The 144,179-nt window shown below is 35.6% G+C and overlaps 4 protein-coding genes and 1 pseudogene across 6 annotated transcripts; 2 read left to right on the top strand and 3 right to left on the bottom strand.

Annotated features, from left to right (window-relative positions):
- Positions 1-34,790: 34,790 nt before the first annotated feature.
- LOC127076565 (E3 ubiquitin-protein ligase CHIP) lies at positions 34,791-39,234 on the bottom strand. Its single transcript, XM_051018247.1, has 8 exons — positions 38,892-39,234; positions 38,668-38,735; positions 38,329-38,392; positions 36,862-36,933; positions 35,772-35,905; positions 35,446-35,602; positions 35,248-35,358; positions 34,791-35,165 (listed from the first exon to the last, which is right to left on the bottom strand). Exons 1-8 carry the CDS (start codon positions 38,997-38,999, stop codon positions 35,040-35,042), a joined length of 840 nt encoding a protein of 279 aa, XP_050874204.1. The 5' UTR covers positions 39,000-39,234; the 3' UTR covers positions 34,791-35,039.
- A 26,581-nt stretch (positions 39,235-65,815) lies between these two features.
- Positions 65,816-69,327, top strand: LOC127076563 (DNA-directed RNA polymerase II subunit 4). The gene is made up of 7 exons (XM_051018246.1): positions 65,816-65,980; positions 66,102-66,177; positions 67,189-67,297; positions 67,658-67,735; positions 68,080-68,113; positions 68,245-68,313; positions 69,071-69,327. The coding sequence occupies exons 2-7, from the start codon at positions 66,129-66,131 to the stop codon at positions 69,146-69,148; spliced, it is 417 nt and encodes a 138-aa protein (XP_050874203.1). The 5' UTR covers positions 65,816-65,980; positions 66,102-66,128; the 3' UTR covers positions 69,149-69,327.
- Positions 69,328-85,993: 16,666 nt separating this feature from the next.
- LOC127138161 (uncharacterized) lies at positions 85,994-102,156 on the bottom strand (annotated as a pseudogene).
- A 2,126-nt stretch (positions 102,157-104,282) lies between these two features.
- Positions 104,283-109,089, top strand: LOC127076558 (disease resistance protein RUN1). Its single transcript, XM_051018243.1, has 5 exons — positions 104,283-104,898; positions 105,655-106,756; positions 107,023-107,298; positions 107,403-108,158; positions 108,254-109,089. The coding sequence occupies exons 1-5, from the start codon at positions 104,390-104,392 to the stop codon at positions 108,836-108,838; spliced, it is 3,228 nt and encodes a 1,075-aa protein (XP_050874200.1). The 5' UTR covers positions 104,283-104,389; the 3' UTR covers positions 108,839-109,089.
- Positions 109,090-122,189: 13,100 nt separating this feature from the next.
- Positions 122,190-134,771, bottom strand: LOC127076556 (uncharacterized). Of its 3 annotated transcripts, XM_051018238.1 has the most exons (9): positions 134,132-134,771; positions 132,955-134,050; positions 132,500-132,775; positions 131,608-132,381; positions 127,055-127,620; positions 123,779-126,633; positions 123,321-123,453; positions 123,079-123,237; positions 122,190-122,901 (listed from the first exon to the last, which is right to left on the bottom strand). In XM_051018238.1, exons 1-6 carry the CDS (start codon positions 134,668-134,670, stop codon positions 123,783-123,785), a joined length of 6,102 nt encoding a protein of 2,033 aa, XP_050874195.1. In that variant the 5' UTR covers positions 134,671-134,771; the 3' UTR covers positions 122,190-122,901; positions 123,079-123,237; positions 123,321-123,453; positions 123,779-123,782. The 3 variants fall into 3 exon arrangements, with proteins under 3 accessions (XP_050874195.1, XP_050874196.1, XP_050874198.1); XM_051018239.1 differs by lacking the exon at positions 123,321-123,453 and having other exon boundaries at positions 122,264-122,901; positions 134,132-134,770; XM_051018241.1 differs by lacking the exon at positions 123,321-123,453 and having other exon boundaries at positions 122,264-122,892; positions 134,132-134,770.
- Between the last annotated feature and the right edge of the window lie 9,408 nt (positions 134,772-144,179).

Below are 144,179 nucleotides of genomic sequence, written 5' to 3'. Positions count from 1 at the left end.
CCTATTTGTGAAGATAAAACAGATTGGAAGCGCTTGGAGTTTGGTCAGAAGAATGTCTTTCTCGGTCATCGGAGATTCTTAAATTCAAATCATCACTACCGTGGATGGAGAAAGGCGTTCAATGGAGAGATAGAACAAGGCAGAGCTCCACCTATATTGACGGGTGATCAAATTTTTGAAAAGGTGAAAGATTTGGATACTCAGTTTGGCAAGCCTTTTGCCCACACACTTGTCAAAAGTGGGTGGAAGAAGAGGTCAGTTTTTTTTGAATTGCCGTATTGGAAGTCCTTGTATGTGAGACATTTTCTTGATGTTATGCATATTGAAAAAAATGTATTTGAAAGTGTTATTGGCACGTTACTCAATATACAAGGAAAGTCTAAGGATGGCCTTAAGGCAAGAAAGGACTTGATAGCGATGGGAATAAGAACTGAATTAGGACCCTTGAAGAAAGGAAAACGAACATATCTACCGCCTGCTGCTTATACTCTATCTAGAAAGGAGAAAAAAACATTGTGTAAGTTTCTAAGTGAAGTTAAAGTTCCAGAAGGGTACTCTTCAGATATTAGAAGACTTGTGTCTATGAAAGACCTCAAGTTAAAGAGTTTAAAGACCCATGATTGCCATGTTATAATGGAACATTTTCTCCCAATAGGTATACGTTCTATTCTTCCAGAAAGAGTTTAAAGACTTGAGCCGTATGTTGAAATTCACAAGGATGTTCTCCGAGGTTTAAATCCCAATAGAAATGAAAATTGGATAGTACGAGAGCACAATCGATGTTTTATACCTTGGTTTAAGGATCATATTTATTCAAAGTATTATTCAGATCCCACTTTAATAAAAGAAAGGTTGAGATGCTTAGCATATGGTCCAAGTTTCCATGTTTTTTCTTATAGCGCATACGCGATTAATGGATACACATTTTATACCAAAGAACAAGATGATAAAAGTACTATGCAGAATAGTGGTGTCACCGTGGTAGCTGAAGCAATGCACATATCAAGTGTGAAGGACTTAAACCCCAAATTTGCAAATCTGTCGTATTTTGGTGTTATCGAGCGCATTTGGGTGTTTGATTATGAGAAGTTTCAGATTCCTATATTTGGTTGCAAGTGGGTTGAAAATAATAACGGCATTCGAATGGATAAGTCAGGATTTTTGCAAGTGGATCTTAATAGGGTGGGATACAAAGATGAGTCTTTTATTCTAGCCTCTCAAGCTAGACAAGTGTTCTATGTCAATGATCCGAAAAGTACGAAATGGTCTATAGTTCTTTTTTCCAACAAAGTAATTGATGAAAACACTGGAGATCAAGGTGATATTGATGTTGAGATTGAATCGTTTACCAGAAATGATCAAGATGAGAATATTATATCAAATGATTCATATATTAGAAATGATCATAATGAGGGTATTTGGATCAATCCAACCGTCCGTGTTGTTAAGAGACATGTAGAACATATTCCAACCAAGAAAAGAAAGAGAACTTAGTGAAAAAGGTACAGGTCAAATGATTTTAATTGTTTTCTTTATTACAGGTAAAATGACTTTTATGATTTTAATTGTTTTTACATTTGTCATCTGATTTTAATTGTTTTCTTTTTTACAGGTAAAATGATGATGCTGGATATTTGTTTAGATGGAGATGCTCTATTGTCGTCAAGCCTCATTCGCGTAGATGATGATGCTGGATATTTGAAAGTATCCCTCTACGACAATGGAACATGTCCATCTAAACATATATCAATTATATCTTCAAAAGATAAGGGTTCAATGTTGGCAAGTTACATTGGTTTCCTTGTTCGACAACATATTCCGATTACATGTGATAATTGGAGAAGTCCGGACTTGAAGGTTGGCAAAGAAAAAATATGGTTGGAGATACAGGTACTTACCATATATTGTTATATGTTTTTTGTTGCATCAACTTTGCAGCCCTGTATTGTAGGCAGAATTTAGGACTTCTCAAAGTTGATTTCTTGTTACTTTGTCGTTCATAAAATACACCACTAAATTCTATGCGTTTAATTTTTTATTTTTTTTCATCAGGCTTGTGTCTCAATAGAGGATGGGTATCTACCTAAAGTTACTTTTGTAGTGGTCCAAAAGAGACATCACACCCGTCTCTTTCCTGTCAACCCCAAAGAGACCGATAGAAGTGGAAATATTATGCCAGGTTTTTTCAATATATTTCTCAACGCAGCTGGTATATATTATCATTTGAATTTATCACTTTTTGCTGATTTTGTTGTTCTAAATTGTCAAAGGAACCGTGGTAGACACCAGCATTTGTCACCCTAGGGAATTTGATTTTTACCTTAACAGCCATGCAGGAATTCAGGTAATATTAGCTATGTCATTTAACTTTATGCCATTGTTTACTATTTGTTGCTCAATCGCCTTTTGACAGTTCTGTGTTATTTGCATTTGGACGTGTTCTTTTTGCAGGGGACTACTTATGCTGCCATCTGTTGTTTTGGTTGAGCCTTATTTTATATGGATGTGCGATAGAACTACTAGACAGCTTTTGGATATACAGAACATGTTTGCCACCATGGGTGGATGGGCGTTTTTGTTTAGTATTGGTTAGAACTACTAGACAGCTTTTGGATACAGTGGTCACTGGGTGTTGGTTGCTATGTTTTATTCTCTTAATTGTAGTACTTTGAGAATATGTTGTTGTATATTGTTGATCAAAGAATCATATATTAATGTTGTATATATGGAGGATTAATGTTGTATATAAATGGATTCATGTTGTATATATCAATGGATTAATGGTGTATAACATTGGATTAAAGGATGAAATCAATATGAATTTTACACTTTTGCAGCATGCGAACAGGTTACCAATTAAATATATATCCACTGTTTTTCAAACAAATTTTTTTAAAATAACTAACACTTTAGAGGGCGCTTTGTCCAGAAAGCGCCCTCTAAACACTTTACATTGACAACTTTAGAGGGCGCTTTTTCCTGAAAGCGCCCTCTAAACACTTTACATTGACAACTTTAGAGGGCGCTTTTTCCTGAAAGCGCCCTCTAAACACTTTACAATGACAACTTTAGAGGGCGCTTCTTCCTGAAAGCGCCCTCTAAACACTTTACATTGACAACTTTAGAGGGCGCTTTTTCCAGAAAGCGCCCTCTAAACACTTTACACTGACAACTTTAGAGGGCGCTTTTTCCAGAAAGCGCCCTCTAAGGTGTCCCTTTATGGACCACTCCAGAGGGCGCTTTTTTCTTAAAGCGCGCTATAATGTGGCTACTTTAGACAGCGCTTTCTCCAGGAGAACAAAGCGCTGTCTTTACCTATGCCAGCGCCAGATTAGAGGGCGCTTAAAAGCGCTGTTATAGGCCAAAATAAGCGCCCTCTTTTCCCTTATTTGGCGTAGTGGACACTTCCAATATGAGTGTCCGAGTATGAGAAGGGAAGCAAACTATGTTGAATTTGATGATAGTGAAGAGTTATTGCTGATGACACTAGCAGAAGTTGAAGGTGATGGACACAAGGGAGTTTGGTTTCTTGATTCTGGTTGTTCAAACCACATGACAGGTAACAAAGGCTGGTTCTGTGAAATAAATGAGAGCTTCAGGCACACTGTAAAATTGGGAAATAACTCAAAGTTGGCTGTTATGGGAAAAGGAAATATCAGATTTGAAGTTGAGGGCATGACTCAATTGATATCTGATGTTTGCTTTGTTCCAGAATTATCCAGCAACCTTTTAAGCATTGGGCAACTACAAGAGAAGGGAGTAGACATTCGTATTAAAGGAGGGATGTGCAAAGTTTACCATCCTCAAAGAGGCCTAATTATGAACACTAGAATGACTGTGAATGGACTGTTCATTGTGTTTGCATTTAGGAAACCTCTCTCGAGCAAGTGCATGAAGGTAGAAGGAGGGGAAGTTGAAAACCTCTGGCACAAGCGCTATGGGCATTTAAACAACAAAGCCATTCACACCATGCAGTATAAAGGAATGGTCAAAGGGTTACCACAACTCAAAAGTGCAGACGGGGTATGTGAAGTTTGTAATGTTGGGAAGCAACATCGAGAGATTATATCAAAAAGGAGCAAGTGGAGAGCCTCAGAACAACTCCAACTAGTTCATGCAGATTTATGTGGTCCTATATCTCCTACATCTCATAGTGTTAAAAGGTACATGTTAGTTCTTATTGATGATTTTTATCGCAAGACTTGGATATACTTTCTTACAGAAAAAGGTGAAACTTTTGACATGTTTAAAAGGTTCAAAAGTCGTGTCGAAAAAGAAGTAGGAAAGTATATATGTTGTTTAAGGACAGATAGGGGAGGAGAATTCACCTCAAACTCTTTCAACCAATTCTGCGAGGAACATGGGATTAGACGATAATTAACCGCTGCCTACACTCCACAACAAAATGAAGTAGCTGAAAGAAGAAATCGCACCATAATGAATATGGTTCGATGTTTGCTCACAGAGAAAGAAATGCCAAATAAATTTTGGCCTGAAGCTGCAAGATGGACATCGCATGTGCTAAATAGAAGTCTGACAAGTGCTGTAAATGACATGGTGCCAGAAGAGTGTTGGAGTGGGGTCAAACCAAGTGTTGATCATTTTAGGGTGTTTGGCTGCATTGGTCATGTAAACATCCCTGAACAACATAGGATAAAACTTGATAATAAAAGTCACAAATGTATTCTGCTCGGGATCAGCGAGGAATCAAAGGCGTATCGACTATTTGATCCAATATCAAATAAAATTGTCATCAGTCGAGATGTTATATTCGAAGAGGAAAGGAAATGGGACTGGAAAACAGCGGAAATCGAGTCAAAATCTGATATTCTGGCTTACAATGATGAAGGAAGAACAATTGAGGGAGAACACGAAGAAGAGGTGGAGGCTGACCGCGAAGAACAACAAGAAGAACAACCTGCAACAGTTGAGCCAGATTCTGAAAATTCTGATGGACCAGATTTTGATCCAAAAATTCCTCAAAGAAGAAACAGAAGAAGACCCGCGTGGATGCATGACTATGAGAGTGGAGCAGAATTTTCGGAAGAAGAAATAGGCGCAGGTATGGTGATGTTTTCTTCTCACAATGATCCTCCAAATTTTGTAGAAGCGGCCAAAGAAGAAAAATGGATAGAGGCAATGAAGCGTGAATTACAAGCTATCGAGAAGAACAATACTTGGGAGCTTGTGGTTCTATCGGCTCGAGCAAAAACTATAGGGGTCAAATGGGTTTTCAAAACAAAACTAAATGAGGATGGACAGGTCGATAAATACAAGGCGAGGCTGGTTGTAAAAGGGTATGCTCAAAAGGAAGGGATCGATTATGATGAAGTTTTTTCTCCAGTTGCTCGATGGGACACTATAAGAATTATGCTCGCTGTTGCTGCACAAAAAGGATGGACAGTGGATCAGTTGGATGTAAAGAGTGCTTTCTTGTACGGGGAGCTAAAGGAAGTTGTGTATGTGGATCAACCAGAAGGATTTGTCAAGAAAGGTGAGAAAGACAAAGTTTATCGACTTAACAAAGCTCTTTACGGCCTAAAACAGGCTCCTAGAGCATGGTTTAGTCGAATTGAAAGTTATTTCAGACATAAGGGGCTTGAGAAAAGCAACCATGATCACACTTTATTCAGCAAGAGTGTTTGAGAAAAATTGCTTATGGTAAGCCTTTATGTAGATGATTTAATTTTTGTTGGGAATGATGATGTGATGTGTGAAGAGTTTAAACAATCAATGAAACAAGAATTCGAGATGACTAATCTAGGGAGGATGAGTTTCTTTCTTGGTGTTGAAGTACATCAAAGCATGAAGGGAATCCATCTATGTCAGAAGAAGTATGCTAAGGAAGTTCTTGAAAGATTCAGAATATGAAACTGCAATCCTGTCAAAAATCCTATAGTACCAGGGACCAAACTCTCAATTGAAGGAGAAGGCAAAGATGTGGATGCTACTACATACAAGCAACTCGTGGGCTGCCTTATGTATTTAACAATCACCGTACCTAATATGATGTATGTGGTATGTTTAATATCTCGTTTCATGGCCAAACCTAGAGAAGAGCATATGCAGATTGCTAAGAGGGCTTTAAGGTACTTAAGGGGCACTCTGGATTTTGGTCTCTTCTATAAGTGGGAATCTGACTCAATACCAAAGGTATATACTGATAGCGATTATGTCGGAGATATAGACGATAGAAAGAGCACGTCAGGATATGTATTTCTACTAAGTAAAGCAGATGTGTGTTGGAGTTCACGAAAACAAGCTATAGTCACTTTATCCTCGACCGAAGCTGAGTATGTAGCTGCAACATCCTGTGCTTGCCACTGTGTTTGGGTGAAAGGAATTCTTCAACAGTTCAGCACCAAGCCTTATCAGTGCTTCAAGATCTTATGCGATAATAGTTCCTCCATCAAACTCTCAAAAAATCTAATGATGCATAAGAGGATAAAACATATAGATGTGAGGTATCATTATTTACGTGATCTTACAAGTCAAGAAGTTGTGAAGCTAGTGTTTTGTGGGACTGAAGAGCAGGTGGCAGATATCATGATTAAACCAGTAAAATTGGAGACATTTGTTAAGCTAAGAAGCTTGCTTGGGATACAAGTTCGAGAAGATTAAACTGGATGTTTGATTAGCATTTCCAGTTTAAAGGGAGGAATTGTTGGATCTGACGTGTTAGTGTACTAGCTACAATTTAGGATTTCTGTTAGTGATTTAAATTAACCTAGTGCTTTTAGGAGGTGTTGAGCACGTTATGTTTTAGTGGGTTAGTAGGAGTTTGTTTCAGTCTTTTCTCTCTACGGTCTGTTCCTATTTTTCTGCAGTTATTTTTGCTATTTCAGTTTTCATTTTGTAGGTTATTTAAGCCATGTTTCAGTATTAAATAAAACAGTGTGATTTTAGAGAAGCATATCTTAGTGTTTCTGTTTTAACATAATATTCATCCATACACTTCATACAATCTCAACCTTATCAAAGTTTGTTAAGAGCATTCAAACTTCATGAAATATTTCAAAAAGGTAATCATGAATAGTCCCAAATTTCTGGAAAATATACCAATGATAAAAGAGATTTTGAAGAGGAAATGCAAGTCTGTCATCTTTGTTTTAATAATAGATCTAAAATAATTTCCAGTTCACTAAAAATTGCATAAAAATATACGGTCAAAAAATATTCAGAAGAACCACTGAAAGAAGAAATTGTTAACTATATTAATAAAACAACTAAAATATTGAAGTAGAGAGGCGAGAGGAAGACTCTTTTAGACACAAATCTTACAACCTCTTTTCAACTCCAATCCTAATATTATATGGGCTATAGGTCAAAACTAAAACAAACAAAAATTATTCCATTTAATATACAACAAAACAATATAATTTGTCAAATATTTACAATAAACTAGCCATTTTCGATTACTAATCTCACAATTGTTTAATTGTTTAATTTACTTGAATAACATGCATATGAGAAATGCCTAAATATTTGATACAGAAAATTAAGATTTATTTCTTTAGTTGGTCCATTTTTAACTAAAATATCATTTGATTTGTTATTGAGATTCTCTCAATTTTTTTGATGATAAATATTAAAATGAGCAATTTCTTGTTCATGATCATCACCAAGATTATCAATATTAGATGCTTTTGGCACATCATTAGGAATACTTAAATTATCATCATTTTCATTTTTATGATTCAAATTTACGTTGTCGTTGTTATCCAAATTTTTTTGGTATCTATCTTTTTGAAAATAAATTTATCTTGAGCTCCTCATTGTGATTTTATTAGCTTTTCATTTTGTTTCTTCTTTAGCTTTTTCATGCAACATCTTAAAATAAATCAAATACAAAAATAGAAACAAAAACAAAAAAAAAAAGCACTTTAAATTGAATACTATATGTCATACGGTGAACTGACTTGGGGTGTTTTGCTTTTTATCGCAATGTCGCGGATAGCAAGAGTCGCCACCGACTTTTCTTTTATCCCATAAGGAAAGGTGGAAAAGAACAGGAAAGACCTCAATAGATTTTGGGTTCGGGAGGTACATTATACAAAGGGAAGGTGTTAGCACCCTTTGTATCCATGGTTATCCATGGGCTCTTAATTGCTGGATCACTTATATTTTTGTCTGAAAAAGTGTGGGTGAATTGCTAAAAAAATGTTTGAAAGAGAGTTTAACTTTGTAATGATTCTCGTATGAATGTATACAAAGTGTTTATCTCGTTTGATTTTGGAAGCGGTTTAGAAAAGGTATAACTTGGTAATGATTCTAGTGTGAATGTATACCAAGTGTGACGTGTGAAAAATGTTTTAGGTTGTGAGTCAGCAATTAAGGGTTATACCTGTCCGAGGTCTTTCCGGGCATTTCCTTTCCTTATGAGGGTAAAACTGTCCTTACTATTGAGAAGTAAGTAATTTTACCCTTTGGATGTTTAAGGGTCACCGTAGGGTCATCGATAGGTCATTGAAGGCAACAGTTGTAAGGATACCTTAGCATTCGAAGGGACGATCATCATTTAACCGTAGGCTACACCGAAGGGTCATCGAGGGACGAAATCATATATTCGAAGGCAACATCCGAGGGACTATGATTTATTTTATGATGATTTAATCGAAGGGCCATTGCTAAGTGTATCCCCACATTCGCGGGACATGACCGTTATACCGTAATATCGTAAGGCAAAAGAGGGGTCCAAGATCACATATTTAAAGGCCACATTTTAAAGTTAATTAGGTGATTATGATGAATCTCCACATTAAAATCAATACATTAAAAATAATACATTAAAATTAATACATTAAAATTAATTATTAAAATTAACACATTAAAATTAATTATTAAAATTAACACATTAAAATTAATTAAGCAATTTAGGGTGAGCCTCCACAAGGGTATCCCACAAATAAAGTGGAAGACCTAACGGCGGTCTTTTTTTCTGGGACATATGAACCTTTGCAAAATTCAACAAGTGGGTTAGCATACCAATCAGGATGCAATCAAGAGTTGCACCAAAGCAGTAATAGTATCAGGTAAACAGAGCATGGTTATGATAAAACAGGTCAGATGGGCAAAAATCAAAACAGAGCGAACAAACAACGGCATCCATTACAACAATTTAAGGTACCCAGGCATACTTAAGTCCACATGCAAAACCTCAAATATATTTATGCATTCAATTATGGTATCACATGTGAATTCGGAACATAAAGCGGCGATAGTAACGCAAACCTGTTTGCAATTGAATTGCAACCTTGAATTGGCCGATCGGATCAAATTGAGCGGTGCCGCCGGCTTTTCCTTCAGGGTTCCCTTTAGGGTTACTCGGAATAAGCTAGACAGTAGTCCTGAACACTCCACCACAAGCCGGTAGGATTTGTTCTTGGATTCTTCAACGAAGGAAATAAACTATTGTGCGGAAAGAATTAACTAAATGCTAAAAAGGAAATAGGAAATTGCAAGGGAACTAGTGTAGGGCTCGTAGGAAAAACAATGCCTAAGCTGCTGGAAGAGAAAATATGCAAAAGTGAAAACGGCCAAGGAAAAAATGTGGAAAAGCCTCCCCCCTTTAGGTTTTCAAAGTGGCTATTTATATTGGTGTCATTAAGTAATGCCTGCTGCCAAAAGGTCTTCAACGTGACTAATTGCATGGCGTGGATATAGGGCCCAACACTCCTCAACGTCTCTTCAAGTCTCTGAGGCGTTACTTGCGCCCAAAAAGTAGGGGGATGGTGTGACGTTCGTCACACCATGTGTGACGTTCGTCACAAGGCTGTTTTGCGTGACGCTCGTCACACCCTCTGTGACGTCCGTCACAGGCACAGCATTTGTGTCTTGCGCTTTGGGCTGGGCTTTGGTACTTGGTTCTTTTTCTCTCCTTTTTGCACCTCTTTTCCTCCATTTTTACTTGTGCTTCCAAATAAGCCACCTGAGACAAATAGGAAGAAAATACCGCGTAATATCTAATAATATAAAGTGAACTGAAATAAATAATGATAAAATTTAATTGAACTAAGCCCTAAAATATGATATAATTTCATGTTATCACTAGGCGAGCGTGTAGCGAACAGGCCAGTTTGGGTCATTTTCTGGATTGGGCCATTCGTGAGCTGGGCCTTCGTTCCTTTGAGATCAGTGTCATAAAAATGATTCGGAATGCCTTGAAAAAATGTCTTGAAATATTAATGGGCAAATTTTGGGGTATGACACTATATTTCGACAATTGTAAGATTCAAATAGTTAAAATTATATGTAGAAAATAACATTATCAAGTGTTAAAAATCACTAAAAAAACATAAAATCATAAAATTACCCGCAAATATTATCCACAGCTTCATAGTCGTTGGTATGTACGAAGTCCTGCACATGACTCTTTAAGAAGTAGGGAGTCAACAACTTATCTAGTCAATGTGGAGTGGTTACTGCTTCTTAAGATTCCCCTAACTCCACACTCAATAGCTCCTATAAATATCTCATCCCTAGTATGAGAAAAGGACAACTCATAACGTACATAAAATAACTAAAGAATGTGGAGCCTCTCACTCACGTGAGTTTGCTCTCTCAACAGCCAAAAACACCGTCGAATAAGGTTTCACACCAGTCAGCTCTAACCCATGGAAATTCACTAAGTCCTCTGGCCACTGCTACTATCATAGCGGTACCACGCATTATGTACTTTTTGACAAGTACATAAGTTCATACCGTGGAGCCCAGGTAAAACTAACTTTGGTCACACCTTTCATTATCATCATGACTCATGTTATTACATTTGAATTGGTTTATTTTAATATGCAACATGGAAAGCAAGATCTCTCAAAATTTGTTGACAACATCTTGGTTCATTTGGTTATGTGTTTGATTTCAAAGTTGATTACAAGATTTGGTTCAGGTTTGTTCAGTCTAAGATTATGTGAAGTTTCTATGAAAGAAAGATTTGATTAGCTAATGTTTGTAAACAACTAGTTGGGCAAGATGTCTAGAACATGTTGTGTGACATCTTGGTGCACGTGCTGCACAGATTGTGTTCTGATTCTCTTCAGATTTTATTCAAGATTTGATTTGATTTTAATTCTTCCAAAAGCCTGTCAAGAATGTGTTCAGAAGAATAATTATCAATCAAATCAGTTTGGAAAAAGATTTTTGTTAAATCATAACTCATAATGGTCGAAGAATATGTAATTTGATATAATTTAATTAAAAGATTAGGATTTGATTAAAGAAGATTTAATTGGATTTGCATTGAAGAAAAAGTTTCTTTGAATATGCTTTAAAGGAAGATTCGGTTCAAATTGATTTTATCCAATATTGTTCTGAAACTGATATGCAAAGATATTGATTGAAGATTTAATTAAATAAATATTCTATGAAGAAATTTAATTGGATTTGTTTTAATTATAAGGTTTGGATTTGCACTTAATGAAAAAATCTCCAATCTCTATTAAAGATGATTTAAAGCGTGGTTCAGTTTTTGGAAGAGTTTGCATTCTGAATCCTTTTTTGAAAAGGTTAGAATTCTTATCAATATCAAGTAAAGTCAGTATTAGAATTGTTTAATGAAGATTCAGAATTTGGTGTTCGCGGAAAGCAAGATGTTAAGCATAATGTCCCGGACATCATGTAACAACATGTCACGGGTTGTTTGCTTGGAGCTCAAGATAAATTGAAGTATATCTCTTTCTTTCAAGATTTGTTTCCTTTTATGTTATATAAGAGATATACGTGTGTTAGCCGGTGTTTGTTTTTGGAAGAAAAAAAAGTTATTTTTAGCAAGATTGCTTTTGGAGTTATAATTTGTTCAAGTTTTGTATCAATTAAGGATTTCAATCTTCATAATAAAGATTTGATTGATTATGTGTATTTTTGGAAGATATGATTTGAATTAAATGCAGCAAAATGAAGGTGTTAATATCAAGAGATTCATATTTGATCAATCAAGATTTGCAATCAACCATTATTGAAGATTGATCCCTTGCCACTTTTAGGTTCCAACCAAATTCAAGACTAAACACTTGTGGGCTTTTGGAGCTGGATTTTTGTGGCTATTTAAGGAGTTCATTTCCTTGTGAATACTTAGAACTTTAAGGAAAATATCTACTCTCCAGAAGAGGTTTATTTTAGTCTTGTATTTGTTGTGAAACTATATTCACTAGTGTCATTCCTATATAAAGGAATATGGTTTATTTTGAGTTGTAAATTTCTTTCATCATTCTTATACTTTTATAATTGTCAAAACACTTGTGAGAGTGTTTGAGTGAAAGTGAGAGGTGTCTCAAATTAAAGGGGAGTCCTGATCAAATCTTCACGAGTAGTGTTAGGAAAGTGACAATGGATGAAGTGAGTTCATATAAGGAGTCATGAATAGAAATTCATGGGTAGTATTAAGAAAAGAGACATTAAACCATGAGTGTTAAACTAAGACCAATTTGTACTTATGACTATTAAGAGTGAATTTCATTGGTTGGGTTAACGCCCTCTAGACACGGGATTTTACACCGAACTGGGTTACCAATTCCTATATTATTTATATTTTGCTTTTTTATGTCTGCTACATAATTATCTTGTCATACACATTGTATCTGGCATCTTTTCATCTGAAGAACATTATTTCAACTCCTACACTCACAAAATCTCCATCTTCAGTCTCAATTGTCTTCAATCATGGTTTTCATGAGGGAACAATCCCTCACACATGAGGATGCCGGAGGTAGTAGTGATCTCAAATGCCATGGAAGAAATGCACGCTTTCATGGAAAAACTGCACCGTTAGAATCAAACTCTAGAGGACAATGTCCATAACATCCAATAACGTTGTTAGGAGGTTACTCCCACAGAGGAGATGGAAGTGTTGAACCCATGAATACTTTCAAATGAAATAAAGAAAAGAGACGTTGTTGATGGTTACAACAAGAGATTAAGAGAGATTCAAGGACCAGTGGTACTTGGATTCATCACACATGTCTAGAAAGAAAGATTGGTTTGTCAACATAAAACCCTCAATGAAGAACATGGTGAAATTTGCAAATGACAACACTCTAGAAGCTGAAGGTGTTGGTGATGTTATGATTATGAGGAAAGATGGCAAGAGGTCAGTAATTTCAAATGTATTGTACATATCAGGCATGAAGAGCAATTTTCTCAGCATTGGATAGTTAGTTGAAAAGAACTACAATGTGTCGACGAAGACAAGATGATGAGAGTTCTTGACTCAAATGGAAGATTGATCTTAAAGGCTCCAATGTCTCAGAATAGAACCTTCAAGATTGAACTAAATGTGATGGAGCATAAGTGCCTTGCAACAACAACCAACAGAGATGAATGGATATGACATTATAGACTTGGTATCTATCTTTTTGAAAATAAATTTATCTTGAGCTCCTCATTGTGATTTTATTAGCTTTTCATTTTGTTTCTTCTTTAGCTTTTTCATGCAACATCTTAAAATAAATCAAATACAAAAATAGAAACAAAAACAAAAAAAAAAAGCACTTTAAATTGAATACTATATGTCATACGGTGAACTGACTTGGGGTGTTTTGCTTTTTATCGCAATGTCGCGGATAGCAAGAGTCGCCACCGACTTTTCTTTTATCCCATAAGGAAAGGTGGAAAAGAACAGGAAAGACCTCAATAGATTTTGGGTTCGGGAGGTACATTATACAAAGGGAAGGTGTTAGCACCCTTTGTATCCATGGTTATCCATGGGCTCTTAATTGCTGGATCACTTATATTTTTGTCTGAAAAAGTGTGGGTGAATTGCTAAAAAAATGTTTGAAAGAGAGTTTAACTTTGTAATGATTCTCGTATGAATGTATACAAAGTGTTTATCTCGTTTGATTTTGGAAGCGGTTTAGAAAAGGTATAACTTGGTAATGATTCTAGTGTGAATGTATACCAAGTGTGACGTGTGAAAAATGTTTTAGGTTGTGAGTCAGCAATTAAGGGTTATACCTGTCCGAGGTCTTTCCGGGCATTTCCTTTCCTTATGAGGGTAAAACTGTCCTTACTATTGAGAAGTAAGTAATTTTACCCTTTGGATGTTTAAGGGTCACCGTAGGGTCATCGATAGGTCATTGAAGGCAACAGTTGTAAGGATACCTTAGCATTCGAAGGGACGATCATCATTTAACCGTAGGCTACACCGAAGGGTCATCGAGGGACGAAATCATATATTCGAAGGCAACATCCGAGGGACTATGATTTATTTTATGATGATTTAATCGAAGGGCCATTGCTAAGTGTATCCCCACATTTGCGGGACATGACCGTTATACCGTAATATCGTAAGGCAAAAGAGGGGTCCAAGATCACATATTTAAAGGCCACATTTTAAAGTTAATTAGGTGATTATGATGAATCTCCACATTAAAATCAATACATTAAAAATAATACATTAAAATTAATACATTAAAATTAATTATTAAAATTAACACATTAAAATTAATTATTAAAATTAACACATTAAAATTAATTAAGCAATTTAGGGTGAGCCTCCACAAGGGTATCCCACAAATAAAGTGGAAGACCTAACGGCGGTCTTTTTTTCTGGGACATATGAACCTTTGCAAAATTCAACAAGCGGGTTAGCATACCAATCAGGATGCAATCAAGAGTTGCACCAAAGCAGTAATAGTATCAGGTAAACAGAGCATGGTTATGATAAAACAGGTTAGATGGGCAAAAATCAAAACAGAGCGAACAAACAACGGCATCCATTACAACAATTTAAGGTACCCAGGCATACTTAAGTCCACATGCAAAACCTCAAATATATTTATGCATTCAATTATGGTATCACATGTGAATTCGGAACATAAAGCGGCGATAGTAACGCAAACCTGTTTGCAATTGAATTGCAACCTTGAATTGGCCGATCGGATCGAATTGAGCGGTGCCGCCGGCTTTTCCTTCAGGATTCCCTTTAGGGTTACTCGGAATAAGCTAGACAGTAGTCCTGAACACTCCACCACAAGCCGGTAGGATTTGTTCTTGGATTCTTCAACGAAGGAAATAAACTATTGTGCGGAAAGAATTAACTAAATGCTAAAAAGGAAATAGGAAATTGCAAGGGAACTAGTGTAGGGCTCGTAGGAAAAACAATGCCTAAGCTGCTGGAAGAGAAAATATGCAAAAGTGAAAACGGCCAAGGAAAAAATGTGGAAAAGCCTCCCCCCTTTAGGTTTTCAAAGTGGCTATTTATATTGGTGTCATTAAGTAATGCTTGCTGCCAAAAGGTCTTCAACGTGACTAATTGCATGGCGTGGATATAGGGCCCAACACTCCTCAACGTCTCTTCAAGTCTCTGAGGCGTTACTTGCGCCCAAAAAGTAGGGGGATGGTGTGACGTTCGTCACACCATGTGTGACGTTCGTCACAAGGCTGTTTTGCGTGACGCTCGTCACACCCTCTGTGACGTCCGTCACAGGCACAGCATTTGTGTCTTGCGCTTTGGGCTGGGCTTTGGTACTTGGTTCTTTTTCTCTCCTTTTTGCACCTCTTTTCCTCCATTTTTACTTGTGCTTCCAAATAAGCCACCTGAGACAAATAGGAAGAAAATACCGCGTAATATCTAATAATATAAAGTGAACTGAAATAAATAATGATAAAATTTAATTGAACTAAGCCCTAAAATATGATATAATTTCATGTTATCACTAGGCGAGCGTGTAGCGAACAGGCCAGTTTGGGCCATTTTCTGGATTGGGCCATTCGTGAGCTGGGCCTTCGTTCCTTTGAGATCAGTGTCATAAAAATGATTCGGAATGCCTTGAAAAAATGTCTTGAAATATTAATGGGCAAATTTTGGGGTATGACAGCTGCCCCTGTTCAATATTCTTGAACCGAGAGAGTAGAATGGTATGTGTCGTTCGTGGTCTGGAGGTGAAAGATTATTGAACACTAGAATGCCCCAAAAATTTGCGCCTGTCCATTAGTCTTGATGGGGATGGGCTTAGAGATGCCATCCAGGAAGTTTGATGACGAGCTTCCGATGGTGTCGTACATTAGACGATGTCTGAAGACATGGATGTCATACCGGGTCATACGCTAGACCGTATAGTGAATCATCCATCAGGCTGTTGACTTCGCTGGGGAGTCAGCGTGTGCTATATACTGCTGGGGATGAGGGATCAGAAATGTACCTGTCCAAAGGTAGCATCTGAAGAGATGAAAGTTTAACTTGGTCGTACATTAAACCATATCTGAGCAGAATGAGCCGTCCGTTAGGCTGAATCTGCTGAAAAGGGAGTAGTCGTATACTATACTACCATTCAGAAATGTACCTGTCCGAAGGTAGCATCTGAGTAAGGGAGTAGCCGTATACTAGACCACCATTCAGAAATGTACCTGTCCGAAGGTAGCATCTGAGTAAGGGAGTAGCCGTATACTAGGCCACCATTCAGAAATGTACCTGTCCGAAGATAGCATCTGAGTAAGGGAGTAGCCGTATACTAGACCACCATTCAGAAATGTACCTGTCCGAAGGTAGCATCTGAGTAAGGGAGTAGTCGTATACTAGACCACCATTCAGAAATGTACCTGTCCGAAGGTAGCACCTGAGCAAGGGAGTAGCCGTATACCAGACTACCATTCAGGAACGTACCTGTCCGAAGGTAGCACCTGAGCAAGGGAGTAGCCGTATACCAGACTACCATTCAGGAATGTACCTGTCCGAAGGTAGCACCTGAGCAAGGGAGTAGCCGTATACTAGACTACCATTCAGAAATGTACCTGTCCGAAGGTAGCATCTGAGTAAGGGAGTAGCCGTATACTAGACTACCATTCAGAAATGTACCCGTCCGAAGGTAGCATCTGATTAAGGGAGTAGCCATATACCAGACTACCATTCAGGAATGTACCTGTCCGAAGGTAGCACCTGAGCAAGGGAGTAGCCGTATACCAGACTACTATTCAGGAATGTACCTGTCCGAAGGTAGCACCTGAGTAAGGGAGTAGCCGTATACTAGACTACCATTCAGAAATGTACCTGTCCGAAGGTAGCATCTGAGTACTTGACGGTCTAACTTGGTCGTACATTAGACGGTCACTGAGCAGAATCTGGTCTAACTTGGTCGTACATTAGACTGTATCTGCAGAATTTGACTTGAAGGTCTAACTTGGTCGTACATTAGACTGTATTTGAGTGGCCTCTGAGGACTTGAAGGTCTAACTTGGTCGTACATTAGACTGTATCTGCAGAATCTGACTTGAAGGTCTAACTTGGTCGTACATTAGACTGTATTTGCAGAATCTGACTTGAAGGTCTAACTTGGTCGTACATTAGACTGTATTCGATGACTGGAAGGTCTAACTTGGTCGTACATTAGACTGTATTTGAGGACTGGAATGAGCCGTCCGTTAGGCTGAATCTGATGCTGAAAGGGGTAGTCGTACGCTAGACTACGCTTCAGAAATGTAAGGTCTAACTTGGTCGTACATTAGACCGTATTTGAGTTGTTGAAGGTCAGAATGGATCGTACGTTAGATCGCATCTGAGTTGTTGAAGGTCAGAATGGATCGTACGCTAGATCGCATCTGAGTTGTTGAAGGTCAGAATGGATCGTACGCTAGATCGCATCTGAGTTGAAAGAGTCATATGTTGAGCTGAATCAGAGTGAACCGTATGCTAGGCTATATCTGCTAGTATTTGTATATGTTGTATTGGCAATGAATGTCTGGGGATGGGCTTATAGATGCCATCGTTAGGAGGATGTCTGAATGAATATTGACATGGAGTATATCTGAAAGATGTATTTGAATCTGAACGTAATCGATAAAGATGTCCGTCTGAATGGCTCTCTATTTTGACTGTATCAGGAAGATAATTAACCTGAAAAATAAAGTTAGCTTCATGCCATGTCATGATGCATGAGATGCAAATGTTGTATGCATGCGTATGCTGTGAAATGATGTAATGAGTGAATCATGCATCTGGAATAAATGAGAGCATTGTATACATGTATATGTTATGAAATGATGTAATGAATGAATTATGTGTCTGAGCCGTATTTCCAGGGGACTCCACTGGGGAAATAAATCTCAGTCTTCTGGTCGGAGATATTTGTATTGATGACCCTTCCTCAGCTGAGGATACTTGATTTCTGTCTGATGGTATAAACATTCGACAGAGCCTGGCTGGGGATAGAAGAGATGACCAATTCGTCTAGTGATGCCACTCTCTTCTGGGAATGACTGGCTTTGTTGGGGGATAGAATTGGCAACAGATTCATTGGGAAGCGTGATTAGACCCTCTCCTCGATCCTAAAGTCCTTTCGTAATTGCTATTGCCATTTTAGGCATGCATTTTTTTTGTAAACATTGATCATATTCAAATGCATAAATCAATTCAAATTAAATCAATGGACGTTTACGCAAACAAAACAGAGAAAGTAAAACAAAAGCATCTTTTTGGAAATGAAATTGTATTGATTTTGAAAGAGAGCCTATAAATAGGCGATTTGAGTACAAGGAGGCAGAAATCCTAGTAAGAGGAAATTGTCAAGCAAACAAAGAGAAAGCTATGCAGAAAAAGTCCTGTTGATTTTAATTCCACTACTGTCATTATGTCTTCAAGCCTCTCATCCCCTGCTGTCGGATAGAAGTGATTGGCTTGTTCGGTCCTTCGAACTTGGATGAAGCAGAGCGAGAACGGGACATAGTCATACGCTTTAATCCCTAACTTTTGCCTGGACCGCCTTTTCAGGTTTTCAGTCCACCGGGATACCCTTTTTTGCCCAAGCCGCCTTTTCAGGTTTTCGACTTGCCGGGTGTACATTTTTATATGTTTATCCCTAATTTTTGCCCGAACCCTTTTTGGTTCGCCGGAATGCCCTTGCTTTGGCCTAGGTACGTCGACCTAGCGGGTCTCTTTTATGCGTAGTATTTTTTAACTATGTCCGCGTTCACAGGATGCGGGAAGTCTTCGCCATCCATTGTAGCAAGTATCATGGCTCCACCAGAGAATACCTTCTTAACTACAAATGGCCCTTCGTATGTGGGAGTCCATTTGCCTCTGGGATCACCTTGGGGTAGAATGATACGCTTGATCACCAAGTCACCAATTTGATACACCTGTCTCTTGACTCTTTTGTTAAATGCCTGGGTCATGCGCTTCTGATATATCTGCCCATGACAAACAGCCGCAAGTCTCTTTTCATCAATCAGATTTATCTGATCGAGTCGAGTTTGAATCCATTCATCCTCATCTAAGCCTGCATCTTTCACAATTCTTAGAGAGGGAATCTGAACTTCCACTGGTAAAACGGCTTCCATTCCATAGACTAAAGAGAAAGGGGTTGCCCCTGTCGAAGTGCGGTAACCATGAAGAGCAAAAGGTAACATCTCATGCCAGTCTTTGTATGTTACTGTTATATTCTTGATATTGTTAGCAGCCTCCACGGCGCCGTTCGTCTTTGGCCGGTACGGAGAAGAGTTATGGTGTTTTATTTTGAACTGCATGCAGAGTTCAGTTTAGTACCATTTTCAGTGATAACTCTTTCAGGAGACAACAGGTTTTCTCGAATGTATATTTGATAAGATCCATCTTAGAAATCAATAAAGTGGTATGATTCAACATATACTGTCTTAGTCGGCGAGCAGCCCAAGCCAAAGCGCAGCAAGCTTTCTCGAGCTGTGAGTATCTTGTTTCACAGTCAGTACCTTTTGCTAAGGCAGTGTATGACATGCTCTTTTCGACCAGACTCGTCATGTTGCCCCAGCACACCCTATTGAATTTTCTAACACGGTCAAATACATAGTTAGAGGTCTTCCTTCAACTGGTAGCATCAGAATTGGAGGTTCTTGGAGATATTTCCTGATTTTGTTATTCATCATTCCATACCATCTCTTGATTTTTCCTTTTTAGTAATTTGAAGATGGGTTTGCAGGTAGCAGTCAAGTGTGGAATGAATCGGGCAATGTAATTCAAGTGTCCCAAGAAACCTCTGACTTCTTTCTTGTCTATTTCAGTACCCAGATTTACAATTTCAATTGATTCCTCATGCGGTTGTATGGTCTTTTCTTCGTGTAGTACCAGTCTGGCAAGTTCTCCAGGGACTTCACAATCTTCCTCACTTCCATCCTCGGCTTGGTAGATCGAATTTTCAAAGTCATAATGAACAGTAGCAGAGTCATTACCAACAGGATCCAGAGTGGATATGGATCGGCAAATTGTTACGTGAGTGTGTGCAAGAAAACATAGCTTGTTTGAAAAATGACAGGAAAGATAAAGAGCGCAATATTTGAATGCAAAAAGTCCATTGATTTATTGAATATGAATATGCTTATGAAAATGACAAACCCTTAAAATTAGCTATTATGCCCCGGGTATAGACACAATGCTTTTGAAATACTAGAATAGCAATAACAATTACTCTCGACTAAAGGCAGTCGGGATAGTGTCTTCAGCCTTCCAATTGTCGAGTCTGTCACCAATTGTTGGGAAAATCCAGCTATCCAAGTCATAATCGTTATCAGTATCTTCCACAGCATTGACAGTCTCGTCTTGATTAGGCAGAGGAGCAGTGATGACTTTAGGAGTCTCAGGAGGATCAGAGGTAGCCACCTGTATCTTTCCACTTCGAATTCCGCTTTCAACATGTTCACCAGTTAATATAAGTTCAATGAAACCCGATGAGGAGCTTCTCAATAGATGGCTGTAGAATGGGCCGGTCAGTGTGCTCATGAACATGTCCACTAATTCTCGATCAGTCATAGGGGGTTTGACTCTTCCAGCCAAATCTCTCCATTTTTGAGCATATTCTTTGAAGCTTTCTTTAGATCCCATAGTCATATTCTGCAACTGTAGCCGAGTAGGCGCTAATTCAGAATTATACTGGTAGTGCTTGTAGAAAGCTGTCGCTAAATCAGTCCAGGTGCGGATGTCAGAGCTCTCGAGCTGATAGTACCATTCTAACTGTGTGCCGGACAGACTTTCTTGGAAGAAATGAATCCATAGTTTCCTATCAGTGGTATACGGCTGAATTTTTCTCACATAAGCTCTCAGATGCATTTGAGGACAAGATGCACCATCGTACTTAGCGAAAGTGGGGATTTTGAATTTGCGAGGAATGGTCACATCGGAGACCAGACCCAAACTTTCGAAATCCAGACCGGGTGCCTTCTGACCCTCCATAGCTAGCATACGTTCTTCCAGCAACTTGTACTTATCATCTCTTGGAGAGTACTGTTCATTTTCATAATCTTCATCGTCATCCTCAGGGTTGAAGAGATCAACATTCTCATCTTCTGAATCTGTCTCTGTTTCCTCTTCTTGATCCTTCGGAATTCTGATTTTGACTCCCGCAGCCTGTCCTTTAAGCCTTCTTCCCGGGTTAATATGCCTCACAGATTTCTTGTCTTTTTTCTTCTCGAGCAAGAGAACCTTCAGTTCCTCCTGCCCCTTGGATAAGTTCAAGATCATCTTCTGGAGTTGAGCATTCTGAGCCTGGAGATCTCTGACAATTTGTTCGAGGTCCATTTTTCTGTTTGGAGGAAAACCGTGAGAACATTGGTCCCTTTAGAGTACCTGTTATGCAATGTTATGTTATACTATGCAATGTATGAAATGTTTTCAAGGACTTTTGGAATTTAACTTTGCATAAACTACCAAAAAAGGAAACTCTTTTTTTTTTTTTTTTTTTTTTTTTTTTTACGAAATAGAGAAAAGTTAAATCCCTAAGTCCTCGAAATGGTTAGTACAATGCCATGATGTTATGATGTTATGATGTTATGATGTTAAGTAAATAACAAGCACAAGCAAGTCACACAACAATCATTCCTAAGGTTTAAGGCTTGCATGAGTTCCATAGGTAAGTACCCTCCCCACTGAAGTTTGGTTGGTTCAACCTGTCCTAGAATAGTAACCGGGTTCTAGAAGGATCTCCAATCATTGACCTTCCTTTAAGTCCACTTCAGTGCAACACCAAGTGGTTGACCAAAGCTTCCCAAAAGTCCAATCTCAAGGAGTGTAGTATCGAGTCTCAACCAACCCCAGTCGGAACCGAAGTCAGTTATCTCACTACTTTCTAATGGCCAGGATGAGTCAATTAGGGTTCTAAAGGTCTGGTTAATGCTTTGATGACACCACGCGAATGCCAAATTTTTCCTCAAGTAAACATGAGGAACATCAGGACATCCAAAGCGTCACATTAACCGTAGCCATCATTTTGACCATTCCAGTATACGCCGGATAGTCGCGATGATCTATTGCTACTTACCTAAGGTACACTAGATCCGGGTGTAGGATCTTTCACTCAAGAATACCCAAGCAATCCCTTAAAAGTAAATCAGACAATTTGGAATAAGTGATCTTGCTTTTAAGGTAACCTCTCTTTTTAAAGTGTCCCCAGCAGAGTCGCCAGTTCTGTCATACGGTGAACTGACTTGGGGTGTTTTGCTTTTTATCGCAATGTCGCGGATAGCAAGAGTCGCCACCGACTTTTCTTTTATCCCATAAGGAAAGGTGGAAAAGAACAGGAAAGACCTCAATAGATTTTGGGTTCGGGAGGTACATTATACAAAGGGAAGGTGTTAGCACCCTTTGTATCCATGGTTATCCATGGGCTCTTAATTGCTGGATCACTTATATTTTTGTCTGAAAAAGTGTGGGTGAATTGCTAAAAAAATGTTTGAAAGAGAGTTTAACTTTGTAATGATTCTCGTATGAATGTATACAAAGTGTTTATCTCGTTTGATTTTGGAAGCGGTTTAGAAAAGGTATAACTTGGTAATGATTCTAGTGTGAATGTATACCAAGTGTGACGTGTGAAAAATGTTTTAGGTTGTGAGTCAGCAATTAAGGGTTATACCTGTCCGAGGTCTTTCCGGGCATTTCCTTTCCTTATGAGGGTAAAACTGTCCTTACTATTGAGAAGTAAGTAATTTTACCCTTTGGATGTTTAAGGGTCACCGTAGGGTCATCGATAGGTCATTGAAGGCAACAGTTGTAAGGATACCTTAGCATTCGAAGGGACGATCATCATTTAACCGTAGGCTACACCGAAGGGTCATCGAGGGACGAAATCATATATTCGAAGGCAACATCCGAGGGACTATGATTTATTTTATGATGATTTAATCGAAGGGCCATTGCTAAGTGTATCCCCACATTCGCGGGACATGACCGTTATACCGTAATATCGTAAGGCAAAAGAGGGGTCCAAGATCACATATTTAAAGGCCACATTTTAAAGTTAATTAGGTGATTATGATGAATCTCCACATTAAAATCAATACATTAAAAATAATACATTAAAATTAATACATTAAAATTAATTATTAAAATTAACACATTAAATTAATTATTAAAATTAACACATTAAAATTAATTAAGCAATTTAGGGTGAGCCTCCACAAGGGTATCCCACAAATAAAGTGGAAGACCTAACGGCGGTCTTTTTTTCTGGGACATATGAACCTTTGCAAAATTCAACAAGTGGGTTAGCATACCAATCAGGATGCAATCAAGAGTTGCACCAAAGCAGTAATAGTATCAGGTAAACAGAGCATGGTTATGATAAAACAGGTCAGATGGGCAAAAATCAAAACAGAGCGAACAAACAACGACATCCATTACAACAATTTAAGGTACCCAGGCATACTTAAGTCCACATGCAAAACCTCAAATATATTTATGCATTCAATTATGGTATCACATGTGAATTCGGAACATAAAGCGGCGATAGTAACGCAAACCTGTTTGCAATTGAATTGCAACCTTGAATTGGCCGATCGGATCAAATTGAGCGGTGCCGCCGGCTTTTCCTTCAGGGTTCCCTTTAGGGTTACTCGGAATAAGCTAGACAGTAGTCCTGAACACTCCACCACAAGCCGGTAGGATTTGTTCTTGGATTCTTCAACGAAGGAAATAAACTATTGTGCGGAAAGAATTAACTAAATGCTAAAAAGGAAATAGGAAATTGCAAGGGAACTAGTGTAGGGCTCGTAGGAAAAACAATGCCTAAGCTGCTGGAAGAGAAAATATGCAAAAGTGAAAACGGCCAAGGAAAAAATGTGGAAAAGCCTCCCCCCTTTAGGTTTTCAAAGTGGCTATTTATATTGGTGTCATTAAGTAATGCCTGCTGCCAAAAGGTCTTCAACGTGACTAATTGCATGGCGTGGATATAGGGCCCAACACTCCTCAACGTCTCTTCAAGTCTCTGAGGCGTTACTTGCGCCCAAAAAGTAGGGGGATGGTGTGACGTTCGTCACACCATGTGTGACGTTCGTCACAAGGCTGTTTTGCGTGACGCTCGTCACACCCTCTGTGACGTCCGTCACAGGCACAACATTTGTGTCTTGCGCTTTGGGCTGGGCTTTGGTACTTGGTTCTTTTTCTCTCCTTTTTGCACCTCTTTTCCTCCATTTTTACTTGTGCTTCCAAATAAGCCACCTGAGACAAATAGGAAGAAAATACCGCGTAATATCTAATAATATAAAGTGAACTGAAATAAATAATGATAAAATTTAATTGAACTAAGCCCTAAAATATGATATAATTTCATGTTATCACTAGGCGAGCGTGTAGCGAACAGGCCAGTTTGGGTCATTTTCTGGATTGGGCCATTCGTGAGCTGGGCCTTCGTTCCTTTGAGATCAGTGTCATAAAAATGATTCGGAATGCCTTGAAAAAATGTCTTGAAATATTAATGGGCAAATTTTGGGGTATGACACTATATTTCGACAATTGTAAGATTCAAATAGTTAAAATTATATGTAGAAAATAACATTATCAAGTGTTAAAAATCACTAAAAAAACATAAAATCATAAAATTACCCGCAAATATTATCCACAGCTTCATAGTCGTTGGTATGTACGAAGTCCTGCACATGACTCTTTAAGAAGTAGGGAGTCAACAACTTATCTAGTCAATGTGGAGTGGTTACTGCTTCTTAAGATTCCCCTAACTCCACACTCAATAGCTCCTATAAATATCTCATCCCTAGTATGAGAAAAGGACAACTCATAACGTACATAAAATAACTAAAGAATGTGGAGCCTCTCACTCACGTGAGTTTGCTCTCTCAACAGCCAAAAACACCGTCGAATAAGGTTTCACACCAGTCAGCTCTAACCCATGGAAATTCACTAAGTCCTCTGGCCACTGCTACTATCATAGCGGTACCACGCATTATGTACTTTTTGACAAGTACATAAGTTCATACCGTGGAGCCCAGGTAAAACTAACTTTGGTCACACCTTTCATTATCATCATGACTCATGTTATTACATTTGAATTGGTTTATTTTAATATGCAACATGGAAAGCAAGATCTCTCAAAATTTGTTGACAACATCTTGGTTCATTTGGTTATGTGTTTGATTTCAAAGTTGATTACAAGATTTGGTTCAGGTTTGTTCAGTCTAAGATTATGTGAAGTTTCTATGAAAGAAAGATTTGATTAGCTAATGTTTGTAAACAACTAGTTGGGCAAGATGTCTAGAACATGTTGTGTGACATCTTGGTGCACGTGCTGCACAGATTGTGTTCTGATTCTCTTCAGATTTTATTCAAGATTTGATTTGATTTTAATTCTTCCAAAAGCCTGTCAAGAATGTGTTCAGAAGAATAATTATCAATCAAATCAGTTTGGAAAAAGATTTTTGTTAAATCATAACTCATAATGGTCGAAGAATATGTAATTTGATATAATTTAATTAAAAGATTAGGATTTGATTAAAGAAGATTTAATTGGATTTGCATTGAAGAAAAAGTTTCTTTGAATATGCTTTAAAGGAAGATTCGGTTCAAATTGATTTTATCCAATATTGTTCTGAAACTGATATGCAAAGATATTGATTGAAGATTTAATTAAATAAATATTCTATGAAGAAATTTAATTGGATTTGTTTTAATTATAAGGTTTGGATTTGCACTTAATGAAAAAATCTCCAATCTCTATTAAAGATGATTTAAAGCGTGGTTCAGTTTTTGGAAGAGTTTGCATTCTGAATCCTTTTTTGAAAAGGTTAGAATTCTTATCAATATCAAGTAAAGTCAGTATTAGAATTGTTTAATGAAGATTCAGAATTTGGTGTTCGCGGAAAGCAAGATGTTAAGCATAATGTCCCGGACATCATGTAACAACATGTCACGGGTTGTTTGCTTGGAGCTCAAGATAAATTGAAGTATATCTCTTTCTTTCAAGATTTGTTTCCTTTTATGTTATATAAGAGATATACGTGTGTTAGCCGGTGTTTGTTTTTGGAAGAAAAAAAAGTTATTTTTAGCAAGATTGCTTTTGGAGTTATAATTTGTTCAAGTTTTGTATCAATTAAGGATTTCAATCTTCATAATAAAGATTTGATTGATTATGTGTATTTTTGGAAGATATGATTTGAATTAAATGCAGCAAAATGAAGGTGTTAATATCAAGAGATTCATATTTGATCAATCAAGATTTGCAATCAACCATTATTGAAGATTGATCCCTTGCCACTTTTAGGTTCCAACCAAATTCAAGACTAAACACTTGTGGGCTTTTGGAGCTGGATTTTTGTGGCTATTTAAGGAGTTCATTTCCTTGTGAATACTTAGAACTTTAAGGAAAATATCTACTCTCCAGAAGAGGTTTATTTTAGTCTTGTATTTGTTGTGAAACTATATTCACTAGTGTCATTCCTATATAAAGGAATATGGTTTATTTTGAGTTGTAAATTTCTTTCATCATTCTTATACTTTTATAATTGTCAAAACACTTGTGAGAGTGTTTGAGTGAAAGTGAGAGGTGTCTCAAATTAAAGGGGAGTCCTGATCAAATCTTCACGAGTAGTGTTAGGAAAGTGACAATGGATGAAGTGAGTTCATATAAGGAGTCATGAATAGAAATTCATGGGTAGTATTAAGAAAAGAGACATTAAACCATGAGTGTTAAACTAAGACCAATTTGTACTTATGACTATTAAGAGTGAATTTCATTGGTTGGGTTAACGCCCTCTAGACACGGGATTTTACACCGAACTGGGTTACCAATTCCTATATTATTTATATTTTGCTTTTTTATGTCTGCTACATAATTATCTTGTCATACACATTGTATCTGGCATCTTTTCATCTGAAGAACATTATTTCAACTCCTACACTCACAAAATCTCCATCTTCAGTCTCAATTGTCTTCAATCATGGTTTTCATGAGGGAACAATCCCTCACACATGAGGATGCCGGAGGTAGTAGTGATCTCAAATGCCATGGAAGAAATGCACGCTTTCATGGAAAAACTGCACCGTTAGAATCAAACTCTAGAGGACAATGTCCATAACATCCAATAACGTTGTTAGGAGGTTACTCCCACAGAGGAGATGGAAGTGTTGAACCCATGAATACTTTCAAATGAAATAAAGAAAAGAGACGTTGTTGATGGTTACAACAAGAGATTAAGAGAGATTCAAGGACCAGTGGTACTTGGATTCATCACACATGTCTAGAAAGAAAGATTGGTTTGTCAACATAAAACCCTCAATGAAGAACATGGTGAAATTTGCAAATGACAACACTCTAGAAGCTGAAGGTGTTGGTGATGTTATGATTATGAGGAAAGATGGCAAGAGGTCAGTAATTTCAAATGTATTGTACATATCAGGCATGAAGAGCAATTTTCTCAGCATTGGATAGTTAGTTGAAAAGAACTACAATGTGTCGACGAAGACAAGATGATGAGAGTTCTTGACTCAAATGGAAGATTGATCTTAAAGGCTCCAATGTCTCAGAATAGAACCTTCAAGATTGAACTAAATGTGATGGAGCATAAGTGCCTTGCAACAACAACCAACAGAGATGAATGGATATGACATTATAGACTTGGTCATCTCAATTTCAAAGACATCAGGGATTTGAAGAGAAAATATATGGTTTCAGAATTACCAGAAATCGACATTTCAAATGAAGTGTGTGAAGAATATGTGCAGGCGAAGCAACACAAGAACAACTTCAGTAAGGATGCAGGAAGCAGGTCGAAGGTAATTCTTGAAGTCATATACTCTGATGTATGTGGTCCTCTCCAGGTGGATTCGATTGGAGGTAACAAATACTTTGTTACATTCATAGATGATTTCAGTCGAAAATTACGGTCTTGCCTGATCAAGAAGAAAAGTGAAGTGATCGAGGTATTTTCCAAGTTTAAATCTATGATCGAAAGGCAAAACGGTCGAAAGATCAAGATTTTGAGGACGGATGATGGTGGAGAATATGTGTCGAAAGATTTTGATACATTATGTGTGAAAGAAGGGATTGCGCATGAGGTGGTGCCACCCTACACTCCACAGCAGAATGTTGTTGCAGAAAGGAAGAATAGAATCATCATGAATATGGTTAGAAGTATGTTGAAAGGCAAGCATCTATCCGAAGCATTATGGGGAGAACTTGTGTTGACTGCGACATATATCCTGAACAGTTGTCCGACGAAGAAGCTAGAAGGAATCACGCCAGAAGAATATTGGTCTGGTGTCAAGCCTAGCTTGGGTCATATGAAGGTGTTTGGATCTATAACACATAGACATGTGCCAAATCAGTTGAGAAGAACACTTGATGACAAGTCGAGTCAGATGATCCTGATAGGATATCATTCGACTGGAGGATACAAGTTGTTCGACCTAGTGAATAAGCAAGTGGTGATCAGCAGGGACATGATCATAGATGAGCTTAAGGAGTGGGATTGGACTGAGAATGTCAAGAAAGATTCAGTGAGAATCTTTTGTTATGAACCAGCTAGTGAAGTCGAAAGAGAATTTCAACAAGAAGAATTCAGAGGTGAAGCAGGACCAAGCAGACCTCAAAGAACAAGACACGTGCATGCAAGGTTGCAATAATGTGTGATTACATTAGATGATGTGGTCAATGAAGAAGGTGAGTTGGTACATTATGCTTTCTACGCAGACGTCGAACCTATCAATGCAACTGAGACATTGAAAGATTCGAAGTGGATGAAAGCAATGGACGAAGAGTTGAAGTCAATTGAAGTCAGCATCACTTGGTCACTTGTCGAATTGCCCCAAGACAAGAAGGTAATCAATGTGAAGTGAGTATATAAGGTGAAGTTGAATCCCAGAGGAGAAGTGACTTGACACAAGGCGAGCCTTGTGGCGAAAGGATTTCTTTAGAAAGAAGGAATCGACTTCGATGAAGTTTTTGCACCTGTTGCTAGGATCGAAACAATCAGGTTGGTTGTTGGTCTAACAAACATAAACAACTGGCAGATGTGCCTGATGGATGTGAAATGTGCATTCCTAAATGACCCCTTAGAAGAAGAAGTTTATGTTGCACAACCAGCTGGGTTTGTGAAACAAGGCGAAGAAAGAAAGGTGCACAGGCTGCATAAAGCCTTGTACGGACTTAAACAAGCTCTAAGAGCTTGGAATAAGAAGATATATGGCTTTCTAAGGATAAGGAATTTGTGAAGTGTAAATTTGAATATGGAGTATATGTAAGAAGAAGCAAGAGTGAATTGCTTATACTATGTCTCTATGTCGATGGCTTGTTGATAACAGGTAGCTGCGAGAAGGAGATCGAAGACTTCAAAGGTGATCTCAACAAGGAATTTGAAATGCCAGATCTGGGTGACATTTCATATTTCCTTGGCATCGAATTCTACAAGAGTGGTAGATGTTTGAAGATGCATAAAAGAAGGTATGTAGGCGAAATACTCAAGAGATTTGAGATGCAAGATTGCAACCCAACTTCGACTCTAGCTGAGCCCAGATTACAACTGTCGAAAGATTCAGATTCAGATGATGTCGACCCAACCCAATATAGAAGACTTATTGGATCACTTCGATACCTTTGTCATACATGGCCTGACTTAGCATACATTGTAGGTACGGTGATTAGGTTCATGCAAAAGTCAAAGGTATCACATCTAGCAGCGGCGAAGAGGATACTAAGGTATCTGAAAGGAACTCTCGATTATGACATTTTTTTCCTGCAGCTGATGAAGGAAAAGAATGTAAATTAGTGGGATACACCAACTCAAGTTGGTGTAGTGATGCTAAGGATCAAAAATCCACAGCTGACTATGTGTTTATGCTAGGTGGTGCGTCAGTTGCTTGGAGTTTGAGAAAAGAGTCAGTAGTGGCATTATCATCGTGCGAAGCAGAATACATAGTTGCTTCTATTTGTGCATGTCAAGCAACATGGATGGTGAATATGGTCGAAGAGATAACAGCGAAGAGTCATGGAATAATTACCAGTAGGATCGACAACATGTTAGCTATCAATCTGACAAAGAATCTGATAGCACATGGTCGAAGCAAGCACATCGAGATGAGGTTCCATTATCTTCAAGAGAAGGTAGCAGATGGGAAGATGATTGTGGAACACTGCAGAACTGAGAATCAGATTACAGACATCATGACGAAGGGACTGTAGGTCGAAGTGTTCAAAAGACTAAGAGTTATGATGAATGTAGATAACTTAGACACAATGAATTAGGTGGTGTGTTGAATTGTAATTCCTTGTGTCGAAGTAGCACTATGCCAAACAAGACCTTAGACAGCGCTTTTTTTAGCCTTAGACAGCGCTTTAAAGCGCTGTCTAAACCTCCGCTGCTAAAGGTTTAGACAGCGCTTTTTGAAATCTTAAAAGCGCTGTCTAAGGCCCCCCCCTTAGACAGCGCTTTGTCCTAAAGCGCTGTCTAAGCCCCCCCTATTTTAATTTTTTTAGGTATACCTTAGACAGCGCTTTAGGCAAAAGCGCTGTCTAAGGGGGGGGGGGCTTAGACAGCGCTTCTCAAAAAGCGCTGTCTAAGCCCCCCCTATTTTAATTTTTTTAGGTATACCTTAGACAGCGCTTTAGGCAAAAGCGCTGTCTAAGGGGGGGGGCTTAGACAGCGCTTTAAACTTCAAAAACCTATACATAACCAATGTTAATATAAACTTCAATAACGTATCCGATACGCCAATATACCAATTTTAATTACCTCATCACTTTCATTTTTTATATTACAAGAATCAAACTTTTTCTATTACAATATACCTATAACTATACCTATAACTATATTAGAGTTCGTTCAATCATTTTATGGGAGAAATCTTGTTCCTTTAGAATGAAAGTGAGATGAATAACACTTTCACAGTTAAAAAGAAAAAAAAACTACCTATTCAATCTTCAAGTATAATCACTAAGGAAACATGAAGTTTGAACAATATTGAACATCTAAATCCAAGCCTAGTCATGACAGCCCCAACATGCAATGCATTTCAAAATTCATCATGCATACCAAGCAAGTATAAAGAAAATCAAATTGCATACACATATACATACACAACTCAATATACATACATACACAAATTCCCTCATTCCCAAATCACCAACTATCATTAACATTGCATTTTATATGTTCAATATTGTGATGAAAAACTGAACCTAATTTTACATAGTTTGTATGCTTATGTAATTTTAATGATAAAACTGAACCTAATTAGCTCTAAATAAACGGATTGAGTGATGAGTAAATTGATTTGAGAAAATAAACTTCATTTTATAAATTGATTTGCCACCTGAGTACATGCATTTTATATATATGCTCAGAAAAAACACACAAACACAAGAAAAACAATAAAAAAGAAAAAGAAGTATCTTGAACCATACCAGTTCGAACGTTGAAATAGGGTTGAGATTGTTGAGATTGTTGAGATGAGGAGTGCGTGCGGTGGCGGAAACGGCGGCGGTCGCTTGTTTGGGTGACGGCGGAGGAAAAAATAGGGTTTTCGAACGTTGAAGGAAAAAACGTGTTTTGGGTGTCTGAGAGGTGAGTGAAGAAGAGGGAAAACAAAAATACGTACTGACAACGAAAATCCTGAAATTTTATTTTAATTAGACCTTAGACAGCGCTTTTGTGGAAAGCGCTTTCTAAGGTATGCCTTAGACAGCGCTTTCCAAACCCCCCCTTAGACAGCGCTTTTGGTTTTAATATTTTTTTTAATTTAAAGACTTTAGACAGCGCTTTATCAAAAGCGCTGTCTAAGGTCTATATTTAAAAGCGCTTTCTAAAAGCGCTGTCTAAGACCCCCCCTTAGACAGCGCTTTTAGTATTTTCTTGGAACATTTTCAGCGCTTCATTTTAATTTTAACCTTAGACAGCGCTTTCTTTTAAAAGCGCTGTCTAAGATGCGCTGTTAAAAGTCATTTTTGCCATAGTGTAGGTTGCTCGACAGAACAAGGAAGTGTCAAACCACCTAGTGTCTTGCATTGTATTAGTGTCGAAGTGTCAAAGCATGTTGTTTCACACAGGATTTCGACTTAGGCCTATTTTAGTATTGTTAGCTATTTTGGGATTTTATAGTTTTGAATTTTGCCTTGAGGTCCAAGTTAACCCAAATCTATAAATAGACGGAGTAACCCTTATTTTTGTAATGAGGTGAATAGAGCATCCATAACATTGTATTCACAGTATTTTGCAATTGCAAAGTGAATAAGAAATTTTTCACAGTTTGTGGGCAGAGAGAAACTCTGCAGAATTTTATTACTCTTCCTTCATCTTTTTTTACACTCTTTCTTTCTCTATTGTTCTTCTCTTTTCATTACTATTGTGTGGATAATAACAATCTTGTTCATCAAGATTGATTAAAATTCTCCATAAATTTTGATATCTACCCAATGATTTTTCATGACATACATGTCTTTAGACATAAAATTAATATTAATTAAATCACTTTAATTTTTTACTAATTAAATAATGATCCTAACTCATTAAATATTACATTTTCAATCCAAAATTCTAACATTTCTTTATCTTCCCTTAACAATCGTATATATAGCTTTTGTCCATTATGTGAAACAAGTAAAAATAATTAATGTTATTAGTCGAACTAGCTGAAAAAGTTAAGTTATGGCATCAGAGATTGTCTAACATAAGTGAGAAATACACCGTTTACCTAACCAAACTTATAAAACTGAAAGTTATTAGGAGTTGTTATGCTGAGTTTTTATTTCCACTTTGTTATTGTATTTCTTTTCAATTTACAACTAGAATTTTTTTTTTAATATATATTTAATATTTAGAAGAAGGTAATATTTATAAAACTGATAATCACTTGAGCTCATATTTTTTAACTTAAGATTAATGTACCATTTGAATAGACATATAAACGTTCTTAAAACTTACAAACAACAATTCAATTAATTTAGTTTTAATTATGAGAGTTTCCAAAAACTGATTCATTCAAATATTAATTACTTGTAAACTATAAATATATCTCACTTTAACATTAACAAGCCAAAAAAAACATATTTGAGTTATCTTCAACCCACATTTCCCAAAACAATTATCAAGTCATGGCTACATTTTGCAATTTTAGTTTATTACCAATAGTATTAACTTGTTTTGCCTTGTTATTTGGAACTGCAATTTCATCCTATAATCAACTATCAAAGAACTCTTTCAAAACTGAAAGTAGTTATGCAGAAAAACCATTGTCACGTTATGAAAAATATTTGAGTGATTGTGCATCAAAGGTATACCCTTCATGTGGTGATGAGATTTATTTCAGTATATTTTTTGGTAATCAAACAGCTAGTAATGAATGTTGCTTTAATCTTGTGAATGGAGTGGGAAAACAATGCAATGAAGATATGACTGCATATATTTTGAGTTCACCAAAATATGAGAAAACCAGAAGTGATATTTTGAAAAGCAGTCAAAGTGTTTGGGATAATTGTATTACTTCTTTACTAAATATTCCTCAAGGTACAACGATAGATCCTAATGTGTTTAACTTTAACTCTGTAGGTCCTAATGTATTTAACTTTAATTAAGTAGTTTTGGCGAATTTATAAATTTGTGCAACTTGATGTTTAATAAAAGTGGTTTTTTGAGGCCATAGATGTTGGAATAATGTATGAAATTAATATATATATTTACTTTAGTTGAAAAATCATTTTTTAAAAGATAATAAATAGGATATCACAAATCCGAACTCGCATTTCTCCAGAGAATTTACCTTCTGGCAAGTTCACACTACGGCCATACGCCATTTCAAAGCCCCTCAACACAGCTTTAAGGCTCAAAAGGTTCATCTGAATGAGTGCAGAATGATTTTGTTGATGCATCCGGATAACTCTTGCGAAAGGGTTGGTTAACAATTTTATCCTCAACGTTAAATAGTAAGCGCCAGTGAACTTTACGAGATAATGTCATTTTTTCTCTGACCTTAGGAGATCTCTAATAATTTTGTAAGGACTTCCTTTGGGTTATATTTAGAAATAATTTTGTCTAGTATTTCTTCAACACAGTTTTTTCTTTCTACTATTTCTTTGCGACAATTATCTCATGATCAATTACCTAACAGATACAATTTATCATATACTGCATCAACATTAAAGACACAGCCTTATCTTTCTACCCAAAAAAAATGATAGATAAAATATCCAAATGTGAAAATCCATCAATATTCTAGTAAAATATTCAAATTTTTACTCTAAAGAAATTTCAATAGCTCTTAGTAATAGTGTGAAAGACCATTTATCAAACACATCCATAAATGGCTGAAACTCATTAGAATCAAAACCAAAGTTTTTTAATAATAATGATAGCTCAAGCAATATGATTTGATTTCCAATTCTTTAATGCTGTAAATCAAATCACATTGAATTGCACATTTTACTTGTAAAGGATACACCATTTTTTAACGTGTGATTGCTTACCTACTCCACTTGTGAGATATATGAACCCAATTTGTTAAATTCATTAAATAATGTAGCAACACATCATTAAATAAGCTTTTTCCAATACTATATAAAAATTAATTCTAAAAAAATCTAACTAATAACAAAACTAAATAATACTTTTAAAATAAATTATTCAAATAAATATAAGCTTGCGCAATTTACTTTCTGAAGACGATCAAACTGGAGTTGACAAGTATATACACAAGGCATCACAGCAAAAACCATATATGTACACTTCATAATAAGCTGTTCAAAGTCAGAACACTAGCAGCAAACAATATTAGCATGTGAATTGGCCACACTTGTAACAGTATAGCAGTAATCAGCTAAATCTTCTGAGCAAACAAAACCTGCAACAAACTTTCAATTTACAACTTAATTTTTTTGTTAATCTATCTTGTAAGCCCACCCATGTCTGTCTAAGAACTCATGGACTGCTTCCTTAATGGCCAAGTTTGGTATTAGTTGTGACGGATCAAGATGTTCCCTCGTGATTGGATCAAAACCACCCACCTATAACAGGACCGGTTAAATGAGTGAAATTCAACTTCATGGAATATGTCATCCAGATCATGGAAAAGGCAAAACACATTACCTTCTGAAGATGATCAAGAAGTACTGCTCTCTCATATGTAAGTCCACTCGGAGTGATTACAGGATCATGAAAAATATCAAGTGTTATTCTACAGCATAGATGATCTGGAATCTGTAGATTCAATACCCAACTTAGGTGGTTAATACATACTAACTACTTCTTGAATCTAATATCTAAAAAGAAAAGTCGTGTACACACCTCAGCTGGTATGTCGTCTTCTGCAGCTCTATTGAAAACTCTTTCAATAGCCTCCAAACGTTTCAAATGTGAAGTAGTAGCATCATCTACAAATCCTTCTGATTCAGAGATGTCTCCGATGAAATTTGTTTCCTTTAGAGCAGACACACAGGCTTCTCTGAGACACAAACACATATTGTGATAATAACACTTTACATGATAATACAATATTTACTAACAAATAAATCATTGAAACTTGGCTGAAAAAAAGTGTGTTGTAGTTAATAATTTATATTAATAACAAATACAACTGATCAGCAACTGAGACAATCACCAGAAAAACATACTTCAAGTTCTGCAATTCCCAAGATCGCTGGGATGAGGCATGTTCCCACTCTTTGTATTTTGCTTTCGCAAGCTCTTGCCATATTTCTTCTACCATATAACCTTGTGGATTGGCACCCCTCCCAAGATTCAAAGCCTTAATTATGACCACAAACAGAAAAACAATCATCGTTCATTTAAAAAATAAGGGTAAGTCAACGTTAATACCTCATTAAAAGGTATCCCACAGTAAAATCAGCGGGAAAGTTGTATTCAATCAGATGTAACAAATTTTAAATGATAGAAGAACCTTGAGGTCATGATAAGGTAATGGCCTCAGACTATTTGTTTCTGATTTCCCAATTTACAATTTAAATTGTTACTTCCTCTGTCTCAAAACGACTGTCGTTTTAACAAATATAATTTGTTTCAAAATGACATTCATTCTCACTATTCTCACTTTTCAATGTAGAAATAATTGTTACTTTTTCAATTATGTCCTTTAATTATTACTCTTTACACTACTTACAACGCATCAATAGGGCTAATTTAGTAAAACTGTAACATCTTAGGACAATATCATTGCATTTCTTAATTTGTGCACAAAAACCTTAATTGACAGTCATTTTGAAACAGAGGTAGTAGAATATAAAAAAATATTATATCCCTCACATAAAATCCATGGATGCTAAAATATCAACAAGACTGAACATGATAATGCAACTCACAATATTACTAAAAGAAAACACGGACGACTGGAGTTCATGAATTAGAGAAATTAAAATTTGAAAAATCATCCACGGCCTAGAGCGGAGATTTTGGCTTAAAATCGGTTTGAACTACCCTTTTGTATGGAAGAAAATAGGGGAGACTGCCAAGTGTAAATACTAATGGGATAGGACTTGTAATGGCATTAATATGCTAGTAATAGAACTCCTCTACTGGTATTATGTATAACATCACCAGTTCATGGAAAACAGAAAATAATAATAAATTTTTTTGCAGTTAAAACACTTCAAAATAAATATTGGCTTAATCATACTATGAAGCACCACATAATTTATTGAAACAGATAACAAATTAATGGGATATGAATGAAACAGATATACAAACCTTTTCCAATTCTCTGATCCCTTTCGGAAGTTCATGTTTCTGCAGCAACGCAAGTCCCAACATATAGTGCGCCTGAAATATATACACAATATTCAGCTGGAAACAAGATAATCAAAACAAAGCACAAAGATGCAGCCATTTTATAGAATTAACTACCAGTAAATATAAGATATAATGAGAAAGACTTTCACACAGCCAGTGATTTCACCAAACTCTGGATATCGCTTTAAGAAACACTTACTAAGTTACTATACACGTGTAATAAAGTTGATAATTTGATATAGAATCTCCTTCCAAAATTAACTCAAAACAAGACATATACATGTATATTGGTAGTAAATGCACTAGATCCCCCAAAGTTATGTTTGATTTAAACACAACTCGGCATCATTTAGTCGCTAATGCAATATACAAAACTAAATATAAAAATAGATAAAGTTGAGGTTTGCTCCAAGAATATCCGGACAGATGTACATTATCTTAAAAGGCTTATAACAAAGATCGTTGTCTTACATAGGTTATCAAAAGCATAAGACATTTTATGGTTGTAGCCCAAAACAGCATTTAGAACGTCACAAACCAGAATAAAGAAAATACACACAAGAGAAACCCATTTCCTGATTTTATTATTGATATGCAGCATATTAAGCCAAAAAGATACAAAGACTAGACTGGCCAGTTTTTCTATTAAAAGAAATAAGAAAAAACAGTGTTTCTAAACTAAGACAACCTGTATAAGTTTGAGTTGGTAGAGTTGGAAAAAATGACAACGACTATTAAGAAAGTGAAAGGAAAATAACGTGCTGCTTGTGATTTAAAATGGCACCTCAATACAACCTATTTTGCACCTCTGTCAAACCCATAACTAATCTGCAAAGTACAAAGTCTAGCAATTAATTATGCAAGTATGCAACCAACCACTGAATAAAATGAGTCATTTACATTACCCAAATCATTCTGAAAAGAATAGGTCATATGTGAAAACTCGTAAAAATTCACTTAGGGTCTGTTTGTAAGATTAGGAGGGGAGGGGAAGGTGTTGTGAAAAGGTAAGGAGGGAAGAGAAATAGATGAAAAGATAGTTTATCAACTTGAATGAGGGAGTTTATTTTTCTTCATAATACGAAATCACCTCAAAATAGAGGAACTAAAAAATTTGTATTGGAGGAAGACTTTGGTGGTCATAGATAAAATCTTCAAATCCAATCGTTGTTATAATACTCTCAAAATTAAAAATATAATAAACCTAACCATTCTATAAAAAAGGCTCTAGAATAATTGTAAAGCTTCTTTTTAAGAATCGGTTGCCATCAACAAATTTGTATACCTCGTTACACGCAACTAAACGTGCAAACTAACTCATTCAAAATGAAATTCAATATGACTATCCAATGAATGAAGCCACTGAATCAACAACGTGTGAGACAAAATTAATTACAAAACAACAAACAGATCAACCACAATAACCTTAACCGAATTGCTGTCCAGCTGAATTGCTCTTCTAGAGTCTTCCTCAACCCTCTCCCATTCACTACAAACAAACCAAACACAACAAAACAAAAAACACCAGTTTCAAAATTGCTGTCGGATTGATACTACACAAAAAGAAAACTTCAAATAACAGACAGACAAAGCTAATGTGAACACAATTGCGGGCAATAAACCCTCCAAAATCACAATGTTTTAACCACAATTTCAATTGCATACCAGATTTAAAACCCTTATAAAAAACCACAATCCCAATCGCAGACCAAAATTAAGAGCCCTAAACACAAAATACAACCAAAAGAAGAATAAAATACATACTTGCGCTTGAGATGGCACAGAGCACGATTCGTATAATAAACCGGAATATTAGGGCAAAATGTTATTGCCTGTAAAAACAACAGCAAAATAAAAACCCGTGTAAGGAACTGAACAAAGTTTTCATCATTGCGATGAAAAACGAAATAGGTTAAGTCAAAATCGAAACATTTCAAAAAACCTAAAAAAAAAAGTAAACGATAACCGAAGAAGAAACCGAAGAGAACCTGAGTGTAAGCATCGATTGCTGCTCCAAAACGGCTTTTCTTGAAGTAATTGTTTCCGTCATTTCTCAAGAGCTCCGCTTGTTTCACCTCCGCAGGGTTTGGCGGCATTTCTCTTACTCTCTCTTTCTCTCACTATATCTATAGGTATATGTATAGTTTGTGTATCTATAGTATGTAGTAATGTGAGTGGATGAATTGAGAAAGAGAGAATTGGGAATTGAGAAATTTGGAAGGGGAGAGGGAGAAGAAACGGAAAGTACCGAGAAGAGAAGGTAACGACGAGTTTTGGAAATGAGCATAAAGTTCTTGACCCGCTAATTTTGAGTTAAATTCTTAAAATTTTGACACTCCTCATTATTAGGGTATTAGATTTTTAAATTGTTCCTCTAAGTCACTCCACAAAACAACCACACTTATTTTTATTATTTTTAGGGACATATCAAATACAAAATAGTAAATCAAATTAAATTAATTGGAATCCGTAAAAAGTTATATTTGGTTCAGCTGTATTTAAATATTTTTTTAAAAATTGCACAATTCGATTCGATTTTCGATTTGTAATTTATAAACTAAATCAAACAAAATTACATTACATTGGAACACAAATATCACTTATCTCACATCCAACCCAAAATTCAAACATATTATGTCTTAACATTACGATTATGAACGATTTTCTCAAACTCATACTTATGATTTCTGTTTTAGCTTTTTCAAATCTCTCGTAGTAGTGTCGCACATTCTTCTCTTCAAAAATTTCTTTTTCATCTTCTCATTTTTATGTTATTGTTGTCTCTTCCAATTACACTTTTATCGCAAATTTCTTCTCTAAATTCGCATCTCTTTTTCTATTCTTTCTTTTTCATCTTCTCAAATCTCTCATCTCCTATGTTTTTTTTATTTCATTACAATATTTTTGATATTGCTTTATGTACTATTTTATGTTTTTATTTCACTTTTATCTAATATGACTTTTGTATATTAAAGGGAAGTTGTTGTCCCAATATGATGAGTTTTATTATTATCCAGTAATGTATGAATGACTAAACACAAAGTTATGTTGTTCTCTATATGTGTATGTATGGCTCAATAAAAATATTATAAAAAATCGAACCAACCAAACCAATCCAAATTGTAATGGTTTGGTTTGGTTTACCTTAGTTTATTTCTAAAAGTCAATCAAACAAAACCAAATCGCACATTTTTTCTCTTGTAGTTCAAATGAGTTTTAGCATCAAAATTGCTTAAACCGCACTGCGAACACCCTTAGTTATGTTATGGAGCTCTACGTTATATTCACGACATAGACTATTGCCTATTATTGGATGTCATCAGACGGTTCCTGTAACACCCGAGTCCATGGAGGCCAAAGAGTGGTTACATGTTACACCCGAAGGCAATGGAGTGGTTGTTGTTGCACGAGGTATGATAATGAGACACTCCTAGCAGCTTCTAGGGGGAAAATTGAATCCACATCGGAATGAGATGAATCCTGAGGCTGTGCAGATATGGGACTACATGGTTGAAGGAAGGCTTATAAGGATTAATTGGTATTACCTATACCAATAAGATGCATATTCTTTTCGGTAGTCTGGCCAATAAGAACTCCATAATTAAGTGTGCTTGATTTTGAGTAGTATTGGGATGGGTAACCTTCTGGGAAATTTCCGGAAAGCGTGTGAGTGAGGACAAAAACATGCTGAAAAGACTCGTGTTGATTTGTGGGGTCAGTCAGTAATCCTGAAAGTAGTCTGGGGTGTTACAAATGGTATCAGAGACATATATCTCCCAGTACAATGTGGTTCGTGGACGAACCAAGCGGAAGTTGGTGGACATGTAACACCCGAGTCCAGAGAGGCCATAGGGTGGTTACATGTTACACCCGAGGGCAAGGGAGTGATTGTCGTTGCACGAGGCATGATAATTAGACACTCATAACATCTTCTAGGGAAAAAAAACTTAATCCACATCGGAATGAGATGGATCCTGAGGTTGTGTAGGTATGGGACTGCATGGTTGAAGGAAGACTTATAAGGATTAATTGATACTACCTATACCAACAAGATGCATCTTCTTTTTGGTTGCCTACCCAATAAGAAATTCATAGTTAAGCGTGCTTGACTTGGAGTAGTATTGGGATGGGTGACCTTCTGGAAAGTTTCTGGAAAACGTGTGAGTGAGGACAAAAATATGCTAAAAAGACTCTTGTTGGTTTGTTGGGTCAGTCGGTAATCCTGAAAGTAGTATGGGGTGTTACAGTTCCCCATAATCCACACTAAAATGATAGGGAACATTTATAACAATCATTCATATATAAGGCATTTCATGTGAGACTTCAGATATTATTTTCTAACTTATAACCGACTTTATTTTTCATTATCTTAGTGAATTGTTTGTTAAAGTGCTAAACTTTTAGGTCCATCATTATGTCGTCATATTGGATATCCATTTCACGACATAAAGACTTTATTTCATCATTCCATCGAGCATTTTTTATTCTCTAGCGGAATAGTGGTTATAACGCCCTGTTTCTCGTTTTTTTACTTTTTTTATTGGATTGAAATTGATTTTATTCAATTATTTGTGTGTTTGGGGTAATATTATGGGTATAATCAAGGTGTGTGGAAATTAATTAGAAATTTAGTTAATTTAACTAATTAAAAATAATATAAAATAATGGATTTATGAGATTTAGGTGGAAAATAAGAATAATGAGAAAATAAGGGAATAAGGTAAAATTAAGAAGAAGTTGGGGTTAAGGTGAAATAATTAAAATATTAATATTAGGTTAATATTAATAGACAGAGAGTGAGCTATTTTTATCGGTACCTACAATTGGAAATTAGGAGAAAAGGTTTTTGTGAAACAAAGACAAAGCTAGGGGTTGGAGAAGTAGATAAGTCATAACCAAAGCTAGGATTCATTGTAGAGGAAACATAATGTATCTTGCCTTCTTCATCCCATTTCCTTTCTCAATTGATAGAGTTTGAGGTTAGACATGGTTGATCAAACCTCTTTAACATATGGTGTGATTGTTGTGATTTGATTATGTGTTGTTGTTACTGAATGTATTTTGTTGAATTTACGAGTTTTGTTTGATTGATTTTGATATTGGTGTTAATGGTTGGTGTGTTGTGTTAATGGTGAGTTTGGTGATGGACAATCATAGAAAAATTGGTGAGATGATGAGGAGTCATGTGAGTTTAATAAGAAAAATATTGATGTGTAAATTCTATCATACAATTCTGTTTTGATGATAAATTAATTGTGTAAAATGTTTATCCATGTTAGAACATGATCGGGTAGGGTTTGGAGTGGATAAAGGATGAATAAGACGAGTAAATAGTGGGATTTCTGGAAAATTTCTAGACAACAATCGATTGGTTTCCCTGGAACAATCTATTGGTTCACAAAACTGAGAGATAAAATATTTGACAACAAATTCAAACCAATCGGTTGATCCAGCATAAGCAATTTATTGGTTTCCTTGTTATTTTTGCCATAACTTGAGTTTCGTGACTCCATTTGATGTGTGGTTAGAAGCGTTGGAAAACTAATGCATATTGTTATCCTTTGGTGATGCCATGAGAGTTTAATTATATGTGTATGATTAATGATGATTTAGAAATATATCAATTGTTATGAGTGTGTTATAACGATTGATGTGTTTGCGTATTCAATTTGAAATTGTAATCGATGTAGTCTTATGACTGACATTATTATGTTGTTGTTTAATTCATGGTGTTGGTTTAGAGAGAGAACCTATATTTTGTGATGGCCCTATAATGGAAATATTGATGTTCATGTTATTGGTTTAATGTTGTAACCAATTTAAGTGATGTTATTGGTTTAGTGTTGTAAATAATTGACGTCGATGTTATTGGTTTAGTGTTGTAAATAATTGATGTCGATGTTATTGGTTTAGTGTTGTAACAATTTTGAGTAATTGGTTTAGTGTTGTAACTAGTTACAAGTTATGAAGTTAGGGGTGGTAGTGATACCTTTGCGCATTTGTGTGTTGTTGCATTGCACACATCATGTATATTAGAGATATGTGAGTCGTGATCTAGTAATGTGATCATTATATGATCGATTTAGTGTTGTGATAGGGACGTGTAGTCAGGTTTAAATATGTAACCTGATGAGTGGATAGCTTTAGTAACATAACTCTGAACTTCCAAAACTTTGCATCACATGCATTGGAGTAGAGTCGAGTAGTGCTTTACATACATAAACCGTATTGCATGATTGATTGTCTTGTGATTGATTTTTCTGATATTGAGAATACTTATGTGTTTATCTATCTTTGTTGTACTTTGCACGATTATCATATTTTGAATTGTATTTTCACGCCTATTTGCTTGTTGTTGTGGTTTTACGCCTATGTCTGCAGATACTCATGTAGAGACTGGGGAGCCTTATATGCTATTGTAATATCCCATATTCCCTTAAATGCTCAATTAGTTGTTACTTGAGACCAATTGAGTTCCTATGTACTCTATATTTTTTCAGTTGAAACAATTAGAGCTCCTATGTGCTCTAAATGTTGTCAGTTGGGACCAATAGAGTAACCAATGAACTCTGAAGAGATTAATTATTAATAAAAGAGACAGACCAATATTAATAAGTACAAGAGAGGACATTTTTGGTAACATTAATAATTGGTCAATTGGTACTGGAAGATAAAATATCAATTGAGATATTTTTATTACTACTTGATATTATATGTTATAATTATATATTATGTGTGTATTTTGTATGGTGATGATTGGAAAAGAATGAGGAAGTGGATAAGAAGGAATAATAGGTAGGAAGAGAAAGAGAGATATCAGAAAGAAAAAGGAAAGAAGAGAGAAAGGGGGAAAAGGAGGAGAAAATGAGAGGAATGTGGAAGAGAATGAGAGAAGAGGAAACTTGAAGAAGAAGTGGAAACATCAACCCTTAAACCAAATCCTTATCATCATCTCATCTTCATTATCATCATCATTAACTTCATCCCTATTTCATCATCTTCATCATCAAACCAAGGTGAGTTCTTAGATAGAGTTAGCATTTGGGAGGATAAGTATTTCAGGAAGGGAAACTAGGTTGTTATGATATTGTGGGTGTTGATAATAACATGCTAATGATGCTTCATGTTGTTCTTAATATTATGTTATTTGTGTGATTATTGTCTTTACTGCATGATTGTTATGTGTTTTAGCATGGATTCATGATGGTATATGTTTTGGTATGGACTAGAGAGGTTGGAATTGGAAAAGGGAGTGTTTAGAAGATGAATTTGTGAAGAAAATTGAAGAACCAATCGATTGATTCTGAAACTAGTTGTCAACCAATTGATTGTTCCATGTTTCTGTGAAGAAAAATAGAGTTTTTACTCATGTCAATCAATTGACATGACAAACCAATCGATTGGTCCTGGCAATTTTGTGGAAAATACTTTACAGAAACTTCATGCAATCGATTGACTCCCAACTCAATCGATTGGTTTAACATTGTTTTGCCAAAAACCACTTATTTCATGTTTTTAAACCACGTTAGATGTATTATGACTTGTAGCATGATGTGTATGCATCATTTTTACATTAATCGGTCGATTTACATGAGATTGGATGGGTTTAACCTAGAATATTAGTTAGGTTAAAATATGTGGTTATTGTTTCCACCATAACTCAATAACCGTGAACCCGATTGATATGAGACTTGAAGTTTTGGGAAGCTAATCTAATGAGATGTTTCATGGTGATGAGAGACCATGAACTAACCAATAATGCTTGGTAGATGATAGTAATGATTGTGTGCTTGATTATGTTTGACTTGTTTGTGTATGACGACTTGAATAACCTAAGATACTTATGAGTATGACGTGAGTCGGATATGCTATGGGTTTATTATGACATGTTATGCCACTATGTATGTTTCATGTATGATATTTGTTATTCTAATGAGCATGCCATGAATTGGTTGGATGTTTGATTGTGAAATAACATGTTTTAAAACCTTATGAATATGAGTGAGGAAACATAGGAGAATAACTTGATTAATCTATACCTATATATAAAAGGGATACAATCTTTTAGAGTGGCTTTTATTTTTTCCAAAATTACCCTTATTTAATATTTTAATTTTTTATTAAATAATAAAACAAAATTGTGTGATAATAACTTATTGGTAGTTACCACTTGAATCTACAACAATATAACCTCCATGTTCTTCCATTTAGCCGTAACAAATAATGCATCAATATAATTTCTTGGTAGTTACCACTTGAATCTACAAAATTACTATTTATTTGTAAAATTTGTTCAATTTATTTTTTTTGTATTGTATTCATATTTTAACTGATTCTGTAAAATCTAAAATGGTTTGCCTCACGCTCCTTTTGATTTTTATCTCCCTCTGAGTTCTTCATATTACTTAAACCATTGTACTTGTTTTAAAGTTGATTTTAAGGAAGAAAGTTGAGAAATTTGGGAAATTATTTATCTATAATTGATAAGTGATTTAGCACTGAACTTTTACCTTCACCATTTAAGTTTTTTTTCTTTCTGTCTTTCTAATTATTATATTTCATTTTACTTGATCGTAATTGTTATTAAAATATATGGAGTTATTAGTTAATTTTTATGTTTTATACTAAAGTTGTGTTGTTATATGAGAAACTGATTTTTCTCTTTATGTGTTGTTTTATTGCACATAAACATATAAATAACTTTTTGAGATGAAAAGAGAAGAAGATGGAAAAAAGAGAAGAAGATGGAAAAAAGAGAAGTAAAAGAGGGAAGATTTTGGATTTTCAGTGACATTAATATGGAAGTCATTATCAAGAGAAACGGAGAATATGGCTGCCAACCCCCAACACATTGATATTAACCAGAGAGATCTTTCATGTTGGTGGCATTAATGACCGTACGACGAATATTTTTCTCAATTTCTCATAGTTTTACCACAAAGATGCCAATGTTTTTACATTGATTAAATTTAACATTAGTATGATAATCAAGAATAAACAAACTCATTATGATGATACCGACATATATGCCCTTGTTTTCTTTTTTGTTTTTATTTGAGATTTAGTGTAATGATCAACTATTGCATATTCTCATTGATGATTTATTTGTTTGTATTATATGATATTTTTAAATCTATGTTCACAATTTTCTTCTTTAAGTTCTACCATTAATTGTTTTAAAGAACAAATATAATATGCCTATAATTACCAAATTTGCTAAAACATATAGTCTATTATTTCATTAAGTTTGTTGGTTCAATTTATTTTACATTATTATATTTCTGATTTTTAAAGCATATAGTATTACATAATAGATGATTAATGATTACTATTTGTCATTTTAATGACATTTATCTTGAGATGTTTTTTCTACTACAAATCCTTCTATCTATATTTGACTCTAATTCATACAATTTCCCGTCTCTCTTTTCTATTTAGTTAAAAATTGAAATAGATTTATGGATAAAAAATTGTTTTACGTGTGTGCATACTAAAAAGACGGAGAGAGATTATAAATTAAGATAAATAATATGAGAGATATGATGCTAAGAAAAAGAATAGGAAACAATTTAAAACAATTTAGAATTTAACAACTTAGAAGTACAATATGATTTTTAATCATTATAATATGCCATTTGCATTATTAAATTGGTTCCTAGAATTTAACACTGAAGTATTTCAGAGAACATATGACATCTTACTTTAAATTCTAATAAATTTTATTTAGTGTATCTATAACTATCTATAATGGGGATATGATATTTTGAAGTGACATATTTTCATTCAAATTATATCGTTATTCCAACCAACTCATTATTCATGGATTATTGTTACTAATCAAAATATTTAACTTCCTCATTTAATTTAGTTAAAATAAATAGTATTATCATGAGTATCATACACAACACACTCATCAAAAACAAAATAAAAATTAAAAATTTAGAGAGAGAATGAAAGGGAAAAAAAAGAAAAAAATGCATGTTCTTAGTATTGGATTTAGTGATTTAGAAGTTTATTACCGTCTTTCAAAAATTTAATGCAGACTTCCCAATTGAGACAAGTAGGATCGAGCAAGACGTGAGGAGTAGAAGTTTATTTGATCATTTCTTATTTTGACATGCTTTTCGAGACATGGTGGTGCATAAGATGAATTTTTCGAGATATGGTGGTGCAGAAGATGATAGATTATGGATTTGTTGACTATCATGTGCTTTTCTTATAGCGTTGATTATGTACTATTTATTATTTTCATGATTATCAAAACATTATATGCAAATACTTTATTTTTTAATGATGTGTCATAGATTTATTGGCCACTGTAGCATCCGACACTCTATTGCAAGTGAATTAAATACCGATTATATTTGCAACATTTTTGTTGTTTTTCTTTATAATGTTGGTCAATAGTGTGAAATGAAATGAAAATAATAGATTTAGAAAATAAAAATAGATATTCAAATGAAAATAGGGAGAAATTTAATAATACAAAAGATAAAATTGGTTGGAAAAGATAGGAATATTTATTTATTTATTTATAATTAAGATGATAAATATTCACTTTCAATATGTTACCGTAAATTATTACTTAAATATGATATATATATATATATATATATATATATATATATATAAAGAGAGAGAGAGAGAGAGAGAGAGAGAGAGAGAGAGAGAGAGAGAGAGAGAGAGAGAGAGAGAGAGAGAGAGAGAGAGAGAGAGAGAGAGAGAGAGAGAGAGAGAGAGAGAGAGATGTTCCGCCTTTTTTAATGTTGATTTTTCAAATTTAAGTCATATTTACTAAAACATGTTGAAAGTGAATATATATCATCTTAATTTTATTTGTATGAAATGTGTCAAAGTAATTTTCTTTTTAACATGACATATGTGAAAAACATTGTAAAAGATATACATACGTAAGCGCACTAAAAAAAGCGGACAGACAAGCACGGGAGTAAAACCAAAAACTCAGTGTAGCGCAACAAGGAGATATGAAAATGGCCACGGGCTCAAATTAGATTTTCTTGATCCCACATTGCTTAGCTGATATATATTTTGAATGTATTCTTTGATGATATGACATTTCTTCATGTATTTGTAGTTTTTTAAATCTCAAGAGAGCATTAATAAAAGGATGTGTGAAGAATTGATTTGAATCTTTATAAGGTAAAAAAAGCTATATTATACTACTTACTATTAATTTTACTATCTTTTTCTCTAAAAATTTCTAATTTGAGAGTCTTACATTTTTTGTTTACTATGGAAAATTATTGCAATGAAAAAGAAAATACTTCGAATAAAGATTTCATGTTCGGTATTCCTTTTAAAGAACGTCATTGATTACACAATATCAATAGTACTTTGCATGCTTCAATATAATTTGAATATCTCTGTTTACCATTTTCAAAGTGTAATAATATTATTTTTAATATGACGTACAATACAAACCTCATAAAAAACATTTATTTTTCTCTGTTGTGCGCATTAAAAAAAGCGAACAGACGGGCAGGGGAGTGCCCGTCTGAACGCTAGTAACTTAGAAAGATAATCCAGGTTATGGAAATGGGTATACGGTGATACTTGGGGGCAACTGTACCTATGTGTGTATCATGGACAAGTATTCGCCTAATGAATGAATCAATATGCTTTGTAAAGAACATGTGTGTTTTTATGTAAGGAGAATGGATCATGTTATGATGCCATGAGAATTGATATGATATCATGAGAATGGTTAATATTTTTGGTGAGGAACCTTTGTTCCAAAAGTCATATTTTTGGTGAGGAACCTTTGTTCCAATTGTCCTATTTGTTGTTGAGAACTATTCACGTATTCATAATTATTTGTGATTGTGCACATACCACTTCAAGGGCTTAGGTAAAGCGGTAAGTGGGGATGTGGAACCAATGGTTTGTGCCTCAATTGGGTTTGAGCCCCAACCATGGAGGACATGGGGGAAAGGTGGACATCTAAGTGGGTTAGAGTCTCATATGGTAAAAGATACCCTAAGTGGTTAGAGTCTCATACGGGTGACGGTCGCTTGAACTGGGATTAAGCCTCATAAAGGACCCGATATCCACCGTGAAAGTCGAATCATACGGGAATGCGTGAACCAAGCCTTGGCCTAGACGTAGGTCTGATTGGGGATCGATGTTACGTGAATCCGAATAGTGATTTATTTAGTTATGTGAACTCAAGTTACATGTTTCCATACATTATGATTATCCCTTAGTTACTCAAGTCCTAGTTACAAGGTGCGAGTGATGCACAAGTAACAGAAGATGAATACTTGAGTTATAATCGAGTATAAACCCTGTAGAGCCGAGTGAACCCATAGGATAGGAGAACTCACTAAGATTATTATCTCATCCCATTATTGTTGTTATTTTTCAAGTATTCCTTGCAGGTTTAATTCAAGAAAGACCGTCTATTGATGTTTCAAGGGATGTTGTTTATCATGATCTTCCGCTGTGGAGTTGGGTACAATGAAGATATTGTACATAGTTCTTAGATTTTCATTTTTAGGCACTATTGTATAACATGTCCCTTTGATGTTTTTAGTTTGGACATGTGTATATAATGATGTTAATAGGCACTTATGATTGTGTCAATACCAATTAATAACACTTGTATGATATTATTCTAGATATATATTATACGGGTTGTTATAGTTGGTATCAGAGCAGGTTGATTCTCGACCTAGCCTTGAAACATCATAAGTAAATCTATTCCTGTCTCATATGTGTGTTTAACCAACATGATTCTAAATATCATTGTATGTAGTGTTAGGTTAGATCAACCTAATGTTATATGTGTGGTAGGTAGGATCATGGTTGAGCGACCACGAGGACTTTGAAGTGTTGGTTGAACTTGTGCTTTGAGGGTAGGCTCAAGACAATAGTTAGAAAGTAAGGGGAACTAGACGACTCAGTTAAAAGTTTCAGTAAGAGTTATGATTCAAGTAATGTAGAATTGAATGATGGTTGTGGTTCAAGCAATCATGTAGTGCTGATGGAGTCGGGAAGTTTTGGATTTCTATTAGATACACTGTTAGAGCTTTAAGAGGGACGTGAATTTGCTAGTGGAATAAGATATACCCACCGATATGGAATAAGTATTGTAAGTAATTCCATATGGTGAAGGAGAAAGTATGGTCATGTTGCTCATATGTCATAAGGTCTAGAAGTGAGATAGTACATCAGTGTTTCAATTTCTAAGGTCACTAGAGTTTCTTGGAATAATGAGAGTATTTCAGGGAGTATGTTCAGAATGGTACCTTCTAAGTGGTTGAGAGCTTGAGAGATAAGGACGTTTGACACCTTTGTAAAAGTCTAAGGTAGTGGTGAGGTCTAAGAAGAGACTGAAGGACATGAATGTCCATTCCAAGTGAAACATGTATGCATCAAATGAAGGGTAGAAGATAAATCAAGTTAATTCATATATAAAAAGGGATATCAGGTTTAAGATAGCTCGTCAGGGATTCAGTGTTAGTAAGATACCATTATGGAATGTTAAGTTATTTAAGGATCAATTATAAGAGATTGTGTTGAATAGAGATCACACATTATATAGTAACGGAAGCTCTAATTGGTTTTGGTTGAAGGAGACCTGGTTTAGAAAAGAGCAAGTAAATTGAATTTAGGGAATTCTAGTAGAATGGTTATGTAATTGGAGTTGAGAGAATGACCTTAGAAAAGGAGCAAATATAGACTTCGGGAGCAGTGTAAACCTTACATTACAACTACTGTAGTGGAATGCACTTCAGATAAGAATACTATAAAGTCATAAGGCTTTTATTGAGGCTAATATAAGGGTGTGTGGTTGATGATTGTTCACATGTGGAGATTTATAGAGGAGGAAGTGTAATGGAAAAAGTTAAACCTTGGTATTAAGAGAAGTATGTGATATTGGCACTATGGTCACAAGTGTGTGTAATGGATTCCTTGTCTTGAGACGGATGTGAAGTAACACACACTTTGTTGAGTAGCGAGTCTTGTATTATGAGAAGTTGAGTTTATGGTAGACAACGAAAGACCAGCCAAGATGGAGCATGAGGACTAAGTGTAGGATGTGAAATATGTTATGTTGTAAGAGCTTATGGGGAGACAATGAGGATTGTCCGTAGCAAGTCATCTAGACAAGTAACCGCAATATGATGAAGTGTATAGTAGGTATTGGTTTAGAAGAAAATTCCAGTCATAAGTGTGTGGTAATGCTAAGGTTCATCTTAAGTGCATCTTGTTGAATTTCAAGAGTAATTGAGGTTTATTGGAAGTTCGGTTGTTATTTATCTTCTTGAGTAGTGTTTGGTTGGTTGATCACGGAGTATAAACATTCAAACCTTGTTGGAGCTAAGGCTATCCTAAATCTCATAAGTGTACCATTGTGGATGTACAAATTAAGGATGAAGCTACAAGTCACCACAAGTCAGATTGATAGTTTTAAAATTGGGATTTCTGAAGGTGTAGTAGTGCGTAATTGGTCATCTGTAGAGATATCATAAAAGTCAGATATTTGGGGAACCAACCTAGTGAACCATACTCAGTGTGAGTAACTCTTAGGTGTATCACTATTACGGGTAATGAGAACCATAAGGAGTGAAGTTGGATGAGACTCAGTGAGTGGTGATCTATAAGAGATTAGTTTGGTATATTATATGTGTTGGTAAGGTGTAAAGTGGTTGGTCATAGTATGTCATTAGTTAATTCATTTAGATTCATGGCCTTAGATGTAGACTCCATGAGAGTGGTAATGAATGTGTATGATGAAAGTCTACCCTATTGGAAGGATTCATGAGTTATACTTTTGAGGAGGAACATGAGTCAAATATTCTTGAAGTTAACCATGTAACTCAGGTCTTATATTACTAAGAGCATGAGCTAAGATTATTAAAGATTGATCAGGACGTTAAGATGAAGGGTTTTAGATAAGAAGTGCAATGTTATTTCTAAAGGTGTGAAGCGTTGTGTGACTCTGAGGCTAGTATGGAAACTCACAGTTACAGTCTAGTTTGCTTAAGGTTTCTTGGAAGTGGCGTCTCGTTAATGACTCGAAGTTCCTTGATGGTGTTATTTTGTTATTGGTCGAGATCCTGTGTCGGCAGAAACCTTGAAGGAATCAAAACCCTATAAGAGGAATTGGTATGGAATATAGCAACAAGAATCAGGTATTGTCAAACTAATTTTGATAAGTTCATTCGAGTACATGATAAATCTGAATGTCATACACCTTTATGGTTATAGTCGCGTGGCTCCTGCATATCTATCCCATGGAGGGTGTTGTTCATATTCTAGATCTTTGTGTATCAGCAAGAAATTTATTCTACTAATGGATGTCAGTGAGGTACTATTATTATTTTGGGTGGTGGGCACTCTGGAGGATAGGCGTGACCTTCTATGTAGATTGTTAGCTAACCAGTAGTGCATAGGAATCCCAGGTGTTCCACTATTGGAATCAGAGTAACGTAGTGAAAGGTGATGGATGGAAGGGCTCAATAAAATTTATAGAGGATCAGAGAGATGGTAAATTGTAGGAATGGAAGTGAGACAATCTCGTGCTAAGTGTGTTATTCTATTAGAGTAGTGCGAGAGAAGTGAAATAGTAGGAGTAGTAGCTTGTAACATAAAATATCAGACCAAGTGAAGATGATAAGGATATCACTAGATGGATTAAAAGGTTGTCACAATTACTGAAGAATTTATAAGAGAAGAGTCGTAAGTATGACGTAGAGTCGAGGAATCAGTAAATCATCTCGTGGAGATTTGAAGAGTGTTAATTGTCCAAATCAAGACAAGGTGTCATAATTATGTTTCATGTAACTTAGTGCAAGGAAGGAAGTCGTAGTTTCCGGGAGGAAAGTCACCAACTGATTTAGAATGCTATATCAGATGAATTAAGTGGGATCAAGTTTAAACGTTAATCCAATATCAGAATGAAAATATGGTTAAGACCATGAAATATTGAGAGTTCACATAACAAAGAAGTTTGTCAGGGAGGATAAGTTGGAAGAATGAATATGTTTGAGGTTTGAAATCGAAGAGAAGTCAGGTGTTTGTCTAAGATGTTGATGCAAGAAGTGTTTATTTATTAAGTGGAGGAATTTCGGGGGCAAATTTCAATTTTAGAGGGGAGAATGTAATATCTCATATTCCCTTAAATGCTCAATTAGTTGTCAGTTGAGACCAGTTGAGTTCCTATGTACTATATCTTTTGTCAGTTGAAACAATTATAGCTCTTATGTGCTCTAAATGTTGTTAGTTGAGACTAATAAAGTAACAAGTGAACTCTGAAGAGATTAATTATTAATAAAAGAGCTAGACCAATATTAATAAGTACAAGAGGGGACATTTTTTGTAACATTAATAATTGGTCAATTGGTACTGGAAGATAAAATATCAATTGAGATATTTTTATTACTACTTGATATTATATGTTACAATTATATATTATGTGTGTATTTTGTATGGTGGTGATTAGAAAAGAAAGAGGACGTGGATAAGAAGGAAGAGTAGGTAGGAAGAGAAGGAGAGATATAATAAAGAAAAAGAAAAGAAGAGAGAAGGTGGAAAAGAAGAGAAAAAGAGAGGAATGGAGGAGAGAAGGAGAGAAGTGGAAACTAGGTTGTTATGATATTGTGGGTGTTGGTAATGACATGTTAATGATGTTTCATGTTGTTATTGATATTATGTTATTTGTGTGATTATTGTCTTTACTGCATGATTGTTATGTGTTTTAGCATGGATTCATGTTGGTATATGTTTTGGTATGAATTGGAGTGGATGAAATTGGAAAAGGGAGTGTTTAGAAGATAAATTTGTGAAGAAAATTGAAGAACAAATCGTTTGGTTCTGAAACTAGCTATCAACCAATCGATTGTTCCATGTTTTTGTGAAGAAAAACTGAGTTTTTACTCATGTCAATCGATTGACATGATAGACCAATCGATTGGTCCTGGCAAATTTGTGAAAAATACTTTACAGAAACTTCATGCAATCGATTGACTCCCAGCTCAATCGATTGGTTCAGCCTTGTTTGATCAAAAACCACTTATTTCATGTTTCTAAACCACGTTAGATGTATTATGACTTGTAGCATGATGTGTATGCATCAACTTTACATTAATCTGTCGATTTACATGAGATTGGATGGGTTTAACCTAGAATATTAGTTAGGTTAAAATATGTGGTTATTGTTTCCACCATAACTCAATAACCGTGAACCCGATTGATATGAGACTTACAGCTTTGGGAAGATAATCTAATGAGATGTTGCATGGTGATGAGAGACCATGAACTAGCCAATAATGCTTGGTAGAGGATAATAATTATTGTATGCTTGATTATGTTTGACTTGTTTGTGTATGACGACTTGAATAACCTAAGATAATTATGAGTATGACGTGAGTCGGATATGTAACACCCTTCTACCCAAACGACATATTTAAATAGATTATCAGAGTACAACATGTAGAAGAGTTTACATTTCTTACAACATAACACTTATCGCATCACAACATAAAACATATATTTATTTTATTAAAACTTCGCAGCGGACAACAACACAAATATTATCATTCATCATATAACAATTCATAATAATGTGTCAACAGTATCTCAACAAAGCATCTCAACATATTAGTCATCATAAACAACGTAAATAATAACCAATTATCTATCGAATCCCATAACCCCGGTGTCACATGACCAGAGCATTTGACTCGACTCTGTAGAATAACTCTACACTTATTCTTCAAACCTCAACAATAGCTACTCCTCTTTATCTGCACATTGCTCATCATAGATGAACATAAACACATGCAGAAGGGGTGAGAATTACATTATTAAATAATAATATAACGACAGAAATATAAACATAAATATGCCAACTTAGCTCATCATAATCATCATAATCAACATACTCATGAACATCAACAAAACAACATATCAAATGCAATGCACATACCCATGCATGACTCAACACGACTCGGTATACCCATTTTGTGACCAACTACAGGATCACCACTCCCAGATTCATCACCATAGAATCCGAGTTCCCCTCAAGGAACCAAGCCTCTCAACAAGCCCGGAGTCAACAACATCATTGAAACTCAGTCCGTTCATCACTAGGCATCGGCCTTTCATGAACGCATGCACACCAAGCATGCATCATAATCAACATAGCAACAACAGCATCATATAGTCATGTTATCATCATCATTAACACATTCTATCACAAAAGCATATCACATCATGCCACATAATCAAACACAGTATTAGCACACTCTACTAATATCTATACCACTCAAAGCAACGGGAAATGATCCCTCGTATACCATGCATCAGCTAAGTTACCTCGCTCAGCCTAAACAACCAAAAACTGCACAACAACAGCCCAGGAAAGACCACAAGTCTGCCCATACGCGTATTGCCTATGCCCATACGCGTATTGCCCACGCCTGACCAAATCCATACGCGTATTGCCCATGTCCATACGCGTATGCTACGCGTATCACATTCCCATACGCGTACCAACAGAGACCAAAACACGTTCAAAACATCATCTTCCTCATCCATACGCGTATTGCCTAGTGCCATACGCGTACCAGCAATCTCATACGCGTATTGCCTAGTGCCATACGCGTATGACCAGAAACCAGATTTCCAGATCTGCAATGGCTTTCTCTGCTACGAGATCTATCCAAATTCATCCTTCCACAGTCCAAATTTCACACAAAATCACTCATATCATCTAATACAAATAGTCCCCTATTCGATTTCACAAATCCTAACATCATTGCATATAATTTCTACGAATTCCTTCGATTAAAATCCCAATTTCGTTCATCCAATATTTCACCATTTTCAGCATATTATTGTTTAATAAGGTTCAGACCCCTTACCTCTTTGGATTGAAGGAAGTTCTGAGCAATCTTTGGCCTTTTCCTCTTTCTTCTCTTTCTCTTCAGCGCTTCCCCCTTTCTCTGACTCTGAGGCAAAATACGTGAAAAAAACACCCTGAGTTCTCACTTTGGCCTCTTTTATCAAATTCCCCTTTTACCCTTCCACTCTTCATATTCCATTTTTTTATTTATTAATTATTATTAAATAAATAACATCTAATAATAATAATAATTCCCAATATTATTTAATAATTCATTTCACCTTCAAATAATCATATTAAAATAATATTTAAATTAATCTAACAATATTCGGGGTGTTACAACTCTCCCCCGCTTTAGAAGTTTTCGTCCTCGAAAACATACCTCAAGCAAATAGAGCCGGATACGACTCCTTCATCTGATCTTCACGCTCCCAAGTCAAGCTCTCACCAGCTGGACCTCCCCAAACAACTTTCACTAGAGCAATCTTCTTACCTCTCAGGGTCTTCTCTTCTCGGTCATCTATCCGAATTGGCAACACCTCAACGGTCAAATTATCCCTCACCTGGATATCATCCAACTGAACAACATGCGAAGGATCCGCAATATATTTTCTCAACTGAGATACATGAAACACATCATGCAAGTTAGAAAGCGACGGCGGTAAAGCTATCCGATACGCCACTTCTCCAACCCTCTTCAAAATCTGATACGGACCCACAAACCTCGGAGTAAGCTTTTTAGACTTTAAAGCTCTACCCACACCTGTCGTCAGAGTAACTCTCAAGAACACATGATCTCCCTCTTGGAACTCAACTGCCTTTCTCCTCTTATCATGATAACTCTTCTGACGACTCTGAGAAATCTTCATTTTCTCCTGAATCATCTTAACCCTTTCAGTCGTCTGCTGCACAATCTCAGGTCCGAGTACAACACTCTCACCTGATTCATACCAACACAATGGAGTTCTACACCTCCGACCATACAATGCTTCATATGGAGCCATACCGATACTAGCATGAAAACTATTATTATAAGTAAACTCCACCAACGGCAAATAACTATCCCAAGAACCACTCTGCTCCAACACACAAGCTCTCAACAAATCCTCCAAGGATTGGATAGTTCTTTCGGTCTGACCATCAGTCTGAGGATGATAAGCTGAACTCAACCTCAACTTAGTTCCCAACGCTTTCTGCAAACTTTCCCAAAATCTAGAAGTAAATCTGGGATCTCTATCAGACACAATACTGGATGGAATACCATGCAGCCTCACTATCTCCTCAATATACAACTCTGCCAACTTCTCTAAAGAGTGATTAATCTTCATCGGCAAGAAATGCGCCGACTTAGTCAATCGATCCACAATCACCCAAATAGAATCATTACCTTTCGTCGTCCTCGGCAATCCCGTCACAAAATCCATGGAAATGCTATCCCACTTCCATTCAGGAATCTTCAAAGGTTGCATCATACCTGCCGGTTTCTGATGTTCAATCTTTGACTTCTGACAAGTCAAACAGGCATACACGAACTTAGCAACATCTCTTTTCATACCAGCCCACCAAAACAATTTCTTCAAATCTTGATACATTTTAGTTGCACCTGGATGGATACTCAATCCACTCCTATGGCCCTCTTCAAGAATACTCTTTTTCAATTCAGACACCTCAGGAACACAAACTCTACCTTTAAATCGCAGGATGCCATTCTCATCAATCTCAAAATTACCACCATTACCCTGGTTAACCATAGTAATATGATCAACTAGAGCGACATCAACTTGCTGACCATTCCGAATATCTTCCAGAATTCCACTAGTCAACTTCAGCATACCCAACTTTACACTATCAGCGGAAACTTCACAACCCAAACTCATATCACGGAACTGTTCAATTAACTCAAGCTCCCGAACCATCATCATAGACATATGTAGAGACTTTCTACTCAGCGCATCTGCAACTACATTAGCCTTACCGGGATGATAACTCAATTCAAAGTCAAAATCTTTCAGTAATTCTAACCACCTTCTCTGCCTCATATTTAACTCTTTCTGATCAAACAGATACTTCAGACTCTTGTGATCACTGAACACTTCGAATCTGGAACCATACAGATAATGTCTCCACATTTTCAACACAAATACAACAGCTGCAAGTTCTAGATCATGCGTAGGATAATTCCTCTCATGAACTTTCAACTGTCTAGAAGCATAAGCTACAACTTTACCATTCTGCATCAAAACACCACCAAGACCCATCAAAGAAGCATCACAATAAACAACGAAGGACTCACCAGGATTAGGCAAGATCAACACTGGAGCACTGGTCAACCGCCTCTTCAACTTAACAAAACTCGCTTCACAAGCTGCATCCCACACATACACCTGACCCTTCTTAGTCAACTGCGTCAACGGCAATGCCAACTTAGAGAAGCCCTCAATAAATCTGCGATAATAACCAGCTAACCCCAGAAAACTGCGTATCTCAGTAGCAAACTTCGGAGTCTCCCACTGTAATACATCATCAACTTTAGCAGGATCAACAGAAATCCCACCACTCGAAATCACATGGCCAAGGAAACTCACTTCCTTCAACCAGAAATCACATTTAGATAACTTTGCATATAATTTCTTTTCTCTTAACACCTGCAAAACAATTCTCAGATGTCCTGCATGCTCTTCTTCCGTCTTAGAATATATCATCTATGAACACCACAACAAAATTATCAAGGTACGGATGAAATATACGATTCATATATTCCATAAACACACCTGGAGCATTAGACACACCGAACGGCATCACAGTGTATTCATAATGACCATACCTCGTACGGAAAGCAGTCTTTGCAATATCATCTGACTTCACTCGGATCTGATGATAACCCGACCGCAAATCAATCTTACTGAAAACATGAGCTCCAACCAACTGGTCCATCAAATCATCAATCCTCGGCAATGGATACCGATTCTTGATAGTCACCTTATTCAACTGCCGATAATCGACACACAACCTCATCGTACCTTCTTTCTTCTTCACTAACAATACTGGTGCACCCCAAGGAGAAACACTTGGACGCACAAACTTCTTCTCAAGCAATTCTTCAAGTTGCTTCTTCAATTCAACTAATTCAGTTGCCGACATTCTATAAGGAGACATCGACACTGGACTCGTACCTGGTACTAAGTCAATGGCAAATTCGACTTCACGTTCTGGAGGTAGATCACTTACATCCTCCGGAAACACATCCTGAAATTCACAGACAACAGGCAAATCTACACTCACCACTTTCTTATCCGCTTGCAGAGACGCAAATAAAGCGAATATCTGAGCTTCATTTTTCACAAAATCCCCCACCTGCCTAGCAGATAGAAATCTTGCCTCATCATTCTCACCAACTTCAGAAAACCGCACCGTCTTCCTATAGCAGTTGATAAACACGCCATAGAATTCTAGCCAATTCATTCCCAGAATAATATCAATTTGGTGCAAGGGTAAGCACACCAAATCAACCACGAACTCTCTCTCAAAGATCGTCAAATGACAACCTCGACAGACAACAGAAGTCTTCACAGAACCATTAGCAGGAGTATCTATCACCATACTTCCGCCTAGGGACGACATAATCACACCAATCCTGGTCGCACACTCATACGAAATAAACGAATGAGTAGCACCAGTGTCAACAATAGCAAGCAATTCAACATTATTAATCAAGCAAGTACCTTTAATCAGATTATCTTCTTTAGGAGCTTCAGCCCCACTCAGAGCAAACACCCTACCAGTAGTATGAGCTGCAGTAGCCGCCTTCTTCGGTTTCGAGCACTGCGAACTGATATGGCCTTCCTCGCCACAATTAAAACATGTCGGACCAGCATCCTTACATTCAGTAACTCTATGTCCAGCCTGACCGCATCGGAAACATCTCAGCACTTTCTTGGTACAGCTATCCGCACGGTGGCCTGGCTCGCCACACTTGAAACATTTACCAGCTATGGGAGATCCTCCCCCACTTGGCTTCTTCCCATCTACCACTTTCTGCTTACCTTTACCATTCGGAGATGCATAAGGACTACCACGATCCTTATTCTTCTTCTCACTAAGACTCTTGTAATGAGCAGTCCTAGCCTTGCTATCTTCATCAAATATCCTGCACTTATTAACCAGCGTAGGAAACCTACGAATCTCCTGGTAACCAATGCCTTGTTTGATCTCGGGACGCAACCCGTTCTCAAACTTGACACACTTGGATTCCTCAGCATCAGCACCATTATAATGAGGGCAATACTGCACCAGCTCCTCAAACTTCGAAGCGTAATCAGCAACAGACATGTTACCCTGCTTCAGTTCTAGAAATTCCATCTCCTTCTTACATCGCACATCGGCAGGAAAATATTTCTCTAGAAAGACCGTCTTGAACCTTTCCCAAGTCATCTCAGCACCTGGTACTTCAATCCTCTGGCGAGTGTTATCCCACCAGTTTTCAGCCTCTTCAGATAACATATGCGTACCAAACTGCACCTTCTGTGCTTCAGTACACGTCATCACCCGGAAAATCTTCTCAATTTCCTTCAGCCAAATCTGAGCACCATCTGGATCATAGCGCCCCTTGAATGTAGGAGGGTTATTCTTCAGAAACCTTCCCAAATTCTTAAACTCGTCGACCGGCGGATTCTGCTGCGCCTGCATAGCCTGCGCCATAACAGCCAAAGCCTCAGCAATCACACGGTCATTTTCTCCAGCCATACTCTGCACAACACCACCACAACCGTTAAATATCGACAGTGTCATTTACACTAATCGACCATCAGGGAAAACATCACATTATGACTCGACTAGACTGACTATGCCCTGATACCACTAATGTAACACCCTTCTACCCAAACGACATATTTAAATAGATTATCAGAGTACAACATGTAGAAGAGTTTACATTTCTTACAACATAACACTTATCGCATCACAACATAAAACATATATTTATTTTATTAAAACTTCGCAGCGGACAACAACACAAATATTATCATTCATCATATAACAATTCATAATAATGTGTCAACAGTATCTCAACAAAGCATCTCAACATATTAGTCATCATAAACAACGTAAATAATAACCAATTATCTATCGAATCCCATAACCCCGGTGTCACATGACCAGAGCATTTGACTCGACTCTGTAGAATAACTCTACACTTATTCTTCAAACCTCAACAATAGCTACTCCTCTTTATCTGCACATTGCTCATCATAGATGAACATAAACACATGCAGAAGGAGTGAGAATTACATTATTAAATAATAATATAACGACAGAAATATAAACATAAATATGCCAACTTAGCTCATCATAATCATCATAATCAACATACTCATGAACATCAACAAAACAACATATCAAATGCAATGCACACACCCATGCATGACTCAACACGACTCGGTATACCCATTTTGTGACCAACTACAGGATCACCACTCCCAGATTCATCACCATAGAATCCGAGTTCCCCTCAAGGAACCAAGCCTCTCAACAAGCCCGGAGTCAACAACATCATTGGAACTCAGTCCGTTCATCACTAGGCATCGGCCTTTCATGAATGCATGCACACCAAGCATGCATCATAATCAACATAGCAACAACAACATCATATAGTCATGTTATCATCATCATTAACACATTCTATCACAAAAGCATATCACATCATGCCACATAATCAAACACAGTATTAGCACACTCTACTAATATCTATACCACTCAAAGCAACGGGAAATGATCCCTCGTATACCATGCATCAGCTAAGTTACCTCGCTCAGCCTAAACAACCAAAAACTGCACAACAACAGCCCAGGAAAGACCACAAGTCTGCCCATACGCGTATTGCCTATGCCCATACGCGTATTGCCCACGCCTGACCAAATCCATACGCGTATTGCCCATGTCCATACGCGTATGCTACGCGTATCACATTCCCATACGCGTACCAACAGAGACCAAAACACGTTCAAAACATCATCTTCCTCATCCATACGCGTATTGCCTAGTGCCATACGCGTACCAGCAATCTCATACGCGTATTGCCTAGTGCCATACGCGTATGACCAGAAACCAGATTTCCAGATCTGCAATGGCTTTCTCTGCTACGAGATCTATCCAAATTCATCCTTCCACAGTCCAAATTTCACACAAAATCACTCATATCATCTAATACAAATAGTCCCCTATTCGATTTCACAAATCCTAACATCATTGCATATAATTTCTACGAATTCCTTCGATTAAAATCCCAATTTCGTTCATCCAATATTTCACCATTTTCAGCATATTATTGTTTAATAAGGTTCAGACCCCTTACCTCTTTGGATTGAAGGAAGTTCTGAGCAATCTTTGGCCTTTTCCTCTTTCTTCTCTTTCTCTTCAGCGCTTCCCCCTTTCTCTGACTCTGAGGCAAAATACGTGAAAAAAACACCCTGAGTTCTCACTTTGGCCTCTTTTATCAAATTCCCCTTTTACCCTTCCACTCTTCATATTCCATTTATTTTATTTATTTAATTATTATTAAAATAAATAACATCTATAATAATAATAATAATTCCCAATATTATTTAATAATTCATTTCACCTTCAAATAATCATATTAAAATAATATTTAAATTAATCTAACAATATTCGGGGTGTTACAGGATATGCCAAGGGCTTATTGTGACATGTTATGCCAATATGTATGTTTCATGTATGATATTTGATATGCTATTGAGCATGCCATGAATTGGTTGGATGTTTGATTATGAAATAACATGTTTTAAAACCTTATGAAGATGAGTAAGGAAACCTAGGAGAATAACTTGATTAATAACTTAGAATGATAATCCAGGTTATGGAAATGGGTATACGGTGATGCTTGGGCGCAATGGTACTAGGTGCATATCATGGACAAGTATTCACCTGATGAACGAATCAATATGTTTTGTATGTAACATGTGTGTTTTTATGTAATGAGAATGGATTGTGTTTTGATGTCATGAGAATTGCTAATATTTTTGGTGAGGAACCTTTGTTCCAAATTTCCTATTTTTGGTGAGGAACCTTTGTTCCAAAAGTCCTATTTGTTGTTGAGAACTATTCACGTATTCAGAATTATTTGTGATTGTGCACATACCACTTTAAGGGCTTAGGTAAAGCGGTAAGTGGGGTTGTGGCACCAATGATTCGTGCCTCAATTGGGTTTGAGCCCCCACCATGGCGGACATGGGGGAAAGGTGAACACCTAAGTGGGATAGAGTCTCATACGGTGAAAGATACCCTAAGTGGGTTAGAGTCCCATACAGGTGATGGTCGCTTGAACTGGGGATTAAGCCTCATATAGGACCCAATATCCACCGTGAAAGTCGAATCATACGGGCATGCATGAACCAAGCCTTGGCCTAGACGTAGGTCTAGTTGGGGATCGATGTTGCGTGAATCCAAATAGTGATTTATTGAGTTATGTGAACTCAAGTGACATGTTTCCATACATTGTGATTATCCCTTAGTTACTCAAGTCCTAGTTATAAGGTGCGAGTGATGCACAAGTAACAAAAGGTGAATACTTGAGTTAGAATCGAGTAGAAACCCTGTAGAGCCGAGTGGACCCATAAGATAGGAGAACTCACTGAGATTATTATCTCATCCCATTATTGTTGTTATTTTTCAGGTATTCCTTGCAGGTTGAATTCAAGAGAGACCGTCTAATGATGTTTCAAGGGATGCTGTTTATTGTGATCTTCCGTTGTGGAGTTGTGTACAATGAAGATATTGTACATAGTTCTTAGATTTTTATTTTTAGGCACTATTGTATAACATGTCCCTTTGATGTTTTTAGTTTGGACATGTGTATATAATGATGCCTATAGGCACTTATGATTGTGTCAATATCAATTAATAACACTTGTATGATATTATTCTACATATATATTATACAAGTTATAAAGTTAGGGGTGATAGTGATACCTTTGCACATTTGTGTGTTGTTGCATTGCACATATCATGTATATTAGAGATATGTGAGTCGTGATCTAGTGTTGTGATCATGACGTGACCGATTGAGTGTTGTGATCAGGACGTGTAGTCAGGTTTAGATATGTAACCTGATGAGTGGATGGCCTTAGTAACATAACTCTGAACTTCCAAAACTTTGTATCACATGCATTGGAGTAGAGTCGAGTAGTGCTTTGCATACATAAACCGTATTGCATGATTGATTTTTTTTGATATTGAGAATACTTATGTGTTATCTATCTCTGTTGTACTTTGCATCATTATCATATTTTGAATTGTATTTTCACGTCTGTTTGCTTGATGTGGTGGTTTTACGCCTATGTCTGTAGATACTCAGGTAGAGACTGGGGAGCCTTATATGCTATCATGTGGAAGGTGGCTTATGCCTTATTTATTTATTTATTTATCACTTTTCACGTATTGTTAATGACTCTGTTTGAGGTGTTACCTCTCGTTCCTGGTTGGCACGTCCATGTTTGTGGACAAAAGTGTAACTTATATCGACCTGGTCTACCTCAAGTACTTCATTGACCTGACTTCGATTCACGAGTACAACTAAGGGGTTGCCTGTTTGGTCTACTTGTACTCGAAGATGGACGAGAGTTGTCTTTGGAAGAAAAAACAGATGAGAGGGAGCTGCATGTTGCTTACGATAATTTCTTGTTACTAATATTTTCATAATTCATTTGTTACACATGTTATTAATATTGTATCTAAACCATTTTCAGAGATAAATCATCTCTCACTTCCCTCACATCACCGAGTTTGAAGTTGCACTTGCCTACACATAGGATTGACCGCGTGCAACCACTTTTGTTTCGTACATGAGGAATAATGCGATCGATCCATTCAAAGTTTCTCTTGAGCGTATGGTACCACATGGCGTTTTCTTCTGCATATATGAGGGTCACCGGGGGACCCATCACTTTAATGTAATTTCTTTGTATCTGACTACCTAGAATATGGGTCATCTCCTGTGTATCCAAAGGAGTATCGTAGGGAGCCATCTCTTGTATATTGGGTTGTTGCTAAAGGCTACCCAGTCAAGACACTAGACGCTTCTGGAAGACCACCTAAGCCAGCTAACCAAGATATACTTGAGGTTCAAGATGAGTAGATAGAGAGCGTGACAGCGGTCTGTCGACGTGTTACACAGATGGATAGAGCAACCATAAAGTCATGACTTTTTGAGGACGATAATTCTCAGTTGTCCATTGTGGAGCGCATGGTTGTCGAGTTACAGAATGTCGTGCAGTACAAACGATAATGAGGCAGGGGTTAGACAATACCTAATAATTTGTATTTTGATGTATTATTTTTTAGGTATTTTCGAACAAATGTTATGTATGATCTTGATCTTTTATTTATTAATGTATGACTTTTTATTTTTCTTTAACTTTAAGATAACTTCATTTTACTTTGATTTTACTTTAATATAAGTTGACATCACAAAACTTGCAATGTTTGGACAATGGTGTTGTTCAGATATGATTCAGGGGATTCCAGAGATGGATCTCTGAAATAATCCCCCATTATATTTAACACTTTTTCAAAAAAAATTATGCATATCGGGAATATTTCGAAGATGTATCTCCAGATACACTTAAATATTATACGAAAATGCATCTTCAAACCACATATTATTCAAAATGTGGTGAATCTAAAAAAATGTGTATTTTAATATAATTAGTGTGAATTTGAAGATACAATTTTACATGAATAATAACTTTGAATTAAAAAAAAAGTGATATACATATAGAAAGGTGGAAAGAATATTTCTCTTTTTGTGATTATCTATTGGTCGAGTCTCTTTGTATGATCGGGTTCGGATTGAATACCATTAATTTTAAGGCTAATGCTAACATGTGCCCCAAGGACACAACTTAATGATACACTTATAAAAATATTTTCTTGGAGCGCGTGCATTTGATTTCTTGAAATTTAAAATTTTTTGTTTTATCCCATCCAAACTTTTTAATATTAGTAATATTAACTTGTGCCCTTGGGAAGGAGATAAGTTAGCGATACCTAATTTTAATACAATCTCTTTACTTACTATTATAGAAAAACAAATAAAGAGAAAACTCTATCAAAACGTTTAAACGAGGGTTTCTTTCCTTAGCTCCCAGCTAAACGACTCAAAACGCTCAATCTCTCTTACCGTTTTGATTTCTGGTTAGTTCCTTGCACCGTTTCTTCTTCGCAATCTCATCATCGCTCTCGTGCTTTTTGGTTCGTAATTTCTTTCAAATCTCTAAAATTACTGATTCTGTTCTGCCCTAACTGAATTCAACAGAGGTACTGAATCGTAGTTTTCAAGACCATGTCTGGTGAAGAGGAGGAAAACGCCGCAGAACTCAAAATCGGAGACGGTAATCTCATTATCGTTTTTTCCACAAATTCTTCTCTCAATTATTGATTTGCTTTCTTCGTTGTGCATTTCTTTGCTTGAATATCAAATTATTGCACATTAGCAAAGTAATTTTAACTCTGTACAACCTAATTTTCAATTAGGTATTCTTTTAGTTTCTATCATGTTGGTTCTGTTGTTTGTGGTTGTGGTTGTTAGTGTTACATCAAAATAGAAGGATGAATGAGTTGCGCCATTGTTGAATGTTACACCAGTAAACCCTCTGGCATGAAAGAGTGATAGAGTGAAGGTTTAACCGTCATGGAAAAACCAAAGAAGAAAAAATATGATAAAATATAACATCAAGCATTCATTAGTAGATATTTATAAATATGATACTGCAAGTAAATTTGTTTAAAAACTCATCTGAATAAGTTAATAATTAGTACTTCAACATTATATGGCTTCAATATTTGAGGATGGTTTTAAACTGCGGTCCTCGACCACTGTCGTGGCTGCAACATTAAGGGTTTTGAGATCTCCGCATTTTCGAGGGAATATAAAGGTTCACAGCGTAACCACAACCGCAATTAAAAATAATTTTAGCTATGATGTTTATATCCTAACATTTAAGTTGTTGATTTATGTTGTTTATGTATAGATTCATATTTGAACATTTTGAACTAATGTAATAAGTGAATACATTCTCTTGTATTGTCTCCACTAAACTCCAAATTTTACTGGCACATATTCTGCTTTCTTTGTTATACTTATACTAGTATGCCCTATGTTGAATACTGCCTATATCTTAGAATACGTGGGTAATAAATTATGGGTGTTGCTTTGATTAGTTGTGACCTAGCACCATGCTCTTTGTAGATAGCTCTTTTATTACACTATTCAAATCTGAATGGTTCTTTGATAGATGATGCTGTTGTGTTTAGTTACTTTTGATTGATTGGACATGTTTTTAGTTTGGTATAATTGATATCACTTTTTGATTTCACACTAAAGAAGTAGATTGATTTTTCAGAGTTTTTGAAAGCGAAGTGTTTGATGAACTGTGAAGTTTCATTAATTCTGGAGCACAAATATGAGCAGCTTCAGCAGTCATCTGATGATGCTGTGAATCAAGTTTCTCAGTGAGTTCAAATCCTTTATCAAAGTTCTTGTGTTAATTTGACATAATGTTCATGCATAACATTTTTATTCTCCTGGAGAAATTGCTTTTTATTCCAGAAATAAGACATGCACTTGTCATGCTTACTGTGTCTGAGTTCTTGTATTCTGATACAATTTCTGTAAGAAAAGTATGCTTTGGTGTCTGAAGCTTTAGTAACACTGACATTAAATAACATGTTCTTAATCTTGCCAATCCCAATTGATATCTTTCCAGTGGTGGATTTGACACTAATGTTTAGATGGAAGAGGGTAAATGTTGCTGGTTGTAGTTAGCACCTTATAGTAATGTTTTTTTCCTCTTTCTTTCCTCTTTTTTTCAGGGTATTTGAGAAGTCATTGCAGTATGTGAAGCGTTTCAGCCGCTATAAAAATCCTGATGCTGTTAGACAAGTTCGAGAGTATCCTCCAAAATTAGCCGATGAACTCATTTTCTATTTCTCATGGTTCATATATTTACTTCCAATCGAAATTGTGCTGGGTTCATGTCATGTTCTTTCATAATAACAGGTGGCCTAATTTTCTTTCAAAATAATGATTGGCCTAATTTTCTTTCAAAATAATGATTGACCTAATTTTCTTTCATTACTTGATTGATTTTTCTGTTGCTTTTCTTGAGTTTGAGTTTTATTTTAATTACTATATCTTTCTATCTTTTGATATATTAAAGGACTATTGTACCTAAGTAATAAGAAACTTGAAACTTTGAAGCCTGGCTTCAGATTGTGTTCTTAACTAACATAAGAATTCTGGCAAGATATCAGTTGGCTGAGTTTGAGGTAATATGTTTATTCCCTTCACAGATTCAGTTTAGGAAGCACATTTTCACATTTTATTCAGAATAAAGAAAAGAAGTTATAATTTCACACATTACAGTATACAATTATCTGTTTGAATGCATATATTGCAGCTGTGTGTCCTAGGCAATCTTTGCCCAGAAACTGTGGAGGAAGCTATTGCTATGGTTCCATCTATTAAGGTAGAAATTATTTATTTCTCTTTCTCTCTGAAACTTTTCCTTTTGGGCATGGATGGTTATTGTAGGTCAATTTGAAATCATTTTCATTCTTTGTGCTTGTTAAAAATGAAATAGTGGAGGGAACTAAAGGCTTTAATTAAAGCAAATATGAAGCTATCTAGCAATGAAAACTTCCTTTTTTTTTTGTATAAATTTTTTTTTGACAAGCAAAGTTAGATAGGGAAATTAAATTTACGAAAATTTGCTAAATTAGTGAGAACTCATATAAGTAAAATCTCACTGTTTAAGGATTTTATTGCGTTGCTATTTATTTTTCTTCTCCTTAATGGTATCTCACAGTTATTCTATTTTCTCATTCATCCTCCGCCTAATTGTGAGCCTTCTTTTGCATTGTTCTTTTCTCAGTTACCCCACGAGAATATATTCCAGTCATGGTTCAAAAAGTTTATTTATTATCCAAAAAAAGTTATTTTTCTAATAGAGTAATGATTTTTTTCTTTGGGTGTATATTTGTGTTGCCCAATTCTATATTAAACTTTCCTCCACATGGTTGTAGCCTTTGAAGAATTGATTGGGTGATTGACATTTAAAACATTCTTACACGCTTGCATATTGTGGTTTAAAAATGAAGCACTTTGTTAAGTGCTACCTATGGAGTTTTGTGAAGCTGCTAAACAAGTTATATATTTTAGGCACTACATTTGTGTAATAACAACTAATACATCTTTTACGTTATATGTCATTTTTTTACATGCAGACAAGAGGGCGAGCTCAGGATGACGAAGCAATTGAGAAAATGTTAAACGACTTATCACTAATTAAGAAATTTGAATAAACTTTCGACCAATACTTGCAAATCATGGCTATTCCTGTGCTGTATGTAATGTTAGTGGTACTATATGTCATATCACTTGAGTGCGAGCAAATGTGTTATATGGTTGTTACAAAACTCATCATGGTAATATAGTAGCAACTTTACCTTGATAAAACTTTTATCAAGAGGGATTTGATAGAGATCCTTGATGGCGTGACATGTTATGTTAATGAAAAAACATGATTATTGTTTTGCTGTGTATCCTCCTATAGTCTTACTCCTCTCTATAACAAAAGAGGGATTATTATACTTTTGCGGGTGACAAGATTAGGGAAATGTTTTTTTACAAGCATTGGTTCCTAGTTCCTACATATGTGCGATAATTGTCAAGAAACTACATAGGATTTTGTGTGAGAAACTTGAGAGTTTTACTTCATGCAAATGACTTAGTTGTGGGTAATTGTAAAATAGAAATAGCTTAGTGCTCATTTGACGCATATAATTTTAAGACAAATTAAAATGATGATTTTTTAAAATACACAATTAGGTTAGACAAATAATTAAATTTCTGTCTAATTTTTAAAGCATTTTATGATGCAAAAGTTTATATTAAATTAATCTACTCAATTTTTAAAAAAATATTGATATCCAGTTTTGCGGTCGATTAATCCAACAGAATCAATTTCAAAATAATCAATTTTACTGTCCACTAGTGCCTTTATGGATTCTTAGTATTTAAACATGAAACCTTGGAGCACACTTTCAAGACCCTAATCTTTAAATTTATTTAATATTCCTTTTTTTAGCCAATTAGGTTTTCAAAAAAAAAAATGTTAAGGTAAACTATTTTTAGACAACAATAATTTTCTTTTACAATATATTTTTGGTGGAAAGGAGGGCATGAGCCCAATAAAGAACTATTACATCTGAATCATTCTAGGGGTAGTAATTCTCCCCACATCCGTTAAAAATAAATGCTTAATTTAACTAGGACAAACATCAAAATAAACACAATCAGTAACCATATTACACCTATTATATGCATATTTATTCATTTCCCAGCACATATGTTTAACCAACACTTCCCAATTCAACTCTATTAGTCGACAGATTTTGTCAACAAGAGCTCTCCCTCTAACACTTCCACTGCATCTTAATGTTATTACTTTCACAACCACCAACGAACCTGCATGTAACTCTACACGACGGAAATTCATAATTTTAGCATACTTTAGTCCTTCACCTACTCCCTACTCCCCATAGTTCTGCTAAAAGCATTCCCATGGCCAGACATCCTATATGACCATCTTCTCGACACTAACCATTCATATTCAACCTTATCCATCCACCGACAAAGATTTCCAGCTAATGTCTTGTTCCACCTGACTGCTTTTGCTTTTACTCCTTAAAGCCTTGTCTGCTAACTCATAACTTTTACCATTTTGCATAACCAGCAATACTGGAGCAACAGGTGTAACAAAATCTGCACCATGCCTTTCCTTATTTCTCCAGCTCCAAGCTAAATGACAAGATGTCTCCCAAAGACTCTTCCACTCCTCCTCTTGAGGTCTCCCAGCTTCACACGTACTCTATCCACTGTTGAATACTCCCAGAGAAAAACTTCCCTCTCAAATTAGGAGGACCATGTTTAACCATTGCAGCATAACAAGCGGACAATTTCGCATTACATGAAGAACATTTTCAACTTGGTCACCACAAAAATCACACATAGCCGAACCTAGTCCCGTCCTGCTCATATGATAATTTTTCAAGATCCTTTTCATGATTCATTAACCATACACGCGTTCCGGAGCTGTTACATTCCAAATATTTTTCCAACTTGATTCAGGATTTGTATTTTCAAACTGACACAAGGCGTGGTACATATTGGAGATATAACATATACCATGATCATCTTCCTGCATGATTAACATCCGGTCCCGCACTTTCATCTAGAGGAGGAATCATAAGAATTTTGTTCATGATGCTGTTTGGGAGCCAATTCGAAATCAAATTCCATCGCCAGTATCCAGAGCTATCCTTCAAACGAGCTACCTTAATATCCCGTATTTGTTGAGGAATGTTTAAGTTCAATTCACCCAACCTCAATCCTTTCTCAATCCAAACATCATGATACTAATTAATAGTTTTCCCATCACCAATAATGCACACACAATATTCAGCTTCTACCACAGCTTCACAACCGACCTCCACAAGTGCGAGTCAGAATTCTTTACAATCACAGCCTTGTTACTGCCTTCACTCCAATACTTTCCCCATAAGTACACAAGGTGAAGAAGATGAAGATGAAGGAAAAGAGAAAAGAGAGGCAAAATAACAAACTTTAACAAATTTTCACTATTATTCCATTAAACAATAGAAAGAGAATGGTTACTCCACTACTTTTACATACAACGTGTTACATTATTTAACGCTAAGCACATTACTCACTCATACACAAACAATAATGTCACGTAGGTGAAATACTAAAATATCGAATTATCCTTCAACACCATCTCTTAATTTAGGATTTAACTAATCAAAATTAATAACACCAATTTCATCCCTCAAGTGGAGAAATTGATCAATCTTGATCACTTTCATCAGAACATTTTCCAACCGCTTATGGGCGCTTCAGTGGATAACTTCTAACACTCCATTCTGAATCTGACTTCTCAGAAAGTGATACTTAGTCTCAATATACTTACTTCTCTCATGCAACACTAAGTTCTTGGTGTTTACCGTGAAAATTGATAAACAACCGCTGATCCTAGGACATGTGCGGATTATTTGTTAAAGTGAATTCTAAACACTTCGGCAGTGTTTGCAATAATAGTGATTCGTGAAAATACTTAAAAAGGAAATGATCAACACAAAATAAAGAGAACGTTGTAAGAACGAAGATAAATGACAACAAAGATAAATCCTTTAAATAAAGAGATATTTCTGAAAAATAAAGATGAATTGAATTACTTCAAAGTAATTGACAATGGTGTAAATCGAACGTACATTTCTCAATTTACTGATTGAATAAAATATTTTGTTATAATTAGTCATAATTAGTTTCCTATAATTATGTTGTATCATAATTAGATAGTTGACTAAATATTACATATTGATGTGTATATATTCTATTCAGATCAATGAGAATGACACGATTTCCATTATTTTACATGGTATTAGAGCTAATCGATTCCTCTGTCTAAAAAAAAAAGCAAACGCAGAAACACGTTTCTTCTTCCCCCTCGTTCAGTCCGCCGCCGCATGCTTCTTCTCCCTCCATGAAGTCTGCCGCCGCAACAGGACTATCGTACTTTGTACCGCCGCCGCCGACAACGAGAACCACCATATTCTCTCACCTCCCGCCTCTGTTTGCGCCGCCGCCGTCGCACCTGCAGCCATGTCTGAATCAGACCATTCAGAACACAGTGATGCCGATACCCACAAATCCGCCATTGATACCTACAAATCCGTCGATACTGGTGATTCCTGCCAGCCCCAAAACACCACATTTCGAGGTTCCAAATCGGAGTTTCATCTCGCACTTGCCGTCTCAAATATTAGGAACCACATTCCTATTATTCTTGAGGTGGAAAAAGATCAATATGGTACCTAGGCCGAGCTTTTCCGCATCCATGCTCGCTCACATCTGTATCACATCGCTCCATCTATCGGAAAAGAGCCACCAACCATTACCGACGTCGACCATGAACAATGGTCCACTCTTGATGCCACCGTTCTTCAGTGGATTTATTCCATTATTTCTACCGATTTGCTGACTACTATTCTAGAATCCAACTCCACTGCAATGAAAGCATGAAATCGCTTGGAAGATATTTTTCAGGACAACCGAAATGCTCGAGTTGTCACTCTTGAGCAAGAGTTTTCTAACACTCGTATATAGGATTTTCCCAATGTCTCAACTTACTGTCAGCGTCTTAAGATGCTTTCTGATCAGTTGAGAAATGTCGGCTCCCCTGTCAATAATCATCGTCTGGTCCTTCAGCTGATCTCTGGTCTCCTAGAAGCTTACCGCAGTGTTGCTACTTTGATTTGCCAGAGCAACCCTCTTCCGACATTCTATTAGGCTCGTTCCATGCTCACTTTGGAAGAAGCCGGTATGGCTAAGATGGCAAACACAGGCTCTCATGCTGCTATGCACACCACTCAGGCGAAACCTACTGAAGACACCTCTCAGCGTGGCAACCGCCGCCCCAGCAACCATTCTCGCTCTCATGGCAACCAGGGTCGCGGAGAGGAACGTGGTAAATGCAATGCACCTCAGTCTGGAGCTCCCAACGCTCCCTCACCTTGGTCCGCTCCTCCTTGGCAACAACAACAACAGTACCTAACCTGGCAACCATGGGGTTGGACTCCACCATCACGGACTATGCCACCGTGTCCGTATCCCACCTCTCAGTGGACACGCCCTGCCGGTCCTCCTAAGCATCCAGGCATTCTAGGACAACGTCCTCAGGTGTATGCAACCTCTACCTCATCTCAGATACCGATAGACATTGAGACCGCAATGCACACCATGTCACTCCACACTCCTGACAATCAGTGGTACATGGACACGTGCGCAACATCTCACACAGCCGCATCACAAGGTAATCTCTCGTCTTATTTTCTAGTAAGTAATTCAAATCAGAAAGTCATTGTAGGCAGTGACCATGAAATTCCAATTCACGGCACCAGACACACACAAATAACCACATCTCACCAACCCTTTCACCTTAACCATGTCCTGCATGCCCCGAAAATTATTAAAAATTTAATTTCTGTGAGACGACTCACCACTGACAACAATGTTTATGTTTCCTTTGATCCTTTTGGTTTTACTATCTCTGATTTTCAGACGGGGATCACCCTTCTCAGATGTGACAGTCGTGGAGATCTTTATCCAGTTACCACTCCTCCCAGTTTTACCGGTCTCACATCCAGTCTTTGACATAGTCGTCTTGGTCATCCTGGCGTGTCTATTTTGAATTCCCTTCGCAAAAATAAGTTCATATCTTGTGAACCTTTTAATTCTTCTATCGTTTGTGACTATTGTGTTTTAGGCAAACATGTTAAATTGCCATTTTTTGATTCTCAAACTACGACTTTGATGCCTTTTGATATTTTACATAGTGATCTATGGACGTCTCCAATTTTAAGTTCTACTGGTCATAAATATTATGTCTTATTCTTAGATGATTTTATAAACTTCTTGTGGACTTTTCCTATTAGCAGAAAATCTCATGTGTTTGAAACGTTCAAGTCACTTACTCAACTCATTCAAACTCAATTTTTGCAAAAAGTTAAAACATTCAATGTGACAATGGCGGTGAATATAATAATGAGTTTTTTCAAAAATATTGCACTGACCATGGTCTAGTTTTTCGTTTCTCTTGTCCCCACACATCCTCACAAAATGGGAAAGAGGAACGCAAAATAAGAATCATTAATAATATGATACACACTATGCTAGCTCATTCTTCTGTTCCCCCCTCGTTTTGGCATCATGCTCTCCACATGGCAACTTACCTGTTAAATATTCACAAACGCCATTTGTGCTGTTTTCTGCTGATTCGATTGTGTCGTATTTTGAATCAAAGGATTCAAAATGGTGGTCAATGTTTGGGTAAGAATTTGGACCATATCATGATTGCTTTCGCCCATTTGTTGTCTCCACACTGCTACAGAATTATTAGTAAGGCTGGGTATTTGTGTTTGGTATCCCAAGCCTAAAGATTGGTTATTTCGACCCACGTTAACCCCAGATCCCGACCCTTGTAATGGGGAGGTTATGTTAACCACTGATTTTTAAAATGTCGAAGCAGCGTTATGTAAACTTGCCATCACTGAAGTTGGCATTCCATATGGCTGTTCTAGACCACCAAAGGGTATAGAGAAACTATGGGGTATTGAAGGCCTGTTTAGAACATTTCCAATCGGCGGGGGGTGTTAGGAGGTCCCATAGGCCCAATGTAACTAAAAATATGTTCAATATGGGAAATCGAATGCGTAGGCATCGAAATTGCCATAGATGGTACCAGTTCAGACACGTGTATTATGGCCGTGTTCGCCCCTGTCGAAGAAGAAGGGGTGGTACATTGCTGGTTGATGGATTCTGAGAGTTTTGGTTATTTAGCACATTTAAATTCGCCATTCTCCTAGTGGATCTTCTCCTTGGTCTGTGTTCGTTGGGTGTGGCTACTTTACCACTTCTTAATAACATACAACAAATTCTTTCAAAAGGGAGAAGATGTCTGAATAACCAGAATTAAATATGAGGAAAATTTCACTCTTCAAAATCGTTAGCACTGTCCCATTGGGCGTGCCAATTTGTTTACCGTAAAAATTGGTAAACAACCGCTGATCTTCCAAATTACTAAATTTGGTTACTCACAGGATCGATTAAATTGATCCTAGGACATGTGCTAATTATTTGTTAAAGTGAATTCTAGTGAACATAAACACTTCGACAATGTTTGCAATAATAGTGATTCATGAAAATACTTAAAAAGGAAATGACCAACACTAAATAAAGAGAACGTTGTAAGATCGAAGATAAATGGCAACAAAGATAAATCCTTTAAATAAAGAGATATTTCTAGATGAATTGAATTACTTCAAAGTAAATGACAATGGTGTAAATCGAACGTATATTTCTCAATTTACTATTTCTCTACACGCAGATACTTGGTAAATTTTACAGACTTTGTACACACTTTGAACACACACTATCCTAGCACTAAGACCATTTATTTATACTAATCGAAATGACCATTTCTAACGGTGTTTCTATTACACCGAGATAAATGGGGCTTTGCATGGATGCAACTATCCACTATGCTCCACGTGTATCTTCAGCAATTCAGATAAGAACAAAAGTTCCATCCTTTATTTTAATTTGAATATCTTGTCGAAAACATCTTCAAACACTAAAAAATATTTCTAAGTCCCTGCAGCATCTTGATCCTCTCATCAAGGTATCTTCGACTAGAGCTCCCAATATTAGATTTAGTCGAAACATCTTCATAGGGAACTCCACTTCCTATTTCTAATATGGGCGTCGAAATTAAGAGCCAACACTTGGCAAGATTGATTGCAAATTTGTTATCAATAATCAACTTCAGAGACTTGTTTACCTTGATCTTCAGATCCTACAGTAAATTTAGAAGCCAAACAACTTGACATGCAGCCACAACACCTGCAATATATTCACATTCACATGTTGACAAAGTAATAACTTGTTGCTTTTTGGAACACCAAGAAATAGGACCTCCCAGATACTTAAACAAATATCAAGAAGTACTTCTTCTGTCAACTTTGTCTCCACACCGATCAGAGTCTGAGTAACACATCGGTTCTGAATTAGTCTTTTCTCCAAAAGGGAACATAACTCCATACTTTAGAGTCCTCTTAATATACCTTAAAATCCTGATAACAGCTTGGTATTGAGATCACTTTGATTTACTCATGAACATACTAACCATTCCAACTTCATCACAAATATCAAGTATGGTACTACACAAATACCTCAGAGAGCCAACCAACTGCTTGAAAGTTGTGGCATTTACATCATCACCTTCAGAGTCATAATTCAATTTGTGATTTGTTTCTGACGGTGTGACATCAGCCTTATAATTTAGTAGCTCAAATCTCTTCAAAAGCTCAAGTTCATATTTCAACTGATGCAAAATGATATCCTTCTCAAAATACATAAACTCCATCCCTAGAAAATATGTCATCTTTCCTAGATTATTTATCTCAAACTCATTCATCAACACATTCTTGAACTTAGCTATCTCATGTTCACAACTTCCTGTTAGCAATATATCATCAACATAGAGACATACCATAATCATATTTCTTTTAGAAGCATGCTGAACATAAACACAATCCTCCATCTCACACTTTCTAAATCCTTGGAGCTTGAAAAATGAATCAATTTTTAGAGTCCAAGCTCTAGGAGTTTGTTTTAGTCCATACAAGGCTTTATGCAACATGTACACCTTCCCTTCTTGATTCTTTTTCAAAAACCCTGGAGATTGTGACACGTATACCTCTTTTTGCAATGGACCATTTAGAAATGAAGATTTTACATCTAAATGTATCAGAGGTAAATTCTTGTTAGCATCTATCGCAATCACTAGTGTGATGTCTCATGTCTCGCTACAGGAGCAAATACTTCAAAGTAATCTAACTCAGGTTTCTATAGAAAACCTCTTGCTACTAATCTTGCTTTGTGTTTGCCAATTGATCCATTTGGCTTTAGTTTCACCTTGAAAACCCATCTGACACTGATAACTTTCTTGTTCTTTGGAAGCTCAATCAACTTCACAGTTTTGTTTCTTTTTATATCCTTAAGTTCTTCTTTCACGACCTTCAGCCACTCCTTCTTCTTGAGCGTTTATTTTGTACTCACTGGTTCATAGTCTATTAACATAGCACATTGGATGACTTCTCCTTCAGAGACTACTTCAGTATCTTACAACATATCAAACTCTGCAAACCTTCTTGGTATGATTCTGATTCTTTATGGCCTCTGAACAATGTCAGAATCTCCTTTAGACGCTGAAACAATATCATATGCTGGAACCCCAGAAGTTCCACCTTTAGAGGCATGACCACCTTTAGAGTCTAGAATATTCTTAGAGTCTGGATCTCCATCAAATTCTGAATCACAATCAAAATCTGGATTAGAATCAAATTCACCTTCAGAGACAAACTCGCCTTCAGAGTCACCATCAGAATCATTTTCTGATTTTGACTCATCTTTAGAACCTTCAGATTGTGAAGTATCTTCAGAGGTTAACTTTACACCAGAGTTGGATTGAGATTTACTCCAATCCCACACTTCTGATTCCTTTACAGTGACAGAACAATAAAGCTTATAGGCACATGTATTGTCGTACCTTACAAGCAACATAACCCTGCTTCTGTCATCCAACTTCCTTCTCTTAGCATCTGGAACATGTTTATAACAAACAGAACCAAACACCTTCAAATGGCTCACACTTTGCTTGTCTCCAACCCACTTATCTAAAGGAACAATTTCATTCAGCTTCTTGGTTAGATACATGTTGAGCACATATGATGTAGCGGTAACAGCTTCTCCCCACAAGGTGTGAGGTAACTTCTTCCCCTTCAACAAGTTCCTTATCATATTAAGCAAAGTTCAGTTTCTTTTTTCAGCAAGACCATTGTGTTGAGGAGTGTGTGGAGCAGTCACCTCATGCTCAATTCCATTCATCTCACAGAACTTTCTGAACTCTGTAGAGTTATACTCACCTCCACCATCAGTTCTGAGAAATTTCAGCTTCTGACAACTATGATTCTCAACCTTGATTTTGAATTTCCTAAATTTAGAAAACACTTCGTGTTTGAACTTTATAAGGGGTACTTACTTCATTCTTGTGAACGCATCAACAAATGACACAAAGTATTTATTTCCTCCATGTGAAAGTACTAGAAATGTTCCATACACATCAGAATGCACCACACCTAGAGCATGCTTTTCTCTTGGAGGCATTTCAGATGCAAATGACAGTCTTGGTTGCTTCCCTCTAATGCACACATTGCATGACTTCTCTGGCTTTTTAATTGCAGGAATTCCATGTACCAACTTCTTTGAATTCAGATGCCCTAAGCTTCTGAAGTTCAGATGACCAAATCTTTTGTGTCACAACTCACTTTCCTTCACAACATTCGTTGCACTAAGGCATTCAGAGTATGGAATTTTAACATCCACTTTGAATGTTCTATTCCTCCCCTGTTCTGACTTCATAATCAACTTCTGATTAGAATCATATAACTACAAAATATTGTCCTTCATGGTAACTGAAAATCCTTTCTCAATTGATTGACCTACACTCATCCGATTGCTTTTCATGCTAGGAACATTCTGAACCAATGTTGTTTTACCATTATTCAGAACTACTCTGACATTTCCCATACCTTTAGCATTGAGGTATTTATCATCAACACATTTGATCTTTGTCCTCTTTCTAGAGTCAAAATCAATCAATCATTTCTTATTTTCAGTAAGATGATTTGAGCAACCAGTGTCCATATACCACAAGTATGCCAAATATGCATCATCAGATTCGGTAGCCATCATTAGCATAGATTCATCATCAGAATCTCCTCTGGCAACATTTACTTCTTTTTACTTCCTTTCCTTGTTTGACCAACAATCAATAACGGAGTGGCCAAACTTCTTACAATAGTAGAATTGAACTTTCCTCTTGTCATACTTCTCCTTCCCTTTCTGAGGACTCTTCTGTCTTTCATAAGTTGAGGTTTCTGACTTTTAAACACCATCAGATCTCTTCCTGGCTTCTGACCAAGACTGCCTCTAATATTTCTTACTAGAAGTTGCTTTCAGAGCCTGTTGCTCTACCTTCATTTTCGAGTTTCTCTCAGTCAGACGCAAATCTTGTGCCTCTAGACTGCTTTACAACTCTTCAATTCTCATGGTGCTAAGATCCTTAGAATGTTCAATTGTACCACAATGTAATCAAACCATTGAGTAAGTGATCTAAGTACCTTCTCAATGATCCTTTCATCAGAAAGAGTTTCTCACACGAACTCATCTCATTTGTGATCAAAATTACTCTAGAGATGTATTCAGGTACCTTCTCATTGTTCTTCATGCTGAGATTCTCATACCGCTTACATAGAGACTGGAGCTTTACCTTCTTCACTGATGTACCACCGTACCTGTGTATCCCACACAACCTTCATTGTTGTTGAATTAACAATTTTCTTAAACACACTCACACCCATAAACTGATGTATATATAACAACGCCTTATGATCCTTGTTCCTTAGATCATGCTGGCATTCCTCTGCACACCCGTTGCATTTTTTAGAAGTGCAACTGAAACGTAACTTTCGTTAACGAGATCAAGAACATCTTGAGTGCCAAACAATACACACATCTGAATTATCCATTGATTCCAGTTCTTGCCATCAAACACTGGAAGCTTAGTACTCAGATTACCGTTTTCGTTCATCTTCAACTATGTGCAAATCACTCAGATCTCATCAAACACTAGTGTTTCCCAATCCTGCAGAATCAAGAAATGTGATTATGTTACGATTTCGATTAGAAATTCAACAAAAATTCAAGAAACAAAATCAATCATACAATGCCTCACCGTTCACTCGTGTTTACATGTGGATTTGAACCGGAGCTCTAGATACCAATTGTTGGTGCACAAGGTGAAAAATATGAAGATGAAGGAAGAGAGAGAAGAGAAAGAGAATAATAAACTCTAACAAACTTCCACTACTATTCCATTAACGGTTACACAAAGAATGGTTACTCCACTATTTTTTGTGTATAACGTGTTACATTACTTAATGGCTAAGCACGCTACTCACTTATATACACAAACAATAATGCCACGTAGCCGAAATACTAAAATACTGAATTACCCTTCAACACATTACACCAAAAATTTTGAGAGCCCGATTGCAACTTCCTCCCTAACCTGAAAATGAAAGCGTTATTCATGACCTCTAATCTTCTCAAGCCCAATCCTCCAAGATCTTTAGAAGTAGTCATCGTGTCCTACCCTATAGCATAATATCTTCTTGTAGTCACCGTATCTTCCTAGATAAATCACCTATGCATATTATGGATTTCATTGATTCTAAATTTAGGAATCATATTGGTTATCATATGATACATAGGGATAACTTCTAACCCACTTTTAGATAAAGTCACTCTTCCCGCTAATGACAATTTATTTTCTTTACAACTTGCAAGTTTAGCACTAACTTGCTAAGTACACCCTCCAGTTACTATTATAAGAAAAAAATAGATTCATTGAATAAATGATATATCTGATCATTATTATATATCATATACATCAATTATTCAATGAACCTAAAATTGGTGTTATTGCTTATTATAGTGACCAAATGGTGTAATATAGTTGAAATCCTCCTTCTGTAATGCTATACCCGTTAAAGGCACTCATAAATACCTTCCCAAATTTGCAATTTTCAAAAAACCTGATAGTTGAACAAGTTTCTCCCAGGAAGCTCTAAAGGTATTCTTTGAGAAATAAGTACTAGTATTTTCGTTACTTACATCTTGTTCAGACAATCTACAGACCGACATTAATATATTAGAAACACACCTCATCTATTGTTCTGTCGCTTCACTAAACAATATAATATCATCCGCAAATATAAGATGCGACACAAACGACTCCCTTATTCCCGCTCACAAGGCCTTCCTATCTCCTTTATCTACTGCATGCAAAATTAGATGCAATAATTTATCAATGCACAACATAAAAATATACGATGACATGGGATCTCCTTGTCGGATTCCTCGTTATGGTCGAAAATAATCCGCACGAGCACCATTCCATTTAACATTAGTAATGAAATTCATAATCACATTAACCATTCTCTTTGACAACCTCAAATTTGTAAGAATACGCCATATAATTTCCAAGATCAATTTATCGTAAGTTTTCGATAGATCAAATTTAATGGCGAAATAACTTTTTCCCTCGTCATATTTGACATAGTATGCATTATTTCTTGTGCAACCACAATATTATCATGAATATTTCTCCCCGGTACAAAACCGATTTGAAATATAGACACAACTATTAGGATGCAATCTTTAAGCCTTTCAACAATAAATTTACTCCCCCTTGTAAATTGTATTGCACGACACAATAGGGAGGAATTGGCTAACAAACTTTAGGTGCTCAACTTTTGTAATTAAGAAAATATTAGTTTGATTCCCATCTTCTATATGAATTGGGTTCATTCAAACATCTTTAACAAATCTACATACATTTGTTCCAACTTCCATCTCATAATTCCCTTTTGAAAGCTTTTCAGATTAATGGTTATTGGTGCATTTAAATCTCAATTGTTTTTCAAGCAATCGTAATAAGAACTATCGACGTGCCACACACATTTAAAACGGAAAAGTTTGGTCTCTTGATAATGAGATGTATTTGTTAGACTTGTCAAAATAGGACGATGATCTGAAAACTCTAATTTTGGAAGCACCTTAACACCACCACCCAAAAACTTGAACCTCCACTCATCTTTGCTCAAGGCTCCATGATAAATAAGGCCTCACCAAGTGTACTTTGATCCAACAACACCCAAATCTAATAAGTTACAAGAATAATTTCTTGTTTTAAACAAATTACACTTCCTCATACTTACTCTAACTCCACCCTTCTTTTCATACTTGTGCTCAGAATATCATTAAAATATTCAACTAGAAGCTAGGGTCCCATCATATAGTTTCAACAATACTTTTCAACTCATTCTAAAGAATACTTTGGCGATCCTCGCGGGGTTTGCATAAACAGCAGTAATGAAACAAGAAGGAGTGTTGGTGAACATTACTTGCAAATGAAGAAATTGGAAACTACTCTCGAATAGATCAACATTTAACATAAGTGCTTTCCAAACAACTATTATACCATCTGTATAACCACTCACATCCGTAACATATGTGTTTTTCAATTAGATTTTTTACTAATTTTTTAAAATAATTTTTTAAAATAATTTTTTATAAAGCATCTTTTTAATAAATTTTACTTCAAAAAATATTACATATGTTTACTAATAAATATATAAAGGGTAATGCTAACTTGTGTCCTATGGACACAAGATAAGAACTAAAGAAAATAATTTTATGATGAAAATTGTGCATTTGATTTTAATAAAGGTATAAAATTAATTTTATAATTGGTTTTTTCAATACAAACTTTCTACAAGTGGGTATCTTATCTTGTGATTTGGAATTTCGTACAAATTAGCATTACCCATATATAAAATAGAACCATCAACAAGTATCACTAAAAAATATTGCATATATTCACTAATAAATATATAAAAATATATTTTGAGTGCTTGATAACTAGGTTGGCGGACCAACCCGCCCCTTTTTTTGGCGGACTTAAGGCGGGCCGAGCTTAAAGCGGGGCGGGGTGAGCGGACACAAAATCTCAACCCAACCTGCCATTTTTTGGCGGGTGCGTGGGCCGGTCCGACGGACCACGACCCGTTTTGTCACCCCTAGTTGAGATGCCATTGATTTATCTTTGGATTTGGAATTTCATACAACTGCTAATTTCGTTTTATTTGATACTTTTTCTTAGCTTGTCGTTACTCTACGCGCTCCACTATTGGCTACCTGGCCTGTCACCTTTTTTTATCATTACTATTTCTTTTATTAGATCCAGTAGAAATTCCTTTTAACTGCAAATCATTTGTAACCTCTCTTTTTTCATTCATTACAACATTAATATTTGGGTCAACGATTTTAAATTACTCTTTCCGTCTCATAAAAAATGTCTTATTTGAACAATTCACGGTTCTTAAGGAAATGATCGAATGTGTTGGTTTTTATGATAAAACTAATATCATTTACTAGAATACCCTTATTAATTGCAGTTGAAAGAATGGTTGGATAAAGTAAAAGTTAATAAATAGGGGTATGATAGTGAAAAAATAATAATAAATGCTGCATTGATATTATAAAATGACAATTATTTTGAGACAGAGAAAAAGTGCAAATGAGACACTTTTTATGAGACGGAGTAAAAATTTTCTCAGTTAATAGAATGAATATGGATCCCATAGATTTCCCTCTCGCATTTAGTTACATCTCCAACTTGTTTCCTCCTCTTCCGGTTGCCGTCATTTCACCTTATTTTTCTTTTCTAGACCTTTTAGGCTTCTGCACCACCCTCCACGGTCCCTCTCTTCCACCTTTAGCCATCTCATTTACCCACACACCTCTACCGCACCCTTTACTGCCTCCACTAGCATGCTCCCATGCCCCTCCTTCCGTATTTTTCTTTCTTTACTATCTCTACTATCATAGAAGGTGCAATCCTTCATATTCTACTTTCTCCGTCTCATAATAAGTATTCGATTTGAGTTAAGAGTAGTTCTTAAAGAAATAATTAAATGTTTTGATTTTTATGATAAAGTTATTAATGTTTACTAAGATTTCCTTATTAATTATAGTTAGTGGGGTAGTTTAATAGAGTGAAAGTTAATAAATAAGGATATAGTAGTGTAAAAAAATAATAAATGTTGTATTGGTATTGTAAAGAATCATTTATTTCGAGACAAAGAAAAAGTACCAATAAAACACTTTTTATGAGACGGATGAAGTATATTGTAACTTCTTCCTTTGAGATTAAACATAGTCAACAACGGTTTGGTTAAATTCAACTTGACACATAGCCTTGCATATTTTCCATGTTCATGCATCAACGTGTTCTTATCAACTTTAACATTCTTGCCCATGCAATTTCCAATAAATTTCAACACTCTAGCATCATAGGGTTCGATTGGTAATCCGTATATGTGAACCTAGACAACCACTCTAGCATCATAGGGTTCGATTGGTAATCCGTATATGTGAACCTAGACAACCACATTCGAAATTGTGTCATTCGTTGGATGGAAATTAGGACCCATTCCTTCGCAGTCAAGTTATGATTATAGATGAACCAAGGTCCACCCATTAATGTAACATATTGATCATCTTCATGAGTAAAGTTAACAAGAAAGTAATCATTGCTCAAGTCAATGACGCTAATCACCCCTTTCCTGACCCACATTTGTTTCAGCCTCGTCTCCATGGCCTTATACTCGATTTTTATTCTTCTTTGTCTTTGTTGATTTCTTGATTTCCCGATGTTTGTCCTTGCAGAGCAAAGTTGCACACTTTTCCATTGTATTTTTTAGTTTTTGTCAAGAAATTTTATTTATTTTCTTTTAGAATTCTAACCATCTGATTTTTAAGGGAAACAAACTCTTGATAAAATGTAATGGACGATTCATTAAGTTTGAATTTAAATTCAAATTCTTTCAAACAATTAGCACATAATTAAACAATTAGCATATAATTGAACTTTATTAGCCACTAATCTAACTATTTATTGAACAAGATGATTTGAATTTGCGGAAGTTTAAGTGAATCGAGTCAAAGCTTAAATGAATTGAGATTGTGGAAGATTAAGTGAATTGAATTTATATACACTTCTGTAAAAATTTAAAAATGTAAAACTTGTAAAAAATAACAAACACTATTTCTCTACTCAAGATTACATTAATAACAAATAATCAACAAAACAATCTTGAACACATCTTTATGAAACTCAACGGAAATTTAAAAAGAAAGACATTTAATATATTGAGATGTGTGGTCGATTTTAAAATTATTCAAATCTCATCACATATTTTTAATGTATGTGACTTTTGCGGTAATACTTTAAAAAAAATACGAATTCTGAGTTAGAATATATTAAATTATGATCCATTATCTAGAAAAACAAACATACATTAAGTATGATCCTATTTTTTTGTTGTTGTTAGGATTCAAATTCTTTCGAATAATTCATACATAATTGAAACTCATTAACCACTAATCTAACCACTTGTTCGAAACTAATTTTAGATAACATTTTATTAAAATTTAAAGTATCTATTTCCTATTTATATTTACCAGATTGTTTTATCATATAGTTTATATGAAACTTTGTAACAATAGTTTTTTTATATGAACTTACTAACCTTATTTTCATACAATGATATGAAACTGATGTTTTTAATTAATGAACCAAAAGTATAACACTCCAACATGTGAATTGAAAGATGGAGGTTTTGTAAAACTTGCTACATCCTTACAATTTTGGTTTCATTAGAGTTTTTCAAAAACCAAACAAAGCAAATATTAACAACTATTTTAAAGCTATATATACCTTATTTCATCATTAAAAATCCATTAAAAACTTATTGGAGTTATTCTTAACCATATATCTCCCAAAAAAAATTGAACCATGGCTTCATTTGTCACCATTAACCTATCACCAATAGTAATTACTTGTTTTGTTTTGTTACTCAAAACAGGACTTTCAATTATTGTTCAAGAAACAAATGATTCTCCTGCTACAAATAATTATGCACAAAGACCATTAACATCTTATGAAAGCTATTTAAGAGATTGTTCATCAGATTTATACAAAACATGTGGTAATGATATATATCTTAGTATATTTGTTGGTAATCAAACAACTAGTGATGGATGTTGTTTTTGTTTATTATTCTGTGGGAAAACGATGTCATGAAGACATAACAAGATATATTTTGGCATCACCAGATTTCAGGTACACCAAAATTTTAATTTGGCATAGAAGTAAGAAAGTTTGGGATGATTGTGTTTCTTCTTTAACAAGTATTTCTCCAGTAGAATCGATAGATCTACCTTAATTTAACTTTAAATGTCTCCCAAAACTTAAGAACTTGTAAACTTATATCATCAAATAACCCATATGATGGGACTGCAAATGTACTGCTATGAAATATGGTATAGCATTAGATTGTGTGCTGAATTTTTGTAACATAATAATGAAGAATTGTTCGAACTTTTATCTCTATGCTAGTTAAAGCATAAACATGTACATATTCTTTTTGCAATTCTTGTAAGTATACTTCTATTCATGATAGCTGATGAATGCACCTCCGCTTTTGGTGACTGATCTGTTTTAACATTAGTTGATGCCTCGACTGTCACATTAGGTGATGGTTGCCTGTTCACTTCAGGTGACGGCTGCACGTCCATTTCGCCTAATGGCTCCGTTTCCATAGTAATTGATGCCTCCACTCTTACAGGGGACGGTTGCACGTCCACTACAGGTGACGGCTGCACATTCACTTCCTCTGATGGCTTCACTTCCATGTTAGCTGATGGCTCAACTTCCATAATAATTGATTGTTCAAATTCCGTAGTGATTGACTTATCATAAAATAAATAGACAACTGTCTCCTTAACAATCAACCCATGCCCAAAAGCTACAAAAATCTCCACATCGTCACCAGGTTCTAGATTTGTTGTTACATTCTTCCAATCTTCATCATTAAAGGACATTATTGTGTCACGCTTGTGTATCTGAATGGTGCACTTTGTGTAATTAATGATCAAGACACTAGTGAGACATTCAGCTCCAATATTTTCTGATGTTGATGAATAAACAACACATAAAATTATTCCCTTCACGTGACAATCAATATCCCTAGGAACTTGAAATTGCGCAGAAGGTCCTTCGCCTGTATAGGCCAACCAAGAAGGACAATTGCCACCCGGAAGGAAAAAATCACTCGAATCATTGGTTGTTAATCCCTGTATCATAAGCATATACTTAGTAATTTATGTAATTGTGCTACTCAACTGGACATTTAAGTGTCAACTGAAATTCCAAAATGCGAATATGTAAAAAGTAAATGACAGTGTAATGCATAAAGAGAATATATGCTAGGAAACTAGTTGAGAGAAAACAGCAAATAGTTTTGTAATGCAACAACATAAAGTTAGAAAAATTCAGCTTCAATAATAGCTGTGTAATTCGGGGACCAAAATGACAAGTTGCAAAGCTGATATGCCATATGCGTCTTTCCACTTGCAATGGGTTAATAACCATTTTCCCTTGTTGGCTCACTCTAGAGATGGGAATAGGCTGGGCCGAACTAGACTTTGTCATGCATGAGCCTGGGCTGATAAAATATTCAAAGCCTAAGTCTGGCCTGTGGCCTATCATAGACTAAATGGTGATCCTATTTGTTGGGGAGAACTTACGAAAACAGCTTATGACATTGTTCATAATGTTTTTTCAACTTATTTTTATAAGTTCTTCAAGATAACTAAACTTTATTTTCGTATTTTAATTCAAAGTACAAAATCCAATATAATAATAACAAATTTATTCAGTTGTTTTTAAATAGGCCGACCTGATAGACTTAAAAGACTTTTCTTACGGCTCGTGGCCTAGCCTCTTTCGCTAAATAGGCTTATAAAAAAGTTCAGGCCTTTTCTATTTAAGAAAAAACCTGATCTGGCCTAAACCTGTGTAGGTTAGACCATAGGGCCCTGTTAGTTGACTTGTCCTATTCCCACCCCTAGCTCACTCACCTTTAATATAATTGTTATAAACTCCACTTAGATAAAAAGTTTGATCATCTCTATCTAAAAGAGCATTCTATGATAACTAAATCATGCAATTTCATGTAAGGACTTTTTAATCTTAAACTTGAAAATGAGGGCATCCTCAACTATGGCTACAGAGCCTCTTTTGTTCTGTTTCCTTCACTTTCTACGCATCTCGAGACATTTGGCCCGTTTGTCTTGGTATACTTAATTTGTAGATTTTTCATATACTTTCTCTTCTAAAACTCGTGGCATTCATAATCACAAATGTAATATTTCATCTCAAACAATTCTCTCCTCTGGCTTGTAAGACGAGGACGGTCACCACTTACAAACACATGCTTAGGCCTTAGAATTTAGGCAGGGTCTAACTCAACCTTAGAAATACGTTTTGTAAGATGTAACTGTCCCCATTTGTAACACACATGTTCATGCCTTATCTCCTCTAATGTGATAATCCAAGCCAATAAATCACTTATTTTGAAATATAAAATAGTAATAGTATAGTAACACTCAACGCAAGGTTCTGGGTTCCTACTAATATTGAGTAAAGGAGCAACATTCGACAGTTTCAATATTCACTAGTTTTAAAGAATAATCTAGCAATCTAGTTCTTGTTTGACAGTAGCAGTATACTATGATCCTCAAAAAAAAAAAAAAAGAATTTTATGAGGTCACACCTAATCTAAAATATTCACAAGGTAAAATCATTAAGTAAAACATTGATGTACAAATGGCAAATGCTACACGTGGCAATTTAAATTTAACATATTATAATATAATTAAGGGTAAAAAAGCCGAGAGTATAAAAATTGAACCTGTGGTAAGCTCTTGCCAGGAGTATCTATGACTATGTGGCAACTTCCCATTCCAATCAACAGCGATCTAAGGAAAAGATTTGAGATTTGTGATGCATATGATGTTTCGAATTCAGAAACATTTACACCATATTGATCAAGAAATCTTTGTAATTCTTGCGTTAGTTGAATCTTTGAGCGGCATTGTACCCAAACAGTTCTGATTTTTGAAAGGCTTATGACCATCGGTGATAGAAGGCCCAAGGTATTATCATGTAAATCAGTAGAAGATAGAGACAATGACATGTTCCCAAATGGGGAAATGCGGGGTAGAGAATTTATGGTTGGTGACATCCAAGACCAAATGATAGAAGGAAAAACATTACAGGATAATCCTTCGTATCCACATAGGGATATGTATCCAATGCTTTTCGATCTTACGATTGAACATGGCACCTCTTTTATAGCTGTATCTTTTGCAATCAGTGTTGTCAAGGATTCCATATGCACAATGTCTTCTTCCAACTTGTCAATCTTTGAACAACCAGAAATGATGAGAGTTTTCAAAGATTTCAATTGATAGATCTTCTTTGGGAGATCGCCTAGACTTTTACAGTCCTTCAAATTTATCAGAAGAAGACGATTGAGATCTCCAATGGATTGGTGTACCTCACATAAGTTTGGACAATCTTTCATGATGAGCTTTTCTAGATTCGGTGATTTTGAAAAGTCGGGAGTTCTTCTCAAGTACTTGGAATGACTGAGATTGAGAATTTTTAGGTTCCCCAGCAACTACAAGAAGATAAATGTTTAAATAAAAATTAGAGAAAAATGGAGAATGGGATGGTTGCAACAGTTATTACTCTTATCACAATTTTGTTTCAAATGAAAATGTTATCACACCTCGGTTTCATTCCAAACTTGCCTAATTCTGCTGTGTTTCAAGTCAATAACGACTAGATTTCCCAGATAAAAGTCATTGGGTATAGAGTTGAAGGTGGATTGTTGCCAATGGATCCATCTGAGCTCTTTAGAAAGATACCCATAATCTCCGGTGAGGTCAACACAATCAAGTTGTAGAAGTCTCAGATTCTTCATCTCATTGAAAGAATGAGCATTGAAGCAAATTCTGTTGGTTCTTTGCAACTTCAAAGCCAATCCTTCTACAGTTTCTGTTCCCTACATGTGTAGAAAATACCAAAGAAATGTAATTGGAAACTTTTTTCGTTTTTATATACAAAGTGATATATAAAGCTACAGCAGTGGACCCAAAGCATACTAGTAAGGAAAGACAAGGAAAATAGAATTCAATCATGAAGCCTACCATTTCAGCTAATAGTTATCTACAACAAAAGAATTCAGAAAAAAAAAAGAGAATCTTATGATCTTGATAAGATTATGGAGGGTGATTAGAGATCTTACAGTATGTTTTTTTAAAACATCATGTGCATCCACACAAGACCACAATCGACTACGCTTCCCAGGCTCTTTTGCTGAATGTTTGCGAACAATTTCTCTTCCCATATCTCTTATTAAGTCATGCATTGCAAGCTTGTTATTCTTTTCAATTTTAACAAGACTCCGTTCTACGAGGACAGGTATTCCAATATCAGCATGAAGCCCACAACCATTTAGTATCTCAGAAATATAGGCTCTGTCCTTGCCGATGAAGAAACAACATATATCAAGAAATATATCCTTTTCCATATCATCCTTTAAACCATCATAGCTTATTCTCAATTTCTCTTGCACTTGATCATTGGGAATTGTCTTTAGTTTTGAGAGTACACTTATCCATTCTTGTTTAGTCCTCTCCCATAAGTAAGAACCAAGGACTTCAAGAGCAACCGGTAATCCTCCACAATAAGCAACTACTTTTCTCGAGAGTTCACAAAAGTCCTTTATTGGACTAGGTTGTCTAAAAGCATGCCAACTGAAAAGCTCAAGGGATTCATTTTCATCCATTTCCTTCATTGTATACAATAAATCAACCTTTAATAAATTAAGTAGGCGTACATCTCTGGTTGTAACAATTAACACACTTCCCATACCAAACAATTTAGGATTTCTACATAGCGATTTTATCTGTTCAAATGTAGTCACATCATCGAGTACCAAAAGTGCTTTTTTTCCCCAAAATATTTTCTCTATTTTAGTTGTCCCTAATGCAATGTTGTATATCTTCTCCTTTGTGTTCAAGATATTTGAAAGTAGTTGTTCTTGTAAATGAATAATCCCTCTATTTTCCTTTTCACAGGCTTCTCTAACATTTTCAATGAAACTTCTATCGACGAATTTGCGATGAATTCGATTGTAGATAGCTTTGGCTGTGGTTGTTTTACCAGATCCACCCATTCCCCATATCCCTATGATACGGACCTGGCTTGATTCATTTTCAATGAACTCAATTATATGTTGAACACGGGATTCCAATCCAACTGGGAATTCAGTAACAGACAGCGATGCGATATCTAGTTTTGTCAAAATGTCCTCAACAATTTGCTGCACCAGTTCAGCTTCATTCCTTGGATGGATATTAATAATTATGAAACACAGAGTGAACAAATATTACGAAAATATGACAAAGTAAGCAAAAATTCATAAAAAAGGTCCAAGAAAGTAGAAAGAATTGATTAACCTACCTGCAATTGTTGACATCCCAACCAGACAAATTAGCAGCTTGGGTGAGTGCACTCCTCCACTTGGACAGCATATATTCCATCCTTTCCTCTCCTGAGTCAATGTATTTTTCTTTTACTGTATCTCTCAAATAAATCCCGAAATCACCATTCTGGTGGCGCACTTCTGATGGGTCAACATCATAAAATACTGGGACAACCACCTGACCATGATTTCTGTGGCATTCAATAATCTTTTTCAGCTCGTTAAGACACCAGCTAGATTCGGCATATCTTTTGGAGAAAACAGCAATAGATATATGAGACCCTTCTATTGCTTGTGATAGTTCTCGTGCCAACTCAGTTCCCTTAGGAAGATGACGGTCGATATACACATTGACTCCAGCATTTTTTAAGGCAGTATAGAGATGAGAAATGAAGCCCAGACGAATGTCTTCTCCTCTAAAATTGATGAACACATCGTGTATCCATTTAGGATTGGAGGACGATGAAGAAGAATTCATTAATTAGATTCAAGTGGATGACAGGAATTGAAGTCAAAGCAGAGAATAAGAGGCAAAGAAAATGCAAAAGAAAGAGTAACAGATCTCTATCTGTCACAATTCAGAACACTATTTAACTTAAAATAAACCATCAAATTTTTCTCTAAACTATCACTCAATCTATATTATAGTCCCGAACAAGCATTCATTAAATTATATAGAATCGACGGATTTCATATAACTTAGCTGGTGCTTATTATATTTATATAGTGACAGATTAGGAACTAAATTGATGCAACAAGTAAAAGAGATGAGTTCCATTATTGATTTGATTATTTAATTTTCAGCATCTCCAACAACCTCAATTGTTTAAAAGCTCTTCACTGTCTCTTAAATTAAACAATAGAGTGAAGACTGAAGATTTAGATTACCATGAACCACCCACTCAAAGCCTTTCTTTTTCCATTGTCATTGACTTTGAAACTTTTACACACAACATGACAAACAATAAATTTTGTTACTTTATGTTTCGTTCCATAATACCTTTTTTTTAGCTTACACCTTACTGCCTCTGGTGACTACTATAAGAAAATTTCAATTTTAAAATTCATTGAACAACCAAATGTATTGGTTTGATTTTTAATAAGATCAAATAAAATAAGATCAAATTCATCCGTTTCTCAATGAATCTCAATAATGAAATAAGTGCTTATAACTTATGAAGCACTTACACCGGAAACTCACACGTTCACACCGATACTAATATGTCGATGCGGAGCGACAACAATTTGAAAAAATTGAATAAATTAATCGTAAACACATCCCTTCACACTGACACACTTTTCTTCGAGATGTCGGTGCTAATAGTTTACACTAATAGTTACAGGAGGGAGAATGACTTATAGTTTAAAAGCTCGTATGTTTAAACAAATCCGTTAAGTAACTAATTACTTTCTCACTAGCTTATTGTTATAGCTTCTACTATTTTTTACCAAACCTAACCTAAATACCTTTTTTCTTCTTCTTTTGTATGATTTCATTCAATCTCTTTCAGTATTCATTACAAACTAATAATTAGTGTTAAGTTGAACTTTGAAAACAACGTTTAATAGAAACAAAATTGTAGTCCAATAACAGAGCAAGTATTACTCAAAAGCTTCAATTTCAAATTACAAAAATTCATGAAACAATACAGGCTAAACCTGGAGAAACTTAGGATCCATGGAAGAGTAGTGTTGCATTATTCTCAGCGAAAGCTCCGATTCCGGCGATGAAGTTTCTGTGTGCGGAGTGGACGCGACGGTGTCGTCGGAAGACGTGGAGGACTTGTAAGTATCTTCTTCTAAATATAAATTCTCACAACTGAATTTTGAAAACCTACAAACACTTCTCAATTTTCAAAATATAAATTCTCACAACTGAATTTTGACGTTATTTTAAATGGAGGGTTAAAAAAATATATGTTCTCTAAAAGTAACTGAATTTTGAAAACCTACAAACATTCATTTTTAGTTTTAATTTCTATGCTGATCATTTTTTTTTACCAGTAATTGTATAATTTGTAGTACTAATCATGTCAAGGTGATATTATAAAGTAAAAAAAAAGGACTTCCATTTTACTCATGACATGTGATTCCCATTGACCAAGTCTAATAAATAATTGGATTAGATCTTCAAAGAAAAAAATTCTGAAAAAATATTTTTGGAGACATTTCAAAAATGTATTTTTAAAATAGATTAAATCATTAAAAATAAATGTAGTTTAAAAATGAATGAATTGTGTTATATTAGGTGCCATTCGGAGATGTATTTCCAGAATTTAAAGGGTATTTTAGAATTTCCGTATTATATCTAAGAAATATATATAAGATGCATTAAAAAAAATATTTTAAAATATCATTTGAAAATCGAGACCCTTAAAAATTTTCTCTTAAATAATTTCTTATTTCTACTATCAGAAGTTAAGGTGGATAGACATTTATCATCTTTTTACTCATTTGAAGGGTGATTTTGAAGTGATTAGGATGCCAACATGCTTTAATCAATTTTCTAGCATGGACAAGGAATTGTTATATGACAATAAAAACCCTCTCATCTTCTTCATCGAAACCTTGCCCATCTTCTTCTTCATGAGCCTTCACTCACCACCACCGTAATCGAGAAACCCCTAATTTGAAATCTTCTTCTACGTCTAAAAATTCCTAATTCAAAATCATATTCTTCTGCTTCGTCGAGAAATTCCTAACTTAAAATCTTATTTGTTCGTTCCCCCTTTGTCTATGCTCAAAAATCGGCCATGTCAACTTCATCAAAAACTAGACACACAAAATCATCAACAATGTATATGCCTTATGTTAAAATTTATCTTGATAGACTATGTGGTTTACGTATTCGTATGGTGTCATACCTGCAAGAACGAACCTAATAAAGAGAGAGTTTTTTTTAGGTGTCTCTTTTACTAAGTATTTCATACATCAATTATAGGTTTGTGAATTTTGATTACAGGAGTTGTGATATACATAACATGAATTGTGATTTTGAAGGAAGAATGAAGACATATGCAAACTTTTTTGTTTGGGATGAACATGTGAGACATGATGTGAGTATTAAAGAAGAAAATGATGTTGTGAATGATGATGATGACATCAAAATAAATAAGGAAGAAGATGTGAGCAAGAATCATTGTGTATATATGTTGGGTGCAAGTGTCACCAGTTAAAATCTCACGTTATATTGAAATGAGTAGAATATTGAATTTATAAGAGAGATAATTTATTTATCTAACATCTCAAGATTTTTGGGTTGAGATGTGATGTTTCCCTCTCTTGTGATACGTGGACTACTCACATTTATAAAAGAGAGAACTCATTTATCTAATATCTTAAAATTTTAGGTAAATATGTGGTGTCTCACTCTCTTGTACTTCTGCAGCATTAGCCTCATTGATGCCCCTGCCTCTCCCGAACTATCCGAAGAGATATTGTAAAGAATCTATTTAAAGAATCCAAGAAGAATAACAAGATTCAAAAGAAACTAAACTTCATAATTAAATGCAATTGTTAAAGTTTGATTATCAAATATTGTTGAAATATACTATTATGTTGAGTTATTTATTTATTATGTTTGAAAGTCAGTTTTTATGTTAAATTGAACTCAATATTAAGTTGTTGAACATGTATAGTAGTGATTTTAGAGATATCAATACGCGTCCGCCAGCATGAATTTCGGTGGAGTTTTGAGTTCTCAAAGGCGAGAAATTTTCTCCCACAGAAATGAGGAAGAGAGTAAACTCCTCCAAAAGACATTTCAGAGATGGGGCCAGGAATACACCATATGTCCTATCTTGTTATTATAATATTGTCTATTAATTATCAATAAATGTTTGGTTATTTTAATCTATATATATATATATATATATATATATATATATATATATATATATATATATATATATATATATATAATATATATATATATATATATATATATATATATATATATATATATATATATAAATTATGAGAGAGATCGTAATCCTTTTTAACATATGTATTAATCTTATACTATTTTGAAGAAAAAAAACTATTTAAATTTTTTTATATTGATAGTTATCCGTGGGAACCGTGAGGATCTACGGAGGACAAAGATAGAGATTAAAATTTCTCAATGGAGGGGATCAGAAAAGGGGATGAAGAATAAACTTGGCATCGAGGACAAGTGAACTGACGAGAAACACAAGAAATAAGGGTTTGAATTGAGTTTTTAAAAAAAGAAAGTCTTTTCAATCCAACACAACAAGCCGAAAACAAAGAACAAAAATAATGAAACAATTATTCTTATTCTGATTTGCTGTTAATTAAGCTACCTCCAATCCACTAGCTAAAGTAATTTCGCCTTATCAACAAGGACTTAATCTACTATAACTAAAGTCATTATAACACAAAGACTTATAGTCAATGTCTTTTTTGAGTATTTTGACTAAACCTTAGTCACTCAAGAAAAATAGAATCAAACATATTGAGATACAAATGTATATTTACAAAATATACTTCTAAAAATGCAGAAGACCTAAATGAATACAATTTTATCACAAAATATATTTTAGGTAGAGTATGAACAAAATTCTAATATGTATTTTCTTTTCTCTTAAAATATTTCACAGACAATTTCATAAATCAAGATTAACCTATCAAAATTTTCATAATCCTACATGGATATTTAAATATGAATTCTTCAAGAATTCATCAACCATATCCAACCTTAAAAATAAAAATGTGTTAACTAAATAAAATTTTCAATAGAATTTTATATAAAAATATAATAGATTAACACATTAAAATTTAATTTATAAGATGAAGAAAAAAATTATAAATTTCCTCGAAAAAGAATAAACAAAATTATGCAAATTGATCGTAAAACCACTCACGTTGTAGAGTTTCGTACAATAATAAACAGAAAAAAAATGATTAAAGAACAAATAATAAATATTTGTATTATATTCTTCTCAAATGTATCATTTACATTACAATATAAATCCTATTTATAGAACACATATGTAGATATATGTTGGTTGCAAGAACATAAATACTACTGAATACCAATATTATTCAATATTAACTATATTTAATTATAAAATTAAAGTATACTAAATTATTAGAAGAAAAAGAGACACTCATATTAAATATTATTCATAACAAATTAAAATAATAAGGGATTATAGGCAACATTACTAAATAATATGGTACTAGTAATTAGAATTTCTTTATGGCTTAGCATCCAATGAACCAACTATATTGTTATTAACACAAATTTATTTATCTTATGGTTATAAATAAATCTTACGTGGTTAATTTAATACTATCTCCGGGCGTTAAATATATACTCCTATTGAGTTTTTTCTAGAAGAACATTTTCAAATTTTAAAATGTATTAATTATCCTTTTACTTATATATTCTTAATTATGTTGCATTTCTTTTTGCAATATACACTAAATAGTCCTATATAAATATTAAAGCATTCTCTTTAATAAGAAAAAACTTGTAAGATTATACAAAATAGTCAACAACCTTAATATTCTAATTAATTTTCTTAATTCTCATTCTTTACTCTTGAGATATTATATTTAAGGATGGATGTAATCTATTAACTAAAGTACTAAACTACCATATCAGAATTTTTGTTTCATTCATTAAGCGTTTTAACAACTTAACAAACTGATATTTATTCCTAAGTTAATTAGACATGAAATACATATATTGCAATGAACATACAAGTGTTCTAGTCCATGACAGAAGTAAATTAAATGTGAATGCAATCAAACTATGACATGTAAAAGAAATAAAAAGGACAGAAAATGAATGTAAATGAAACAAATAGGAAGCACATGAATTCCTGTTTTATTTATGATACTGCAAAGCATGAAACAAGGAGTTCCATTAATGACAGACATGTCCTATAACAAATTGTTCAAACCTTTATCTCTATGCTGGTTCACGCATAAAAATACCCCCATTCTTTTTGCAAGTCTTGCAAATCTACTACTTTTATTGGACTTTAGTGATGGCTTTATTTTCATGGTAGATGATGACGACTTAACCTTCACTTCAGGTGACGGATTCGATTTAACGTCAGCTGATGCCTCCACTTTCACATTAGACGGTGATTGCATGTTCACTTTAAGTGATGGAGGCAAGTTCTCTTCCTCTGATGTTTCCATTTCCACGTTAGTTGATGAATCAACTTCCGCAATAATTGACTGCTCATATTCTGTAGTTATTGACAGGCCATATATTATATAGACAGCTGTCTCCTTAACAATTAATCCCCGGCCAAAAGCTACAAAGATCTCCACTTCGTCACCAGGTCCTAGATTTGATGTTACATTCTTCCAATCTTCATCGTTAAAGGACATTACTGTGTCACGCTTGTGTATCTGGACGGTGCATTTTGTGTAATTAACGATCAAGATACTAATAAGACATTCAGCTCCCATGTTTTCAGATGTTGATGAATAAACAACACATAAAACTATTCCCTTCATGTGGCAATCAATATCCTTAGGAACTTGAAATTGCGCCGAATGTCCTTCACCTGTATAGGCTAGCCAAGAGGGATAATTGCAACCAGGAAGGGAGAAATCGGTCGAATCATTGGTTGTCAATCCCTGTATTATAAACATATGCTTGATTATTTACTTATTTATTATGTAAATACATTATTCAAACTATGAAGTTAGTGGAAATGAGGCAGCCAAGAGGATAGAGAAGTAACCTGTGATATGCTCTTGCCAAGAGTATCAATGGCTGTGTGGAACCTTCCAAGTCCAATCAAAAGCGATCTCAAGGAAATATTTGAAATTTGGGATGCTTCCAACTCAGTACGGCTAATATCATATTGATCGTCAAGAATTCTTTGTAACTCTTGAGTTAGCTGAATCTTTGAGTGGCATTGTACCCAAACAGTTCTGAGTTGTGAAAAGCTCCTAATCATTGGTGATAGAAAGCCCAAATTATCATTTTGTACATTGATGGAAGTTAGAGACAAAGCCGTGTTACCAAATGGGGAAATTCGAGGTAGAGAATTCGTTGTTGGAGACATCCAAGACCAAATGAGAGAAGGAAAAACATCACGTGTTAATCCTTCATATCCACATAGGGATATATATCCTATGCTTTTCGATCTTACTATTGAATAGGGAACCTCTTTTATAGCTGTATCTTTTGCGATCAGTGTTGTCAAAGATTCCATCTGCACTATGTCTTCTTCCAACTTGTCAATCTTTGAACAACCAGAAAGGATGAGAGTTTTCAAAGATTTCAATTGATAGATCTTTCTTGGGAGATCGCTAAGATTTGTACAGTCCTTCAAATTTATCAGAAGAAGGTTATTGAGATCTCCAATGGAGTGGTGTACCTCAGACAATTTTGGACAATCCTTCATGATAAGCTTTTCTAGATTTGGCGATTTGGAAAAGTCAGGAGTGCTTTTCAAATACTTGGAATGACTAAGATTAAGAATTTTTAGGTTCCCCAGCAACTGCAGGAAGTTAAATATTTAAATAAAAATTAGAGAAAAATGGTGGCAACAAGTACTACTCTCATTAACTTTACATTTTTAAAAAAAGGTTACATTCTACCTTGGTTTCATTCCAAACTTGTTTGATACGGCTGTGTTTTAACTCGATAACAACAAGATTTCCCAAATAAATTTCATCTGGTATACGGTTGAAGGTAAATTCTTGCCAACAGATCCATCTAAGTTCTTTAGAAAGACACCCATAATCTCCAGCTAGGTCAACACTATCAAGATGTAGAAGTCTCAGATTCTTCATCTCCTTGAAAGAATTAGCACTGAAGCAAACTCTGTTGGTTCCTTGCAACTTCAAAACCAACCCCTCAACAGTTTCCGTTCCCTATACGTGAAGAAAAAGCCAGAGAAAAGTAAGAGGAAACATTTTTTGTTTTGTTTTCTAGATGAAAACTTATATATAAAGCTACGGCAGTGCAGCCTAAGCATATTTGTAAGGAATGACAAGGAAAATACACTCTCATTAAGAATCCAACAATTTACAGTATATATATGTAGAGTAAAACAATTCAGAACCAAATAGTCTTGTGATATGTATAAGATAATGGAAGCTGATTAAAGTACTTACAGAATTTTTGGTCAAAATATCATGTACATCCTGGTGAAACCATAACCGACTACGCTTCCCAGGATCTTTTGCTGAACTTTTACGAACAATTTCTCTTCCCATGTCTCTTATTAAATCATGCATTCCAAGCTTGTTATTCTTTTCAATTTTTACAAGGCTCCGCTCTACCAGGACAGTTATTCCAATGTCCGCATAAAGCCCACAGCCATTTAGTATCTTGGTAACATAGGATCTATCCTTGCCGATAAAGAAACAACATATGTCAAGAAATATATCCTTTTCCATATCATCCTTTAAACCATCATAACTCACTCTCAGTTTCTCTTGCACTTGATCATTGGGAATTCTCTCTAATTTCGACAGTACACATTTCCATTCTTGTTTTGTCCTCTGACTTAAGTAAGAACCAATGACTTCAAGAGCCAGCGGTAATCCTCCACAATAAGCAACTACATTCCTTGAGAGTTCGCAGAAGTCTTTGATTGGACTAGGCTGTCTAAAAGCGTGCCAACTGAAAAGCTCAAGGGACTCTTTTTCGTCCATTTCTTTCAGAGTACAAACATAATTAACGCCTTTAAGCAGACGAGAATCTCTGGTTGTAACAATTAATACACTTCCCGGACCAAACAATTTAGAATCTGCACATAGCGCTTTTAGCTGTTTAAATGTGGTCACGTCATCAAGAACAACAAGTACTTTTTTGCCCTGAAATCTTTTCCTGATCGTACTTGTCCCCAACGCAGTGCTACGTATCTTCTCCTTTGTGTTCGTGATATCTGAAAGAAGTTGTTGTTGTAAATGAATAATCCCTCTACTTTCCTGTTCACAAACTTCTCTAACATTTTCAATGAAACTTCTATCCACAAACTTGCGGTGAATTTGATTGTAGATGGCTTTGGCTGTGGTAGTTTTACCAGATCCGCCCATTCCCCAAATCCCTATCATACAAACCTTCTTTAGTCTATTTCCAACGAAGTCTGTCACATTTCGCACATGGGATTCTAATCCAACTGGAAATTCGGTAATAGACAAAAATGCGCTGCCTAGTTTTTCCAAAACATCCTCAACAATCTGCTGCACTAGTTCACTTTCACTCCTTTGATGGTAATAATAATTATAAAACACAAAAAGTTAGCATAAATTGTGAAAGACAACAAGGTAAAAAACTATTAATATGTTATGAAAAAAAATAGAAAGTGTTGCATTAGCTACCTGCATTTGGGGATATGCCAACCAGACAAATTAGCAGCTTGGGTGAGCACATTCCTCCAACTAGAGAGCACATATTCCATCCTTTCCTCTACAAAGTCAAAGTATATTTTTTTCGCCGTAGCTTTCAAACTATCTCCAAAATCACCTTGTTGGTGGCGCACAACAGAAGGGTCAATATCAAAAAATATAGGGACAACCAACTGACCATCAGTTCTGTGGCAACGCATTATCTCTTGGAGTTCGTAAAGACACCAACTGGATTCTGTATATCTTTTGGAGAACACAACAATAGATATATGAGACATTCGTATTGCGCTTGATAGTTCTGATCGCAATTCAGCTCCCTTAGGAAGCTGTCGGTCAATGTAAGTGTTGATTCCTGCATTTGACAGGGCCGCATCGAGATGAGAAACGAAGTTGGCACGAGTATCTTCCCCTCTGAAGTTGAGGAATACATCGTGCATCAATTGAGGGTTGGAAGATGAAGATGGTGGTGACATTGTTAAGCCTAGGATGACAGGATTTTAAGTCAACTCTGAGAAGAAAGATTAACAACAAGTTTGTTTGGGTTACAACTTTGAAAAGTCTTACTAATTTCTTTTAAAAATGACAACATGCAGAACACAGACAATTATTTATTAGTTTATTTTCAGAAACGCCAACAAGCCTAAGATTTTAAATGTTTTCACTATTTGTTTTTGTTTTTTAGTAGATGAAATGATAATAACACACTAAAACCGGAAACACCACACGGATACTCTGAAATCACTGATAATAATTTAAAAAAATAATAAATTAAACATAATTACAAGATATCAGTTACTGAGATAATAACTAATAGAAACTTTAACTCTGGAAGAGTGTAATTTAGAGCTAGAATTCTAATGTCAACCTAATATCAATTTTTTTTGTCAGTTAGCATAATTCACCTTATGACCTTAGAATAAAGTTTATCTTCTATTTTCTCTTGTTAAAAAGTTCCAAAATGAAATTAATGAAAACTTAGAATAAAGAAATATCCTGGGGTAAGCGAACCTAGAGAACTTTGGATCCATGAACATCAAAGAGTACTCTTTGCGGTGGCAGCAATGTTCTCGAATTCCATGGGGAAGTTGAAATATCCAGTTTCCAGAATGGGAAGACGAAGAACACCGTAAGGTCATGGAGAGGTTCACGATGAGGAAGCAATCTCTCTTGGGCAAGTTTGAGATTTAGTCCCACCCAGTTATGGATGTCAATTTAATGATGCGGAAGTTTAATTAATAATATGGCAATTTAAATGACATTATGGAAGTTTAAGATTATTATTTGTTTTATTAATAATATAAATTATTATATTTAAATAAGAGGTAAAAGGTAGTGCACTATCGGTGTAAACGACGTCCAATCAAAATATTTTATATTCTCAAATCATAACAGTATTTTAAAAATAAAAATGTGATGGGATGGGATACACGAGTCTAATTCTATTCTCTGCGTTTGCTTTTCCTTGGATGTTGATCCTCTTAGATTCAAATGTTGAACAACTCTACTAGAACTTTTTTGGATTTGAGTGACTTGCTCCCTGCCGACATGAATCTCCTTCGATTGTTCCCTGGGCAACACAACCTTTATGTAACAGTCCAACATTAGCACTAAATTTCTGCGGAACTATCCTCAACCTAATCTCCCTTTTAAGACTGAGCATATTTGGTTCATATTCTATCCTTCATCTGGTGCATAGAGGACTCGCTTGGAGTAAGCAATCATGCTCTCAAACTTTACCACATACTCCTCCACCGCTATAAACCCTCTATGAAGTTGTTGAATCTCAATACCTCTCGAGCCTTCAAACGATTAGGAAGGTACTTTTCCAAGAATACATCCTTAAGGTACTTTCACTCCTTCCGAAGTACTATGAGTGGTCATACGAGCTGAGACGTCAGTACACGACCTCACTGCTGAACTACATAACATAAGGGTGTTCAAAAATTGAACTGTCCCAATGTTGAAGAATCGAATTGATTCAATAGAAAACCATTAACCAAACCGAATTGAACTGAAACTGAAAAAAATTGAATTTCGTTCGAATGTATTTGAACCATTTTTCAATAGAATCACATGGTTCAGTTCAGTTCTGATTTGTATTTTGGAAATCGAAAACTTCAGTTAATCCACATTCAACCCAAACTCATTTAGCCTTAATCTTACGATTACAAATAATTTTCTCTTCCATATAATTAGGTTTTCAATTTCAGACTTTTTAGAAACATTACACATTCTTCTCATCTTCTTCACAAGATATATCTCGGATCTTCTTCTCTAATCTCTTTCTCTAATGTTCTTTCCTTTTCATTTTTTCATTTTTACGCCATTGTTCTCTCTTTCAATTTCGTTTTTATCACACCTCTTATTCTATAATTTCTCTTATCTTCTGCTTTTTCTTTTTTATCTTCTTTAAGCCTCTCATCTCCTTAGTTTTTATGTTTCATTATAATGTTTTTGATATTGTTTTATATTAGTGATTTTTTTTTATTCCACTTTTGTCTAATCTAATTTTGTATATTAAATAAAAAATTATTGTCAAAATATGATGGATTTTGTTGCTTTGTTGTGGATTTTATTTACCAAATATGTGGATTTTGTTGATTATTTGATTGCCAATTTAGTATACTAATTAATTAATTAATTGTGGATTCTATTGATGTATTGAATCTAAATATAAAATGGTAATGATGTATTCCTGCTAAATATCATTTTAGTGAAATGTCAAGTATGATGTATTGATGCTAGATATCAATTTAGTGAAATGCCTATGATGTATTGATTCTAAATATGATTTTTTTTAGCCTTAAATATGACTATCGACAAGGAAGTCACTTTTGTTGTTGTCTCTGATGCATCCATTTTCATGGTCGAAATTAGTAAAAATCGCATAGATACAATAGATGAATCTCTTTTTCTAAGAGAGTTCATTACCAATGGCATTGTTATTTTGTTATCTAAGTTCTTTTGTTATTTGGTGTTGAAAACTTGAAATGATGTTATAACTTGTATTCATTGACATTGTTATTTGATAATATATAAATCATTAAATACAAAGTTAACTTATTCTCTATCTATATGTGTATTATATATACACGAATGTCTCTCAATAAAAATCTTGAAAAAAAAGACTAAACGAGCTAAAACCATATTAGTTTAATTTACTTTTATTTAATTTTATATTTAAAAATCAACTTAACCACTTATTTTTTTTCTCTTACAATTTAAATTTAAAAGACATTTAACACAAAATCCTCAAAACTGCAACACATTTTCTTTTTATAAATAAAAAATAAATGCTATAGGAAAAAAAAATTGAAATAAAAAATATATTTTCTTAAAGACTTGTAAAAACCAGCGCATGCCTCTATTCCATCTATCTACTACCCAATTATTATGAACTCCATATTGGGACTTCATAATCTCTAAGAGTTGACTTGAAAACATCTCATTGAACACCGAGTGAGATCAATGCCTTCACCGTCCTCCTCCTCCTCCTCCTCCGCCGCTCCTCAATTCCTCTATGACGTCTTCCTCAACTTCAGAGGCGAAGACGCTCGTCGTAGCTTCGTTCCTCAACTCCACAAGTCCCTCTCAGACGCCAGAATCCACACTTTTCTTGACGACGAGAATCTTGAAAAGGGAACGGATCTGGAACCAGAATTATTGCGAGCAATTGAACTCTCTCGTATTTCCATTGTTGTTTTCTCCAAAGCTTATATCACATCTAGCTGGTGTCTTAGAGAGCTTGTTCACATCATGAACTGCCGCAAAACTAATGGACAGGTGGTTGTTCCCGTATTTTACTACGTTGACCCGGCGGTTGTGCGTCATCAGAAGGATGGTTATAGAAAAGCTTTGCATTCAACTGCAAAAAGAAGACTTCCCGGAGGAGAAAGGATGGAACATGTGTTATCCAACTGGATGACTGTACTGACAGAAGCTGCAAATATATCTGGATGGCATACCAAAAACTTCAGGTTACTTTCTTTCTTCTTTTTCTTTTGCTGATTTCTTAATTAATCACTTCAGAAAGTTAGTTACATTTATCAATAAAGATAATAAAGATGTAAAATTCATACAAAACACTCCAATTTTAACTTAGTGTGTGTTTGGTTCCGCCTGATTGAATTGGTTTTGTAGAATTGATTCTGGTTGAATACAAGTGATTTGTGTTTGAGTATATTTAAGCAAAAGTGAGTTGAACAACAAATTTCAATGATAAAGTCAAGTTTAAGAAAACAAACACAGCTTTAAATCCTAGCAATTATGCAAGCAAAATCAATTATACTTTTAAGAAAACAAACATGTCAAAAACAATTTTACACCTCTAGAATTGATTTTGTCTCTTCCAAAATGGAAACAAATTATAAATTGGTTTTAGATATATTTTTGTAATAATAAGTTGAAAAATATATTTCAGCTTTAGATTCAAAATCTACGAATCTTAGTTTAAGTAAAATCAATTCTAAAGATAAAATCAACTACATCTTAGAAAAACCAAACCTGTGAGAAATCAATTCTACATCACTTTTCACTTTTTCCTACCACCAAAGTAAAGCCAAACAGACACTTTATGTTAGAATAAAGCAGAGTCATATCATCTATCTGATTGTTGGGTAGTATACAAAACTTTTTGTGGTGGTAGGGAAGTTGTAGCCTTTTCTTTTGGAAATGAAGCATGCTTTTCAGCTTTCAGAGATTTATTTATATTCATTCTTTGTGTTTTATTGAAGCAATGAAGTTGAGTTGATTTCTGAAATAGTTAAAGATGTTTTGAGAAAGCTAAAAAGCAGATCATTGAAAATTACCGAATTTCCAGTTGGATTGGATACTCGTGTGCAGCAAGTGATTCAGTTTATTGAAAATCATTCAAGCAAAGTTTGCTTGATAGGGATCTGGGGTATGGCTGGGTCTGGTAAAACAACAACAGCTAGAGCTATCTACAACAAATTTAATGGCAAATTTTTAGATCACCGTTTCATTGGAGATATTAGAGAAGTTTGCGAAAGAGGTGTCGAAGAGATTAATCATTTACAAGAACAGCTTCTTTCATATGTCTTGAAAACAAATGAGAAGATAGATAGCACTCTAGACGGGATAACCACAATTGAGAAAAGTTTTATGGGAAAAAAGGCACTCGTTGTGCTCGATGACGTGAGCACATTTGAGCAAGTAGAAGCCCTATGTGGAAATCGTAAATGTTTTGCTTCGGGAAGTGTATTGATTGTTACATCCAGGGATTTGCGTATACTTAAGTTACTCAAAGTCGACCGTATCTATAGTATAAAGGAAATGGACGAAAGCAAGTCCCTTGAGCTTTTCTGCTGGCATGTTTTTAGAGAGCCAAGCCCAAAAGACGACTTCACCGAACTCTCAAGAAGTATAGTTGCTTACTGTGGAGGATTACCACTGGCCCTTGAAGTCATTGGATCTTACTTGCGCGACAGGCCAAAACAACACTGGATAAATGTACTATCAAAATTAGAGAGAATTCCAAATGATAAAGTGCAGGACAAACTCCAAATAAGCTATGAAGGTTTAGAGGATGATCTTGAAAAGGATATATTTCTTGACATTTGTTGTTTCTTTATTGGGAAGGACAGGGCCCATGTTTCAGAGATTCTAGACGGCTGTGGACTTCATTCTGAGGTTGGAATAACTGTCCTCATAGAGCGCAGCCTCCTAAAAGTCGAAAAGAATAACAAGCTTGGAATGCATGGTTTGCTACGAGACATGGGAAGAGAGATTGTTCGTAAAGAATCAATGAAAGAGCCTGAGAAACGTAGTCGATTGTGGGTTCACAAGGATGCACATAAAGTATTGACAGATAATAGTGTAAGAACTTTCTCTGTATAGAATTTGAAACTTTTGATCATCTTCCATCACCTTACTAAGATTCTTTATTTATTTGTAATTTTTGTCACTCTTACTAACGTTGACTGCAAATTGTTCGATGCATGATCTGATTTTGTTTTCATTGTCATGTTCAATTGCTCATTACAAACACATTTGGATGCTCCTCTGCAGCTTTTTGTATCACTTTCTTACATGCAAACAAATAATGTTTCCCCTTCCTATCAATACTTTTTCTTTACACGCAGGGAACAAAAACTGTGGAAGGATTGGTTTTGAATTCGCAAAGCACCGGCAATCTTTGCTTCAAAACTGATACTTTCAAGGAGATGAAGAATTTGAGACTTTTAAAACTTCACCACGTTGATCTTATTGGAGATTTTGGGCATCTTTCTCAAGAACTGAGATGGCTCCATTGGCAAGGATTTACTGGTGAATGTATACCTGGTGACTTTTATATGGGAAATCTAGTTGTTTTTGACTTAAAACACAGCAATATTAAACAAGTTTGGAATGAAACAAAGGTGAGATGTAGATATTTTATTTTGAAACTACAATTTGATAACTATGCAGTTATTGTTGCTACCATAAATTTCATTTTTTGTTTTAAACATTTATCTCTTTGCAGTTGATGAAGAAGCTGAAAATTCTCAATCTGAGTCATTCCAAGTACTTGACAAGCACTCCTGACTTTTCAAAATTACCAAATCTAGAAAAGCTCATTATGAAGGACTGTCCAAGCTTGTCTGTGGTACACCAGTCAATTGGGGAACTGAGGAATCTTCTTCTGATAAATTTTAAAGACTGTACAAGTCTTAGCAATCTCCCAGAGAAGATAAATCAATTGAAGTCTTTGAAAACTCTCATCCTTTCCGGTTGTTCAAAGATTGGCAAGTTGGAAGAAAGCATAGTGCAGATGGAATCCTTGACAACACTGGTCATAAAAGATACAGGTGTGAAAGAGGAGATGTATTCAGTAGTACGATCAAAAAGCATCGGATATATATCTCTTTGTGGATATGAGGGATTATCATTTGATGTTTTTCCTTCTGTTATTTGGTCTTGGATGTCACCAACAATGAATTCTCTACCCCGTATATCTCAATTTGGAAACATGGCCTTGTCTTTAACTTCCATCAATGTACAGGATAATAACTTGGGCTTTCTAACACCAATCGTTAGGAGCCTTTCACAACTCAGAACTGTTTGGATACAATGCCACTCAAAGATTCAACTAGCTCAAGAATTACAAAGAATTCTACATGATATTAATTGTACAGATTTGGAAGACTCGCTAGTCTCAAATCTTTCCTTGAAATCACATTTGATTGGAATGGGAAATTGCCACACTGTCATAGATACTCTTTGCAAGCGCATACCACAGGTTCCTTCTCTATCCTTTTGGCTGTTTCTTTCAACTAGCTTTCTAATTTTAATAGCATAATTGCATAAATAACTACACATATGCTTATGATACAGGAATTAACAACCAATGATTCAAGCAATTTTTTCCTTCCGGGTGGTATTTATCCTTCTTGGTTAGCCTATACAAGTGATGGATCTTCAGCACCATTTTATATTCCCAAGGATATTGATTGTCCAATGGAGGGAATAGTCTTACGTGTTGTTTATTCATCAAAATCTGAAACCATGGCAGTTGAATGTCTTACTAGTGTCTTGATCATTAATTACACAAAGTGCACCATCCATATATACAAACGAGACACAGTCGTGTCCTTTATTGATGAAGATTGGAAGAATGTAACATCAAATCTAGAACCTGGTGACGATGTCAAGATTCATGTGGTTTTTGGGCATGGATTGATTGTTAGGAAGACAACTGTTTGTCTAATATATGGCCAGTCAGTTATTATGGAAGTTGATTCATCCATTACGATGGAAATGAACGTGCAGCCGCAGCCGATACCTGAACTGGACATGCAAGCATCGTCTAGTGTGACAGTACCAAAGGCCAATAAAAGTTTATTTTCAGGATTTGGAAAAAGAATGGGTGCATGTTTATGCCTGAACCAGCATAGAGATAAAGATCTGAACAATTTTTGAATGGGCATGCCTTGTCACAAATGGGAGTCCTTTGTTTCAATGAATCAGGAAGGAGGGAAGCACTGTGTTTTATATACATAAAAGGAGGGGAATTCATGTGCTACATAATGGAATATCTTCTTGGGCACTTTAAGTTTGGGTCCTTTTTATTTATTTTACATGTCATTTGGTGGCACTAATTTTTCCTTAATTCCAATTAACTTACATTGTGAGTGTTTGGTTCATAAATTGATTTTATAAATTTGATTTTATTTAAAGTGAGTTGAATATATATTGATTTATGTTTGGACATATGTTAAAGTGAGTTAAAAAATAAATTCTTGTGAACAAATTATTTGGAGATTCAAAATTTTCAAATTCTAACATCAATTTAGAATCAATTCTTGATACATAATAAATTTTACTTGAGAGCAATTAAACGTGACAGTTAAACATGTCAAAATCAATTTTAAACATGTATAATAACTAAGGGAAATTCAAAATAAAATCAAAAGACTTTGCTTGAACCTGCTAAGGGGAATTCAAAATCTAATATTCTAAAATATGACATCATACATCAGAAAGCAAGAATTAAAGTTGATGACACATATACAATTGTATATGCGTCATCAACTTTAGTTCATCGAAGTTAGTTCCTCCAAATGGTTTGTGGATGTTCCCACACCCGACAAGATTGATGCGACACCGTCCAATAAATTTATAGTACATGGATGACATCCAAATGTAATCAAGATGCATATTCAATCTCCGATATTCCATTGGAAACTACTATTGGTCCACTTAAAGGACATCAAAAGACCCCATAGAGACGTAATATGTCGATAAGCACGGAGGTAGTTTGTAGCAAGGGTGTGCCCATGCCCCCACCACAATGACCATTTATTCAATATTTATATTATAAGCAATATATTAATATATTAATTGTATTAAAAATTAGGAATTTTTTTTTATAATGACCCGCACTTAATAAATATTATCAAATAATTTAGTTTCTCTCACACATCAATTATCCCAATCCATTTAAAATATCTAATTGTTTGCTTTTTATTTATTTAAAAAATAATTAATTTTATATAATAAATAAAATAAATGTTTTAAATAAAATTAAAAAAAATCAACTTTTCTTTTCCTATTCCTATTAATTCTCTTTTGATTCTTTCCAAGTATAAACAAATCACTTTTCATATTACTCTTTCTCTCAGTGTAAAGTGCATCCATGTTACTAGTTTCTTCTTCATTTTTTAATTTTAATTTTTAATTTTTATAATTTATTTTTATTATTATAATAAAAATATAAATATATTATTATCTTATTGAGCTTGAGATTGTGTTAATGACAATAAATTTAACTTTAGAGTTTTGTAGTGTTTATTTTATAGCATCCATGTTATTACTTTCTTCTCCATTTTTTAATTTTAATTTTTATGAATTTATAATATTATTTTTATTATTGTAATAAGAGTAAAAATATATTATTATCTTATTGATTTGATATTGTGTTAATGAAAGAAAATTTAATTTTAGACGTTTGTAGTGTTTATTTAAAATTGTTGTGTTTGTATCAATTTTATAGTATTAGTATGAATTTTATGAATATGATTTTAATTGTGATTTTTTATTGTTCTTAGTAATAAGCAATGGAAAAATATTTCAAAAGAAAATCAACAAGCAATCATCAACTCCTAATCTTCAAACACATAATATATATTTTTTGTTGATGTTGAAAATGAGAAAATCATTCAATATTTTCAGAACATAAAAAATCATTAGAACAATTATAATGTATATTTATATTTTTGAAATGAAATGTTATATATATATATATATATTATATATATATATATATAATATATATATATATATATATATATAATATATATATATATATATATATATATATATATAATATATATATATATTATATATTATATATATATATATACTCCACTACTTAAAATTTCTGACTCCGTCCTTGTCAATAAAGAGTGAGTCTAAGAAACAATATGACCACGTACTTTCCCTCCAGCGCTACATAATATGACCAAAGGATATAATACTCCCCTTTAATTTTCAAGCATACGATTCCATGAATATATTTCATTGCAAAATTCCTCATAATGAAGAAGAAGAGGGGAAAGAAAAAGGCAACAATGAGAACTTTATCATCTGCGAAATGTGAAAATGAGTAAAAAAAATATTTCTTTTATTTATGGGTCAAAAGAATTGTTTAGACTTTTTAAACAATTTAGGGGGCAGGAGGTCCATGCAGAGGTTACTAGGTAGGTTTCTCCCATAGGAAATGCTCCACATGTGGCCCAACTCGAACGGGGATAAAGAAAGAAATCCCCCAAAGCCTAGATTTATAACATTGCGTGATTTATACAAGTTATAACAAGAGTTGAGACAATTGTGTAAAGTCTCATTGCACCTTAAATTAGTCTAACTAGACAACTTTGCAACATTTATACATGGTGGGCGTTATGGTCACGAAAGCTGGAGCAAGAAAGGCACATAAAAGTATGAAAAAATGAAAAATTTAGTAAAAATTACCCCACACTCAGGAAGGAATGCGGTGTGATGCATGCCTATTCCAAAAGAAGAAAAAGACTTTGAAAATCACCTCGCTATAGTATGAGACCATGGTGCGATCCAATCCTATGTTTCCAAGTGGATTAAATAATAAATCGCTGCACAATGGGATCTCGACCCGTGCACGACATGAGCGTGGTCGAAGAAATCACTCCAAGATGATGGAGACGAAGATTAGAAACACTTATCAAACCTATTCTCCATTCCCATTCTCCAATGGGATTTTTAAGTCGTTAGGAGGACATCCATAATGTAGCTTGTGTTGATAGATGATAATGTAGCTTGTGTCGACAGACGATTATGTACCTCATGGGAAGATCTACACATAAAATCACTCATCATGTATAAGGGCCTTCCCCGCTCAAACGAAGTGATATGTCCCCCCTCCCCCCCCCCCCCCCCCCCCCCCCCCCCAAGAGCATAAGAAAAGTCCAAATGATTAGGCACCTTCTAGAAACCCAAAAGTAAAGTAGATACCTCCCTTGTCATTCTATGACGACGAGAAAGTTAATGGTGATCACGACGTAGCCATTTTGATAAGAGGGGTGACGGCAGGTCACGATGTTCGTCGTATAATGATGGATCAAGGGAGCTCTTGTGACATGATGTATGCATAAATGTGCAACAATTTAGGTCTGAGACCAATGTTTCAACCTTATTACAAATGGAACATCCAAGGATTTGGTGGCACCGTGGAGTTCAGGGGTGACACAGAGATCTATTAAAGTGAAATACTATTTACAACCACATCCTAGGAAGGCACATTAGAAGTCATTTGTGAAGTAGTAAATGTTACACTTGAAAGTAAAATTACACACCAGTATCAATAAGGTTGTCGTGCTTATAATGGATTTGGAAGCATCATGCACATGATTTCTAGGGTTGTTAAAATAAACCACAAAATGAACTGAACCGTTGAATTGAACCAAACTGAAGTTAAAATAATTGAACTGTTATGTTTGGTTAGTTAACCAAATCATATTGCACAAAACAATTCTAGAATCGTATCAAAGCTGAAATCGACCTGAATCGAAACTGAAGATTAAAAATAATAAAAATAAGTTTTATACGATTCAGAATTTATAAACGTATACCGAACCAATAATTTTGGTTCGATTCAGTTCTAAGTAAATTGAAACGTTTCAGTTCATTTCGAATAGATTTTTATTATGGTTTGGTTAACAAAATAACAATTATGTAAGGAAATCACAATTCTTGGAACGACAACAACTCTATTGATTTCTAGCCTGGTTAACAAAACAACAATTATGTAAGGAAATCACAATTCATAGAACGACACCTAGAGAATTGGTAGATATAAATACTCAGATAGAAAAGCAACCATAAAGATGAGGAAAAGGGAGACAATAAAGCTATATCCATGGAAGCAAATAGGAAGGTAGAGCTTCCAAAACTCAACATAGATTTTGTTGAAATCCACGTTAGAAATGATTTGTGAAAGGTCATTAGAGTTGGGTTAGGTTTTCTAAGTTCGCACAAGAAAAAAATTACCATATTGCTGTAAATAAACCACAACTTGTTCGCTTGGTCGACAAGAGAGGTATTAAGGCTTAGCCTTGAGGTCGCTTGTAAATCATTGGCCTTATGACAAAATATACCATATGTGGCCCAACAATGTCGAAATTAGACACCTGAGAAAGTCAAGCGGCTAGAAGGGTCGTCGAAGAACTTATAAAGGTTAGATTTATGGAAATTCTTATCTTATCCTATGAGGTAGAAAAACACCTTATGGAAAATCCAAAATGCTTCTCAAATTTGGAGATTCATCTCCAGAATCATCTTGTTAAAATAAAAACGTTAAGTAATCCGAAAATGCATCTCCGAAATATTTTAAAACATATCATAAATCTCACTCTGAATGGAATTTTACACATTTATTGATTCGGAGATGCATCTCCGTTTAGGATTTACGGAGATGCATCTTCGTACCCTATAAGAACAGTGCAAATTATGTTTTTTTTATGGTTGCACAGATGAAAGTGATGATTTATAAATGATAAGAAGCTTGCTATGTGATAAGATTTAAACCATACAATCGATATGCAAAAACTGACATATATAAATTCAGATGGTCAAAAATGACATGTATAAATAAAGTCGAAATATACGATAAAGTTAAATGAAGTGAAAATAAAATTCAATTCATAATGAATCCAAAGTACAACTATTATAGATTACTATGTATGTCGTACTACAGCTCCTTTGGCTTCTCATGCTCATCGGCGTCCACTACCCCCGTCCTTTGCTGTTTTCAGTACATCAGTGTCCCCCGTACCTCCGTTATAATAGCATCTAGCACATGCCTCACCTCAGACCCATTAGGGAAGATACCTCTATCAATGTCTGCCTATGCAATCTCCATTATGCGATGACATCTAGGCAGGACATCATGAGCATGATTTAATTGTGTTTGCTCCTCCTTTAGTATGTCTTGATGAGCTGGCCTCGATGAATTTTCTAGAAAAGCCTACACCATATACAAATGTGACACCCTGAAGAACCACCTGATGTATCCGTCGACGTAGCTCTATTCACTCTCAACTATGTTATTCCACCCCTCCCCCGGTACCAGATGACTAAGATAATCATCAAACGTGGGATCCATCTCTCTACGTGTCATAGCAGGAGGAGTAAAGACAACGGAGTGTCTGGGAATATTCTGAGTGTAGTCGAACTGCCACATGACACGCTCAGGAAGATGAGGAAATGTGAGACGTGAGCCGCAAGCTAACCATCCCGAGTGTGACACTATGTTGTCAAATGGTCGTATCTCATGGTGATCGACATAGTTGTTGAAGTGCATATCCTCGGCAACCAAACGGTCAAGATACACTCTGAACGATTATATTGTCTGATTCCCTTTGAACGGGGAAAATGCAGAAGCACGCGACATATCCTCAATGTAAGCTGGTACACACTACCAGACAAATATGCACGGGAAGTGCTGGAGGATCCAAGCCTGAAAAGTGTAAGTCGGTACACACGAATCATCAGTTAGGGCATTGCAAAAATGCAATGAAAATGACACATAAGCATTAAAAAAAACAATAACTATTACCGTCAGTAGTGTGATTCTGCCTGTGACCTGCTTCGTCTTCCACCTACATCCCTCTGATAACTTCGAGTACAAGTAGACCAAACATGCAACCCCCCAATTGTACTTTTGGATCCACTCGAAGTCCTCAAAGTACCATAGGTAGACGACATGTGTATAAGTGACACTCTTGTCCACAAAAATAACAGTGCCAACCAAATATAATAGTTCTGCTCTCATAGCATACGCTATATGGATCCCCACCCGTTCGTCATCGCCTCTAGCCTCCCCAACTCTTAAGATCTCATATGTATATACCTTTTTCAAGAACTCAAACCTAGCATGGCATTCTCTAGTTTTTTCAAACTCCCTCATGGAATCCTCTATGTCAACTCCCATATAGTCTACCATCATCTTGAGTTCCACGTCTCTGTCAATCCTCATATGATCTAGAAGTTTCCCCCTGATCGAAAGATGTAAAAAAGATGACACATCATCGAGTGTGATAAATATCTCATTAAGCGGGAGATGAAATGACGAGGTCTCGGTGTGTCGTATCTCCACGAATGCATTAAGCATCCCATGGTTAACCGTAACATAACTGGTCATGGACAAGTCCTTCACCCCATATAAAGACAAAGCATCTTGAAATCATTCCTCATTCGGCTGAGGCAAGCCAGTAATCTTCAGTCCATGGTTAATAAACTTAAGCGGATCACGATCATGCAGAAAAATAAATCAATATCATAAACTTGTAATATAATAATAAACATAATTTAAAAAGAATGAATCCAACTAATTTTACCTCTCCATCCCAGATATGTCTGGCAGTCTGGTCTGGATACAGAGGCATCAATGACAAGTCTAAAGGGCTTCCTAGAAATGCCTGAGGTGGCACTAACTCATCATCCACATCAGTCGAAGGTGGAAATGGCTCAACAACTTCATCAGTCGGAGGTGGCACTTACTCAAAAGCCTTATCAGCATGAGGTACCTCCGGTACCTGAGGTGGAACTGTTGTCTCATGTACCACCGTGACTCGGGTACCTCTGGCGGGTGAATAGGTGAAACTTGTCACCTGTATGAGGATAAAGGTAGTGATGCATCGGTAGGTGAAACTCGTCTCCTACAAGAAGAAGAAGATGGAGAATCATGAACCCCAGAAATAGATGCCTCCGCATGGCTAGAGTGAACAAGAGCTTTTGAAACCTGACTTTTCTCCCTCTGCACTGATGCATGTTGTACAATCCTCTTATGCCTTAGTTTGTCGTCTATATCAGTCATAATGCACATAAGTAAACCAAACAATTAATACAAGCAAACCTAAAAGCAAAAAAATAAAAATAACAGACTGATAGTTTACGGAGATGCATCTCCGATTACTACAATCTAAACATTGAGAAATTCCAGATATGCTTATCCAGAATTTTCTGCAACTTTTTCAGGTCCTTCAATGGCGGCAATGCAGACCATTAAACCCCAAAAATAATAGTTTGATCGTTATTTTCAACCAACAAACATGTTTTACGGTATATGAAGCTAGCCAAAATATAACCGAACGTATCGCACAATCGAACATACAACAGAGTCACCACCTAACTTTATTTATCCCAAAAGAGGGAAGGGAAAATATCGATAAAACCCAAGGGAAAAGAGAAACAGGTAAGAAAGTCGGTTATACAAGGGGAAAGTATTAACACCCCTACATCCGTGGTACTCCATAAGAACCGTTTTGATTGCACTTTGTTTAGATGGGTGTTACTATCTTCATGTACCCACAAAACAGAAAATGTGTTAGAAAGAGAGTTCTTGAGGAGGATTGGGGTCATCATGCCTACGTATTCTCATAGTGCAATGAGAAAATCAGAGCTCCGTAGTTCGTGGAATCATAGGAAAAAAGAGGGAAAAATAAAGAAAATTGTTCGGCAAAAATCACATCATCGTGCCTACGTATCCTCATAGTGCAATAAGGAAGTCAAAGCTCCATGGTTCGAAGGACTAAGACTGAAAGAAAGATGTGATTGAGGGTGGTGTTTAAACCAAAAAAGGCTAGAAATTGACTGAAGCGGTTTTGAAACCAAGGCCAAAAAATAAGTAGAGAAGTGGTGTCAAAACCAAGAAAAGGTTGTTAACCATGAAGGTGATTAACCCAAATTATGGTGTCATAACCAAGAACAAAAAGATAAAAGGTGGTGTCAAAACCAAGAAAGGGGTGTTAACCATGAATGTGATTAACCTAAATTGTGGTGTCATAACCAAGAACAAAAAGATAAAAGGTGGTGTCAAAACTAATAAAAGGGTGTTAACCATGAAAGTGATTAACCCAAATTGTGGTGTTATAACCAAGAATAAAAAGATAAAAGGTGGTGTCAAAACCAAGAAAAGAGTGTTAAACATGAAGGTGATTAACCTAGATTGTGGTGTCATAACCAAGAACAAAAAGATAAAAGGTGGTGTCAAAACCAAGAAAGGGGTGTTAACCATAAAGGTGATTAACCCAAATTGTGGTGTCATAACCAAGAACAAAACGATAAAAGGTGGTGTCAAAAACCAAGAAATGGGTGTTAACCATGAAGGTGATTAACCCAAATAAGGAAAGTAAATTATGGTGTTTAAACTAAGAGGAACTTGAGATAGTGAGCCACGGGGCTAGCTGCAGACTTGACAGTTAATTGACTTGAATTGCACTAAAGTCTATGAATAAAGATGAACACTCTGAGCAATTGGGTCATTCGTCTCATACCCAAAATATTCAAAATGAGGATAAGAATGCTCCCTCTCACCGCTTCTCTATTGCTTAAGGCTCATGACATGCAATCCTTGTCAATGTCTGACAAGTTGTTGAAACAGGTCCTCAGGGATGCTCAGTAAGAATGAGGCAGATGGTTGATTTCTTGACTTGAGCTTGAGGTCTTGTACTTGTTGAGAACCTGGAGCTCCAAAGTAATAGAGACAAGTCCCATCAAGTGACCAAGAGACTTATCGTCAATTGACAAAGACAAATGGAATGTGTGCAAAGTCAAAGGATCTAGTTGATCAAATGAAATTTGATCAAGCTAAATCAAAGGGAGAGAGATGGATAAAACACAATACATGTCCATACAAAGACTAGCCTAGGGTCTCATTTTTAGATAGCCCAAGGGTAATCCATATGGGTGCAAAAGTGTACTAAGCTTAGGTCACATTGTTAGGTAGCCCAAGAGTAAGCCATGCGTGTGCTAATGTGTGCTAATCTAAACAAATGAATGTGATAAACAGAGACATAAGGCAAAGAACAAAATACAAGATGACAAGGTCACAAATTTAAAAGTTCAACATATGAACTAGGTGTAAGTGATCAAGAGGCCAAAGAGTCCAAGGTCACTCCCAATCAACCATAGGTCTAAGTCCTATGTCCAAAGTCCAAAGTATCACTCCAAGTTAAGCATGGGTCTTAAGGATCAAGTCTATCAATTTCATCATGTTTTGATTCATTGAGTTTGTCAAGCAAAACCAAACATAAGATAAGAAGCATAAGATGAATAAGACAAGATAAATAATGTATGAAATAAGATGATGAATAATGAGATATAAAAGTAAATTGCATAAAATAAAGGCACAAAAGTAAATTGCATAAGGAAAATTTTAGAAGGTTAGATGTAACAAGTTAGTGATTATGAGGCAAACAATTTATGTGGCAATCATGTTAGGGTGTTGATACAAAATCAAACTCTTAAGGCATGAAACACCATCGTTCAAAACTCAAAGAAGAAAGAAGAGAACAAAAGGAAAAATGAAAGCAAGCTCAACTGTTTGATTTAGGATCCACTATCAAACAAGTCAAGGGACCCAAACATATGACACAACTTAGGGATGACCTATCACTAACTCAAAGTGTCAAAAATATGATCAAATGATCACCTAGCAACATATAGAATTAGAGAATATTGAATCAAGCTAAGAGACCATCTATGAATGACTTGAAATGTAGAATCATTGATCAACCAAGTCAAAAACTCAAGCTCAAACATCAATTTGCACAAAAAGAATCAAAAAAAGGATTTAAAATTGATTAAAAGGGAAAATTAAAGAGAAAATTACAAACCATAAGCAAAACAATGAATAAATGATCAAGAAAAATATAAAGTCTCAAATATTATTCATGAATGGATTTCAAAAGTTGGATGCAAAAAGGTTTGAGAATGATTAAAAAGTAAATTGCAAAAAGAAACTAAAAAGAAAAATGAAATAAAAAATAACCAAAAAATGAAAAAATAATTTTAAAAATGTGAGAAAAATGTATGTGATGCAAAATATTTTTAGAGACTTTGTGTAAAAAATTTGGGTCAAATTGAATTAAAATTGAGGGAGAAGTTAATTGGAAAAGAAATGAAAGAGAAAAAAATAGGTGCCAACGGTCAAGAAATCCAAAAAAAAACAGGTTGGCACAATGTGATTGGTTGAGTTTGAATCTTGGCATCAAAACGCATGCAGTTCAACTTCGTCTTCAACCTTGAGCTCGATTTCTGCAAATCACGAACTCGTGTTTTTAGCAACACCCAAGCATGGAGTTAGTTTCTCAACACATCATCGTTCATGTCTCCCTACATCGGAGTCATTGATTGGCTCTGAGTAAGGAGAATTTTGCTTAAGAGCACGAAGAATCCTAAGTGTTCAAAGTTAAATTAAATGACTAAAACAAAAGATAAATGAATGGTAGTATATGACTTTTTATCAGTGGAACAATGCGAAGAGACTGATAACTTATTTGCTCAAGGATTTAACTCGTAGCTACCTTTCCAGTTGAAGCTTCGAAGGTCAACAATGATAGAAATGGAAAGCATAATGCAAGAGGTTTCAAGGCAAAATGGTGATGCAACCAGCTTCAGATGATACCGATGAAGCTTTCTAGGAAAATATTTGAGGTTGGAAGAGCTTGAATCGAAGAAAACACAAACTAGTTTTGGAGTGATATCGAGTTCAAGTGAAGCATGGATTTTCTGGCTGTTCAAGCTTGCAAATGAAGGCAAATCACTCCCCTATTTATAGGAAATATGTTGAGCAGATCACACATGTGAAATGGATCTGAAATCATGTGAATTAGGATTGAAATTTCTCAATTCTGCACCCGTGTGAAGTGAGGCATGGAAAATGTGAATTGGATATGAAACTTGGTGGTTTGAGGCTTGTTTGCACGCGTTTTGGTGTCACGCAAAGTTTGTACATGCGCAAGTGGTCCCAGATTGAAGCATGAATGATTTGGTGACCTGAAACTTGCGTGCAAAACAGAGTTCATGGCATCATGTTTCCACTTAGGCCAAATGGAATCCACTCGTGCGTTTTTAATTTTGCTTCGTGCATTTTGTTCCTTTCATTGCAAAGAATTGAATGCAAAAGGAATAACATCAAGAGGAAACTTGAGTTGAAAATGGCATAGTCTCAAAGTTCAGGTCATGACACACCTTCTAGGTCAGACATTTGGTCAAACAACCTTGGCATGTTTTGGGCATCTTGAGACTCCAAGTTCATGACACCAAAACTTTTGATTCCCTCGTGCAATTTGAGCTAAACTTGGGTCAAATGAACTTTGACATAAGCTTAACAAAAGGAAAAAGTAATGAGATCAAAATTATGCTTGAGCTGAAAATGACATGGCTGCCAAGTGGGGGTCATGACAAGGGTTTGACCCATTTTGGCAACTTAACCCTTTCCAAAATTGAGGTCCTTGAGGGTTGAATTGATGTTTGAGCCTTGAAGCAAAGTTGTAGAGGAGCTCATTAGGAACATTTGGATCAAAGAAGTTTGTCAATTGGTTGAAAATTGAAGAAGTTATGGGGTTTGGACCAAAAGTAAGTCACACATGCAAATTAGGTCAACCAAACTTGTGCAAACTTGAAAATCTCTTGCATCCCAAGCCAAAATGATGATGGAATGAATATCCCTTAAGGAAAACTTGATTAAAGCTTGAATGATCTTGAAGATGGCTTGAAGGTTGGATGAAATGGGATGGATATAAACAAATGAATCACCATTGAATCAAAGAACCACAATTGCATCTTTCTTGAAGAAAAAAAATGACCTTTTGTTTTGTCTTGAATTGAGGAGTGATCACCTACATGAACAAGGGAACAAACAAGTACCGTGTCTTATTGATGCTTTGGTTAGTTGATAAGTAAACTAAAGTACAAAAAAAACATAATGTTAAGATTAAACCAAGAATGTAGTCATGCTTGTGAACCATTGACCTAATGCAAAGGTCATGCGAAAGTTATGATGATGCATGATATGATTCCATGTATGCAAATGAAACTAAGCAAAATGTAAAAAAATTGAGGGTAAATTTTAGGATATGACAGTGTGTATAAGCTATCATTCATGCAATTTCTATTCATTTCTTACCTAAATCATCAATTTCTACTCATTTATACAAAAATTCAAAAAAAAAAATCAAAATATCAAGAACTTACAAATTTAGAGTTTATTTCAGTGTTTAATGATGTCTCTGATGCACTTGATGATGATTGAAGAACCTTTTAGCTTGATTGTTTGATTTTGGACTTGATTGATGGAAGAACCTTTGAGAGAGTTTGAGAAAATTGTGTTTTTTTAGAAATGAGAAAGGATAAAGAGTCTGACGTGATTTAAGCTCCAATACCGCCCGGAGATGCATCTCCGAAATAATTTTAAAGATGCATCTTCGAATTTTTTTAACGTTAAGTTATAATTCTATTTACTTAAGGTGCATCTGAAGATGCATCTCTAGAAATTGGGGATATTTTTGTATTTTCATGTGATGCCCTAGTAATATATAAGATGAATTAAGAAATTCCCTGGATTTATTCATGAAAGCTAAATACACAAATTGGACTTTTAAGCTCATGCTAGTAAGGAAATCCAACAACAAGTGGCAATATGGATCGATTATTCATATTTGAATTGAGCGTGTCTGAAGTATGCATACCCACTACAAGCATACAAAACCTAGTCTATTCCCCTTCGGGTAGGGATGGCACTGGGCAGCGTTTGGGCAGGGTACTATAATACTCATCCTCATACCCGCGATTTAAAAAAATCTCTGTGTCCGAGCCCATACCCGCTTGGGTGTCAAAGTTAGCACCCGTACTCGTGCCCTATGAGTATGTAAGTACTCATACCCGTGACCTGCATTCCTATTAAAAATAAATAGATCAATTATAAAATATCATATAATTTTAAAATTTTAAAAACATTAAAAATATTTCAAACAATTTATTGTTGTAATAAACGAACACTTATATTAAATATGTACTGATTTAACATTGATATATGTTTTATAATCGATAGACATGTATTTTTATATAATAATATAAACTAAAATATATAAATATAAATAAAAATACATAAATATATAGTGTGCGGGTATGGGGCGAGCTGGGTACCAAGGTGCTCATACCCGCATCCGTACCAGTTTTTTTTTATGGGTAATTATCTGAGCTCATGCCCGTACCCATTTTTGCAGATTTTTACCCTACCCGTTATGGGTAAATTTGCGAGTGTCTATTGTGGATGGGTCAAATTGTCATCCCTACCTTTGGGGGTTAGAGTTTTTGTCATTCATGGGTGTGTAGCGGTCTATAACCATATCTTGATGGACCCCAATGATTAAAACAAAATGGCATTTATGATAGATGCGGAGAAATTTTTCTACAAAGTTATGTCTTTTGGTCTAAAAAAACATGTGGCATCACATCATAGAATTATGAACAAAGTCTTCAAGAACCGGATAATGGACATGTTTGAAGTATACATGGACGACGTGATCATTAAATAGAACAAGAACGACGATTATAGAGCCCATGTAAAGGTCATTTTGAGGAAGTCGAGAAACACGACACACATTCAAATCACACTTAAACCGAAGAAGTTCACATTTGGCATTAGAACAAGGAAAATTGTGAGATACAACCTCACTAAAAGAGTAATTTAAGTCAGACCAAATAAGTTCCAGATCATGGTCAACACGTCGGCCCCAAAAACCAAGAAATGAGACATCATTTAAGTGGACTGCATAAGGTGAGATTACTTTTGGAACCACTTTTCATCTTCCAGTGCATGTTCATTTATAAGAAACTATTCAGGTGTGCTTTATCTCTTTCCTTGGGTCTTCAGTCTTGTAATTATCCATCGGTTCCAGCCCAAAAAATAAAGCATATCCATTGTTTGCTAGTACGTATACCATGATAGTACACAACGCATGCGAGACAACACGATGGGTGGCAGGCCTGCATCAAGTGAAAGGCGACTTTGTAGCAACGTTGTGGCATCTTTTGCTTTCTTTTCTCTTCTAGAGTTCATCGTTATCTCTTATTGCTACAACTCAGCCCTAATTGATTTTCTCATGACTCACGACCTAAACCAGCTTCTTCTGGCTCAAAGCTAGTTGAGCAATTGCCTTGCATTCCTGTCGTGACAAAACTTGTCATAATATGCACATCAAAAATAAAGTAAAAACTAAAAGAAGAGCATCTAGTGTGCTCTTTAATAACTATGATAATTTATTAGGGAAGGAACATAATAAAATAACCCTAATTACTTAAAATTTAAATGAGTAATCTAGCTATTTGGAAATTAAACTTACATAAATGAGTTATCAAAAATGCCTTGCTAGTGGTTCATCTTCAACGGGATACACGTTGGTATAGAATTTTCGAATCGGATCAATGTTGTATTGTGGCAGGTTGTGCCAAAAAACAATACTCTTCACGTCCACTTCTTTCAAAGATAAAACTCAAAGTACCTAAATAACAAACAATGGCTCAGATTTATGTTCAAGTTTTATCAAAACAAAACAAGTGAAGATAAAGATAAAACTTAAAGTACCTAAATAAGGGATGCATAACATTATAGAAATCCAGCAATTTCCAAAAATCTCCGATATCTCAATATTTCAAAAATAAATAGTTGCAATTGAAAGATGCTACAGATATAGAGCATGAGTTCTTGATTCTTCCCACTTTCAATGAGCAAATAAAAAGTCAATTTCACAGTTAACATAAGCAGCTAATACAGCAATTAAAAATTCACCTTTAACTTAAAAATGCAAATGAGGAAGACTGAATAAGTGAAGAGAAGAAAATGCTAGTATAGGATCTTTTATATATATATTTTTTAGATGTATAAATAAACTAGAAGGATTGTGATTTTTTTTATATATAAGGAATGTGAATGAATTGAATCTAGCTAAAAAAGTTTCATTAGTTAAGCAAATAAATGCAATAACTATTGAAAGGTCAAGAAAATAAATGCAATAACTATTGAAATGCAATAAATGCAATAACCTTTCTAATGAAGAGATGATAAGATTATCTTCGGGACTTTACAAATTTTGTCCCAAGTTTCACCCGTTTGTCTCTGGCATTCTTCAACTAAGAGGGGGCATCCAATGATTTCTAGGGTCTGTAAGTTTAGACTGGACATTCCTTTGGGCAGTGATGCCAAATTTATGCAATCATACATCTTGAGATACTGGAGCGATGAGAGGTTGCATATCCAATCAGGCAATGCCTCGATCTCTTCACAATTATGAAAGCCAATTATTTGTAGAGAACGAAGACACTCGGGATTGTTCTGAAACCAAGTTTCTGTATCCCGGAATGCTTGAGGTGAAAACCAATTAATTTGAAGAAACTGGAGAGAAGTAAGATTTTTCATCCAATCATTCGGGATACTTTTCACATCCAGACTCACTCCGTCAATGTACAAGGATTTGAGCATGGAAAGAACAGGGAAGCCATGCAATGCTTCGTTGTTCAGTGTTGCTACCAATGTTTCCACACTACTATCATACAATTCCAATCTGTTCTCAAGATTTGGAAAGGTAGGCATGCAAGTCAACTTCAGACATCCTATGATTGATAATTGAGACAGACGAGGAAAAGGAGGCAAGGAGAGATTTTGTGAACAATTAGTATTATTGAAATCATCTCCCATCCTCCACCATCCCCTCAACTTGTAACAAAACTGCAAAGAGAGGCTCTTTAAAGACGGAAAGAACACAGAAGAAAAATCTTGTTCATAATATATGTACTCCAGTTCTTCAAGGAAACCTATATGAAGTGACTTAAGGAATGGGAGACGCTCCAACGGTGGAAGAAACTGGAGACTTCCACACAAAAAGAAAGATATTTCAACAATATTTGTCAGTGGGGAAAACCACTTTGAAAAATTCATCCTCTTATGCTGCCAAATGCTCAATTTTACAAATCCAAATGGTGTCCTGTCTCTGGAGGCTTCCCAATCAGAGATGTGGAGGTGTCTCAAAGTGATCAATTTTGATACAACCTTTGTAGAAAGCTCCACTTTTTCGTTAGGTGTCAATGTTAGTGTTTGTAACAAAACAAGACTGCTTAAGGATTTGTAAAGACTTCCCAGTCCTCTACAGTTGGACAAGTTAAGATATCTTAAATGTTTCAATTTTCCAATTGATCTAGAAAACTTGCTTAAAGAACAATTCGACAGCTTCAAGACACGCAAGTGTTTGAATTTTGAAATGACTGACAATTCATCCCCATTCAATTCTTCCTCATTGGAAGACAGCAAAATCAAAGTTCGTAGCCTGCTTCCATCTAATGAGTCCAACAAATGAACTTCTTTGGGTTCCAAAGATACATGCATGAGTTTTTGTACACGGCTTTTTGTCTCACTGTCTAAGTAACAACAACCATTGCCAGCTATTTGCATTGCAAGATCATGCATTAAATCATGCATTTTGAAACTAACTATATCACCATCTTCACCCACTTTTGCATCTTGGAAAAATGACCTCATCAAGAAAATCTTCACAAATTCTTCACCAGTGTCTTCCATGAGTTGCTTTTCATCTGAGCATTGAAGATAACCCTGTGCCATCCAAAGTTGAATCAATAGATCCTTCTCGATTTCACAATCGTAAGGAAATAAAGAGCAATAAGAAAAACATTGTCTTAACCGAGGCGACAAACTTTGGTAACTCATTTTCAGGAATGGTAATATGAAGCTATCTCCGGCTTCGCCTAATTCCAAAAACGCGCCTTGTAAGACATCGATCCATTCAGTTTCTTCACTTTTACTCTGTAATAGGCCTCCCAGTGTTCTAATTACTAGTGGAAGTCCCATGCACTTTTCTGCTATTTGTTTGCCAATTGATTCAAGTTTTTGATCCACTCCATTGATTTCATTCCTAAATGCCATTTTCTTTAACAGACTCCAAGATTCATCATGAGTCAAACAATTCAAAAAGTAGAGGTTGCTTGTTTCCAGTCTCTTCGACAGTCTGCTATCACGAATTGTCATTAAAACCTTACTATCTTCAGCACCACACATCAAATAAGTTCTCAATTGAGTCCATTTTTCATGACTAGCATTCCAAATGCCATCCAAGACTAACAAATACCTTTCACCAGCTAAATTTTCATGAAGTTTATGTTGTATGTATTCAATGGATAACTTATCATCAATTTTGCTATCGGTTAATGACTCCAACATTTTCTTCACAATAGTCTTGACATCAAAGTTACGAGGTACACATACCCACATTTTCTTTTCAAAATGATTTTGCACTACCACATCATTATATACGAAGTGAGCAAGAGCTGTCTTGCCTATACCTCCAATACCAACAATAGCAATTGATGATATATTTCCACCTGGTTGCCTCAAGAGATTTATAATTTCCTTTTTATCATCTTCTCTTCCAGTGATATCTGATTCTAACAAAAACGAAATAGATTTGTTCCTTAAGCTGTCAGTTTGCTTAATCACCGCAGCTTTTGGACTTAAATTCAACGAAGCCATTTCTTCCACCACATCATCAACCATTTTCTTTATTTTTTTAAATTTAGGAACCAGTGTTCTACGAAGATAAGTATGGTTTGAAGATAATGAATGAAATACCCGTGACATCTTTTTTTTATCACCTGCATTCACTTTGTATCTCATACCTTCAATAATAAACTCATCAAGTAAGTCATCTGCAAGATGAAGCACATCTTCTAGCCTTCTTAGCCAACTTCGCGCAACATAATATTGTTCCTGTTTCTCCTGTGCATCAAGGAGCACAAATCTCATGCATTCAACAGAGTTCTTAAGTTTTTCCAACTCACCCATAACACCATAGATCTGTCCATGTTCATGAAAGGTTGCTGCAGAAGCCAACCTGTTAAAACAAAAACAAAAATAGTACACTAATTAATTGTTTTCATTTTGACCCTTCTCATCTTTTCTTTTATTTTTATAAAATGATAAAAATATTTTTATATGCTATATATGATAGGTATCATATTTATCAAGAAAAAAGAAAATTTAATCACGTGTTAAAGAGGCTTTCAGCAACGGCATATAGCAAGGTTCAATGACTTATAGTTATAACCTATATCTGAGTTTTTAGTTTTTACATGCAATTTTTCATATTTGCAGAAAGGGTCTTTGTGCAATAGAACTTTAAATGAAACATACCAAAAAATAAAGGCCAGATGAGATGAATTTTATTATCAAAAATGAAATGTTTTGATTCAAACAACCATTTCTCCTAAATCAATTTTAAAATACTACAATCAAATGCAAAACAGTTTTTCTACCTTTTGTTGACGTCAACATCATTCCCCAAAACCTCTACCTCAACAGCATTCTCTGATTGATTCAGAATTTCCTGGTATCTTTTACTTGTTTCATCCATATCTTTTTTATAATCACAACTCCAGAAACCAAACTTAGGAGCAACATCATTCACCGAACCATCTTTCTCATCAGCAGAGACTTCTATAGTAATTGACCGGTCATATAATAGATAGACAGCTGCCTCCTTAACAATCAACCCGTGCTCAAAAGCTAAAAATATCTCCACATTGTCACCAGGTCCTAGATTTGATGCCACGTTCTTCCAATCTTCATCATTAAAGGACATTATTGTATCTCGCTTGTATATATGAACAGTGAATTTAGTGTAATTAATTATCGAAACACTTGCGAGACATTCAGTTGCCATTGATGAATAGACAGCGCATAAAGTTATTCCCTTCATGCAGCAATCACTATCCTCAGGCACTTGAAAATGTATTGAAGGTCCTTCACCCTTATAGGCTAACCAAGAAGGATAATTGTCCCCCGGAAGGAAATATTCACCCGAATCATTGGTTGTTAATCCCTGTAGCATGAGCAAATGCTAACTTAATTAAGTACTTCTATTATTCAAATAGACTTTTGTAAATGTCAATCCGAATTCAAAAAGGCTAACATGTTTAAGAAAATAACTCATTCTAAAATTGTTGTTATTCAGATGTCTTCCATGTACACTCAGATTGAAGGTTGTAAGTCATGTTAATTTTATTCATCATTTTATTTTGTTTTTGTTTTTTGCATTTGTTTATCTCAATGGTTTTTAAAGTTGATAATGTATATTTTCTTTATTTTCTTGAGTAACTCTCACCCATACAATCATATTTTCATTTTTCTTTAATATTTTTCTATTACAAAATTAAAAGATTTAATCAAAAGATGCGGTTTTCTTTTCTGGAGATCCACTTATTCTTGATCTATTATTTCAACTCTAAGAGATATCCAAATGAAACAATTCCCACCTCCCAACCCACAATCTTTTTACTCTTAATTCTTTCTATACTTGGAAAACATCTCATATTTAAATTGATATCGTCATTGTTAAGTTAAACTCTAGATTCTTCTTAAATTTCTATGATTTGTATATAGTAAAAACTCAACTTTGTGTGTTTAAATAGATTATTTTGCATAATTTATAATTTTTTCTTCATTTTAGTGGCACTTTAATTATTTTTTATTTCAATAAGCTTTTTTGTTATTTTGTTTGATTTAGATTTTAGAAATTTTATATACAATTTAACATAGGTAATTTCATTTTTTAATTTAAAGTTCTACTAAAAAATATGTATAATAAAATTTCTAAAATAGGTAATTTCATAGGAATCACTTTTTTGGGAATCACTTTTTTAAGCAATCATTCAAGTCTATTTTAGTTGCTGTACAATTTTTTTAACTCCCGTCGATGGAAATTGCAGCTCACAACCTTCCATAATCTTGCTTACAAACTCGTCAAAATATATCCAATTCGATTCCGATTAAAACTTTCGATTCAGTTTTGATGACATTCAAACATGTTTTGAAAAACAATTGCGAAATACCTCTAAGCGAGTTACCAACGCCTTGTTTTAAAGGGATGCAGCAGGCATAAAAATTCCGGACAATTATGTTTAAGGACTTGATAGATGTAAAAGTTTCCTTCAAGGATAATATTAAAGAAGAGATTCTTCTCCAACAATTGAGGCACTTCAAGAAAAGCTAAATGCGTTTTGGAATTTATTGGACAAATGGTCTCTCACATCTAATGATAAGAGTTTTTTTTTCTTCTTCATTTTCATCTACTGAAGATCTTAGAAGGGTTTTGGCATTGGGAATTGTGGACTGTCTCCGGATATCCTTGCATATTTACCTGAATACCGGACTTCAATCTAGATTTGGTTAAAAATACCAATGTACAGTGTTGGGTTAGAATACATGGTCGTCGTCTTGAATATTTGAGACCGTGAATTCTTTCTTCAATTGCAAGAGGTGTTGGTATCCCTGTTGCGGATTGCCTTAGATGAAGCAACTAATAGTAAGAAATTTGGATATTAAATTATTAGAATATTTGCCTAACTTTCTTGTTGTTGAAAGGGGGTAATGAATTTAATGTTTTCATCGAGTATGAAAGACTTATTTTGTTTTGTTTATGTCATGCTATTGGTCCTGGACAACGTAATGTCAAGCCATCTAAGAAGGAAAAGATAACAAATAAGACATGTTATATTATATGTTAAGAAATATGGCTGGGCTTAACTCAACTCTACAAAATCGATTGGTAGAGTAAGGACTGCCCCCACTTATAAACACATATTCAGGCTATATATTATCCGATGTGGGACTCTTAACACACACCATCACGCTCAGAACTCAATAACTGGAACATGGAAATAAATGGTGGGTGGCATGATAACGGAAACCATAATAAGTGGTCCACCGGATCTTAAACAAGACTCTGATACCATGTTAAGAAATGTGGTTGAACCTAACTTACCTTACAAAACCGGCTTGTAGGGTGAGGATTGTCTCCACTTATAAATGCATGTTCAGATCATATATTATCCGATGTGAGACTCTTAACACACTCCCTCACGCCTAAGACTGGATATCTGGAGCGTGGAAACAAATGATGGGTGGCCCGATAGCGGAAATCTCATAGTAGGTGGTCCACCGGATCTGTAAACCAAAGGCTCTAATATCATGTTAAGTAATGTGGTTGGACCTGGATAAGGTTCTACAAAAAATAGAAGATAATACTAATTCACCGATTATAGAACAAACATTGGTTCCTTTATTATGTCGGGAAAATGAGAAAGAGAACTATCATGACGTAGAAGATCAAAAATAGGCATCAGCTACCTGAAGACCCAAGGAGAGAACACCGAACAACCTCTTAAAAAAAGAAGGAAAAAACACTATCACCATGACCGGGGACTTAAATCCTTCAAAACAAACTATCAATACATGCCCACCAGTTTCCGCTTGGTTCGTCTCCAACCCACATCTTCCTAGGAGATGTCTGCTCTGATACCATTTGTAACGCCTCAGACTGCTTTTAAGATTACCGATTGACCCCACAAACCAACACAGATATTTTCAGCATGCTTTCTCCTCAGTCACCCGCTTTCTGGAAAGCTTCCCAGAAGGTCATCCATCCAAATACTACTCCAAATCAAACACGCTTAACTATGGAGTTTTTATTTGTTAGGCTACCACATCTTCTTTTTGATAGCCTAACAAATAAAAGCGTGTGAGTGAGGACAAAACCTGTTGTCTTACTAAAAAGATCCGTGTTGATTTGTGAAAGAAGTTTGGGACGTTACACTTTTTCCATAAGTAAATCATATTGCCGATTACTTACTTTCCATTTCGTTATTTTGATGGTGACTTTTGTTGGTTATTATAACTCACGCAAGCCCAACCCTTCGTCCCAAATAGACTAACCTCGACCTTTCTCCTTTTATCCAAAACCCATAACTTCAATAGGGCTAGTGCCCATTTTCTCATGATGGTCCACTCGCCTTTCATATCCTCTCTATAAGATTGATCTATAATTATCACATTATTCAATTTCTAAAAGGGTTTTATCATCTAAGACTTGAAAATGGGGACATCTTCTATTATAGCTTCAGAGCATTCTTTGTATTGTGTCCTTTATTTCCTACTCACTCTACCACACAGCCACATGTTTCAATGGCTGCAAGTGCACCTTCCGACATTTTGCCTGTTTTCTTTAGTCGTCGCAGCTCCCTTATCATTCATGTATTGCATTCTAAAACTGATTTGGGTTTTAGTATCTCGACTGCAAGTATTTTATAATTTTTATTGAAGCTCTAGAATATTTTCGGAAAGCACTACATTTCTAATTCTTCTAGCAGTCGTACTAAAGACAAATTTTGGAACTGGTTCATAGTGATCTTTGGATCTCCATCATTGTTTCAGTTTTTGCTTTTCTTTATTAACTTGTTATATCCTTTATTGATTACTATTCGGTAGTCTAACTTTAGGTGATAGGTGATAAACTCCAAGGTTTTCCTTGCTTTCAACCGTTTAAATCACATGTTAATTGACAGGTTAATTGTTTCCCTATTGAGGTATTATTTTCTCATGTCCTTCCTGCTCAAAAACTCGTACTTTAACAATAACAAATGTCATAGTTTATCTTTGTACACAATTCCTCCTACAGTTCTATGGTCTTACTGCTCTATGTGAATGAAGTTTTATTTTATTAACTGTTGTAAGGTGAGAAACTAAGAGAATTGCCCCCATTTAGAAACACAACACAAGCCATATCTCTAAGTAATGTGGGACTAAATTCATCCCTTCAAAGCTAACACAACGAAGGTGTTAGGGGCTGCAATGAGACAAGCCAAAGAGTCGCAATTAAGGCGACTAGGGACGGACCACAATTAAGGCGAAAGTCCAACAAACTGCTTAGAAGTAAAGCATTGAGGTGTATATGCTACATTATGTGATGCTTTAGATTTAACATGTTATAATAGATAAAGGTCAGAAAAAGCCAAGAGGATGGGAAAGAAACCTGTGATATGCTCTTGCTAAGATTATCGATAACCATGTGGAAACTTCCTATTCCAATCAAAAGTGATCTCAAGGAAAGATTTGAGACTTGTGGTGCATGTAATGTTTCCACTTTATAAAATCTAACACCATATTGATCATCAAGAATTCTGTGTAACTCTCGAGTAAGTTGAATCTTTGAGCAGAATCGTACCCCAATTATTCTCAGTTGTAAAAGGCTGCTAACCGTTGGTGATAGAAAGCCCAACTTATTTTTCTGTACATCAATAGAAGCAAGATAATATGTAATGTTCCTAAATGGGGAAATACAGGGAAGAGAGCTCATGGTTGGTGACATCCAAGACCAAATGATAGAAGGAAAAATATCACGTGAGAATCCTTCATATCCACATAGGGATATATAACCGATGCTTTTTGATATTGCTATTGAAAAGGGAACTTCTTTAACAGCTGTATTGTCTGCAATCAGCGTCGCCAAAGATTCCATTTGCACTATGTCTTCTTCCAACTTGTCAAGCCTTGAACAACCAGAAAGGATGAGAGTTTCCAAAGATTTCAGTTGATAGATCTTCTTTGGAAGATGGCTAAGACCTGTACAGTCCTTCAAATTTATCAGAAGAAGATTATTGAGATCTCCAATGGATGGGTGTATTTCGAACAAACTGGGACAATCCTTCATAATGAGCTTTTCAAGATTTGGTATTTTTGAAAAGTCAGGAGTGCTTGTCAAGTGCTTGGAATGACTCACATTGAGAATTTTTAGCTTCTCCATCAGCTACAAAAAGACAAATGTTTAAAATAAAAATTAGAGAAATGGAAAATGAAATGGTTGGCAACAGTTATAATTAATTATAAACAACTTCTGGTTTCAAAATAAAATGTTAATACTATACCTGGGTTTTATTCCAAACTTTTTTAATATTACTTTGTTTTAAGTTGATGACAACTAGATTTCCTTGATAAAATTCATCAGGTATATAGTTCAAGGTAAACCCTCGCCAATAAAGCCATCTCAGTTTTTTAGAAAGGTTCCCATAATCTCCATTAAGGTCAACAGCATCAAGTTGTAGAAGTCTGAGCTTCTTCATCTTCTTGAAAGAATAAGTACTGAAGTGAACTCTCCCAGTATTTTCCGGCATCAAAACCAATCCCTCTACAGCTTTTGTTCCCTACATGTGAGGAACAAATAAAAATAATGGGCAACCTTTTTCTTTTGCTAGAAACAAAGTGATGTATGAAGCTATCATATTGCAGCCTAAACACACTTGTAAGGAACATAACAGGGCAAAACAGTTCAGAAACAAATGAAGAGTCTTATAATCTTGATAAGGGTTATTAAAGTTCTTACAGAATCTGTGGTCAAAATATGATGTACATCCTCATGAAACCACAACCGACTACGCTTCCCAGGCTCTCTAGGTGAACTTTCGCGGACAATTTCTCTTCCCATGTCTCTTATTAAATCATGCATTCCAAGCTTGTTATTCTTCTCAATTTTTACAAGGCTTCGCTCTACGAGGACGGCTATCCCAATATCAGCATGAAATCCGCAGCCATTTAGTATTTCTGTAACATAGGATCTGTCCTTACCTATAAAGAAACAACATATATCAAGAAATATATCCTTTTCTGTATCATCCATTAAAGCATCATAGCTTATTCTCATTTTCTGTTGCACTTGATCATTGGGAATCCTCTTCAGTTTTGAGAGGACGGTTATCCATTCTTCTTTTGTCCTCTCAAATAAGTAGGAACCAAGGACTTCAAGAGCCAATGGTAATCCTCCGCAATAAGCAACTACATTCCTCGAGAGTTTATTAAATTTTTTCATTGGAATAGGCTGTCTAAAAGCATGCCAGCTGAAAAGCTCAAGGGACTCATTTTCCTCCAATTCCTTCATTGTGCAGACATAGTCAGCCCTAACTAGCTTAAGCAGGTGTACATCTCTAGTTGTAACAATGAATACACTTCCTGGACCAAACAATCTAGGATTTGCACATAGCGCTTCTAACTGATAAAATGCGGTCACATCATCTAGTATAACAAGTACTTTAGTGCCATAAAGTTTATTGATCAGCATTTCCCCTGATGCAATGCTATGTATCATCACATTTCTGTTTGTGATATCTGAAAGTAGTTGTTGTTGTAACTGAATAATCCCGTTATTTTCTTCACAAACTTCTCTAACATTTCCAATGAAACTTTTGTTCATAAAATTCCAATGAATTTGATTGTAGATGGATTTGGCTGTGGTTGTTTTACCAGATCCACCCATTCCACATATCCCTATCAAGCAAACTTTGTTTGATTGATATTCTATGAAGTCAATCACTTCTTGCACATAGGACTCAAGTCCAACCGGAAACGAGGCAATAAACAAAGATTCTTTTTTTAGCTTTCTCATAACACTTTCAACAATTTGCTGCACTAGTTCATCTTGATACCTTGGATTGTAATAATAACTATAGGTCAAAAATATGTTCAGGAAAGAAAAAACCCTAACAAACTAAAAAGTGCAGATTTACCTGTAATTGCTGACATGCCAACCAGACAAATTAGCAGCTTGGGTGAGTGCATTGCTCCAATTTGACAACACATTTTTCATCTTCTCTTTTCCTTGTGAACGAAAGTATGCTTCTTTTGCAGTCGCCCTCAAAACCTTTCCAAAATCACCCTTCTGGTGACGAACATCGGAAGGGTTAACATCATAAAACACAGGGACAACAAATTGGCCAAGAGTTCCGCGGCATTCCATAACTCTTTCCAACTCGTTAAGACACCAACTAGATTCTGCATAGTTTTTGGAGAAAACAATTATAGAAATACGAGCCTCTTCTATTGCTTCCAATAGTTCTAGATCCAGATCGGTTCCATTATGGCGGTGATAATCGATGTAAGATTCGATTCCGGCTTTGGAGAGGGCAACATCGAGATCAGAAACGAAAGTCTTGCTAGTGTCTTCTCGTTTAAAATTGATGAACACGTCGTGCATGAATCGAGAAATGGAGGATAAAGAAGAAGGAGAAGGAGAAGAAGGAGAGGAAGAAAAAGAAGGAGAATCCATCAACTCCTTGAACTGAAGTCAACGCTGAGAAGAAAATGTACAGCAAAGAGTAACAGGTTTTTGGGGATTACAACACTCTTGAATGAATTTATATATTATGGGATCTACTTTGGGCAAGTAGTTTAAGTTAGTAAATGTCTTCATTCTAATAATTATCAAATAATGGATTAATTTTTTTTTATCATTTTTAAAAATATATATCATCAATCAATGGATAGAGTCTTGAATGCATGCGGTTTCCCAAACTTGGCAAGTGTTTTGGATCGGTCAAACCTTCCAATAAAATCGGTCTGACATCAACGACACAATTCATAATATTTATGTGGGGAAGCGATGAGTAAATAGACCCTTTCCAGAAGACATCACAATAGATTTAAGATACTCGCCCATTATCGATCATTAAATTTAATCAGGAGGTATTTTGTTTTGCATGTTGGACCAAACGAAAAAGATTTAAATTGTCCATCGTATACAAGTTCGTCTACGCATCATAACAGATATTTTTTTATTCACTCTAGCAAAGTTACACCTCTCAAACCTCACTGACTTGGAAGTGTTAATCTTGTAGGTACACTTCTGCTCAGTCGCATTAGAGACCTACACCACCATACCATACCGGAAGAGTTCTACATCTACATGTCACCAATCTTCTGATTCCGCATTAGAATGATGTTGTCTTTTATGAGAATTTCCTTTTTATTCTCTTGAATTTCAGCGAAAATTCCGCCAAATCCTTTTTGTTGCACTATCGCAACTATTCTATCGCCCAATCTAATTTCCATTAAGTATTTCCACAATTAATGGTAGCTTCGAAGCCAATTCAGATAGTCGCACATCGCAATGTCAGCGTTACAACGGTAACCCTCGCATTAGTCATCGCTCTCGCACAAGAGGTTTGGCATCACCCCGCAGGGGGAGTCGATCAAATCCTAGTAACTTCTCTAACAATCTCATTCACTCAGACATTGTGTCCTCTACCTATTGGTTGAAGCACTTTCATATTTTGTCGTTTTTCCAACCTTTTTAGAAATAGTTTCAAGGTAAAACTTCTAAGAAACCTCTATTGCAAGCACAAGTTTCTGAACCAAAAATATTTTAGAGCATTTAGCAACTTCATACCACCCTTGGAATGCAAGGAGAGAATGAGTTGATCACTGGCATTTACAATTGGGTACCAACAATGTTGGAGTTAGTCCTCGTGTGGTTCTCGGCAATGCCACCTCAAAACATCGAGGGGATCCTAGAGCATCAAAGTGTCACCATCCTCAGTCTCACCAATCTCCCCTTCATGGTTCTGAAGGCGAAGACGGAAGTCACGCGCTCCCAAGCTCATGCCCTCTCTAACCACATGAGGAACATGTTCTCTAAACACATTATTGACAGTAATATCACCAAGTCACTTAAAAAATCGCCAATGTTAGATAGTTACTACAGGATCGAGGATCCGGACAATCATAGTAACATGTGGACATCACGCTCGACTATCACCACACTAGAAGCACGATGAAATGTAAAATGTTTGTCTTAACCTTTAAGGGAGTGGGCATGATGTAGTTTAAAATCATATTTGATGACTCCATCAACTCTTAGAAGAAAGTATGAGATAAATTTACGACTCAATTCACATCTCGAAAGTGGCAGCCGGAGACAATAGTCTTCTTTAATAGGATCCATCAGAAGAAGAAAGAGACCTTATGGAAATATATCGACAGTTCACAAAAATGAAAGTAGAGGTGGGTGGATCAAATGAGGGGCTAAAGTACTTAATCTTTTAAAAGTGATTAAGAAAGGAGTGGATTGAACATTTAAAGAAACTCAATGACAAGCAAGAAGACCCAATGTGAACAATGCAATGATAAAGGTTAACACGTTCGATTCAGACGAGCAAGAGGACGAGAAAGAAAGATCAGTACAAAGAAGAATAAGTTGTACTCTACTCTAGATGATTAATGTATTTCTCTCTATTTTAATTTAGAATTTTTGTTTCGGTATTTCTAAAGTTTGGGTATTTATTTCCACTTCATTTGAATGTAAGATTTCAGAATGTACGATTACTAAATATTCGATCAATGAATCTAAGGTTTATTTTGGAGATTTCTAAATGTATGAATTATAAGGTTTGAATAGTTAATGGTTTAAATACATGCTTTAGTGTTCATATTGTGTTTATGTGCCATTTATGATTGTTAATGAGTATTTGATCAATGAGGGATATGTTGTCTTTAGTGCATCATTAGAGGGAAGTGTTCATGTTATAATTCCTTAGTATGAAAGGGAACTATTATAGTTGAATTATGATACTAATAAATGGAGCTCTTTAGATGGTAGGCTTTGTTAAAGAATTTGGCTTTAAGGAAGTTAGAACTATATTGTACAGGGATCCTACATTTGATAATGTACATATTGGTGCTAAAGGTAAATCAGTAGTTACCATGGTAGAAGAAATCATAACATACGGGCAACAGAATAATGAGGAAGAACTAGTAGTATATTGTTGTGATTTACAAAAAGCATACAAAAGGTTCGATATCAGGCAGTCTACAACCTTGTAATTTTTTTTTGTTAATGTTTCTAATTGAAGGAGAAGTGTGATCCAAAACACATCAGAATTTAAAATTTCTCCTTTAGTGATCCTTACGAATGGGCATGATCAGTGATAGAATCGTTACCTCTTGTGGCGATTGTAACCTTTGATGCAAATCTACGGAGCGATCACGAACGTTGAATGATGACAACGCCTCTACTCAGTCCACACGAACGGATTCCTTCAATATCAGTGCTAGCTGCTACGAATGAAGGCCTTGAGAGAGAGAGAGAGAGAGAGAGAGAGAGAGAAACGAAATTGCAACTGCATAAATGCTTCTACACAAGGGTTTTATTTATATAACCACTTGTGTGGGTTGCAAGCTAAAAAGCCCACTCAAGTGTATGTGGTCCATATCTTATAATATGCCAAAATCACTTAAGCGCGTGGTACCTTACCATATTTCGTATTCTACTTAAGCACATCGTACCTTACGATTTTCGACAATTCACTTAAGGGCACCGTACATTACGGTATTCCTTAGTTACTCTATCTCTCATCAATCCGTCCTTTTATGTGTGACCCTGTAGGTTTTCGCGGCATTGGCAATTATATTAAATCATGTATTTAACATAATAAACAGTGAGCGGTATCTAGCAACACATCACTACTACCCAAGACACGAAAATGTCATGTGATTTGATAAATCCTTTTGTGATAATACTTATGTGTACAATTACCCTTTTGGCCTTATGTCTATATTGAACACAAGGCATAGACCGTGTCATCCTTGTCCAGTTCAATATTGGGCCCATAGACATTTATCCTGTTACGCAGGATGGGCAAATTCCATCTAGGTTACTCATGTCCCTTAGCATGCTTCGTGGAGTACCCATCAACTGTCTTTATGGTCATCCAGTTACGGACAACGTTTGATCAGCAATAAGGCACTCGACTATACATCTAGGGTCCATAGTGATTTCAGATCGAAGGGTGGAATACACCATTATCACCATGATAATAACTTATGACACTTTGCATAACATTCTATATAGTATTCTCATAGCGGGTCAATCCAGTATAAATATTACTCTTAATATTCATACCTATGTTTAAGACTTGATAACTCTTTATCCATGATGCATGAGATGTTATCATCAGTCTATATACATAATAGTCTTAATGATTTAATGTTATCCCACTTCACAATAAAGCTCGACTATGGATACTTTAAGAATATTGTCCTTATGTTTAATGTGATCTCATGATTAAGTCATATTTGATACATTAAACGGACTATCTATTCTAGGGACTTTATTAGACAAACATAATAAAGAAAAAGCCTTTTATTATTAATAAATAATTCGATACAAATACCAAAAGTATTGGACTCTAGGGATTACACCAACAATCTCCCACTAGCACTAGAGCCAATCAGGCATACCCCTAATGCCCATAGATCTAGTATGGCCATCATGCTTCTGCTGCGCAAGAGGCTTTGTCAGTGGGTCAACAATATTGTCAAGTGTAGGTACTCTGCATATTTTCACATCTCCTCTATCTATTATCTCTCGAATGAGGTGATAACGCCTAAGTATGTGTTTGGATCGTTGGTGAGATCTAGGTTCCTTAGCTTGTGCGATAGCACCATTGTTATCACAATAGAGACCAATGAGATCCACAATGCTAGGAACTATGCCAAGTTCACTAATGAACTTTTTGATCCAAACAGCTTCCTTTGTTGCACTTGAGGCAGCAATATACTCGGCCTCGGTTGTAGAATCAACAACTGTGTCTTGCTTTGAACTTTTCCAGCTCACAGCGCCACCGTTTAAGCAAAACACATAACCAGATTGCAATCTAAAGTCATCCTTATCTGTCTGGAAGCTAGCATCGGTGTATCCAATTACAGCCAGCTCTTCCTGACCTCCATATATCAAGAATGAGTCCTTAGTCCTTCTCAAATACTTAAGGATATTCTTGACAGGTACCCAATGAGCATCACCAGGATCAGATTGGTACCTACTCGTTGCACTCAAAGCATACGAGACATCTGGTCGAGTACATAACATGGCATACATGATAGATCCTATTGCAGATGCATATGGAATCTTATTCATGGGATCCCTTTCTTCCTTAGTTGAAGTGGATTGTGTTTTTGATAGACACATGCCATGTTGCATAGGTATGAATCCTTTCTTGGAATCATGCATATTAAAGCGTCTCAACACTTTGTCTATGTACGTACTCTGACTTAGGCCAAGCAATTTTTGTGATCTACCTCTATAGATTCTGATTCCTAATATATAGGCTGCTTCACCTAAGTCCTTCATAGAAAAGCATTTCCTCAACCAAGACTCTACTTGTTGCAGGGTAGGGACATCATTTCCAATGAGTAATATGTCATCTACATATAATACCAGGAAAATGATCATGCTCCCACTAACCTTCTTGTAGACACAAGGCTCATCTTCGTTCTTGATGAATCCATATTGTTTTACTGTTTCATCAAAATGAAGATTCCAGCTTCTTGAAGCTTGCTTCAACCCATAGATTGATCTTTATAACTTACATATTTTTTAGGCTTCTTCTGGTATGTCAAATCCTTCAGGCTGTGTCATGTACACATCCTCAAGAAGATTCCCATTAAGGAAAGCAGTTTTGACATCCATCTGCCATATTTCATAATCATGATATGCAGCGATAGCAAGTAAAATCCGAACAAATTTAAGCATTGCAATTGGTGAAAAGGTTTCATCATAGTCAACCCTATGAATTTGTTTATATCCTTTTGCAACCAGTCTTGCCTTATAGGTATGTACCTTACCATCCATGTCAGTCTTCTTTTTGAAGACCCACTTGCATCCTATAGGGTTAACTCCTACAGGAGGCTCTACCAAGGTCCAAACTTGGTTTGTGTACATGGAATCCGTTTTAGATTTCATGGCTTCTAGCCACTTCTTAGACTCGGGACCAGTTATGGTCTCTTGGTAGGTCACATGCTCATCTTGATCCATGAGTAATACATCACCTTTAGCAGTTATGAGATATCCATATCTCTCAGGTTGGTGATATATGTAACACCCTTCTAAAATACCTCAAATATTTAATTAAAATAACAATATATCAATCAGAGTAAATATGCAATTAAGGGTGTCACACAATCATTTCACACCATTCACCATAATAACTGTCATGCTCTTTTATTAAAACAAAGTAAACACTTGCATAATACGCAGCGGATAGAGACCAATTCAATCATGCAAAACATGTAACACATTACATGTAAAACGGTTCACAACTCACAATAAAACATTTAAAACATCCCATCCCGATGTTACATCTACCAGAGCATGACCCACTAAGGAACTACACTAGACTCCAAGCACTAGCTCCTACTCAATCACTGCTCGTTACCTGAAAAATAGTTGTAAGGGTGAGTTCCTCAATCGATATAATAAGCATTATGAAATATCATGTAATGCTAAGTAAATAACACATTAATCACCCTAATCATATCACACATTCGGTAACGGCACATCAACTCAAACATCATACTCAATACCAATACAACTCATACTCATACTCAATACCAACAACAATCACACGTATAATATTGGAATACATCCATTCATATTATACGCCATACATACACTATGCAATGAGACTCCATGCATGCGGTACCGACTATTCGTGAACATATAGCTCAACCTCACCGATCAAATCCAGATACGGCTACCAAGCCCACTAGTCCCACTCATTTGAGACCTAGTGACTCACTCACTAATTCCTCACCATGGGAATTAGCTACCACCCCAAGGGCTATGCTATGCACGCTACTTCACCTAGCATGCAAACATCAACAACAGTCCATAATGACTAACTCACTAATTCCTCACCATGGGAATTAGCTACCACCATAAAGGCCACAATATGCATGCTAAATCACCTAGCAATGCAAAATCATCAACAATAATCCACAATGGACATATGCTCACACTCTAAGCCATAAACAGTCCATTCACAATTGCATACATAACATATACATTCACAGCATTGTGCATACCATCATACATCATCAACACATGCATCAAAACATCATATCATGTCAAATAATTAATCACAGTATTAGCACACTCTACTAATACCTATACTGCTCAAAACAGCGGGAAATTAATCCCTATTACATCATACGCCAATATAGGCCAAACACCAATTATGCACACATTATTCAAATATTAATTTTTCACTTTTTCAACAGTGTTAACCGGTTAACGCCCTGGGTTAACCGGTTAACGCAGACAAAACACGCTTCCTGGCAATTCACAATAGTGTTAACCGGTTAACGCCCTGGGTTAACCGGTTAACGCAGACAGAACAACAATATTTCACAATTCATAACAGTGTTAACCGGTTAACACCCTGGGTTAACCGGTTAACGCAAGACAGAAAGCTGTTCCTGCGCTAACACGAAGCAGAATGCAGAATTCTCCGCATTTTCCGCCGTTGGAGGACTTCCGGACCTCCGATTCCAATTCCGTAAAAAGCTATACGTTCGGAAAATCACTACCCATCTAATTTCAGATTCAATTACAGCTTTAACATAGTTTATTCAACACCATTTTTCAGCATTCAACATCCCAATTAGGGTCAATTCAACGGTTTATCACTACCCATCACATGTTAACCCACAATACCCATTAAACGACGATAAACCCCCCTTACCTGAGTTAATCCGGCGAATCTTTAAGCTTCAAGCTTTTCTCTTCTCCAACCTTCTTCCTCTTGCTCTGTCTCTTTGCCCTTTTCCTCTTTTCAGCCGCTTCTCTGCTTTTCACGTGAAACCTTTTCTTTACCAAATGGGACTCTTTTTCTTATTTCCAACTTATATATATTTTCCAATAATTATTATTCCAATAATTATAATAATAATAATCCAATAATTCCAATTATTTAATTAAATTAATAAATATAATATTAACTTAAATTAAATAATTATCTTATTTTTATCGGGGTGTTACAACTCTCCCCCACTAAAAGAGTTTTCGTCCTCGAAAACATACCTCAAGCGAATAACTCCAGATAAGACTCCTTCATCTGACTCTCAAGTTCCCAAGTCACATTGCCACCTGCTGGTCCTCCCCAAGCTACCTTTACCAAAGCAATCTCTTTACCCCGCAACTGCTTCAACTCTCGATCCTCGATCCTCATAGGTGATGTTTCAACAGTCAGGTTATCTCTCACCTGTACATCATCTATTTGGACTACATGCGACGGATCATGAATGTACCTCCTCAACTGAGACACATGAAAAACCTCATGCAAATTCGCAAGTGACGGCGGTAAAGCGATACGATAGGCTACCTCCCCTATCCTCTCCAAAATCTGATAAGGACCAATAAATCGAGGTGTCAACTTCTTCGACTTCAAAGCTCGACCAACCCCAGTTATCGGAGTAACACGAAGAAACACATGATCTCCCTCTTGAAACTCAAGTGACTTCCTCCTCTTGTCGTGATAACTCTTCTGACGACTCTGAGCAATCCTCATCTTCTCCTGAATCATCTTAATCTTTTCCGTAGTCTGTTGAACAATCTCCGGTCCAACCACAACACTCTCACCGGACTCATACCAACATAAAGGTGTCCGACATCTCCTACCATACAAAGCTTCAAACGGTGCCATACCAATGCTCGAATGAAAACTATTGTTGTAGGTAAACTCAATCAAAGGTAAATAACAATCCCAAGCACCTCCCTTTTCCAAATCCAAAACACAAGCCCTCAAAAGATCCTCCAGTGACTGAATCGTCCTCTCAGTCTGACCATCAGTCTGCGGATGATATGCAGAACTCAATCTCAGCTTAGTTCCCAAAGCCCTCTGCAAACCTTCCCAGAACTTCGATGTAAATCTAGGATCTCTGTCCGAAACAATACTCGACGGAATACCATGAAAACTTACAATCTTCTCAATATACAACTCGGCTAATCTCTCTAACGGATAATCCATTCTGATCGGAATGAAATGAGCCGATTTTGTCAATCTGTCAACAATCACCCAAATAGCTTCAAAATTCTTACTTGTCCTCGGTAAACCGGAAACAAAATCCATACTGATACTATCCCACTTCCACTCTGGAATAGCCAACGGTTGCATTAGCCCAGACGGCTTCTGATGCTCAATCTTTGACTTCTGACAAGTCAAACAAGAATAAACAAAACTCGCAATTTCTCTTTTCATTCCTGGCCACCAAAATAACTTTTTCAAATCATGATACATCTTCGTGGCTCCAGGATGAATACTCAAGCCACTACGATGTCCTTCCTCGAGAATACTCTTCTTAAGTTCGGTAACATCCGGAATACACACCCGATTACCAAATTTCAAAACACCATTCTCATCAACTCTGAATTCACCATCTTGACCTTGGCTCACTAGAGTCAACTTATCAACCAAAAGCACATCGGATTTCTGACCCTCTCTGATCTCATCCAGAATACCACTCGTTAACTTCAACATTCCCAATTTAACACTATTGTGAGTACTCTCACACACCAAACTCAAGTCTCTAAACTGCTCAATTAAATCCAATTCCTTAACCATTAACATAGACATATGCAATGATTTCCGACTCAATGCATCAGCTACTACGTTTGCTTTACCCGGATGGTAATTCAAACCAAAGTCATAATCCTTCAGAAACTCTAACCATCTCCTCTGTCTCATATTCAGCTCTTTCTGATCAAACAAATACTTTAAACTTTTATGGTCACTGAAAACCTCAAATCTTGACCCGTACAAGTAATGCCTCCACAACTTCAGAACAAATACCACCGCTGCCAACTCTAAATCGTGTGTCGGATAGTTCCTCTCATGAACCTTCAGTTGTCTCGAAGCATAAGCTACAACCTGCTTATTCTGCATCAAAACACCACCTAAACCCAACAATGAAGCATCATAGTAAACCTCAAATGATTCCGACGGA

This window comes from Lathyrus oleraceus, chromosome 4, assembly GCF_024323335.1.
Source record: "Lathyrus oleraceus cultivar Zhongwan6 chromosome 4, CAAS_Psat_ZW6_1.0, whole genome shotgun sequence".
In the NCBI taxonomy this organism is placed as follows: Eukaryota; Viridiplantae; Streptophyta; class Magnoliopsida; order Fabales; family Fabaceae; genus Lathyrus; species Lathyrus oleraceus.
The sequence above is the reverse complement of the archived record's forward strand: the minus strand, read 5'-3'. Positions and strand labels throughout refer to the sequence as shown.

Bases quoted from the DNA above. Each gene is read 5' to 3' on its own strand.
- LOC127076558 (XM_051018243.1), top strand. From the start codon at position 104,390: ATGCCTTCACCGTCCTCCTCCTCCTCCTCCTCCGCCGCTCCTCAATTC. The intron at 104,899-105,654 runs GTTACTTTCTTT...GTTTTATTGAAG, and splicing joins TGGCATACCAAAAACTTCAG to CAATGAAGTTGAGTTGATTT. The intron at 108,159-108,253 runs GTTCCTTCTCTA...CTTATGATACAG, and splicing joins TTTGCAAGCGCATACCACAG to GAATTAACAACCAATGATTC.
- LOC127076563 (XM_051018246.1), top strand. From the start codon at position 66,129: ATGTCTGGTGAAGAGGAGGAAAACGCCGCAGAACTCAAAATCGGAGAC. The intron at 67,298-67,657 runs GTGAGTTCAAAT...TCTTTTTTTCAG, and splicing joins GCTGTGAATCAAGTTTCTCA to GGTATTTGAGAAGTCATTGC. The intron at 68,314-69,070 runs GTAGAAATTATT...TTTTACATGCAG, and splicing joins CTATGGTTCCATCTATTAAG to ACAAGAGGGCGAGCTCAGGA.
- LOC127076556 (XM_051018238.1), bottom strand. From the start codon at position 134,670: ATGGATTCTCCTTCTTTTTCTTCCTCTCCTTCTTCTCCTTCTCCTTCT. The intron at 132,776-132,954 runs GTAAGAACTTTA...CCTCACATGTAG, and splicing joins ATATTTTGACCACAGATTCT to GGAACAAAAGCTGTAGAGGG. The intron at 127,621-131,607 runs GTTTCTTTCCCA...CTCATGCTACAG, and splicing joins TTAGCAAGAGCATATCACAG to GGATTAACAACCAATGATTC.
- LOC127076565 (XM_051018247.1), bottom strand. From the start codon at position 38,999: ATGCCGCCAAACCCTGCGGAGGTGAAACAAGCGGAGCTCTTGAGAAAT. The intron at 35,359-35,445 runs GTGTGTACACGA...TTGAATCTACAG, and splicing joins AAGACGACATACCAGCTGAG to ATTCCAGATCATCTATGCTG. The intron at 35,166-35,247 runs GTAATGTGTTTT...GTCCTGTTATAG, and splicing joins TTCTTGATCATCTTCAGAAG to GTGGGTGGTTTTGATCCAAT.